Genomic DNA, 144,179 nt, shown 5'->3' with positions numbered 1-144,179 from the left:
TTTACATTTCTTGTACAGGAACTTAAGAAATGTGATATTAAGTTTAGATGGGAGATTCCAGTTGGACTGGTGGTGACGCATGAAGGTAAAAGACATCGTCTGGTTACTGTGGCCCAGGCACGTGATTTTTATAGCAATGTGTTAAAAGCAACCCCCCTATCATTTTTGGAAGCTGTAAAGGGATACGGCGAGGGAAAGCTTCAAGATGTTGCAGATAGACAGATAGAGGACAATGGTGTTGGAGGGGATCAAGATACAGTTTCATCGGATGTTGCAGGAGGCCAGAGGATGACGCGTGCCGCCCTAAGAAGAGCGAGACGAGAGCAAGACCAGCAGAAAGTTATGGAATCTCCAAAGTGTACTTACAGTGAAGATGTGGGAGGGGCGCGGTCCAAAGAAGTTTTGGGGGTCATGACAGACATGCTCCAAAAGCTTTGGGGCGTTAAGATTGGTGATTAATTTTTTAAATTAGAATGTCAATGGATTAAATTTATCATAGAGGAGAAAGAAAGTTTTTTTTTAAATATTTAACACAATTTAAGATTGATGTTATTTGCTTGTTAGAAAAGTATATTAGGGTTATGGACTAAAAGTATGTGTTGAACTAAGAATGGGTATGCAAGCTCCTAATTAACAACAAGTTGTCTTACAGACTGCTTAAACCTTTTTTTTCTACTCTTTTTATTAACTGCGAGACATTTGGCGTGATACATGCAAGAATTATTTTTGATCATGGTTTAGTTTGGTTGGAGATTATTAAGGTTAATAGAGATAGGCACTTTTGGCGCGTAACTGAGAATTTGTTTAAATTAGAGAAAGGTTGGAGAATGTAAATAGTAGGTGAAAGGGTTTTTTTCGTTTTTTTCTTTTTGAAATTAATATGAATAAGGACTGGGATTAAGAAAATCTATTCTGAGTAAAGCTCTTTTTCTGTTTTCCTCTTTTTCTTTTTTACTTTATTTGTAATATTAATATTGTTTGTATTCATTTTACATGAGCTAGAGGGAGATAGAATTAATAGTTTATTGCTGATAACATAGGGGTGCTTATGTTTGTTTTTTGATTTTATACCCTGTATTTAGCTCTGGGAAGTTGGGGGGGAGGAGGGAATGGGGGAGAGGGATAGGGAGGGTTGGGTGGGGGTGGGGGAGGGGGGGATTAAAGCCAAAATGTATTGTAAAACTTTTTAAATAAAAAAAAGAGTATTGACTTTTTAGCCATGATTGTTCTATCTTTAGCTACCTTGGTCACATTGCTGCTTTGGGCAGGGCTTGTCCTACAAAAAAAACCAAACCAGCAGGAAAAATGTTTTTCTCCCAAGCAGGAGAATGACTCTTCTGGGAAAGAGGCTATGCAATTTCTGTAATGTATTGGGTTTTGTCTTGCTAAAGGAATATCACGTGGGTTAATTGCTGGAAGGTTGCTCAAGCAGGAAAGCTGGCTAACGGCTCCCAGCTCCTCAGACAACCCATCTCCAGCGCCGCCATTGGCTGCCTCTAGGGCGGCAATAGGTTCCTTTAAATCTATAGTCGCCGCCTAGAGGCCAGGGTATAAATTGCTGCATTCGCAGCCCTGTTTCTCAGTTCAGTTCCTGCAAGCAATAAACAATGTTCTTTGCTGAACTCACTCTCCTCGTCTCGTCATTGAAGCAACGAACCCAGTACTTAACAATTTCCATCTAAACGATGTGCAAGAACTATGCATAAGTATCATTCACTGTTCTCATCTGAAATTTGCTACTTGAGTGATTACACCACTGGAAATTACCATACTTTTCACAGCACAGAGCTGCCAAGTATGCTACACAAGGAACAGAGCATTTCAATCACATGAGACCCTAGACTTAGTCTGGATTTTTGGAACTACAGTTTGGAAGTTGATATATTAGAATAAGTTTATATGTGATTAGTTTTATTCTAGGATTGACATATTAGGGGCTGAAATTCACAGAACTGTTCATGTGACTCCAGAGTAATTATTGCTTTTCAGGGCTGCACATGTTCTTTTTGGCCATGTCCCTAGTATCTGAAATGCTTGCCAAGAATTATAGATTGTTTATACAAGAAAATGGCCAAAAGAATTGTTATAGGCTACTAGAAAAACAAATCTACATTTGATTTACAGCATCAGACTGCTGATGTATACGGCCTATCAACATTAAAATTTCCCACTCTCTCTTTTTCCCACTAGAGCTATTTTTTCCATTAGTTCTTTATTTTTCTTCATCTTAATTTTTATATAACTTTATTATCTCCTATAAATATGATGTTTAACAGAGCACAAAGAAACCAACAACTTGATAATAATAATAATAATAATAATAATAATAATAATAATAATAATAATAATAATAATAATAATAATAATAATAATAATAAGAAGAAGAAGAAGAAGAAGAAGAAGAAGAAGAAGAAGAAGAAGAAGAAGAAGAAGAAGAAGAAGAAGAAGAAGAAGAAGAAGAAAAATTGGAAGGGACCTTGGAGGTCATCTAGTCCAACCCCCTGCTCAGGCAGGAAACCGTATACCATTTCAGGCAAATGGCTGTCCAGTCTCTTCTTAAACACCTCCAGTGTTGGAGCATTCACCACCTCTGGAGGCAGGTTGTTCCACTGGTTAATTGTTCTAACTGTCAGGAAGTTTCTCCTTACTTCTAGGTTGCTTCTCTTAATGTTCCCTCCTAATAGACAGCAAAGTAGATTTATCCCCCACATCCAACATAAGGAACATTGTAGGATGATAACATGAGTTTCCAAATGTGAGCAAAACTGCATTACAATATGCTATATTGTGTTTAATTTCTTAATTTAGTAAGTCCAACCCCCCTTGAATGCTATTGGCCCTTACTTAGTTTTATCCACATGCAAACCTGTGTATAGGCTTGAGCAATAAATCATTCATTTCAAACCCTTTGTGTGTGGAGCTGTTGTTTGTGCCTTGCAACATACTGTTGAAAGTTTTTTTTACTCAACTTAAAGCAAAAACTAATAACTCTGAATTGAAATGGAAGAAGATGAGGGTGGTTTTAAAATTGGAGGAAGAAACACCAATAATCTCTACTAAGCTGATTATGAGTGGTGTTTCCCTGGTAGATTATGGATGAACTACTATATAGTCCTTAGGAATTATTTGAAAAGTCAAGATACAAAGACAACAAGATTGCTATTTCATATAACAAATGTTTCAGTTCTAACATTGGGAAATGCAGCTTGGGAAATTTTTACATTTTGTTCAGCAGGCTGATACGATGAACACAGCTGAACCATTAATTTGACATTAGGGGATTGCTGTTTAATCTGATATGTTTGAAGGCTTGGGAGAATCTGAAGGTCTTACCATATTCACATTGATCCAGCAGTTATTCCTGTTATGCCTGAGTGCAGAAACGTTTGCTATATTAAATAGATTGAAAGACACTATTTTGGATGAAGTAGGAGTAGGAGTAACATCTAGAGTCATAGGACCCACAAACTAGGTTAGTAACTTGGTCACTACAGAAGAGAAAAATGAGTTAAATATATATTTGGATTCTTGTGATCTAAAGACTGTATATAGACAGTTCGTGACAAGATGGATAGGTCTTGGCAGGTGAATTTAGATTAGGTGAAAGAGTGATCATGGTGATGGATATTTCATACTCCTTGTGGAAGATGTTCTTTCCATTGCCTTCTATTTGGGCTAAAGTCTTCTGCTGAACTATTTCAACAAAAAAGGAGAAGGAGAAGAAGAGAAAAAAAATTGGGCATATAAGGAGAATATATTGCAGGTGACAGCAGATGATACGATTATTGCAGCAAAAACTCCAGAAGACCATGTTCATATTTTGTATCAGATAACGGCAATAATGCATGCTAAAAATATTAAGTTTAATAAAAAATAAGATCCAATTTAAGGTAGATTTTGTTAAATATATTGTCCATGTAGTGACTTGGGGTAAGATGATGGGAACAAAGTTAGAGCTATAAGGACATGGAATCTCCTGAAGATAGACAAGGTGTCCTTAGATTTCTTGATTCATTATACACCAAGCCATGGGAAGAGGACTATGCAGTCTTTATACAAAGCCTTTAAATGATTTGCTTTTCTATTAGCATGAACCCTGTCTCACCCAACCTTCTGGTGTCTGGGGTTCAGCTGATATAACATTCTTTTCATGAATCCTTGAAGGAGAAAGATGGCTTGATGGCTTCACAAATCCCCCTTCACAGCAACCACTCAGATTAAAAAAAATTTTTTTTTGCACATTGCTAAACATATTTACAGCGCCCAATTGATTACATATTAAAACTCTGTTGAAATTAATGTGGATGATTTTCATTCTTTGCTGCAACTGTTCCATTAGCTACAGTACTCCAGGCAAAAGGAGCTGGGGTGAAATTAGAAAAGTTCCATCTGTTTGCCCTTTTCTTTGGCAGATACCAGGCAGCTGCAAAGCATCAAACTTGGTTGTTTTTTTTAAAGAGCTTGGATGCAGTGGGTGAGTTCAGTGCCCAGAGTAGGGTGTTTTCTGCATTCTAAGGTCTGCACTGGTGTAAGATGATCTCATGAGCCAGCTTTAAAACAATGTGAAGGTATTGGGGGCTGAAAATAGTACAATGGAGAGTTATTTAGAATGGGGTGGGGCATAGATTACATCGTTATTTTTTCCAGTTGTGGCACTTTCCAAATTCAACTGCTTTGGACAGATTTATACATTCCTCCATTCTGAATTTTGTTGCCAAATTTATCCCTGCTTATCTCTTAAGAGGTGAGATTATTTCCCACTCAATGTTTATTTACCGTAGGAATAAATAATTGCAGAGTCAACAGTATTAAGACTTAAATAGTAGAGCCAGCCAATTGAACACAAGGTGATCTTAGGGCATTTCCTGTTGCTGAGTTAAAAATTGTATCCACCCATGCTTGAGGCAACTGAAAACTAGATTCACATGAGATGTATAGTCTCAATTGCTCTTCTCTAGCCTGCCACTCTGGCCTCTGCTTCAAATAGCAGCAATCAGCTAACTTTCCTCTAATTTAATGATGAAATTTAATAGGATTTAATGCCTTGAGGCTACTTTTGGAAGGTGTCAGAATGACTGGGAAAATATTATGTTAACCTCTTGACAATTAAGGATGATGTACAGTTGTCTCATTTATGGTCCAGGGAGGGTTTGAAAGCAACACGGTGAAGCCAGAGCACAAAATATACAGTAGGTTGCACAGTATGTTGATTGGTGTAAGTGACCAAAAGTTCTTAGAACAGGGGTAGGCAGCTCTTTTATGACTCATGGACTTCAACTCCCAGAATTCCTGTCAGCATAGCTGACTCCGGAATTCTGGGAGTTGAAGTCCATGAGTCATAAAAGAGCCGAGGTTGCCTACCCCTGTCTTAGACTGAATGCATCCAGCCTGCCCTGCCTGCTCTGATAATCTGTGCTCTTCTGGAGTAAGGCTGAGGATCTGTTCCAGCTGTGTTAACTTTGGTTTATTTAGCTGAGGATGTGAGAGTCTGACAGGGCCCATTGCCTATAAAAAGTAAAGACCAAAGCTATTTTGCATTTAAATAAAAGAAACTAAATGAATGAATGAAAGAAAGAAAGCCAGGTGTGGTCTCTAAGGAGCCTAAGACTGGCCCAAGTGAGCATCACAGAAGGGCCAGGTTTGACTGTATGCGGAGTAACTTGTATGTCAAAAAGGGATTAGCTAAACTTGAATAATCCATATAAATATTTATTGACACCATTACTAATGAAGGGGAAGGGGGCTGTTGCAGTATGTTTAAGTAGTTTTGCCTCTGATTATACAACTGTGGTGTTAATGGAATAATGCTTAAGCTTGATGACTGAATTTTAAGTGGCAAAATTTCTTCCAGAATATTTATTTGTCCTCTAGCTTTCATCCTTGCTCTTCATGCAGCTCTCTCCAATTTCTCTGAATTGGGCAACAGTCCAAACAGTCTGTGAGTAGTACTAATGATGATATGGGCTCTGAGCAGCTGTGCTTTCCCTCACCAGGATGACCTTCTGTTTGTTGCAGCCAACAGAATTTGGGACAGGGAACTGGTGCAACATTGGGGTCCTTCCTCTGTAAAGTCCAGTCCCATGTCTAATCTGAGTTTGTATGCTCCCAAGCCTTTCAGTAGACTCTGCTTAAAGTGTTACTAATACTGTATACATGTTAATATTCGTATTGTATATATGTTATGATACTTTGGAGATGCTCCAGGATGCAAGAAACAACTCCTGAGAGTTCGCAATATGTAGTTTGAACCTAGTCACTGAGTGATACTTATTGCTTATCAGGTCATCCCACCCTATACAGTTTGCTGCTTCCAGGATTATTATTTGGATTATTGTCATTGTTGTAAATGCCAATGATCTTAAAAAGCATATAAAGCATTTATAAAGCATCTGCTTATTTCTAAGGACTTTACAGATGCAGAAAAATTAGTTCTGCTGAAGAGTTGCAGTATGTAGTAATGATAGAAAAAAAGACTGGAGATGTTTGAGGGAAGATAGTATATTGGAGCAATTGAAGCTTCACTAGCTGGTGGATGGATACAGATGGGATCTTTTTATTAACAGATGAGTGGTAATACTATGAAAAGTATTAAAAATAAAAAAGTAATAGATTTGCATAATTTCTGCATCTGTATAGTGAAGTGATAGCAATAGCCTTGAGCAGAGACAGGAGGATGAGCGGCAACCAAGGCAACAGCCAGACAAAAGAAAATTTGAGCCGTAATCTGAGGGAGCATCTCAGTGTCTCAGACATGACCCTCCCTAATTCTCTTGAACACAAAAGAAGTGATTGGGGAAGTGTGTTGAGACTTTCAAGGTTCTGTTCCTGTAATTTTATAATAAAAGTAGATTTAGCAACCATGGGACTCAAAATTAGGCATCTGGCGGTCTGCCTGCACTTATGACCTCAGGAATACTGCAACTCAACTGCTCACCTTCAGCCTTTTTTCTTCCACTGCTGACATATTGGCACAGCATTATCAGTGCCAGCATCCAATTCTTGCAGTGCTTTGGAAGCCTCACTCTGCAAATTATGTGATTTGGAGAAAGAATGGCAAATGAAATTTGCAGAATCTGAAGGAGTGTGAGAATTGGATATCAGCATGGTGTACAGCACTTGTTTGTACAGTAATGGGAGAAAAACAGCCAAAGGTGTGTGGGCTGCAGGAGCACCACACAACTTGCACATGGCTTGCATTGGGCTTCTCCCACCAAGGCACCACTGCACTCCTCGCCTGGGACTCTGCCTGCTTAGAGAGCAATGATTCTTGCTTAACAACAGCAACTGGAGTGCCAGGATTGAGATCGTTGACTGAACGTTCATGTGACATTTCACTTAATGACTGCCTCACTCAACAATCAAGATTCTAGTCCCAATTGTAGTCATAAGTTGAAGACCACTTATATTGTCTTATCTATATAGCAGATTTAACTGGACTACATAAGGTCTCCATAGAGGGGACAGGGAGAGGACTAATGGCTTTTTTTTAAAAGAAGGATTTAAAAGGGGTGCATATGCTGTGAAGTTGTTTAGACAGCTTACAAGGATGAATGCTTTAAATTAAAATGATTATTTTTTAAAAAAAATGAAGCATATGTTAAATGCCATAGGTCAGTTTTTCTCAGCCTTGGAAGCTTTTGTTTGAGTGGACTTCAAATTCCAGAATTCCACCACCAACCAGCTGAGAGTTTATCTCTTCTTGATTACTGGAACTAGGGAATTTTGGGACTTGAAGTTTGCAGATCTTAAAGTTGCTGAAGTTGAGAAATACTGCTCTAGAGGGCCCCCTCTTGCAGGGCTCTGTTGTTGGGCTATGCAGCACAGCTTTATGCAGTGCTGAGAAAGCTAAATGTGGTTTAAGCCAAGTCTTTCCTATCACATCCTGACCTACAATGATGCTAGCTCATTAAAAGGGGGAGTTTGAAACGGTTTAAAGTGACAGGCCAGAAAATAAAGAAAATTGAAATGAAGCAACAGGAACCAATAGTGACCTCTGCTGAAATGCTTTGGCTAGGTGCTGGTGGTAACCCATTGGGAACCCTCTCTTTAACCCTGACCAGATGGCATCTAGGATAAGCTGTCCTGGGTGATCTGTTCATTCCTGCTGCAGTACTGTTCATCATGAGAAAACGGGCCCCAAGGAGCACTAAGGAGGGAAATCTGCTAGTGAGCCTCAGGCATCCTCTGTGCTTCTGATTTTACTGATTTTACAGTTGGGGGATGGGGTGGGATGGCAATCTATACTGTGACTGCCACAATGGTTAGAGTCGATGTTTTTGCTATACATTCAATGGTTAAAGGTAAAGGTAAATGTTCCCCCGCACATGCGTGCTAGTCGTTTCCGACTCTAGGGGCCGGCGCTCATCTCCGTTTCAAAGCCGAAGAGCCAGAGCTTGTCCGAGGATGTCTCCATGGTCATGTGGCCGGCATGACTAGACACCAAAGGCGCACGGAACGCTGTTACCTTCCCACCGTAGTGGTCCCTATTTTTCTACTTGCATGTTTACGTGCTTTCGAACTGCTAGGTTGGCAGAAGCTGGGACGAGTAACAGGCGCTCACTCTGTTACGCGGCACTTGGGATTCGACCCGCCAAACTGCCGACCATCTGATCGACAAGCTCAGCATCCTAACCCACTGAGCCACCGTGTCCCTTGGACTATGGTAGAACACAATGGCATCAGCTTTCTACTAGCACAGAAAGGGATTTATCTTCCAGCCAGACAAAGGCACTTTGCTCATCAGCATCCAGAATGATGCCACGCAGTCAAAGTATAGTCTTGGCTCTTCAGAATCTACATCTAAGGAGACCCCTCCTAAAGCATATTTAAATATTCTCTGAACAAGGTTGCTGGTTGGGAAGGCTGGAAGAGAAAAAGGAAACAGTCTCGATCAAAGGGGAATCATTCTGCAGTCATGCTACACAGAGGAGCAAGACAAGGGCTTGGTGCATGCCCATTTTTTTTTTCTCTCTGAGAAAGGCTGATTTGCATCCAAAAGAAAAATGAAACCGAAATGTTGTGACAATGAAAAGCAACAATGAATTGAACTGCAATATCAAGAATTTCCCACGGGGAGACAGCTATTTCCACCCAGCAAAGTTTCTCTTGCCAGCTGTCTGTCTCTTTCTCTCTCCCCCAGCATTTCTATGCAGCTATTTCTGACAGCCCTCGTTCTGTGCAGTTTATATCCAGACAGAGCATTTTACCCACCCAGCTTACTGCATTGCACCACCGAGTTAGTGAAGACATCACTCTCATCAGAATGCTCTCCTGATCCTCTTCTCACATCTAGTTGTCTTTCTCTTCCAGCAATTAGGCTTAAATACACTACACCAGAAGCACCCGCTCCCACCATCAGGGTGCTTCTTATGGCTTTTGAGGTGACAAATCACATTTACAAATTACTCTCTCACACAAAGGCAGGCTCAGTGTTTGCTGATTTTTGTCTTGATTTGTAACGTGGTTCTGAACTAGAAATATATCCATCCCACCCACCAGCTCTTGTCTCTCAAGGACTGGCTTGATCCTGCTCCTAAATTCTATAAAATACTCAAATTTCATGTTAAAACCCTCTCTCCTTATTTAATTTTTTTAAAACAGCAATGGCCAAAGAAAGCCAAGACAGCAGCAAGCAGGCCTGTTTCCCAATGCCGGGATCCCTGAAACGTCATGTAAAAAACTTCACAGTATTTTTTCAAGAGATGCTTATGAACTCTGGTTGCCCAAGTAATCAGCGCAGAAGCGGGGTTAACTCCTAACTAAGCTATCTGGGGGTGTGAGGGGAAAGTGGTGTGTTTCTTGACTTTCTCCTTGATTTTCAGTCAGCCATAAAACATTAATATACTTCACGTTATCCACTGCAGTGTTTCCATTACATTATTCCAGTTTTACAATGTTAGCCAATGTTTTAAGAGTTTAAAAAACTGTACAAGGATTGTTCTTTCTTAATGGGCAGTTAATACTAATTTAATTTAATTAATTTTTATTAGATTTATATACCGCCCTTTCCCGAAGGACTAAGGTAGATGTGCAATCCGTTCCAGGGTTTTTTCATTTGCACACAAAATTCTGCTTCACAATAACAATAGCAACAGCATTTAAACTTATATTCAGCTTCATAGTGCTTTACAACCCTTTCTAAACGATTTACAGAGTCAGCATATTGCCCCCAACAATCTGGGCCTTCATTTTATTGACTTCGGAAGGATGGAAGGTGGAGTCAACCTTGAGCAGGTGAGGATCGAACTCCTGGCAGTGAGCTGAATTAGCCTGTAATACTGCATTCTATTCACTGTGCCACCACAGCTCCCCCTGCTTGTAGGGAGGCTGTACATTTTTTTTCTACAATCAATTCCACTTGGATGACAGCTGGTGAGTGCAGTGCTGGTGGAAGACTTGGATTCACTAGAAAATCACCACCTACTTTCTGAGGCTTTGCATGTAATTGTCAGTCGATAGGTGCTGGATGACAAATCTTATCATTCTCAGTCAAGAAGGTCAATAGGCATGCTGATTGGGATGAAGAAACTTATACTATTCTTCATACAAAGAGCACCCATTTGTGGAATTGGCACATGCCATAAAATATCTCTGGACATATGCTTCTCTTGGAGATGCAACACCAAGGGATCAGGTTTATAGCTTTTCTGAGAGTCTATCTGCATTGGGATCAATGTGCTTAGGCAATATTTTACAAACATCTGTACCTAAAATTGTGTTTTTTTATGAGTGGAGTCACTCAAGCAATGCAAGGATCAAATTGTAACTGACAATCTTACTGAACACGTTCCTATATTTTCATAGTTTTCTCATCTCTGCCTTCATACACCTTGGAGCAGGAATCATGGAGGTTTCCAATACCAATTTCTTTGGGATTAATATTATGCCAAATATTAAATATCAATATTATTCATGTTCTTAGTCCAGATGAAATCACTAACAAAAGTGTTTTGTTTAGGTTTTCTTCTCTTGTCCACTCTTCATTTTGGACAAGATATATTGTTGTTTTTTCAACTTTTAATGCAAGTAGAGCCCTGGGCATTCAGATGTGGACTGCCAACGTATTCTTGAGTGATCTGGTTTTACTAAATACTTTCATATCTGCCTTTCCTTCTTCTGATGCCATTACTTTTTGTGCAGGTATAGTTCAAAGTTCAAATGCCACCAAGAAAACTCTAACTATTTGTGTTCATGTAAGAAACAGTATACTATAATTACTTGCAAGACAAAAGTTGATATACTTACAGGAATAGCCGTTCTTTGGGGCCAAGGCAGGATTCTTATTAGGAAATCTTAAGAGATTGTGTGTAGAAACAAACATTGAATTAAATTGAAATATGTTGGTTTGTAAAGTAAGACAACAAATTGCTCCAGCTTAATATGATTCTGTATACAAAGCTGGACATAAATAAATTTTGCAATGGTGGTACAGGAGAAATGTGGCTGCATATTTTTAAATATGGGCTCATCTTTAATCAATTTCATTTTAATGAGTCCATCTGTAGTTACATTGTGCAGGGCATTAAATATTCAAATGATAATTTTAATAATCATGCAGATGTACAATCATGCATAATTAAGTACTGCATTTCCACACATACAAAACAACTTTTTCTCACTCCCTATTTAGATTCTCAGGTCGCTAAACTATCATACTTCTGCTGCAAAAATCCAGTCGATCACTAGATGGGAGCAAAGAGATAAAGGGAGTTAGGATTTTTCTGAGTTTTTATTATGCAGTGGATTTTCAAATTTACAAGCCACCCAATGTCTGAGTTGTACATCTATATAATTTTTTAAATAAATAAATAATGAATCAATAATAAACCCCATCTAACTTAAGATGGTATATGCAATGTTCCCCCCTCCCATTTTTTCTACAACATGGCAATTCACATCTGAATGCCCAGCGTTATAATTGCATTAAAAGTTAGACTGACTGTGGGGGGGGGGAAAGAGAGGGTAGAGAGAGAGAGACAGACAGACAGACAGAGAGACAGAGACAGAGATACAGAGAGAGAGAATGACCAAAGTAACTTCTGTGGTCGAGGGTGGAGTAGATCTTAAAACTCTCTGGTGCCAGTACAATACCTTCACTTCTATACCACATGGAATTATCAGTTGAAAATTAATTAAGCCATCTTACTAAGGTCTTCCTAGTAGTTAACAAAGACTCTTTCACAGTGGTGGGATTCAAATATGTGAACAACCAGTTCTCTGTGTGGATGCCGCTTACGGAAGTCCATTCTGGGCCTGGGCAACAAAAAGTTAGCTACTGGTTCTGCTGAAGTGGTGTGAACCAGCTGAATCCCATCACTGCTCTTTTGGCCTCATGTATAGAGCTTGGAAAGGGACGTGGTGGCTCAGTGGGTTAGGACGCTGAACTTGTCGATCAGAAGATCGGCAGTTTGGCGGGTTGAATCCCGAGTGCCGCGTAGCAGAGTGAGCGCCTGTTACTCGTCCCAGCTTCTGCCAACCTAGCAGTTCGAAAGCACGTAAAAATGCAAGTAGAAAAATAGGGACCACTACGGTGGGAAGGTAACAGCGTTCCGTGCGCCTTTGGCGTCTAGTCATGCCGGCCACATGACCACGGAGACGTCCTCGGACAAGCGCTGGCTCTTTGGCTTTGAAACGGAGATGAGCACCGGCCCCTAGAGTCGGAAACGACTAGCACGCATGTGCGGGGGAACCTTTATCTTTACCTTTTATACAGCTTGGATCTTCCCTCTGCTTGTTTTATTTCATTGTGAACAGTTTCAGAATGTGGCAATTCAGATTTGGATGCCAGATAATATTGTTTAAGAATCTTTTGGACCAAAAATGGGGAATCTTTACTCATCTATGAATGCCTTCTGCATTTGATGGGTTTACTCTGCATTGCTCCGAGCTACCATAATTAGGCTGTTGTGGTCAATTCCTGCCAATTTATAGTAGAAGCTTAGTTTATTCTGTTAAGGGCAATATGTCCTGATATAATTGATGGTCACTTATGGGTTGAGCAAGAGCCAAAAGTGAGAATGGGGGCTTCCTCAAAAGTAGAAAGAAGAGTGGCTTTTCTGAAGAGACCTCTTCAAGAGGCTTCCAGCCTCCCTGACTTCTTTATCCATTTTGCCTTACTCTCGTGGTTCATCCTCTACTGCCAGAGGTCTATACTGATCACCCATAAAGAAAGCTTCTCTGTTTTTTCCATTGCCCTGTCTGCATCAACTCCTTTTTGCTCATATTCCCACTCTGTCTATCTTCTTCCTCCAGATCCTCCCACCCGCTTACCTGGCCAGTATGTAACACTGACAGAGGACCATGCCAGAGTTGGCGAATGGGCATGGGCATTCTTGGGGTGCAAATTCCCATACCTGCTTTAGAAAAACTGAGAAGAACAAAAGCAATGCATGACTGATTTCCAGTGGAGAGAAAGGCACCTGCAGAGCTGCAAAGCCACTTTCAGAATGTACAAGAGGGGAATCGAAATGGTGTTCATTCTTATCTAAATGAAATCCCACTGGACTTCCAATCTTTTAATATTTGAGAAGCTTGAGATCTGACATCATTTAAAAAAAGATCCTCCCTTTGAGATTCTATACAAATCATGTCAAGAAAAAAATGACCACTGACAATGCTTGTAAAGAACGAAAGAGACAGGCTCAAAGTGCTGAGAGGAATTCTATCATTAATTGGACAGGAGCCTCAGAGCCTCAGAGGGCGGTATCCCCCTGGTTGATCTTTGCCCACCAGGCTTCCGGGTGCTACACCGGCCTCGGACTCAGGGTAGGGGTGGGGGAGTGGCCGTGGTTATGAGGGAGACCTTATGTCCGCAGGAGGCCACCGTTCCTCAGATAGTCGGGTGTGAATCTCTCTTATTGAGGTTTGGTCCTAGGGCGCAGTTGGGCTTGCTGCTGGTGTACCTTTCGCCTAGTCGCGCAGCAGCAGCCCTGCCTGAGCTTCTCGATATCCTCTCAGGGCTGGTGATTGAGTTTCCCAAACTTATGGTTTTGGGAGACTTCAATCTACCATCCCTGGGAGGAGCATCTGAGTTAGCTCGGGAGTTCATGGCTTCCATGACGGCCATGGACCTGATGCAAGTAATTCATGGACCGACTCATGAGGGAGGCCACACCCTTGACTTGGTTTTCTTATCTGGTCGGTGGTTAGATGATCTTGGTGGGGGCTCCCCAATTGTTATGCCCCTGTCATGGACCGATCATCATCTCTTGCGGCTGGTCTTCCGTTTTGCCACTCCCCACCGTGGGGTTGTTGAGCCAACCAGATGGTTCCGCCCCAGGCGCTTAATGGACCCTGAGAGGTTCCAGGCAGCACTGGGGTCCCCACCTGCCTCCTCAGCTCACAGCTCGGCAGATGCCTTAGTGGAAGCCTGGGAAAGGACGGCCACGGAGGCACTTGACCGAGTTGTACCCTTGCGGCCCCTGACCCGGCGCAGATCCCAATGGGCTCCATGGTTCTCCGCAGAGCTCCGGGAGATGAAGCGTCGGAGACGGGGCCTAGAGAGCGTTTGGAGGTCCAGCCGATCTGAATCCGACCGATTGCGACTAAGAACCCATATTAGGTCTTATCTCGCAGCGATGAGGGTGGCGAGGTCTAACTACTTCGCTGCCCTCATCGCATCTGCAGATAATCGCCCGGCCGCCCTGTTTAGGAGGTGAGTGAGGAACCCTTGCAGGGGCGTGCCGAGGAATTTAGTCAACATCTGTCGGACAAAATCGCTCGGATTCGGACCGGTCTGGACTCCGACTGGGCAGTATCGGACGAGCAGGACACGAGCAGTCTTGTCAATGTTACCTGGGAGGAGTTCGATCCTGTAACTCCGGAGGAAGTGGACAGGATCATGGGGAGGCTGAGCTCCACCACATATTTATTGGACCCGTGCCCTTCCTGGCTGGTTTATGCAGCCCGGGAGGGGACACGAGGCTGGTTCCAGGCGGTTATATCTGCCTCTTTGAGTGAGGGTAGTTTTCCCGCCGCCTTGAAAGAGGCGGTGGTAAGACCTCTCCTCAAGAAGCCTGCCTTGGACCCGGCTGTGTTGAATAACTTTCGTCCGGTCTCCAACCTTCGCTTTCTTGCGAAGGTTGTTGAGAGTGTGGTGGCGCATCAGCTCCCTCTGGTCCTGGATGAAGCGGATTATCTAGACCCGTACCAATCGGGCTTCAGGCCCGGGTACAGCACGGAGACGGCATTGGTCACGCTGGTGAATGATCTCTGGAGGGCTCGGGACAGGGGATATTCCTCTGTCCTAGTCCTATTAGACCTCTCAGCGGCTTTCAATACCATCGACCATGGTATCCTGCTGCGGCGTCTCAGGGGATTGGGAGTGGGAGGCACGGTTCTTCAGTGGTTCTCCTATCTCCTGGGACGCTCGCAGTCGGTGTTGGCAGGGGGGCAGAGGTCGACCACGAGGCCTCTCATTTGTGGAGTCCCTCAGGGGTCGGTCCTCTCGCCTCTCCTGTTCAACATCTACATGAAACCGCTGGGTGAGATCATTCGTGGGTTTGGAGTTGGGTATCATCAGTATGCTGATGATACCCAACTTTTCATTTCGACCCCAAACCACCCCAGTGATGCCCTCGACGTGATGTCCCGGTGCCTGGAGGCGGTCCGGGTCTGGATGGGGAGGAACAGGCTTCGACTCAACCCTGACAAGACTGAGTGGCTGTGTGTACAGGCATCTCGGGATATTCAGGATATCCCACCCCTCACTATGGGGGGTGAGTTATTACCTCCTGTAGATAGGGCTCGCAACTTGGGAGTCCTCCTAGATTCACAGCTCTCCCTAGAAGACAATATAGTAGCTGTGACTAGGGGGGCCTTCGCCCAGGTTCGCCTGGTGCGCCAGTTGCGGCCCTATCTAGACCGGGATGCCTTACGTACGGTCACTCATGCGCTCGTGACCTCTCGTCTTGATTACTGCAACGCTCTCTACATGGGGCTACCCTTGAAGACCACTCGGAGGCTCCAACTGGTACAGAATGCAGCCGCGAGAGTTGTATTGGGAGTTTCCCGATACTCCCATGTTACACCTTTGCTCCGCGAGCTGCATTGGCTGCCAGTTGTCTTCCGAGTGAGGTTCAAGGTGTTAGTAATGACCTACAAAGCCCTTCATGGCATGGGTCCAGAATACCTTGGGGAGCACCTGCAGCCGGCGTCAACTTCCCTCCGCCCAGTACGCTCCCACAGAGAGGGCCTCCTCAGGGTGCCACCGGTCAAAGAATGCCGACTGGTGGCCCCCAGGGGGAGGGCGTTCCCTGTGGGTGCACCGGATTTATGGAACCATCTTCCGGTCGAGCTCCGGATGGCGCCCGATCTCCGCTCCTTCCGGCGCGATCTTAAAACCCATCTCTTTAAACAAGCTGGCCTGGCCTGATGGGACGGGGTGGGATTTTTATAAATGGACTTCAATTTTTAATCTGTATTAATTTATTATGGGCATTGTTTAATCACGTTTTAATAATTTTTAATTTTTGTATCTAGTTTTTATGTATTGCCCTGTTCACCGCCCTGAGTCCTTCGGGAGAAGGGCGGTATATAAATTAAATTAATAAATAAATAATAAATAAATAAAATATGAAATAAAAATTTAAAACTAATATTGCCTATGATAGAAAATAAGAACTCACCCTGAACTGTGAAGAATGATACAAAGAAGTAAAAACGTGGAATTGAGCTACATGCAAGTAATGCCAAAAGAGTCAAAGTGAATGACATCTGGCTGTAAATATTATATTGCTATTAGCAGCTAGGCTTTGCAGAAAATGTTTATGTATGAAAAAAGTGGGAAAAGATGATGTTTTGGATTTATTCCCACAACAAATTTGGATATCTACATTTGTTCATGTTTAATCACTTCTGTCCTTGTGATTCAATGAACAGGAATTTGTCGTAGTGGTTTCTTTGACTTGAGTTTTTAAAAGCTCAGGCTTTTTCCAAGTATCAAAAGGGTCTTCTCCACAGGCTCTTGCTTCCACATTGTATCCCAAATATTTAGGCTTATCTTCATTATTATTGTTTTCAGTGAACTTTCTGTTTTTATTTAATCTAGTGCAAATGTCTTTGGTTAATGACCACTTGTTCAGTGATTGTTCAAATTTACAACAGTATTGAACGAGTAATACTTAAACTAGTCCTGGAAGTTCTATCTTCACAATGCCCCTCTGGTCTCATGATTGTGATCTGGATATTAATCAACCAGCCTAGATTACCAACCTCTGCATGGTCCCGCAGTCATGTGATTATGATTTATGACCTTCCCTGCTCACAAGTAATGGTGAAACTGGCAGGACATTGGAAGTCACAATTATGTGACGTTTTGCTTAATGAACCATAGAAATTCACTTAAGGACAATAACCAAGGACTGCTGGAACTGCTATTAGCAATAGCAGTTACTGTAGATTTATGTACCACTTCATAGTACTTTGCAGCTTTCTCTAAGCAATGTACAAAGTAAGCATATTGCCCGCAAACAATCTGGGTCCTCATTTTACTGACCTTGGAAGGATGGAAAGCTGAGCCAACTTTGAGCCAGTCAGGATCAAACTCCTGGCAGGGGGCAGTGCTAGCCTGCAGTACTGCATTCTAACCACTGTGCCACCACAGCTCTGTTGCTAAGCAGCATGGTCATATAACATTGCACTTTATGGCCTCATCAATTAGCAATGAAAATTCTGCTCCCCCAATTACTTTTGTTAAGGGAGGACTACTTATATTGAGTAAGAATTTCTTATTCTTATGGTCCAGAATATTTTCAGCAATTTTCTCCAGTTCATAAACATCAATTTTTCTTCATTCAGCCTTTTGGAGGTTCCAGCTTTCGTAGCCGTATGCTGAGATTAGTAAGACTGTGTGACCTTGAAATACTTACCTCTGTTGTCAGAACGAAATCTCTATGATTTAATAGTTTGTCTAGATGTGTCATAGTTGTCCTCCCAAGAAACAGACATTGCTTTTTTCAAGGTTACAGTCACCATTCTTGTAAATGTTTGAGCCCAGGAGGATAAAGTATCTACTACTTCCACTAATTTCCACTGGGTTGGTAGCAGACATAATGTAATTTTTAAAAATATTGAGCACCAGAACAGCTTTTAAACACTCCTCTTTTACCTTCAACAAAAGTTAAGGTTTCCTCACTTCCAGCCACTGACATTTTTCAAAATATTGAACATCAGAATTTCTTTTGAACATCCTCTTTTACCGTCAATAAAATGTTTGCTCACTTCCAGCCACTAAAGTGATATTTTCATTATATTCTTAATATTTTTCCAGAAACATTAATTCTAACTTGTGCTTCTTCTAGTCTAGCATTTTTCATAATTGTTGTAGTCTAATCAATAAAGCAAAAATAAATGTATTTTTCAAGTTTTATTGTCCATTACACTTTACCTAGAGTAGGATTAAAGAACACACCTCAGAAGAGTCTGTAAACTTCTGTTCTCCTGAATTTTTTATTGTTGTTGTTGTTAGCTGCGAAGTCGTGTCCAACCCATCACGACCCTATGGACAACATTCCTCCAGGCCTTCCTGTCCTCTACCATCTTCTGGAGTCCATTTAAGCTCACGCCTACAGCTTCAGTGACTCCATCCAGCCACCTCATTCTCTGTCGTCCCCTTCTTCTATTGCCCTCGATCTTTCCCAGCATTAGGCTCTTCTCCAGTGAGTCCTTCCTTCTCATTAGGTGGCCAAAGTATTTGAGTTTTAGCTTCAGGATCTGGCCTTCTAAAGAGCAGTCAGGGTTGATCTCCTCTAGGACTGACCGGTTTGATCGCCTTGCAGTCCAAGGGACTCGCAGGAGTCTTCTCCAGCACCATAGTTCAAAGGCCTCAATTCTTTGGCGCTCAGCCTTTCTTATGGTCCAACTTTCACTGCCATACATTGCAACTGGGAAGACCATAGCCTTGACTATACACACTTTTGTTGACAGGGTGATGTCTCTGCTTTTTAGTGTGCTGTCTAGATTTGCCATGGCTTTCCTCCCGAGGAGCAAGCGTCTTTTAATTTCTTGGCTACAGTCCCCATCTGCAGTGATCTTGGAGCCCAGGAAAATAAAATCTGTCACTACCTCCATTTCTTCCCCATCTATTTGCCAGGAATTGAGAGGGCCGGATGCCATGATCTTGGTTTTCTTAATGTTAAGTTTCAACCCAAGTTTTGCACTCTCCTTCTTCACCCGCAACAAGAGGCTCTTTAGTTCTTCTTCACTTTCTGCCATTAGAGTGGTATCATCTGCGTATCTTAGGTTGTTGATATTTCTTCCGGCAATCTTAATTCCAACTTTTGATTCATCTAGCCCTGCCTTTCTCATGATGTGCTCTGCATATAAGTTAAATAGGCAGGGCGACAGTATACAGCCTTGCCGGACTCCTTTCCCAATTTTGAACCAATCAGTGGTTCCGTGTCCAGTTCTCACTGTTGCTTCTTGACCCGCATATAGGTTTCTCAAGAGACAAATAAGATGGTCTGGTACTCCCATCTCTTTAAGAACTTGCCACAGTTTGTTATGATCCACACAATCAAAGGCTTTAGCATAGTCAATGAAGCAGAAGTAGATGTTTTTCTGGAACTCCCTAGCTTTCTCCATGATCCAGCATATGTTGGCAATTTGATCTCTAGTTCCTCTGCCTCTTCAAAATCCTGCCTGTACTTCTGGTAGTTCTCAATCCACATACTGCTGAAGTCTAGCTTGTAGGATTTTAAGCATGACTTTACTAGCATGAGAAATGAGTGCAATGGTGCGATAGTTTGAACATTCTTTGGCACTGCCTTTCTTTGGAATTGGAATGGAAACTGATCTTTTCCAATCCTGTGGCCACTGTTGAGTTTTCCAAATTTGCTGGCAAATTGAGTGTAGCACTTTTACTGCACTGTCTTTTAAGATTTTGAATAGCTCAGCTGGAATTTTCCAACAACCCAAGAGACGGCTCTACACATGGACATCACCAGACGGTCATCACAGAAATCAGATTGACTATATGCTCTGCAGCCAAAGATGGAGAAGCTCTATACAGTCAGTAAAAACAAGACCAGGAGCTGACTGTGGCTCAGACCATGAGCTTCTCCTTGCAAAGTTTAAGCTTAAACTGAAGAAAGTAGGGAAAAGCACTAGGCCACTCAGGTATGAATTAAATCATATCCCTGTTGAATATACAGTAGAGGTGACAAATAGATTTAAGGAATTAGATCTGATAGACAGAGTGCCTGAAGAACTATGGACAGAGGTTCGCGACATTGTACAACAGGTAGCAACCAAAACCATCCCAAAGAAAAAAAAATGCAAGAAAGCAAAATGGCTGTCTGAGGAAGCTTTGCAAATAGCTAAGGAAAGGAGGGAAGCGAAAGGCAAGGGAGAAAAACATAGATATGCCCAATTGAATGCAGAATTCCAGAGAATAGCTAGAAGAGATAAGAATGCCTTCTTAAATGAACAGTGCAAAGAAATAGAAGAAAACAATAGAATAGGGAGGACCAGAGATCTTTTCAAGAAAATTGGAGAGATGAAGGGAACGTTTCATGCAAAAATGGGCATGATAAAGGACCAAAATGGCAGGGACCTAACAGAGGCAGAAGAGATTAAGAAGAGGTGGCAAAATTACACAGAAGAACTATACAAGAATGAGCTTAATGTCCCTGATAATCACAATGAGGTGGTCACTGACCTCGAGCCAGACATCCTAGAATGTGAAGTGAAGTGGGCCTTAGAAAAGCTGAGCAACAACAAAGCTAGTGGAGGTGACAGTATTCCAGCTGAGCTATTCAAAATCTTAAAAGACAGTGCAGTAAAAGTGCTACACTCAATTTGCCAGCAAATTTGGAAAACTCAACAGTGGCCACAGGATTGGAAAAGATCAGTTTACAACTCATTGTGATTTTCATATACTGCTGCCCAACATGGTCCCCGCACTCTGTGTTAGTGCCCTTGATTTTTTCTTACACAAATGAATGATTTTGCTTCTGTGTCTTGAAATTCTTCACTCTTCCAGCTTGTGAAAGTCCTCCTGAGTACTGATACTGTTCTCTAGAGCAGGGGTGTCAAACTTAATTTCATTGAGGGCCACATCAGCATTGTGGTTGCCGTCAGGGGGCCGGGTGAGTGTGACCAGGGTGAGCATAGCCTACTGGGTGGGCATGGCTGGAGTGTGTGTGGCCTACTGGGTGGGCATGGCCAGCTGTACATCATTCATGTCAAGGGTGCCTGTGGGGGCCTGGGCAGAAGTGGGGCAGATCTGAGGGTCTCTGGCAGAAGGAAATGAGACTGGGGCAAGTGCTAAGGCATGGTCCACTGGAGGAGCCTCACTGTTCCTCTCAGGCCATGTGGGGGGGGCTGGACGGTGGCACGGAGGTCAAATGCCCAACCCAGTCCTCAAACACCCGCGGCACTAAGCCCAGCCCCACTTCCCCAAGAGGGTGTCCAGCTGCATTTATTCCTCATGGTTGCTGCTGCTGTGCTTGCTCTCCTTAGCCAGGTTGCTCATGATGGGTACGAGGGCAAATTCAAGAGGGAGTCCCACTCTCTCTCTCCATGTGAGGAGACCTGGCTTTGTATCCAAAGGTTTCTTAGCAAGAGGATGGGAGACACCCCACGATAGGCTAGGAGGAGGGGGCAAGGGGATGGTGAAAGGGCAGCAGGGCAGGACTAAGGTAGGACTTCCCTCAGACCCTACCCTCCCTCCCTCCCTCCCTCCCTCCCTCCCTCCCTCCCTCCCTCCCTCCCTTCCTTCCTTAGAGTGGTGGGAAAATATTTGAGATGAGGAAGGGAGAAAAACAGGCAAGAAACGCAGCTGGGGAAGTGTCATCCTTCGTGAGGAATGAAGAAATGCACCATCGTCTGGAAGTGGCCAGCACGTGGCTCTTGGCTACTTCACATATCCGGCTTGGTGGGCTCTGGGGGAGGCGATGCCATGAGCAGCATGAGAGTCGGTGTTATCTGCGCAATGCTGCCCAGCCCCTAGCCTCCCTGGTTTTGGCAGGCAGCAGAGTGCTCTCCTCGCAGTGCTGAGAGGCTGAGCCAGGTGGCATGAATCTGAAGAGAAGCGCAATGCTGCCCAGCCCCTAGCCTGCCCAAAGTGGGCAGGGCCATGTGCTGGCCACTTCTAGGCCACTTCATTCCTCAGAAAGGGTAATACCTCCCCAGCACGCGCCCAGTGGGCAGGGCTGACACAGCAGGGGCTGGTCCCTCGCTGTTTCCAGACAGCCTTGTGGAGCTAAGACTGAATGCGTTTCAGCATAGATGGCCACCACGAAATTGTACATTGGCTCCCAGCCGGCTTGGGCCAGGGCCAAGGCAGTGGGGGCCGTTCCCTCACTGTTTCCAGGATGACTTCGCAGGCCACATGAAACCACTTCACGGGCCGCATCCGGCCCCCGGGCCTTCTGTTTGACATGTCTGCTCTAGAGTATTTGCTTTCAACATAGTTTTATTGCAGATTTCTAACTGGACAATGCAGACATTCTTGTCCAAACGCCTCATTCAAAATTCTAAGAGTGACTTTGAATTACATTAATATCCAACACCTAATTATGCATCCCCCTTACAAACAAACACATGCCATCTGCATAATTCAACGGGAAGACCCATTGTGTTGCAGTGCTGAACCAGCACTTTGTTAAGCTTTTTAAGTTAGCTCTTTGACTGCAGTGCTTTCTTCTGATATTGCAGCACACTTTGCCTGATTTAAAACAGAAAAGAAAAAAAGGCAAATGCAAATAGAGCAGTCCCTGTTTATTATGTTGGAACAGAACATCTTGCCAAAAGTACTGGACTAAAATAGTGTCCTGCTAAGGAGAATAGATGCTTTGCTATAGGAAGAGCTGGACCAGGTATTGGCTTGCCAGGAAATAGGGAACTATTTTAGCCTGAGGGCCTCTTCCTAACAGGTTAACAAGCTGAAAAGGGCTGTTCAGTGATACCGTTTCCTTACCAGAAGGACCGAGCTGAGTTGTGTCATTTGCCCTTTTTTTATGATTTCCAGGTAGGATGAGGGTGGGAATAAAATTATTACATCTCACAGAGGCTTTTCATATCCATTCCAGTGCTTATTCTCCCATTTTAAAGCTAAAAACCATACTACCAAAATTCTCTGACATTGCCACCAAATTCTAGCTGTATCCTAGTCAATTTTTCAGGGCTTTGGGGGATGGTGGGGGTAAATGTGAGAATGGAAATATTTCATCTCTTAAAAGTCTGGCATTTTTATTACTACCTTTATTTTCTCTCTTGTTCCCTGTGAAACACATGGCTGAAATTTAACTGAGAACAATGAGAGTGTGGGGCATACATGTGGCTCATAAGCCAAAGTCTCCCAGCCCTGGATCCCAGTATAAGTATCAATCCAAAGCATTTCCTAACATTAATTGTATGCTGGATTGGTTACTAGAAAATGCTACCAAGATGTATTCTGCAATGCTGTCTTCATTTCTGTAGCCACTGAGGCTTCAAGAAACAAATTCCTGGCAAGAATCAAAATAATAATAAAATTATTGATCCAAGGGTGACAAAAGGATGACCCCTTTTATCTGCCATTACAGAATATTTTTTTTACTGTGCAAGATAACTGAAACATGTGGATGCCAACCTGATTTTCTTCTGTCATTTATTCATACTGTGTGTGATACTAACACTTGATGATTTGATTTGAAAGGGATTTGATAGAGTATCTAGGCCAAGCTATTGGCAAAAGATGTCAGTTTATGATTCCTCCAAGCCAGTCTATCAGGTTCAACACCGAAACACCCCGTCTGTATGCTTTAGCCAGTGTTTCAAATCCATAGCGCCCACAGTATCAACAATATCAGTAATATAATCTGCTTCTATGGTTAGACAATGTCCAAAAGATGTTATGGAAGAAATGACAGACATAGAACAGACTTTATCTAACATGTTAGAGATGGTATCAAAAGTAGACTTATAGCTGACAGGTAAAAAGAACGACTTCAAACAAGATGCTTCACTGGATCTACAAAAGAAACTAACTGAGGTTTTAAAATTTAAAAGGGAAATACAAATGACAAACCAAGAAGACAATTATTTCCTATTGGATGTACAAAAGAGGCTTTTGAAGAGCCATGGTAACATGGTGGTTAGAATGCAGTATTGTAGGCTAACTCACTGCTCACTGCTAGGAGTTCAATTCTGACTAGCTCAAGGTTGAGTCAGCCTTCCATTCTTCCGAGATCAGTAAAAACCAGATTGTTGGGGGCAATATGCTGACATTGTAAATCACCCAGAGAGTGCTGTAAAAGCACTAGGAAGTGGTATATAAGTCTAAGTGCTCTTGTTATTGCTACTGAAGAACTTGGTGATGGGACAAAGAAGAAATGAAGAAAAACCAAATCCTACTAAAATATTGAAATGAACTAAAGATGAAAGACTGTTAGAAGTAAAAAGAAGGAATATAACATTGGGTTATTTGATCAAGGCTAAAATAAGATATGTTGAAACTAATTTTGCTTACACTTGTGATGAATGTTGGAAGTAATTTTTTATGTATATTTTTCCCTTTATTATGTTCTTGGTTTGCTCTTCCCCCCCCTCTTTTTTGTCTTTTCACTTTTTATACCTTTCTTCTATTCCTTTTTCTGTAGGTTTAGTTTGTATTAGATTTTATTATTGTAATCAAAATTCTTATAAGTATATGATTGACAGCAGCCAAAGGTTTCCAAAGTTTCTAGCTCAATCGTTCCCTAGTCTGGTTCCCAACAAATGTGATAGACTGAAATTCCCAGTACTCCCAACATTCTGTCTGGAGATGATGATGATTATTATTATATACTTTGAAAGCATTAAACTGTGTTTTTTCTTGGATGTTTACTAAATGTATTGTTCTTTCAGAAGCTATTATAAAAGCTAGCCAGAAAGCCAAAATGGTAACCTTAAAGAAAAACAATCATTTATTTGGATATAGTTATTAATTAAGGTTTTGCATAACATTCATGGCCTTTAGATTTATGCCTTCCTGATTTCCTCTCTGATATAATCATTACATTCTTACTTTTTGCTTCCATTTCCAACTAGTCAGAGTCCAAGGCATAAAGTATGGTTAAGCTAATATACAGTTATTAAATCAAGCTGTCTTCATAGACCACAGTTTGAAATTGATTGTTTTGGTAAGCTATGAAGATCAGCTCTAGTCAGGGTTAGGTAAGAATGAAAGAGGAAACACTTGGTATTCTGACAGCCTCAGAACAGGAAATGCATCAATCAAAGTTCATGAAACAGGAATATTTATACTGGTTTCTTGTCTAAGAACATGATGATCTGTTTTCCAATAGTTACTTACAGGGGGATTGGAGTGGCCAGGAAATTCCAATTTTACTAGCCCCCCTCCGCTCTTCCTGTCAAGTCAAGATTTAAAGAGACTTACCCTTTTTATCTCGAAGGAGAAAAAAGGAGCTAGCGAGGCTAAACAGCTCATTTCCGCTCTCTTTCCCCCACCTCACTTTTCCTGAGCCTCTTAGAGAAGCAATAAAAATGTCAGTACAGTCATAAAAATGCTTAGAAGGCAAAAGAAGTTTGATAACAAGGAGAAGGGCTACTTGGGGGCAAGGAAAGCTGTGGGAAGCAAGGACAAGGGAGATAACAAGAGCAGAAACATCAGAGAGTATTCATTATTTTACCACACATTTTCTGTATTCTTAGTAAAGCCGTTATTTTTGTAGTCCCCAGCTTCATTTTGTCACAACTTCAGACCTCATTGATTACATATATAAATAAGTTGATTTGCATATATACTTTGATAAGCCTAGGCAAGAGAGTTGCCACACTTTAGGTTGGCTATTGCAACCTCTGTACCAAATAAATGCAGGTTGTGCTTCTGTTTCTAGGTATTCTGGTCTCTTTTATTAAGCAAACTCACGAAGGAGAAGTTCCTTCTACAATTTGGCATGAAATTAAAAAACAAGCATGGTTGGCTGGAGAATTCTGGAAGTTGAAGTCCATCTTAAAGTAGCTGAGATTGACAAACACTGATCTGTAGTGACCGCAGTATTTGTATGACTCCCCAGCCATTCATACTTCACAAATAGTATGCCTGCACTGATTCACTCATGAATTCCTGTTTCTGTTTTCAGGAAACATTGATTTGCAATAGCTATACTTTGGATGAGAGCAGTTTTTCAAATCCATATGCTGCAAAATCCTAGAACAGGGGCCTTCAAACTTGGCCCTTTTATGACTTATGTACTTCAACTCCCAGAATTCCTCAGCCAGCCAGGCGTGTGCGCACACAAGCTTGCACAAGTGGGGCTGCAAGCACCTTTGATGCTCATGCGAATGGGGCCATGAGCCCCTGCGACGCTCGTGTGAGTGGGGCTGTGTGCATGTATGCATGCGTATCAGCCCGCAACTCACCCGGCCCAATTGGTAATAGGCCATGGACCAGTAGTGGGCCATGGCCCACAGGTTGGGGACCTCTGCCCTATACCATTTCAGACAGATGGCTGTCCAGTCTTTTCTTAAAAGCCTCCAGTGGTGAAGCACCTACAGTTCTGAAGGCAAGCTGTTCCACTGGTTAATTGTTCTCACTGTTAATTCCAGGTTGCTTCTCTCCTTGATCAGTTTTTATCCATTGTTGTTAAAAATCATTCATGAGGAAAAGATCACTGTTGATCTCCATGACTGAAACTACTTATATCAGTCAAGTATAGTTCCCTCTTCTCAGTGTTTTCTTAATGAGATCAGCTTCTTAGGCCGCAATTTCCAACAGGGAATGAGCATCAGGTGAGGGATATCAATTCTTCTGCTTTATTTTTAAACCTCAAAATCCACTTCTCCAACAACACATGTTTCCCTGTTTCATTGGGGGAAATATACTGTACAAGAATCTGTACAATTCCTATCACTGAAAAGTTCAAGTATCTGGTAGCGCATTTGGAGGCAGAAATCAAATAAATGAAGAAGAAGCAGTTATGATTTGCCTTCTTCTACAACTATACTGGCATGGTTCCAATAGATGAGACCAACTCTTGAGGCTTGAGGTTTCCTTTAAGAATATGTTTATTGGCTACAAAGTATAGGCACTGTCAAAAGTGAAATCAAGACTAAAGTTCCCTCTAAAAAGTTACAGTATACAAAGTTAAACTTCCCACCCCATTACTATGCAATCAACTATGTTTCCCAATAGATTAGTTGGCGGGCTTTCTAACAGAAAGCTCAGCCTCCCAGTTTAACAAACAGAAATGACCTTGGTTCCCACGGGACAGAGAATTGTTTAAGCTAGCAGAAAAATTCCACCACCACCCCTCCCATTTTGGTGGCAACCGAAAACGAGCAAAATGGCTTCATTCAGCTTCATTGCAGAGTTGACAGTACATTTCGCTGATTTTTGGTTTGACACTTCATTTTATTAAAAGAAAATATCACAGAATTTGAAGCTGAATTGGTTTGTTCCCTCCATGTCAATGTATATAATTTCAATATGTAACTTACAGGCTAATTTGCATGATTATATATAATTTCAATATGTAACATAAGCATACCAGGATTTGAGGTAGCCCCAGATAAATGGAAAATTGGTCATAGTCTTTCTCTACAATTACATACTTGGAAGATCCTCCCAGCTCTAGCTTTATAATTCTGCTGCTCTATAGGAATGTCCTTCCAAGTGGAATATTGAAATTAGGCACCTGTAGGATTTTCACTCCACTGATAATACCTTGCATGAAAAAGATTTGGCCTGTGAACCTCTTGATGTGTACCTTAAAGGAGCCTTGGTGGAGCAGTGGGCTAATGCCTCCTTAAGTAACACCAGCTGCCTGCAATTAGTGCAGGTTCGCATCCCACCAGGCTCAAGGTTGACTCAGCCTTCCATCCTTCCGAGGTAGGTAAAATGAGGACCCAGATTGTTGGGGGCAATAAGCTGACTTTGTAATAATGCCGCTTGGGGGGGGGCGAAAGCCCTAATAAGCAGGCATATACATAGAATGAAGGCTATTGCTAAGCACATTGGTTTGTGCTTAAATTGTAAGCCACCCTGAGTCTTCGGAGAAGGGCGGTATATAAATGGGATTAAGAAGATTAAAATTCTGTCTGTCATTATTTTGCTTTCATGTGAAGGGAAAAGGGTTTACAAATTGAAAACAGATGCATATACAGTAGCTACTGTAAATCATCTGCAATGGTTTCCTGCAAAGTCTGAGAATGAATTTTGTGAGTAATTTTCTAGCACTCATTTATTTAAAACAGGGGTCTTCAAACTTGGCCCTTTTATGACTTGTGGACTTCAACTCCCAGAATGCCTCAGCCAACGTGCCTGGCTGAGGACCTTTGGGAGTTGAAGTCCACAAGTCATAAAAGGGCCAAGTTTGAAGACCCCTGATTTAAATCATTTATGTGTTGCCTTTCCATACATCATAATCCTCATGTTATCTGACACTCCACTATAACAACCTGTGCCTCAAGTGCCAGAATATGTCAGCTGTAACTTGATTTGAAAAATTCAATTTAATGAGGACAAATTCATGTTGAACAGGATAGAAGAATGACAAAAAAAATTAAGAGGACAGATCTTTTAACTGCAATTTTTAAAAACATTATCTTAACAGCAGTGTTCTATTTTTTAAAAAGGGGGGGGAAAAAGAGAAAAAGGTCAAAGAAAAAAATTAATATTGACAAAGTACAAAAGAGTAGGGCTTGAAAGTCCATGTCTGCCAGTGAATACAAGACCCAGCACTTTAAAAAGAATATTAAAATCGTCTGTTTATTGGAGTCAAAGACTTGCTTAATGAGGCTTTGCCTATCCACTCCTAAAGCACCCCCCCCACACTCGAAGAAAATTCAGCTACCTGTAACCGGCAAGCTGTAGAGGCAGGATTCCACTAGTGAATTCTATGGCATTTCATGTGTTCTAAATAAGAATTATGGGCAATCTTCTTACTACTTGATTTAGCAGGACATTCATATTTAATTTTCCAGAAATGTGTTTCCATAGATTTTTTTTCAGTTCTCAGCAGGCAACCCCTTACTAAAGGACAGCCTAGTCCAGCTGTCTTCAAACTTGGCCCTTTTATGACTTGTGGACTTCAACTCCCAGAATTCTTCAGCCAGGCACACTGGTTGAGGAATTCTGGGAGTTGAAGTCCATAAGTCATAAAAGGGCCAAGTTTGAAGACCCCTGGCCTAGTCCTTAGAGTAAGAGGTAAATTTATAATTGTATTGATAACTGCTGTAAAGAATAACAGAAGCTACTTCTTTGTACTTTTTTCTCTTTTCTCCCTTTTTTTCTTTTTTGCACTTTTAGCTTTCTTTCTGATTTCTTTCATTTTCTTGTGTTACATATGATATATATGATATATTATTTAGAGAGAGAGAGAGAGAGAGAGAGAGAACTTAGCACTCTGTGCATGTAATGAAAGCTGAGTTGCCTGGTTCCTGCAGCAAAGTTGGGGCTTCACAAATTATAAATTGTCTGACATTAATTTATCATTGATTTTATTTCTGTCAGAGTAACAGGAAAGTAGTGGATTTTTTGCCTCAAGTTCAAAAGTAAACCTGGGGTTATAAGAGGAGGAGCTGGGGAACCACTGACTTTGTGCTTCTGGAATTTAAAAAATCCTAGACCAAACCATATTGTAGGTGGTTATTTAGAATAGTCTGCTAAGTATTTTTATTTTCCTACTTCCTTGATGGGCTCCAAATTCAACTGGTACAGACTAATCCCACATTGGTATATGAAATATTGTTGGCACTGGCTGTGTTCACACAGCCCATAAACCTTTATAGTATTTTAAGAGAGGTGCCACAAGCTACCATATTGCTTTTCCATTTGCAATGTATTTCTCCAATTTTGGCAATAGCTTTCACTTGTATTCTTGCTTTGTTTATTGATTTGGTAGGAGGGCAGGGATATTCATTTATTTCTCTTTCCAGTTTGGGTTTGAGTTGGTATTTAATTTGGGATTCTTAGTTTGATCATTTTTATAGTTTCTTGGATAGGTTGTTTTTCTTATTGCGTAAGTCAGGGGTGTCAAACTGCTGGCCTGCGGGCCGGATGCGTCATGCTGAAACCACGCCCACCCCATTGCCGGCAATGGAGAAAAAGTCGTGATACGTCATGACATGTCATGTGACGTTGCGAGTTTGACACCCCTGGCATAAGTTATGCTTCCAGGAGAAGGAATGATTTATTGGCAATTCCTGGGGCTGAGGAAATACCATAGTGCAGTGTTTCTCATCTTCAGCAATTTTAAGATGTGTGAACGTTAACATCCAGAATTCCCCAGCCAGCATACTGTCTCAGAAATTCTGGGAGTTGAAGTACACACATCTTAAAAGTTGCTGAGGTTTATCAATACTACTAGAGGGACTGTTGCTGGTGTCTTTTCAAGGAGATAAGAGGGTCAGGCAAGCTATGCTGCTTCTATGTATGGCCACAGATCTTGGTTGCAAAAATCCAGATATCTAGATGGTCTCAAGGAGTTAAATTTCCTGTATGCTTTTGCTGCCAACCAGGGGCTGTCAAGAGTTTTGCATCCTAAATCTGGTAGTATTAAAGTAACAGAACCTCTTTTCTTTGCATCTCCTTACAATTAATGGTGATCATGCTACGTTTATATGAAAAGCTTCTTGCTTAGATATAGGAATTTCTTTCAAGAGAACTGAAGTTGTCAACCTATTATGGATGCATTTACACATAGCAGAAATCCAGCCAAGTGACTGACACCTAATAAGGTACTTATAACTGCAGCAATAGAATTTGTGGATACTTTGCAAATAGAAATGTCATTTCTGCAAAAATGCATTAACAATAAACGTAGACCCACGCAGTGCTTTTATTGCTCTGCAAGGATTTATATGTAAGGAGAACAGCATATTTCAAAACAAACATAAATTACTTGGGGAACAATTTTGTAACAGATAAAAGGAGCAGAGAGTGTTGAAAGTAAGCTGAACTGCATGCTCTCTCTGAGAGATTTATTATTATTTTTTAAAAATAGACCAATTCTTTCCAGGAGGCCAGATGGACCATCGTAACAGTACTGTTATTTGTACATTTGTTTTGCAACTTAGAGCAGCGTGGTATAATGGTTAAGGTGTTAGGTAGTTACTGCGGAAGCTTGGATTCAAGCCCACCTCAACTATGGAAGTTTACTGGATGTTTTGGTACTTTGGAATGTTTGGGACTTTTAAATTTATAAGATTTAAATATAGTTAAAGACATATTTAAAGCCTTACAAACATGTTATTTTTTAATAATTTTTGTTTATAATTGTTCTGCCTTTTTTGCGGTTTGTCTGTATCTTGGAGCACTTCAAATCACATTTAAAATATTCAAAATATGCATTAAATAATGAAGAGGTTGATTTAATACATAAAATAAATTATGAGATATATTATATTCATGGTAGCAGAATAGCCCTTTATCACTTATGAATGCTTCATTAGAATTAACTGGAAGATTCAATTGCTGGCCTGTTGTCAGTTGGAGGGGTTTCGCCCTCCCTGAATCTGCCTGGGGGGGGGTTTCCTTTGGGGACTAGGGTGACCCCTTTCCCCGCCGGGTCCCTTTGCAGGGAGCTGCAGGGCAGCAATGAGAGGCCGAGCTGATGTGTGGGGAGAGATTCCAGAAGGCAAGACAAGAAACACTGGATGGAAACTAATCAAGGAGAAACTTCCTATCAGTGAAGACAATTAATCAGTGGAACGACTTGCCTCTAGAAGTTACAAATGCTCCAACCCTGTAAGTTTTTAAGAAGTGATTGGACAGCCATTTGTCTGAAATGGTATAGTATTATTAATAAAGGAGAATATTTGGAGCTCAGGGTTGGTATGAGGGATCCTTGGTGCTCTCTGAGCTTGTTTTCTTGCAGACGTTTCATTACCAAACTAGGTACCATCTTCAGTGCTAATAAGGAGTGCTGTTTGTTGTCAGCTTTATATTCTGGTAGCTTTCCCTGTCAGTGTTGTTTGGGGTGGTCTTTGTGGTTCTTTGATTGGGCTGTTTGCTGTTGGCTTCTTTGGTAGTTTCTTGATTGGGGTATTATTTACTTGATTGTTGGTCTGATGTTAACCTTGGAGTTAATCTATGCTGATCTGGATGCTGACTACTGGTGGAGAGGTGCTTGGGTCTTTTTTTGGGGGGGGGTCTTTTGGGGGGGCTGGGTGATGGTATAGTCACGCATGTGGCTCCGGAGCTGCTGGTTGCCGACCCGTGGTATAGTGTCTCCTGCTTTAGCAGGGGAAGACCTCCAAGGTCCCTTCCAACTATAATGATGATGATGATGATTTGAAATGCCTGGAGATTGTTCAGAAATTTTAAATAGAAAATCTGTATCTATCATTATTTTATGATTCTTTTAAATATTTGCTACACAAACTCTGTAGCTAAACTTAATAGCTTTCTAGGGTACGTGTGCATCTGTTTGAAATGTAAATGGTATAGTATATAGAATTTTTCAGCAAACTTGCTAAGCTGCTTTATGTTTACATCTCCCTCATCCTTTAAAAAGCACTCTTGTTCCTCCGGATCATAACAACATATATTTAAATAGAGTTTCTAATGAAATCTATATATGGTGTTATCTGGAATACTTTTCAACTTTAATTCCTAATATTTCTAATATCTATTATCTAATTAATATTAATGTAATTAATATTATCTAACAATGAAATAAATTTTTTAATTGAAAGAGATTAACTTAATCCCCACTTCTAACTTTTAAACATTTTAGTTTTAAAAATAAAAATATTTTTGTAGATTTTGGGAACATCACATTAAAAACCCATCTTCCCATAAGAAATATATTCATGTTGTGTGATTGCATGAGAAATAAGCTAAATTGTCAAATGCTGTCATATTTAAAATGCTTCACAAGAATTACATTGTTGAAACCTTGAGGTCTTCAACATGACATCAGTAAGCGTCACCGTGGCTACTACATTTGCTGAAGTGCACAATTTCAGAAACATCTTCATTTCTAAGAATAATTCTGGGTTCCCCAAGGGTCCCAAAATCTTTCTAAAAATTAAAAATAGTTTCGATCAAATACTTCGGCATGTTACTCTATATTAACTGGTTTATTTTGGCATACTTGACATTTTATTTTTCTACTGATATATTCCTTTCCTTCTTTTTGGGGTTGTAGGTTCCTTAGAATATTATGCATGTCTTCTGGGCAGAGGTATTCTGCTATGTTGTATGATTTGGCACCAGGAGCTCAGACCAGCACTATATATAAGGCTCATTTGCTTTCTGTGGAACAGAAGTAAAAAGTAAGATTGGGAGCATTTTACTGGATTAGGCCTCAGATTTCCATCTCAGCTTTATACTTAAAATTTGGTTATATTACTTCATGTTTACATTTTGGGAAATGTGCTTTGATTTCTGTCCGAGTGTTTATTTGTGAATGAAGAAGCTCTTCCTCTGCAGCCATTTTGTGCTATCTACAACACACAGCCAAAATTTCACTGGCTCCAGAGGCAACAATCCATGATGCTAATAGGGCATTGACAAAAAACAGTGTTGAAGGAATGGGGGAATCAAATCTATTCAAACATCTGCAACTTAATCCTGATTTCAAAATTTCTATTTACCTTCACCGTTTTAACGTACCAAATTACAAGTCTATAAATATGGAATATCAAAGAACTGATTGTATGATACATTACACAGCTATTTTTGTGTATGTGTATTACATACACACACACACATACATACATATATATATATACACACACACACACATACATACACCCTTTATTGGGTGCAACATCTGATAATTTAAAAAACAACTTTTACCATCCGATTCCCAAATAGACGATTTAACTGACAACTAATACTCAACTCTTGTCCACATACTACTAAAGATGCATACAACCATGCAACATTCAGTCCTTTTTTTTCTATTATTCCCTTACAATTTCTACGTTTAATCAATCATATTTAAAGAAAGATTGGCCAACACCTACTTTACAAACTGCCTCTGAAGCTAATATTCAAGTGTGTATATGCCAGGGAAAGAATGTGTAAAATTCTTCAAGTCTTTTGTACATATTATTGTTTTTCCCTTCTTATAGGAAACCGTGGACGACCCCTTGATTCTCCTCAGCCTTTGCCCCCTTTTCAGCCTCGTTTTCCACTAGAAAACCGTAGTTTAGGCGATATTTTACTACCGTTTATTACTACTGCATCCAACTTGCTCGCTCTCTCTTCGCATTGCACAAAAGCACGTGAGCCACCACATTTCCCACATCGCACACGTCTTCTACATACTGCAGTAACAGCAGGTACGTGTAGCCAAACTTTTGACATGAAACGGACAGGGGAAAGAGCATGTGGTCTCCACTGAAACCCTTCTGATCCCCCGCTTTGAAGGAGAGCTGTTACAGGAGAACGCAGCGCCCTTACTTTCTATTAATCGAACCTCGTGGCTCCGTCAAGGTCTTTCTTGTATCTCTTATTCGGTCGTTTTTTAATGGGACCCTCCACCCTCTTATGATCCCTCCCAAGAACTGAGGCGACCGGTATTTGTTCCGACGACCTAAGTCCTCAGCAAATTTATTCGCCTCTTCCGAAGTTTATTTCCGACCCAAGGGATGCCTGTAACCAACATTTAGGTGGTTGGGCTGACACAGTTGTTGGTTTATTAAAAAGAAGCCCGTTGAATGTTGGTTGCATTGTTAAGCCGCCTAGAGTGGTGCAGTAGCAGCTGGCTCTGCATGTTGAGTAACTCCCATTTTGCTTATAGGGCTGGATTCTCCTGAAAGCGTGTTTCAGGTTGCACGGCTTTGCAACGTTGGCGAGCGCAGGATGATACGGCGCACTACGCATTTCGGCTCCACCTCCAGCCCGATCCTCAAAAAACTGAGGCTCGTAAACGCTCTGCTTTGCATGTCGTCCTCCAGGACTTTATTGCCACTCACAATCTTCCATCCGGCAAATCCCCTTTTCCCGGAAAGGCTCACTCCTCTTCCCTCAGCCAAAGCTTCAGCTCGAGAACTTTCCATTCACCGCGAGAATCCCTCCAGTCGCGGTGCGCGTACTGCGCCAGCGCTGGTTTTCCCCAAGACTCAAAGCGGCCTCAATCGCCTACCACTAACACTCCCACCCGCCCCCGCCCGCGCCCGCGCCCGCGCCCGCGCCCGCGCCCGCGCCCGCGCCCGCGCCCGCGCCCGCGCCCGCGCCCGCGCCCGCGCCCGCGCCCGCGCCCGCGCCCGCGCCCGCGCCCGCGCCCGCGCCCGCGCCCGCGCCCGCGCCCGCGCCCGCGCCCGCGCCCGCGCCCGCGCCCGCGCCCGCGCGGACTCCTCAATAGAGGGCGCACGGCTCCCGAGCCAGACTGTGCATGCCCGAGTGACGCATTGCAGGTACGAAGCCACCAATCAGAGGAGCCTGTTAGTTGTTCACTCACTCACACGTTTTCCTTCGTCCATCTTCTTTCGCCGAGCTAAAAAGTTCCTTGTTAATAAATAAATAAACCCTAATCGACAATCTTATTTTAAGAGGGTATAGCTACTCTTTTATCATTCCATTTTATTATCTTTAGGGAAATTCGTATGTCTGAGGCAGAAAAATGAAATTCCCGGAGAAGGAACGGGATACATAACGGGAGCGACGGTTGATACGCTAGTTGCGGAACCGGATCTCCTTTATTCGCGCTTTTCATTTTCGCTATGGTGGGGAGGAGGGAGGGCGCGGATGGATCTGAGAAAGCAGTGAGGTGGTTTATGAGGCGCTGCCGGCAGGCGTGCTTCGTTCAGTGTGAGGTGAATCGTCGAGGCGTTTGGTTTTTAGGAGCCGAAGAAGTAGACGGCGCGTCACTCCTGTCTTCTGTGCCGAACGAGGCGGCACCGGTCGTGATCTTTAGCCTGCAGTAATCGCCGCCAGGCCCGGCAAAAGCCAAAATGGTTAGCAATGGTCAGGGAGGGCGAGATCGGTCGGGGGAAGTGGGTTGATTTGTGGGGGTGATCGCGGCAGTTGGTAGCAGAACGAGGAACGAATTGCTTAAATTTCGCTTTTTTAAAACTTTAGTGGAGCGATGGGGGGACCCGGGAGGCATGCTATGTGTTGGGGTCGGTCCTGTGGGACAGCAGATACATTTGAGACCAGTTGAGAAAGAGCGCGCTGAAGTCCGACTTTCTCGCGCGCTCGTGTCAGCGTCCTCCGTCGACTTCAGAATTCAAACGGACGCCAACTGTTTTTCTTGGCGCCATGCTGGGGGTGGGGGGTGGGGGTGGAGGTAGAAGAACCAGAAGGTCTGTCGAAGTGGTAACTTCCCTTGTTATAGATTCGTTTAAGGAAGGGGGTGTCCTGAGAACACCGTTCGCAGTAGGGAGCGGGGGGGGGGTAAAATTCCGTTGCCGTAGCAACCGAGTTGTCGCCGCTGCTCGTGCACAACGTTTGAGGCGTCGCGGGTGGGAGGCGGGAGTTCTCAGAAATGTGGCGGCTCCCCGCTTTGTTTTTGGCGGCGCAGGGTGGAAATTGGGAGCAGTTTGTGCTTGTGGAAGATATTTGGGCAGAAAGTAACCGGGGATCAGCTTTGCAAAGATCACACTTGAAGGTTAAACCGCTTTGCGTTTATTTATTTTTTTTTTTTAAAGAAGTGCAAAGTTTATGCTTTCCCTGAAAAGTAAAAGAGTTAACGTAAAAAGGTACAGTCGCGCCATGGGGAAAAAAAAAGTCTAATGGGTTAAAGCGTGGAGTTACATTGGAATATTTTTTGTGTGGAGAGAGAGAGAACATATTTTTCCTACTCCAGGAATTGCAAGAAGCTAAAATCGGAATCTCAATAAATACTGAAAAAAGTTTTCTTGTACATTTCTGTGTGCGGACATTTTTTTTTGGGGGGGGGAATAGGGAGTTGAGTAGGATGCGTTATGCTCTGGGGTTTCTAGGTTAAGTGAAGCCATGTTAAGAAACGTTGAGGAATATTATGAAGAAGTATGCTGAGAAATAATCGCCAAAAAGTTGTATGAATTGGATATAGGCACTTTTTATCAGGAAAGAAAATGAGGTAATTTAAGGGATACTCTTAAAATATTAGTGCTGTGTTGCTGCTATTGTAGCGTTCCCTCTGTTTTAAAAAGATTTGGTTATACTTACTATATTTTTAACAGGTTGAATGGGTAATATATTTTTATAAAGAAATGTTAGAAATTTGAAGACTTGGAAATGAGCAAGAAAGTCCTGGTGATAAATTAGGATTCTGCTGGATATTGAAATAAATGTGGATTTTCTGCTCAGACCACCTCTCAGAGTGAATTTTCTTGAGAGGAAATTGTTTAGATGACTAATTTTTTCGTCTTTTTTATTAATGATACTAAATTATTTGTTTTGATACTAAAGCTGAACGAAAGTTTATCCAGGACAACAAACTTCTCAGTGGCCATAAAAAGTATAGAACCTCAGAGCACAGGATAAATTTAGATGTTCTTAACATCAGTATCAGGATTCTAATTTCTACATCCTCAGCAGCTAGACAGGGCCAATCATTTCATTTTCTGTTTCTCTGCAGAACATTTTGATTGTTCTAAATATTTATGAATTTAAAACAACCTTTTGTTCTCTGAATGTAAATCTTTGTAAATGTGCTGCATATTTTTTTCATTGAAATAATGAGTATGATGAAACTGAAGAATCTTCAGGAATGCTGATGATTTTCTAACCAACTTGGAAGGGTTTGTGCAAGTAACCTATATACAGATTTCTAGTTTTGCTAGATGATCTCAGTGATAACTGCTCTTCAGAATGTCCCCATAAACTGATAAATTGCTTTAAAGCAATGCTTAGAATATAAATATTTGCTCTGGAGTTTGGAAAAATCCCAGATACCAGATCACATAGATTTAAAAAACATGCTAACCTGTAGGAACTTAACTTCCTTACCTGTAGCAGAGTTTATTTCTAGATATTAGAAATATTAAAGCCATTCTGTACTGATTCCATATTTATGACACATTGAATCATTTTAAATATGGGTTAAATGGCCAGTTGAAGAATCCATATTGAAGAATTCTTAAAATGGAGTGAATAAACAATATGCATTCAAGACAGAAGTATTGGCTAAGAGATATTTTAATATTATATAATATATATATATCATATGTGCACATTTTATCATGGATACAAGGATTTTTTAAAATCATAATTATATTACAGGAATACTTCATTTTATCTTCCATGACAACTATAAGACATGTTCTGTTCTTCCCTCATGGGACTTTGAATTTAAGAGGCTTTAGTCTTTTTTGACCTTAGAATTGCTGAAATATTTGAGTGTTTTCTGTTATAGAATTAATTCTGTTGCTCTCAGCCTTGTGAATTTTTTGGGATGAAATTTCAGATTGTTGCTTTGTGTTCTAGAAAGACATCAAGATCTCAACAGAGTTTCACCTGGGAATAGAATTTGTCATGTAAATGTATTTGTAGGCCATAGTGCATAGACCTCTGTAGAAGGTCACAAGTGATTCCACAATGAAAAATAAGATACATGGTGTAAAAGGCAGATTTGAGTAATTAATAGCAATAGCTGAATAATTCACTTCTAATGTCTGTTAAAACAGTTTTTTATTTGTTATGTATTGATAGAGCTGCTCTTGAAAATGGGTTATTTTTCTAACATCAGCTTTAGTATTTGTATTCTTTTTCATGTGCTCAGTCCTTACAATAGCAATTATACAACTTTGTTGAAGAACCCCACTGTCAGCATTCATATTTTTCAGTTAAACATTTTTACATTCCTGTGATATTTGATACAATGCAGTTGTGTTATGCTTACATACTGCATTTGGATAGCTTAGTTTTAATTAAAGCTTTATTTTTATCCCACCTTTACTTTTAGGTGTAACTCAAGGCAGTAAACATATCTAATATCCCTTCCTCCTATTGCTCGATTATAATCCTTTTTAAAAAATGGAAAGGATGAGAAGAGAGTCAGAAGAGACATTCTAATTCTGTGCATGTAGAATTTTCTGTTTTCTAGAATCCAAGAACTGGTAGATGAGAAAATATTTAGGGAAGGGAAGCAAGTTTTAATTATTGACCATTGACAAGTTGTAGTTGCTTGAAAGGAAGCTTCCCATTGTATAAATGCAGGACAGCAGATTTTAAATTACAGCAGGATTTTATTTTTCTTTCTTAGCAACTTTATGGGCCTTCAGGAGATGCCCTACTGAAGCTATGTTAAGTGAGGTGATACTGGTGGTGATATACTGTATAGCACTAAAGAGTTCTCCAGCTGTTTTACTTACTAGCATAACATCCTTCTCTTGTCTGCTCCCTTTAATTCAATAGGTATGGGTAAATGGGTAGTTTGATATCTGACATGGCTGTAGAAAACTTTTTGAAGGGTTGCAGCAGCTCCATCTTTCTGAAGCTTCTGAGTAGCTGCTTTAAAGGCTTCCCCAACTTAAAGTGAGTCTGCATTCATCCTTGTTCAGAGTTTCTACTCGTACTTCTAACAGTTGCAGTGTGTGCACATGTATGTGGAGACTAGATAAAGCCCTTAAAGGTATTTGAGCCTTCTGGAGAATAGTTTTACCCATTTTGAGGAAGAGCCCTTTTCACAATCTTTGTATAACTTTGTATAACTTTGTATAAACAATGATTTATATTGGAATTTTTAAGCCTTAATATGCATAATAATTGCATATTTATGGGAGATGTACTGTAAAACATTAGAAGTATATCTAATTGCCCAACTTTGCCATAATTTCAGCTCTGACTTGAGCTGTACCAGGGCGTGGATAAAATGACCAGTGTAGTCAGCTATATATAGTGCTCCAAGATTTGAAAAAGCTGCTTCTATTTTATGTCACTAGAATACCTAACTATTAAATCCAAAAGGATGTGACTATTAATTTACTGCTTAATCACAATAATTGAGATTACATAAAATAAAAATAAGTTGTAGGTAAAATATAATATAAACACAATAAATATTGATTGATAAATACAGCTTTATTTAGAAGACTGATGTTGGTAGAGGTGTTGGAGTCGGTATAGTGGTACAATGCTTTTAATTCATGAAAATTATTGCTGCTCTCTCTGCATCATTTTCCCTTCCTTGTTCTGACTATATTTTCTTTTGTTCTACACATCCTATAACGCATAAGATCTTTTTCTAAAGTCTTTCAATAAAGTAAAACCCTGTTCAGTTTCCATAAATTTTTATTTGTTGGAAGACTCAAAATATGGGCTTTTAGGAGATATTTTTGTACTGTGTTATCAAGACAGAATGAACATGTAAATTAAAGTTATTCAACTTCAGTTGAAGTTTGCAAAAAAGAAAGATAAGTTTATAGTTCTTAAAGATAAGATTGATCTTCAGTTCAAGTAGATATGACTAAAACACAATTTCATTGATGTTCCAGCCCCACTTGATTGTTTTTCATCTCTGCAATACAGACAACATTCTGAGAATCCTAACAGTCATTTTCTACTTGCTTTTCCAGGCCTTAATGTTTTAAACTTTCCACATTGATTTGCCCATTAGAGAACATTTGGAATCTACATTTCAGTCTCTATATGATGCAGTGAATTAAGACATAATGCATGTCTTGTATATTAGGAATGTTACGGGTCATTTTACGTAGGATTTGAATATACTGAACATAGAGAAAAAATAACAGCCAGACTTGGTTGTCAACCATTAGTTTCACAAAGAAGCTCCAAACTGAATGTTTAATTTTTTTTTAACTTGAGCTGACAAATTTGCTGCAGGGTTTTATTTTAGTATACTGAAAAGTTTAGGCAATACTTGTGTAAGTTGATCATCTCTAAAGATGTTAAGGTAAAGTTAAATATGGAATTGTCTAAAATTGAATATATGTTGGCTAATGTTTCATGCTTCAGGAAACTGTCCCAGACCTTTTTACTTGTGGAGAGCATTTCATAGGAAATTACATTATGCTTAGAGTAACCATTGTTCTTTATCTATAACAACAGATTTCCTGGATTGTTATGTGCTCGAGATTAGTTTTGTATATGTTATATTCTGTATTTTCTATGAGGTAAATCTGGTCTAAGTTACAGTATCTTAAGCATTGTTAGCATCCTGTTCCTCAGGTACAAATTAATATTTTGGCAAAGTGTCCAGTATGTTTTCCAAACACAATTACATTTTTTGTGCAAAATTATTCATGCAATTGAAGTTTTCTAATATGCAGCAGAGTGCTATCTGGTAATTAAAGTTACCTTATTTAACCAGCTTGCTTATTTCTTGTCCATAGAGAGTGAAAGTGAGCAATTTATTATTTCACATATAGACTACCTGCAAAATTATTTTTTCTTATTTCTTATAACTTTATTACGGCTCATATGCATTTTGCCAAATTGTGTAATCTTTTGGAAATCTGAGGTGGGTCTGTTTAGAGTCCACTGATATGAATAAAGTGAAGTTTGACTAATATCCATTGAATTTGCCTTTATAAATTAAGGGTGCTATTTAATAGGAAAGGTAATGAAAGTAGTTGGTAAGTCTCTACTTACTGTTGATCTGAGGACTGCTGGCTGTATAGAACTTGTTTCCTTTTCTCCATCAAAGGTGCTGGGCTGTCTTTGTGGCTTGAAGCTGCAGCTTTTTGTCATGGTGAAGCATCCCTAGGACATTTACTTGTCATATTTAGCATCTAAATCAGCAGAAAATAGCACTACAGTACTCTTCAGTGGTTTTCAGTTGGTTTTCAATATTGTGCTGAAAAAGATGTAGAGCTTATTGCCTAGTCCCTCCTTTCAAGGAACAGTATAGATCACGGGTCGGCAACCCGCGGCTCCGGAGCCGCATGCGGCTCTTTGAGCCGTCTCCTGCGGCTCCCAGCCGCCCGGTGCGCGCGCACCTCTTCGAATGGGCAGTGGTGCGCGCGCACCTCTCCAAATGGAGTGTGGCACCGCCCGTTTGGAGAGGTGCGCGCGCACCTCTCCAAACGGGCGGAGGTGCGCGCGCACCTCCCCAAACCTTTGGAGAGGTGCGCGCGTACCTCCGCGCGAACGGGCAGCGGCTCCGCTTCTTGGGAAAGCTGCCGCGGCCCGTCTGCAAAGCTGGGCCAAATTTGGATGGGTCCCGCTCTACATGCGAGGCTCCCGAAGTTAATTCAGAAAGGAGTGGATCTGTGTTAGAGGCGCACGGAGCGAGTCCAGCTGAGCGTTCGTCCACCCCTCCGAAGCTCTCGTGTTTCTTGCGCGAGGTAATCGCCCAGAGAAGCCGCTTCGGGTTACAACACAGCGAAAGGTAACTGGAGATGATCCGCATGTGAGCAAACTCACCAGGGGACCCTTGTTGCCCCCCGGCTTTCCGTCCCCTCCACCCCGAAACCCTTAATTGCAAGACGCCTTCCCATTGACCGAGGTCTCCTCTTCTTTCCTCTGCCTTCCTCTGCCTCCTCCTCCCTTGTACACCTACTATCCACTTTTATGCTTCCTTAGACCCTCCTGCCCCCGCCCCGACGGTTCCCTTCCAGCGGCCGCAGACTCTCACCTTCGGGGTGCGCGCGAAAGCCGCTGATCTTTAGGTGCAGGGCAAGCTAAGGGCAGGGCGGCAGCATCTCGGTCCTAAATGGGAATGTGCAGAGCTCGCGCGCACATGCTCACTGGGGCCTCGTGAGGACTTTGGAGGGCACGTTTCCTTCAGGGAAAGCGAATCGCGCCTTTGCCGGCTGCGGACTTTCAAGCCCAAGAGCGGCGGCGGCGGCGGCTGCCTTTTAGCGCCGGCAGGCTTGTTCCTTCGCTTGAGCGCCGGCGGAGTCGGGAAGCTCGGCGCGCACATGCTCACTGGGGCCTCGTGAGGACTTTGGAGGGCACGTTTCCTTCGGGGAAAGCGAATCGCGCCTTTGCCGGCTGCGGACTTTCAAGCCCGAGAGCGGCGGCAGCGGCTGCCTTTTAGCGCCGGCAGGCTTGTTCCTTCGCTCGAGCGCCGGCGGAGTCGGGGAGCTCGGCGCGCACATGCTCACTGGGACCTCGTGAGGACTTTGGAGGGCACGTTTCACGAAGGGAAAGCGAATCGCGCCTTTGCCAGCTGCAGACTTTCAAGCCCGAGAGCGGCGGCGGCGGCTGCCTTTTAGCGCCGGCAGGCTCGTTCCTTCGCTCGAGCGCCGGCGGAGTTGGGGAGCTCGGCGGCGCCTACGCTCAATAGCAAACTGTGGTGGTGCCACTCTCCATTTGGAGAGGTGCGCGCACACCACTGCCCTTTCGAAGAGGGAGAAGCGGGATACTGGTTGGGTGGGGAAGCGGCAAAAGCGGGGGGGGAGAGAGAGAGAGAAACGGCTCTGCCTTTGGTTCCCCGTCCTAAAGCACAGGGGCGCTAGAGAAAGTTTGGAGTTGGGTAAGGAAGTGCAAAATTCAGGAAGGAAAGCGGGACGGCGGGCGAATGGGAGAACCGGGAGCATTGGGGGGGTGGAGGGGAGCGATTACTGTCTCGCTACTAAAACGAGGGCCGGCCACTCCGCTGGGGCGAGCGTGCCTATCCTGCTCCCTTTCTCTTCCAAGCGGCGCTGCTCAGCGGAGACGGCAAGAGAGCAAGAGCCTCTGCGGGCAGGGAGGGAGGAGCGGCGAGAAAGGGACGTTTGGGGTCTCTCGCCAAGGGGTGTAAGCCGAGGAACCCCGAAAATCTTTGAGTAGAAAAGGAGGAGCTTTGGCAGGGAGGGAAGTGAGGTTGGAAAAGCAGGCCGGGCGAAGGAAGGGAGCGGAGGCGGCAGCTTTGCAGACGGGCCGTCGCGCAACTGGGAACCGGTTCCATCACTCATTAAAAAAATGGCAACCGCACGCGCCCGCAAGAAAAAACTGTTTTGCGCATGCGCAAAACATTTTTTGCGCATGCGCGTGCATGGACGCACGCACGCGGCTCCCACTTTTTTTATTTTTGATGGAACCGGTTCCCAGTGGCTCTTTTCCTTTTTCAGGTTGCCGATCCCTGGTATAGATCAAACACAGCTCCATTTAAATGTATATTCATAGTATCATTCTGGCTCTGTATTCTCAAAGTTCCTTTATCTTCATTCCCTCTTAGATTGTTTGCTTTGTTTTCAGAATTATAATCCTGAATGTAGAACCTTGTGAATATTCTAAAAAAAGTAAGAATGGTAAATATAAAACTAGTTTGCCAAAATATATTAACATCATATTTATATATTCTAGGCTGATCAACTGACAGAAGAGCAGATTGCAGGTGAGATGCCAGATTTATATTACTTATGGTGCTAAGGTGTAATTTGCATAGATTTCATCAAAAGTATCTATAATGCTAGAATGTGAACATTTTGTCTAATTGGATAATTTTTATTCATAACTGGCAACTTCAATTACTGTGTCTTTAACTCTAACATATAGCTATAATTTAATTACAGAAAATGCTTAAACCTGAAATAAGTGTTGTATTACCTACGTACATACATTTTGAACTGTATGAATTATATTTTTTATATTATAAGTGTATATGCCTGCACTCTACCCAGAATTTCTGAAGGAGCATACATACATTCTTCGTTACTTTCAGTTAAATGAGGTACATAAAAGTGTGTTTGGATGTATATATTTTGGGTTATATTCCTTATGTAGAAAGATGGTATTTGCAAATGCCATTTTTATAGACTCCTATTCCATTTGTCTATAGTGACCATAAATCTTAAGCAAATTTTGATGTGGATATTGGGTACTTTAGAGCAGGGGTGTCAAACACTCAACGTCATGTGATGTGTCGCAACATATCTTGACTTTTTTTTCAATTTCCGGCAATGGGGTGGGCGCAGTTTCGGCATGACGCATCCGGCCTGCAGGTCTGCAGTTTGACACGCCAGCTTTAGAGAGAAGAGGAATAGGCAGAAATAAGATCCACTTCCTGCTTGTAAATCTCAGAAGGTTGATCCAGAAATATATTTTTGGATCACAGTTAGTGTAATTCCATATTTACACCTCAGAAAAATTTGAAGGAAAAATTTCTTAAGTTAACAGAAGCCATTTTATATTTGTTCCTTAATTTAACATTTTAAAGGAATTGCTAAAATAATAAAATATAATAGTGTGCTTTCAAAAGAATGTTACATATTCTGTTAGAATGTTTAATGAACCAAAGGGATAACATTAATTTATTGCAATCCAGGTAAACAGTTACTCTGGTGCTCTAATGTAGTTAAAATAGAATTAGCATTAAAGAGAGAAAATTAGAAAGACCTGCCCTAATTGATCAAAAGGTTAAAAATGGTGGCAGGAACATTGTACCTTCAGACTTGCAAGATTCTGTTAATATAACCTTTATTTAGTAGATTGAGCTCATTTACCTAGGGCTGGCAGAAATTTATTAACTTCAATATGGAAAGTCTAATGCAGACATATCAAACTCGTGATGTCGCGCAACATATGGGAGCTTTTTCGCCATTGCCGGCAATGGGGTGGGCGTGGCTTCCTGACGACCGTCCGCCCCGTGGGCCGGCAATTTGACACCCCTGGTCTAATGTATTTGATAGATAGCTGGACCAGGGGTAGGCAACCTTGGCTCTTTTATTGACTTGTGGACCAGCCATGCTGACTCAGGAATTCTGGGAGTTGAAGTCCACAAGTCATAAAAGAGCCAAGGTTATCTACCCCTGAGCTAGACCATACCCAGAGTTAAGGCATTAAAATCAGTAAATTATCACGTTAACATTTCTTTAAATCTTAAAACATTACAAATGTCCCAAGATTGTCCAAACCTAAACTAGACTTATTAAAATTGTGCATAATATTTAAATATCAAAAAAACTGTACCCAGTTGTGTATTAAATAAAGTTTATAAAATGCTGAGTGAAACTATTAAGCTAATTTCTCTCTCCAGATGAAATGTGCCTACTTTCTTAAGGAGGCTATATTATGGTAAATGTTTTTTGGAACAGGGAAGATTATTTGGCATAAAAAGATCATTAGTATCTGAGATTTATGTTCACATTTGACATCCTGCCTATGTGTGCAGAATAAGTATTAGAAAATCAAATTTCTCCCGCAGCAATATAATTTTTCTATTGGTCTTTTCAAAAACCTGTAGTTTTTGTAGGTATGTCTTACGAAGGTGTAATTCTGACATCTGTTTAATTCTTAGCCAATAATTAAAGATTACCTGGTAAAAGTTCCAGTCCCACAAAAAGCCTTTTTTTTGTCTCAAGAAAGAAGCACTGTCCAACATATTTGAAAATAGCCTGTGATGATGATGATGATTAAAAAAAACTTAGGAGTAACTGCTAATATCATCTCTTATCTATACCCAGTATTCTCAGTCAGATCTCAAGGCAAGAGGATGCAACATCCCAGAATAGCCTGCATTCTGTAATTTTCATCATACTCTCTAGTTCTATGCTTCAGATGGCACAGCAGCACATAGAAGCAAGTGTGATGGTGCTCTTTTCATTTTGCTAGGATTTAAAAGCTTTTGAAAGCTAGTCTTGTGAAAGCTTTTATACACACATAACATGATACAGGAATAGTTTTTATTAACTCGGATATTAGGTTACATATTTCTGCTTGAGGATTTGAAGTGACAATCTTGAATACAGGTAATCTTCGACTTACAGCCACAAGAGAGCTCAAAATTTCCATTGCTAGGCAAGGCATTTATTAAGTGAGTTTGGCCCCATTTTACGAACCTTTTGCCACAGTTGTTAAGTGACTCATGTAATAATTAAGTGAATCTGGCTTTCCCCATTGACTTTGTTAGAAGCCAGCTGGGAAGGTTACAAATGGTAATCACATCACCTCGGACGGTGCATCTGTCATAAATACATGCCATTTGCCAAGCACCCAAATTTTGATCACATGACCATGGAAATGATGATGCATTAGTCATGAATGTGAAAACCGGTTGTAAGTCACTTTGTTCAACAGGCACTAAAATGGTAAGTCAAGGATTACCTGTAGACATAGGATTATAGGATCATGCAGTAATAAGTAACCACATAGCAATAATGTACACAAGAAAGCCAGGGTAAGTTGGAGAAGTAATATTAAGCTGGTAAAGCAATCTTGTGCATATTGTCAATTATGCATGATAATTTCTCAAAATATGTACTTTAATGAAAGGCATGTACAAGGAAATGGAATTTTCTTGTGAAAAAATAATGTGAGAAAAATGTTTTTAGTATTCTGTAATAGAATTCCTGAATTTTTAATCAATAAAATATGCAAATATAAGTAGTAGGCAAAAGGTGGTATGAATTTGTGCAGTTGACATTGGGGCATAGTCTTTTGATGTTTACGTGCCTGATTACGGTACATGCATTTTTAAGAGGTCAGAATATCTATCCTAAAACAATTTAAAATGATGCATCCTTTAGAGCAGAGGTGTCGAACTTGCAACATCATGTGATGTATCACGACTTTTTTTCCATTGTTGGCATTGGGGTGGGTGCGGTTTCACCACGACGCATCCAGCCCATGGGCCGGCAGTTTGATACCCCTGCTTTAGAGGGAGATTGATGAAGGGATGTAAAATTATTTCTAGTATTTTTAAAGGATATATTTAAAGGTACTTTATTAGTTGTTAACAGTTCCTTCCTTGAAAATCATCTTTTTTCAGCTTTTTTTTTCTTTATTAAGCCCTGTTCTTTCTATATAGTTTTTTTTTAATGTAAATGTAAAGTTTTCTTTAAAACTCGAGATTATAGTAATATATCAGACCAAAACTGATTTATTGGGCACATTTTGCAGTTATATCCACGTCTAGACTATATGGCAGACATGTCAAACTTGCGATGTCATGTGACGTCGCGTGACATATTGGAACTGTTTTGCCATTGCCAGTAATGGGGTGGGCGCACTTTCTGTGTGATGCGTCCGGCCTGTCTGCCGGCAGTTTGACACCCCTGCTCTATGATATTGGGGAGTTAAACAATGTTGATGTTATAGAAACCGTTTATCATTGATTCAACTTAAAAAAAGACTTAAATTACTCATATTCCCCTGTCTAAATGTAGTTCTAGTTTTTGTGTTTGTATTCCTTGATGCCCAATTCTGGGAAATTGCCTACATACATACATGTTTATTATAATATTGTATTATTGCCTTTCAGAGTAAGCCCAATAGAAAGCCAAAGTAATGAAAGGCGTAATAAAAGAAAAAAAAATCACAGATCTAATTAATTCTATTCCTGATCATTATATTTCTGCCTTTCTATTTTTGCTTTCACAATACTGATAGACTGTTTTCTACTTCATCTTTACTCCCCCCCTTTTAGAGGACACATCTCTAACCAACCCTTCCTGTCAAAACATTTACTCTTCATATATTTGTTTTGCAATTTGAATGTTGTTTATTCATTTCATACGAATACTTAATTTTTTTTCAGTTTTGTACTTATGTACATTCATTCAATATGTATTGACCCTATTTCTTGTTGTTTAAACAGTTCCTTGTCAAGTTCTGTACAGCAGGGCATAATTGTAGAAGCAACCGTTAGGTAAATTTAATACGTTTTAAGGCAAGAATTAAGAGTATAAGGTCTTAGTAACCCAGTCCTCTTTTATTAGTGAATTCTTCAAGAGAAAGTCTATTTGAAAGTTTTGAATCTCTTCTTGGGCTTTGTGCTATCCAGACAGAGTTACATTCACTAGATAAATCATGAACAAACTTTCCCATCTGTTGGTTGTTTATATCTAGAGGACCTTATGTTTCTTTTTCAACCTCTAGAGCACATTTCATATTCCCACTGTGTTCATTTTACAGGAATGTACAGTAGTTCTCAACTTACGACAGTTGAGCCAAAATTTCCATTGCTAGCAACAGTTGTTAAGTGAATCACGAGTTGTTAAATTAGTAACATGGTTGGTTGTTAAGTGAATCTGGGCTCCCCATTGACTTGTCAGAATGTTGGAAAAGGTGATCAGAAGGTCCTGGGACACTGCAATGGTCATAAATACATGTCAGTTGCCAAGCACCCAAATTTTAATCACATGACTCTGGGGATGCTGCAACGGTTGTAAGTGAAAAAGTGTCATAAGTCACTTTTGTCAGTGCCACTGTAACTTCATACGGTTACAGCTAAAACGGTTGTAAGTCGAGGACTACCTCTTTTATCAAGGAATAAATTGGATAGCAGCTTGCTTTTGTACATAACCATTTGTATCATATGGTATATTATTCTTAGTGGATTCACCAGTGTTCAACGTCTGGTCCAATATATTTTCCTCATCATAGTTTTAAATCTTCTCTTAACTAAATCTTCATCTCAAAATCAGTAAATATAAATGACTTTTTCATGTTCATGAAAAGTTTTTTTTTCATATTCATACATTTCACTGGCTTCCTGGAACTTTGTTATTCAAAATAGTTTGTCAGAACTTGGGAGACAAAAATTGAAAAGAGAGGTTGAGGGAGAAGAAAAATGAATTGCTTAAGGAATATAAGTGAGCGGAATTCCCCCTCAAAAATATCCCACCCAAATTGTCTTCCTCATTCCAAGCAACTTTCACAAAAATAGAAGGAATGTTTTGGGGCAATTTAATTACCTTGGCGTGGAAAAGCTATTTGGCAAAGAAAGAAAGCAAGAGTTAGACTTAAACAACAAAAGATTTGACCTACCAGAGGGGGCATAATATGATTAAATATCTGAATATGATTAAAAGAACAGATAACCCTTAGATATAATCAGACTTTTATAATAAAAGATACGATTTAGAATTAGAATAGCACTTTTTTCTTTTTTGATGTGAGAAATATGAAAATAAGAGGATGGCTATATAAATGTAATCTTGAGAAAATCATAACTGACGAAAGATTTTGAATATTGATGGGAAATTAAATAAGAGCGTGAAAAACAGGATGTTGATTTAACAAGATTTTAATTGCAAACAATTGTAATAAAATTGGCTAGAAAAGATGTTATAAATTGATAATTATTGTTATTTGTATCATTAGAACAATATAATGTTTATATTTAACTTTGTATGCACCAACAGTAGTAAGAATTGTAATTGTGTAATGTGGGGAAAATGAAAACAAATTGGGGAAGAAAAGAGAATCGGGGGAAAAACACTGGATTGTGCAGTATTGAATAGAGTTATACTGAAGAAATTATGTTAAGTTTGTAAACACAGACAACATGTTTATTAAGCACTAAAGATTGTAGTTGTCAAAAACCAATAAAACATTTTTTTTAAAAAAGATAGTTTGTCCCACAGCTTCTGTCCTTCCTTTAATCAAATTGTTGGGACATTCTGTAGTTTTAAATATTGAAACAGGCTATCCCTACATAAGTGAAACTTATGTACATAAGTTTTATGTGATTCTTATTCAAAGTGGGGACATTTTATGTTCTGGAGAGATAGTTGTACTACTTCAAATATCAAGAGTTGAAGCTTCCATGCCATGATAAATTGTATAGTGTTTAGAAATATAAAAATAGTGGGAGTATGTAAAACAGTGACAATCAATGAAGTAAATCCCACATTCAGAGAAGGAGGAACTATGATTCTGTATATAGATAAATTTAACCACAAAAATCAACTTTGGTTATATATATATATTTTTAATCCCATTTATATCCCGCCCTTCTCCGAAGACTCAGGGCAGCTTACAATTTAAAGCACAAATCAATGTGCTTAGCAATAGCCTTCATTCTATGTATATGCCTGCTTATTAGGGCTTTCGCCCCCTCCCAAGCGGCATTATTACAAAGTCAGCTTATTGCCCCCAACAATCTGGGTCCTCATTTTACCTACCTCGGAAGGATGGAAGGCTGAGTCAACCTTGAGCCTGGTGGGATTCGAACCTGCACTAATTGCAGGCAGCTGGTGTTACTTAAGGAGGCATTAGCCCACTGCTCTTGACAATACAGGGAGTGCAGAATTATTAGGCAAATGAGTATTTTGACCACATCATCCTCTTTATGCATGTTGTCTTACTCCAAGCTGTATAGGCTCGAAAGCCTACTACCAATTAAGCATATTAGGTGATGTGCATCTCTGTAATGAGAAGGGGTGTGGTCTAATGACATCAACACCCTGTATCAGGTGTGCATAATTATTAGGCAACTTCCTTTCCTTTGGCAAAATGGGTCAAAAGAAGGACTTGACAGGCTCAGAAAAGTCAAAAATAGTGAGATATCTTGCAGAGGGATGCAGCACTCTTAAAATTGCAAAGCTTCTGAAGCGTGATCATCGAACAATCAAGCGTTTCATTCAAAATAGTCAACAGGGTCGCAAGAAGCGTGTGGAGAAACCAAGGCGCAAAATAACTGCCCATGAACTGAGAAAAGTCAAGCGTGCAGCTGCCAAGATGCCACTTGCCACCAGTTTGGCCATATTTCAGAGCTGCAACATCACTGGAGTGCCCAAAAGCACAAGGTGTGCAATACTCAGAGACATGGCCAAGGTAAGAAAGGCTGAAGGACGACCACCACTGAACAAGACACACAAGCTGAAACGTCAAGACTGGGCCAAGAAATATCTCAAGACTGATTTTTCTAAGGTTTTATGGACTGATGAAATGAGAGTGAGTCTTGATGGGCCAGATGGATGGGCCCGTGGCTGGATTGGTAAAGGGCAGAGAGCTCCAGTCCGACTCAGACGCCAGCAAGGTGGAGGTGGAGTACTAGTTTGGGCTGGTATCATCAAAGATGAGCTTGTGGGGCCTTTTCGGGTTGAGGATGGAGTCAAGCTCAACTCCCAGTCCTACTGCCAGTTTCTGGAAGACACCTTCTTCAAGCAGTGGTACAGGAAGAAGTCTGCATCCTTCAAAAAAAACATGATTTTCATGCAGGACAATGCTCCATCACACGCGTCCAAGTACTCCACAGCGTGGCTGGCAAGAAAGGGTATAAAAGAAGGAAATCTAATGACATGGCCTCCTTGTTCACCTGATCTGAACCCCATTGAGAACCTGTGGTCCATCATCAAATGTGAGATTTACAAGGAGGGAAAACAGTACACCTCTCTGAACAGTGTCTGGGAGGCTGTGGTTGCTGCTGCACGCAATGTTGATGGTGAACAGATCAAAACACTGACAGAATCCATGGATGGCAGGCTTTTGAGTGTCCTTGCAAAGAGAGGTGGCTATATTGGTCACTGATTTGTTTTTGTTATGTTTTTGAATGTCAGAAATGTATATTTGTGAATGTTGAGATGTTATATTGGTTTCACTGGTACAAATAAATAATTGAAATGGGTATATATTTGTTTTTTGTTAAGTTGCCTAATAATTATGCACAGTAATAGTCACCTGCACACACAGATATCCCCCTAAAATAGCTATAACTAAAAACAAACTAAAAACTACTTCCAAAAATATTCAGCTTTGATATTAATGAGTTTTTTGGGTTCATTGAGAACATGGTTGTTGTTCAATAATAAAATTAATCCTCAAAAATACAACGTGCCTAATAATTCTGCACTCCCTGTAGTGTGGCAGGCAAATTGTCTTTCTACTGGTATTAGTAGTAACTTAAAACCAGTCAGACAATAGTTCACTGTACTTATTTTGTCTAGGTATTATAATATGTTCTAAAGCTAAATAAGGCTTAAATGTAATTGATCCAATAAGAGGTGTATTAATTGGATTAATCTTAGAACATGTTTGTCCAACTAGTGAGAGATAGAAATGTTTGTAAAATGCTTGAACAGTAATCACAATACTTTGAGTGGAAAAAGTTATTCAAGAGATTTCCTAAATCAGAATTTAAAACTATAAATAAAAAGGGATAGTCAGGATGGAGGTAAAAAAACATGTGAAAGTGATGGTTGAAGTTTGAATTGACTCAAGAATTCAATTACTAAAAGACCATAAATAATTGCAAAATATTTTATTTTGTTGCTTCCATCTTCCATGATGAAGAGAGTTTCTTTGAAGCGAGCTGAAACTTTATTAAAATAAGCCAGTGTTCTTTAGCCTTGGCAACTTTTAAATTTTCTGGATTTCAGCAATGTAAATTCTCCAGCCAGCCGTGCTGTCTGTGGAATTCTAGGAGTTTGTCCAGATATCTTAAAAGTTGCTGATATTGAGAAAACACTACTGTTTTCTTAAAAGTGCTTGAATTTTTTTGTGGTGGGTGTTGTGAGGTTTAGAAGATTTTATGTATTTATTTAAGAAATACTAAACAAATTTATACACCTGCCTGCTCACACATACAGTGTAGTCACATATAAGTGATTCTACAGCAGATGATATTTTGGCATTGGATATCTTTTTTCAGGGTCCCAAAACAAGAAGGTCCAAATGTAGGGAACATGGGAGGTTAATAAGAGTATAAATGATATTTGGGAACTTGAAAAGAAAGAGAAGTGATATACTAATCTCCATTGTGGAGGTAGCTATCTGAGCATAAGATGACAGAAAGCTTTTTTCATCCGATAGTAATAAAGGGACTTCATGTTTCCAAAAGAAAAGTACTTTCCTTTGAAACTGGTGCATGTTTTATATCCCTTTTCTGCTGCAACTAAATTTGTTCTAGAAAAGTTGGAAAAAACCTATCACAGAAGCATTTTTTAATAAAAAAAGCAAAAGAATTCTTAGAATCGTGTTCATCTTATGATGGTTTTGTGGGCTTAGGCATTTTTCTTGGCAAGAGTACCAGAATAATGTCTTGATTATTTTGCTGTTGTATTTAATTTCAATTTGGTACTGCTTGTGTCTGTTTACATACTAACCAGGGTTAATCCTGTTTATATTTTCAAGTTTGGCCAAGGTTGGCTAGCTACTTCCTAATTAAAAAAAACGTTAGTTAATTAATTCATCACAATGTTTTGTTATGGAAATTAATTACATAAGTTTTGAAAATATTGGGCACACAGTATCCTATTGAAAGCAGTATGTGTTTTACTGTGATGTAATGTGCTTGGATTTCATTCATTTTACTCATTGTCTTATCCTTTATGTTTGCTTTTGAGCAATTGAATTAAAATTTAAATAAAAGTAAGTTGAATGGTTTGGAAAATATAAATGGTTTGCTGTTTTGTATTACAGAATTCAAGGAAGCTTTTTCACTATTTGACAAAGATGGAGATGGCACAATAACAACAAAAGAATTGGGGACAGTGATGAGGTCACTTGGACAGAATCCCACAGAAGCAGAATTACAGGACATGATCAATGAAGTAGATGCTGATGGTAAATTTTATTTAAAACAATTCAGTAATTAAATCACCATTAATACCTGAATATAACCGAAAGGAATTTTATTAATATATAAATTATTTTCCAGGTAATGGCACAATTGACTTCCCAGAATTTTTGACAATGATGGCAAGAAAAATGAAGGACACAGACAGTGAGGAAGAAATTAGAGAAGCATTCCGTGTATTTGATAAGGTATTTCAAATATTTTAATAAGCTTGCAAAGTCCTGTATGCCTTAAACCAAGGGGAATTTCCACTTTGATAAGAACAAATTCTATACTCATTGTCTATGCCAGTGAGCCATGATGTACAGTTTTTAGGGAATTTTAATGCAAGCTTTCCTAACTTGTAGGCAGTCTGTTCTAAAATTTTTTAGAAGAGTTGATGCTACCAATAATGTATCTTTTTCATTCCTGCCAACCCAATCAAAATATGTAACTAATGTCAAATAATGTCAGTTAAATAGTTTGGTCTGTAATAAAAACAAAACTTTCCCAGGTGTGCATATATAAGAATTCAAAATACATGGAACAATAATTATCTCTTTCCTTGACTGTTCTTTGCAATGCTAATTGTCCTGCCTAATTTTTAACCTCCTTTTTAGTAGAAGCAAGTTATTTCTGATTGTTAGAATATGAGCTTAAAACAATTTAATATAATCAAAGTGACCATCAAATATTTTCCAGGATGGTAACGGTTATATTAGTGCTGCAGAACTTCGCCATGTGATGACAAATCTTGGAGAGAAGCTAACAGATGAAGAAGTTGATGAGATGATTAGAGAAGCAGATATTGATGGTGATGGTCAAGTAAACTATGAAGGTAAAAGTTATAAATAGTTTTTGCTAACATAAGTTGTCTTGAACCTGTTAGCAAACAGTCAAACCCACTGGCCTTAATACACCTGCATAATTAAGGCCAAAAAAGTGATAAAATGGCTTTTCTTTAAAAACAGTAAAAAAAAACCTCTTTTTTGTTGACTTGAGAATGTGCATTTTTAATATATATATTTGGCAGTCAAAGCTGAAAAACCCAGGGAAACTATTTGCAATGTGCACTTCCTCCTTTTGAGAGCTTGCATTAAAAATGGAGGGGTAATAAATAGGAACAGCACTGTTAGAATCCAACTAATCTAACTAATCTAACACATAATTTCAGAGTAGCAGTAAATAAGTTGCCAATCAGGTAAATAGTCTTTTCCTAGCATCTAGCTAATTAGGAGAAACTTCCTAACATTGAGGACAACCAGTGGAACAGCTTACTGTCAGAAGTTGTGGGTGCTTCATCACTTGGATGTTTTTAACAAAGAGACTGGACAGCCACTTGTCTGAGATGGTATAGGGTCTCCTCCTTGAGCAGGGGATTGGATTAGAAAACCTCCAAGGTCTCTTCCAGCTCTATTCGGACTGAAATAAAGATGTCAGTATTCTCATGCCCCCTAATGTGATCTCATAAGATTGGCATTTTATTTCCTCTTTAGAAACAGCATTAATAGCAGCAATAGTTGGAGTAAAGTATTACTTTGTGCCAAATATATCTATAAAGTGTCAACGTAAAGTTTTAACTGGAACTAAGATAGAAAAGTGCTATTTGCAGGCTTTGTGGTTCTTAATTACTTACGATCTTTCAAAAATATTTTGTTTTGTTATAAATATTGAAGTGAAGCTTTAGATAGCTTCCAGTTCACACCTGACAATGTCAGAGTGATTATATTCCAATTAAGGTAGCTTCCATAATGCTTAAGATAATAGAAGTTGAGATAATAAAAGCAGTGGTGGGATTCAGCCGGTTCGCACTGGTTTGGCAGAACTGGTAGCTAATTTTTTGTTGACTTCGATGAACTGACTGAAGCCCTAGCCTTTTTTTCACAAGGCCCAGAATGGCCCACTGGAAGTGCATGGATGGCACTTCCGGAAGTCCGTTCTGGGCCTCAGAAACCCGGCCCAGAACAGACTTCCAGAAGCGGCATCCACGCACAGAACTGGTTGTTCAGGTATTTGAATCCCATCACTGAATAAAAGTTACTGTATTCCTATACTAGAACAGTTAGTGTCTGTTTATCTAGCCAGAAATAACGTTACAACTTAGATTTGATCAAAATTATTAGTTTTTATTTGATATGAGACAGAAGATACACCAATGGGGCTTGCAGTATATCAGCAAGATTCTGACAGTCAGTTATTAAACACCATTAAAGAGATTGGTTTCTTCCTCTGCACACAGTTATGCTTGAACAAAGACATTTGAGGTTAATAATAGGTTTTATATTGAGGGGCTGAACTGTATTTAGGTCTCTGCTTAAGCAAAAATTTTCATTGGATAGCAGTTTTTGATAAATTGGTTATGGATCTATAGAAAATTGAGCAAAAACATGAAGGAGGTTCATTTAATATTAATACTTTAAATAAAAACATTTGTAGTGTAGTAGTTTTTAAATGACTTAAATAGAAACTGCCAATTGAATGTGGAAAAAGTATCTTAGTGTGACACTTAAAAGATAAAGCATTGAGTACCAGCAAATTTTGGACATAACAAGGCTAAGTATTTTTTTTAGTTAGGTATCTTAAGAGACAGAGCTGAATGTCCGAACAACTGATTTTGTGTAAATTCTTTGTGTATTAGAAAGAATTACTACTATAAAGGAATGAAATTCTAAAGAAAAAAGATTAAAAATTAATTATTTAGAAATAATAGCTTACTAAAGCCAACCAACTCTTGAAATTCATAAATGGTGAGAAGCACTGCACCAATATACAGAAAACAAGATGGTAGTCTAAAACTGACATAAATTTCTTGGCTAATATGGCAGATTGCCTGCTTTTTATTTGAATATTTCCGACAGACATTTGAATAACACCATCTTTTTTCTTCTACAGAGTTTGTACAAATGATGACAGCAAAGTGAAGACACTGCACAGAACGTGTTAAATTTCTTGTACAAATTGTTTATTTGCCTTTTTCTCTGTTTGTAATTTATCTGTAAAAGGTTTTCCCCTTCTGTTAAGAGAGATGCATGTATAGTAACAAACTCATTCCTCCATGTTTTCCCCTTTATCTGTCATCCTGATATTTTGGGAAAATGATCAAAGTAACAAATGTTTGCATGTGGCTTACTCTGGATATTTAAGCCCTTCCACACTTCTAAAGTTAGATGGTGTTGGTTAAATGAGGGATCATCTAGGTTATGCCTGTTGAAATTAGTTATTTTAGGAAATTTAGCATGTTGTTGAAATGTAGTCTTAACTCTGTGGACTATGGACAGTCAACAATATGGAACTTTAAAAAGTTTGCACTATTGCAAAACGGGTGTATTATCCAGGTACTCGTACACTATTTTTTGTACTCCTGGTCATGTACCAGAAGACATTTTTCTTCTATAGTTACTATGCTTTGAAAAACTTTTGTTCAGCCACTTATTTTAAAAAGAATCCGCTTATGGCACAACTTGCCTCAAATCCATTCCAAGTTGTATATTTGTTTTCCAATAAAAAATAATTAACTCATATTGCCTAAATCTTTTTTGAATGCTTGTACATTGTTTTGAATGTGTCTACTTCTAAAATTAATCCTTGTACCTTTTAGAGACTTAATGAAGGCTGTGTTTAGGCATAGCAAAAGAGCCTTCTAGGCATGAACTTGGCTAAGTTCTATCTAGCATGGCATATATAGCAAGGCATGGCAAGGGTTACAAAACAAAACATGGGAGACATGGACTGTGCAGGAATGAGGTTTGAAGGTGAAAGGTCATTTGAAGTGCATGAGCGTGCATGTTGCAACTGTTATTCCCTTAAATGCATCAAATGCCAGCAAAAGGTCCAGTTTCTTTAAGGAATTTCTGGCAGGTATAGCATAAGCGCCCCTGAATCGCCTTTTCCCTTTCAAATCTAGAAATCTGTACAGTGATTACAGATAATATCAACAGTACTGTGCAAAGATTTTAGGCAATTGTGCAAAAATACTGTAAGAATGCTTTCAAAATACATATTCTAATAGTTTTATTTTTATCAATTTATAAAATGCAAAGTGAGTAAACGAAAAATCTAAAATCAATATTTGGGGTGACTACCTTTTGGCTCATCAGTTCTTCACTTGTACAAAGTCAGAGATTTTGGAGGATTAGCGGATTAACCAATTGTACCAAGCAGATGCTAATGATCATCAATTCCATAGGTTAGGTTGAAACAGTCATTAACAGAAACAGCTGTGTAGGAGGCTTAAAACTGGCGAGGAACAGCCAAACTGCTAATAGAAGGCAGTTTTCATTTCACAGGTCATATACCTTAGCAAAACTCAGCACAGGAACAAGACAGGAGGTACTTATAATGCATTAGCAAGGTATCTGCCAGGCAAAAATTGCAAAGCAGACTTGAATTTTCAAGATGAGCTGTTCAAGGTCTTGAAAAAGTACAAAGAATTGGATAACGTTGAGGGCCGTAGACGTAGTGGTCCGCAAAGGAAACTTAATGCAGCAGATGACACATCATGCTTACTTCCCTTGGACATCGGAAGATTTCTAGCAGGGCCATCAGCACAGAACTGTGGAAACTAGTGGGATCCAGGTACGACCATCTTACTGTCTGGAGAAGTCTGGCCAGAATTGGCTTTCATGGAAGAATTGCTGCCAAAAAGCCATACCTCCAATAAGTAAATGAGACTAAAAGACTCAACTGTGAAAACGGGAACTGGGGTGCAGAAAAATGGTAGTAGGTGCTCTGGATTGATGAGTCAAAATTTGAAAGATCTGACTGTAGCAAGAGGCACTTTGTTCACTGAAGAGCTGGAGACCGGTACGATAATGAGTGCAGGCAACAGCGAAGCACGGTGGAGGTTCCTGCATTTCTGCAAATGAGTTGTAGATTTGGTCAGGATCAATGGTATTCTCAATGCTGAGAAATACAGGCAGATACCCATCATGCCATACCATCAGGGAGGTGTGATTGGCACCCAATTTATTCCGCAGCAGGACAACAGCCCCAAACATACAGCCAATGTCATTAAGAACTACAGCGTAATGAACACATCTGGAAGTGATGGTTTGGCCCTACAGAGCCCTGATTCATGAGTCTGAGATTACATGAGGACAAGGATTTGAGGCAGCCTACATCCACAGAAGATTTATGGTTCTTGAAGGAACCTTGCTGAATTGCTTCAAAAACTGCAAATGTACCTAGAAGAATTGATGCTGTTCTGAAGGTAAAGGGTGGTCACACCAAATATTGATTTGATTTGGATTTCTCTTCTGTTCATTTACTTTCCATTTTGTTAATTGATAAAAATAAACCATTAACACTTCTATTTCTGAAAGCATCCTTCATATGCAGCATTTTTGTACAACTGCCTAACTCATTGCCTAAAAACTCTTTGTCTAAAATTGGACCTGGTGTAATTAAATGAGAAATATATACATGCATTTATTAAATTTGTTTGCTGTCCATCTCGCCACAAGGTGATTGGGTGGTTTACAATATTAAAATGAAAATATACAGGGGGAGGTGGCAACTTCTGTTAGATCAGGGGTAGGCAACCTCGGCTCTTATGACTCATGGACTTCAACTCCCAGAATTCCTGAGTCAGCATAGCTGACTCAGCATAGCTGACTCAGGAATTCTGGGAGTTGAAGTCCATGAGTCATAAAAGAGCCGAGGTTGCCTACCCCTGTGTTAGATGATCCTGTGTGATATTCCTCCATTGGGGCCCCAGGCCAACTGATAGAACCAGGTCTTCAGGCTCTTGAGGGAGGTCAGGAGGGTGAGAGCCAAGCAAATTCTGTATTCTTGATGCATAGTTGTGTAATGAAAACCAACTGATATGGGTTAGTCATTAAAGCTGCCTTTACTGATAGGAAGTGAATACATAGCATCACAGTTGTGATTGTGATATTGTCTAGTAGCTTGAAGATGAGTCAAGGGCACTTGTGTACCCCTTTCCTTACAAGATGGACCAGCACATCAATTAGGCACACCACCAGGTTGGGAGCGGATATTATTCTTCCGCAAAACACAAAAAATCTGCTTCTAGACCACCATACACTAAGACCAAGAAGTAAAAATGATTGGCGGCCGCTTCTCAAGTGGAAAGGTTGAACCAATAACTACAGGTTCTCTGGAAAGACTGAGTGTGAGTGATGCATTTTGTTTTCACATGGACTGTGTTTCAAAGGAAATTTCTCTAAAATTTTCTGGATCAACGGGCACATGGTTTCTCCTAAATTTGTTATATGTCTCAGAAAATAGTTGTATTGCTAAGTACAAAGCACAGGTAAGCCAAACACACTGGCTGCAGTACTTTCTACCCCATCCTCTAAACTTTTTTAATGGTTAGGAAGGTAAATTAAAAGGTTAGTTGATGCTAGTATTTTTATTTTTAAGAATGCCTTTGGAACCGTATCAGGAACAGATGTTTCTTTATCTTACCAGGTCAAAAAGGCTTAAGAATATTTGTTGAAATAGAATTGTAAGAACTAATGAGCACTTAAGCAAAATGCCTACTCACGGAAAATGCAACAATTTAGGAAGCATCAACTCACACAGCATTACCTGCTCCTTTCCCTATTACCCTGCTCATCTTTGCTCTTTTCTGAGCAACAATGTACATCTTTTGATTTACACGTCATTTTTGTTTTTAAAGTTTTATCAGCTGTAAGATGGAGCAAAAGGAACAGGAAGATCAGTCTCATGACAAACACTGGGGACCTTGGTTCTATTAGAAGAATAAAACAAGTGGTATACAAAAATGTCTTCTATGTATCTTCCATGAATGGATCTTCAATTTCACTTATCAAAAAAGTATTGAAATCATTTTGACATACATGGCATGGTTCACACGTGAATCAGTGATTTCAGAACTGCAGTAATACTACAGATCCAAAAATCCCTGCCCCATTTGCTTTTAAACAAAAATAGATTCTATTCCAAATAAGTCACAATTTGCCATTTATCTAAACTTTAGTACAATTTTCACTGCTGTTGCTTCTAATATCTCTGGTCCTGACATGGTTCCAAAGGTGTTCTTAAAAAATAAAGCTGGTTTCAATGTAACATAACCTTCCTGCCCATTAAAAAAGTTTACAGAGGATGGGGAGTGGAAAATACTGAAACTGGTCTTTTGGCATAGCAGTGTTTTTTATTTGGCAATACAGTATGTAGCACGATAATTAAAAATGCAGAGACCTTAATTCATCATAAGTGTGTGGAGTCACTTTCCTTGATCCATTTCATCAGGTTTTGGATGTGGAAAAGGGGATTAATAGCATCAGCCAGTAAACTATCTGTGTAAATGAGAGACTATTGTTACTGGAAAGATGTATGCTAATACAAATCAATAATGGAAGGAATCATTCAAACCTGGTATATTACAAGGTTTTTGACCGAGAATACATAACACTGTGTCTGTGTGCGCAAAACTGATGTGTGGTTCTATGACCATGATCTTGCAATCCACTTAACTGAATTAATCGGGGAAGTACCAAAACAGGTAACATGCTCCAATCATTTAACTTCCCCTCTCCCCAGTAATTAAATGTAACTCCAGCAGATCCAGTCACAAACAGGATTAATATAGTATTACTCCATAGATTAATATCTTGGGAGCACTTAGCATAGGCACCAATATGTCTACTCATAGAATCAAGAATTAGAAAGAATTTAAATCATCCAGTGAAATTCCCTGCACAGTGCAGGACCACTTAAAGCATTTTGGACAAATGGCAATTTGTAGTTGCTAAATTATTCCATTGATTGACAGTTATTACCAGCAAGAAAATTATTCTATTTAACATGAAATCTACTTCCCTGTTGTTTCAGCTCACTGGTTCTGCTCCTGTCTGATTATGCCTTCTCTCTTTTTGACAGACATCTGGATACCTGAAGATTGCTATTGCATCTCTTCTCAATCTTTTCTTCAGACCAATATTTCTAGTTCCTCTAACTGTTCTTTATAGGACTTAGTTTTTGGTCTCCTCGATATTTTGGCATTGTCCTTTAAAGTCCAATTTTTGTTTTGGTTTTTTCACTATTGAGAACTGTGGTGCCAAGAACTAGGAACACTATTCCAAACACTATTCCAAGGCAGAACCAAATGAGACAATTATGATGTGGACTCAATGCTCACACTTTTCATCCAATTCAACTTGTTATTTATTACAGTGCCTAGATTCTTTCCCCAAGTTTTTCTGCCAAACCAGGTCTCATATACCGTAGTTGTGCCTTTCATTCCGCCCCCCCCGATGTAGAACTTTATATTATCCCTGTTAAATATCATTTTATTCATTTTAGCCCACTGCTGAAATCTGTCTAGATCTGTATGAATCTTATCTTGCTATTTTGATAATAATTTCATCAGTCTCTTCATCCAGGTCATCAATAGAAATGTTAAACAACACAAGTTCCAGAATTTTGTCTTGTGATGCTCTATTTGATAGAACTTTTGAAGTGATATGGAGCAATTTATGAGTATGCTCTGGGTGCAGTCATTTAGCCAATACAATTATATCATCTAATCCTCTCGTTTTTGGTGTATCAGAGTTAATCTTGATTCATGGTTAGTACATGGACAAGACTATGCAGTTTTCTTGCAATAGCTTCAGAAATGATTTCCTATTGCCCTGTAGTGAGAGTTAAGAGAGATAATGACTAACCCAAAAGGTTTGCAGAGGTCAAAATATTCTATGTCCATTGTGTTTTCCTGGTAACTCTGTCAAAAAAGAAGACATGGTTAGTGTGACTTATTTGTGACAAGCCCCAGCTGGCATGGGCATCTATAAGCCCTGCAAGGTAGTCCAGACCATAAGTACAACCAGGAGAGTACTACCACTATATTGTAAAGTTACATTAAACAGAATCTTGGATTTCTCCTGCCTTTTATTCTTCAGAAAACCGGAGACATCTTTTACATGCCAGTTGTCCCATTTACAGCTCCTTCCTTGCCTCCCTAGGTCATTCTCCCATTACATCTGAAGGGATGGGCAAAGCGAATGATGCCTTGTATAATTACATAAACACACAAATGCTGGAATTTACATACAGGTGTCAAATGTTCTGACCCAAGCATATAATTGGGTATTTGCATGATTATGTAATGGTATGTTAAGTCTCTACTCATTCTGTGTTTTAGTTTCTGCCAACTTCTTGTTTCCTTCTTTGGTTATACATCCCTGCTATTTTGTATTTTTTCTTTTCAGCATTTTGGAAACCCTGTGTTTATCTATGCTGGTGTCTAGATCTCTCCCATTTTAATTTCCACTGTTTGCAATTACACCTTCAATAGCCCATTTTTCAGAATTTCGCACCCTTCACAGAAAGTTTTCTCCTTCAGAATGTTAAGCCACTGGATTAATTCACCAGAATCCACTTTTCTAAAATCAAGTATGCGAGTGTTCTCTCTATCTTTGATAGCATAAATTCAAGGATAACAAGGACATTTTCTCACATTTCTGGTCAGTAATTCCTTCTGTTGGTAAAGTTTATGTGTGGTATAGCAGACTCCTCCTTGTTCCTTCTTTGTGCTTCTAACAAATGACTTTGCCAAGAGATGATAACATTTGGGAGATCTCTGACTCTTGGCAAAGTGAAATCTCCCGTTGTCATTAAAAGGTAAAGGTAAAGGTTCCCCCGCACATGCGTGCTAGTCGTTTCCGACTCTAGGGGCCGGTGCTCATCTCCGTTTCAAAGCCGAAGAGCCAGCGTTTGTCCGAGGACGTCTCCGTGGTCATGTGGCCGGCATGACTAGACGCCAAAGGCGCACGGAACGCTGTTACCTTCCCACCGGAGTGGTCCCTATTTTTCTACTTGCATTTTTACGTGCTTTCGAACTGCTAGGTGGGCAGAAGCTGGGACGAGTAACAGGCGCTCACTCTGTTACGCGGCACTCGGGATTCGACCCGCCAAACTGCCAACCTTCTGATCGACAAGCTCAGCGTCCTAACCCACTGAGCCACCGCGTCCCCCCCGTTGTCATTATTATCTTTTTAAAAAAATTGTCATCATGCCCTATAAAATTCATCCAAATCTTTCACATGTCTACATAGTTTACAACATTTGTCTCCATGAGGAAAATAGTGCTCAAAAAAGTGAACTTTTCTATTATCAAAATCATTGTCAGTCCTAAGAGCACATAGCATACCTCTAAAATACACATTTGCTGCAGTTCCCAAAGCCAGTGCTTTGTAAACACTCCAACAATCACAAGGTGGTAGCAAAGAGATACACTAAAAAATTCTGCTGCCATACCATGGACATCTAATATTTTACAGACCTAGCTGAAGTTGCCCTGTTTCTGGCAAATGGGAAATGGTTTAGAGATGTCATAAAACCTCAGTAATCTTCTGATAAAGGATTGTGGAATAACAGAAACCTTTTGAAGAAAGAGTGGGACCTCCATGTTTTCCAGTTGGTGATTCTGATCTCCTTAGTGTGTTGACATGGTGCCAGAAAGGTGTGCAGGTGTGAACGGGCTAAACTCTGATTGGACTAAGCATGCTGTGGCATCAGTGTATTTATCTACATATCTTAATACCAAGTTATGTGAAAACAGAGCTTGCAAGCCAACCAACTTGCTAAAATAACAGAACAGAACAGGGTGCCTTAGGACTAGACAGAACACGGTTTAAATATATTCAATTTGTCTCATTTTAGAAGGTCATTGGGGAGGGATAATCTGTTTGTCCTAGTGAACAGAAAGATATTTTTTTTATTCATTTGTTGCTTCTGATCGACATTTTTCACAGGTTTATGGAAAAAAAGACCCTGCACAAACTCCTTTTAGAGGAGTTTACAAACAAATACATATTTCTCAGTCTGAAAGCAGAAACCCATTCTTAAAATCTTGTATCAATTCTTTATCTGCTATGTTTTGTTCCCAGATGCTTGTATCTTCTTCTATGTAAGAATGCTCAAATCCTTAGCATGTGGATTGTGATGTCATAGATAACTATTGCTGATCTGATGCAATAATCTGCTTAAAAACCCCAGAGGGAGAGCATGGTTGACAGCATCTTGGGCAGTAAATCAAGCAAACATTCCACAGTAAATGTTCTACAGCTATCTTATTTCAATTGCAGCTCTCATTATATTTTCTCTTGTAAGATTAAACATTTTAAATGTATGGTAAAACTAAACATTTCCTCAGGTGAGACTCCTAGTGTCTTCCTGGAGACATCCTTATACTTGGCAGCTGTATGGAAGCATTCTGCCATGTTCTTTTTCAGGCTGTTTTTCAAGTTCTTTAGTGCTACAGGCCTTGACTTCCTGGTTGACCTCCATTTAAGTTCTGATCAGATTGTCACCTTGCTTCAGTGATCAGCCCTATTAGGTTAGGTACTAAATCTACTGCTATTCTAAATATGAAACCATTTTAATTTTTTTCTGTATAAATATTAAGGCTCTCTTACACTTAAAGTCGTTCTTTAACCATCCTGATTTTTTTTCTAGGCAGGAGAACATGAAAAAATACCATATCAAAGAAGAGATACATGGTGGAGAGAATCACTAAGGGTACATAATGTGATATCTATTTATTCTTGTGTTCTTCATTTACAAGCATAAAATTTATTAAATTTGTATAGTTACCAAATATTGCATGTTATTGTATTATATTCCAATTTGGGAATTAGTGCAATTAAGACAAGTGAAATTATTTAATAGCTTTGCATTCTCATTCTTAAATAAAGTAGAATTTAGGGATATCATGTGATACTTTAGAACAGCCTTCTCCAACCTGACATCCTACAATTTCCAAAACTGGTCACATTAGTTTGAAATTTTGATAATTGTAGCCTAATATACCTGGAAGGCATGAGATTAAGACAAGCCAACTGAGAATATTCTTAGCCTGTTGAAAATGCTATTATACTCATAAATGCTATTGCAGTCATATTCCCCGAGGTATCTAGTTCTATGAGCACAGAATGTTGTACTAATTAGTCCTTGAGATGCACTAGTATGGCTCCTCTTATAATCTATATGCTCCTATGAATCATTGAAAATAATGGACTTGCTTCATCCCACCCTTTGCAGAACACTTTTCACAGAGATTTCTGTATTATTTATTTATTTATTTATTTATTTATTTATTTATTTATTTATTTATTTATTATTTAAATTTATATACCGCCCTATTCCCGTAGGACTCAGGGCGGTTTACAGGGAAAATTAAAATACATAACATACAAAATTAAAATCAGTTAAAACTATGATTAAATTACAGTCCCTGAAGTTAAACTAAAACCCAATTAATTAAATTAGTTAAAACCCCTCAGTCTGGGCCAGACAGCTCGAAAAACCAGGTTTTCAAGTCCCGGCGAAATGAGCGAAGGTCGGGGGCAGTCTTAAGTTCCGTGGGAAGTTGGTTCCATAGGGCCGGCACGCCCACAGAGAATGCCCTTCCCCTGGGAATAACCCGCCGGCATTCCTTAACTGGCGGTACCCTTAGAAGGCCTTCCCTGTGGGAGTGCACAGGATGATGGGAAGTTGATGCCGGCAGCAGGTGTTCCCTTAGATAATCCGGACCCAAGCCATTTAGAGCTTTATAGGTCATTACCAATCCCTTGACTAGGGATTGGGTAGTTTATATCTATATATATATATATCTAACATTATATATATATATATCTATATCTATATATATATATATATCTAACATATATCTATATATCTATCTACCTATCTATATATCTAACATTAATTCATATCTATATCTATATCTATATCTATATCTATATCTATATCTATATCTATATCTATATCTATATCTATATCTATATCTATATCTATATCTATATCTATATCTATATCTATCTATCTCTATCTCTATCTATCTCTATCTCTATCTCTATCTCTATCTCTATCTCTATCTCTATCTCTATCTCTATCTCTATCTCTATCTCTATCTCTATATCTATATCTATATCTATATCTATATCTATATCTATATCTATATCTATATCTATATCTATCTATCTATCTATATCTATATCTATATCTATATCTATATCTATATATCTATATATCTATATCTATATCTCTATCTCTATCATCTCTCTCTCTCTCTCTCTCTCTCTCTATCTATCTATCTATCTATCTATCCATACCGTATATAAGAATTAATGTTAGAATAAGCTTCCCCAGGTTTCCCTCTAAGGACTGAGCTACTTCCCGCAAGCTTTTGATTTTTTTGGTCTGGATAGATCTTTGCAGTGATTCCAGTTCTACTTCTGTGAATACCTTATTTTACATTATAAATCAACATTGATCTACTAGCCTCTGTTCTGTTATTTCTGATTCCTTGTTGACCTGGGTGACGACTGATCTGACCTTTCTGAAAATAACTGAATAAAAATATTTCCCTTGTCTTCTAAGTCATATATTTGAATTGAGCCACAAATACTGTAGGACGTCTGAATATTTAACATTAATGTTTAGACACTGGATTTCTCTGTATTAAGTCCTTGAATTATTAAAAGAAATGCAATGAAATAAGAGGTGATGGGCTACCCAAATGACTTATTAGCCCATAAGTGAAATATGTCCCCAGCTAAACTGTTCTTTGGAAGATTTGCTATTATTAGCTGCAAGAGGACCATTACCTACACGTAGGTTATGTTAATTTCCATGGGGCACCAAGATTGGTCAGTCTAGCCTAGTGTTTCACAATCTCAGCAAGATATGCTGAGGAATTTTGGGAGTTAATGTTCACACATTTGATCTATTTCAGCCAAAAAAGGATACATAATGATCTGCTTAAAGACACTGCTGAAATCCATATTTATATCTTCAGATATGCAAAACACGTTATACTTGCTTTGTTTCTCTCTACTAGCCAACTCCAATTCCAGGGTTTTATCCTATACGAGGTTTTCTTGAAGAAGCTCAGTTGAAACCAGTGAAAGAAACCTATAATTTTAAAGGTGAAGGGAGAAAGAGAGCATCCATCTATGAGCAATTACCTGATCTGACCTTGCCAAATGCTTTCATGTACTATCCTCCTTCATTTGTCGAACTGGCAGAGAAAAGACCTGCTACTTATTCCTTTAAGAGTACTTCAAGGCAAAGCAACTATCCAGTCAACAGAGATAAGGTAAAATTAAGTTAGAAATGGGCTTCTGTAACAATAATTGCTATTTTAAAGGAAAAGGTATATGGCCAAAATATGGTTTTGGATATCTCAGGGTCTATCATTAATATCCTGATCCTGTCTTATATCCCAATGGCAAGTCCTTCCAAGTGGGCTCAATGGCCAATGAATGAGGAGCAGGGAATGGAAAATCAGAGAGAGTTAGAAATGGAATGGAGAATCTCAAAAGAGGTTATCACCATCATCTTAGAATAAATAAATAATAATAATAGTCCAATCAAAATCTGGCTGACAATACAACAAACAAATAATAACAATAATAATGTCCACTGACGCATTGCCTTGATATGGTTGTGGAGCTTGTGTGTTCTGAGGAGAATGAGAGCTATGCCGAAAGTTCTCTTCTCATCAGAGGGCCAGACAAAGAATGTTTTTCCCATAAAAAAATATAGGTAAAGGTAAAGGTTCCCCCGCACATGCGTGTTAGTCGTTTCCGACTCTAGGGGCCGGTGCTCATCTCCGTTTCAAAGCCGAAGAGCCAGCGCTTGTCCGAGGACATCTCCGTGGTCATGTGGCCAGCATGACTAGACACCAAAGGCGCACGGAACGCTGTTACCTTCCCACCGTAGTGGTCCCTATTTTTCTACTTGCATTTTTACGTGCTTTCGAACTGCTAGGTTGGCAGAAGATAAAAAAAATATACTGAGACATAATTTACAGAAACTTACAGCAGATGAGTCATTGTCCAGGTCAACAAGGTTTCAGAAAAAATAGAACAAAGGCTAGTGGATCAATGTCTATTTATAATACAAACTAAAGTACAGAAGTAGAATCGGAAGAACTACAAAGTTCTATCCAGGGCAAAGAAATCAAAGCCTTGCCAGAAGTAGTTAAATGGTAGAGGGAAACCAGGTAAAGTTGGCAGTAGAGGAGCCAGCATAGCTATTGAGTTGTTTTCATCCCCAAACCAGGCATCCTCTCATCTGCCTTCTCCTCAGAAAGACAAAGTCCTCTAACTAAAAAGCAAGAGGAACTGGAACAAAGAATAATTGACACAACATAATAAGGTTGCCTGCATTGAAGTTTATTACAAAGAAATAATTAGCACAAGTTTTAAATGATGCCAATACTGTAATATCAAATATGAGCAATTACTCACTATAAGAACCAAACTAACTAATGTATAATACAGGTGCAGTTATAACTGAATATTTGGGCTGCAAAATCAACAAATAACAAAATAAACAAAAAAGCCAAACAGTGCACTAACAAAATAGAAGGCCAGGCTGGAAAATAAGATCAGCAAGCTAAGATCAGATGCAAGCAAGCTACAACAGCTGAAAGAAAGATAAAGAACAAGAAGACAAAAAGAAAAAGAAACCTGATCAAGAAATACCACCTAGAAAGAAGGAAGAGTAAGGAAACACAGGAAATCAGCAGATACGAAGTTTAAACAGAATCTCTGATTTCAGTCAAATCAGAAATATTTCTATCAATCTATCACTGGAGAGACTGCAGTGAGCCAATCAGTACCTGACAAGAAACGGTTTAGTTCTGGGCACAGATATGGGACAACCCAAAGAAATAAACAAGAATGCAGTTTGGATAAAGGAGGTGGATAAGAATAAAAAAGAAGCTGAAATGAAAGAAATTGTAATAACAACAGTGAAGAAAAGGGAAAAGAAGATCAACAATTGTTCAGCATTGCATGAAGATGAACTGCATATTTTTTGGTAGAAATATTTTGACTGATCTTACACCCGCTTGTTGCCAAGCTGTTTAACAACATGCTCCAAGAAGGTGAAATTGTAGATTGGTTAACATCTGATAATGAAAGATCCCACAAAAGGAGCAGCATCAGGCAACTACAGTCCAAAACTGCTTAACAACAACTTTCAAATTGCTAATTGGTGAGGTAGCTGATGTAGTCCAACAGCATCTAGCTGAAAACAAGCTTTGATTACCAGAGCAGAAAGGAAACCACCCAAACAGCAAAACAGCAAAACAGTTTATAATTGATAATTGGAAGCAAACTGGTAACCAGTGCAGTTTATAAAATACATAATAAGATTCTATACAGCAAGCTTGTTCATTCCTAGTCAACATTCGAAGTGTCAAAGTAATGAAGAATCTTGTGGCATCTTAAGAGGTTCAAGGCACCAAAAACAGAAATGTAAAATATTCATATGGTAGAATGAATTGTAGCATTTCTGATTGCATATGGTGAATACTTCACTCTACTCAGTATGGTAGTAACTAAAAGTAAGTAAACGTTACCTAAAGATGTGTGAGTAAAAGTGTAAAACCTATTTGCAAATAGAAAATTAGGACCTTAGAGGGGGAAAAAAAATCTGGTCGTAGACTGGCTTCTTAGTTTCCAATTTGCAAAGAGGGTTTAAAGATAAAGGGAAAAGTAACCTCACATCTGCAATCAAGTACAGCAGCCCATTAGTTTATTTCAGTCATGCCAAGACAAGGCAGGACAAGGCAGATTTGATCTCTTGGAAAAGTTGATCAATAAATTAGGCTACAAAACAAAGCCTAAATTCTTATACACTATGTTTTTGATTCCCCATAGAATATAAACACTGATCCTGGACAATATGATCTTTTCCCTCGTCCAGTTCCTACTTTTCCTACTAAGTAAGTATAATTTCTAATCTTGTTTTCTTTTTAAGCAGATTATTTTGGCATGTAAAATCTTAATATTTTTGAATTTGGCTACATTTCCAAGCAGTAAAATAGCCCTTGCCTGAAGCCAGAGCATTGTGGCCAGAGGCCAAAATAGATTCTTGCTGATTTCCATGAACAATTAGCCTTTTTTGAGATCCTTCCTTACTGTAGAGATACCTTCCATTTTCTGTGAGGGTGATGCAAAAAGTCAGCAGGAGATAGAGGTCCTAAAAGAGTGGCAAGACAACAAAGAAGTAGTCAAACAACTGTTCATCTCGCCAGGCTGGTCAGTTACAGGTCAAGGCAATGTGTTGCCTTTTAGGTTTCTGAGACTGTAATTCTCATAAGTCCATCCAGAAGGGCTAGTGGTTGAATTATGGAAAGTGTCATCTAAACATTTCATATGCAATTGGTTGTTTATCTTTGTCTTACTCTGTTCACCTTGCTGTGATGAGTTGGACAAATACATTGCATCGCTATATAAATAGGTGGGAAATATACAGATTTTTCAAAGGCATGTTTGAAATAAAATTGGATTGTAGACTCACTACCAGAAGGAAGGGTTGGTCCTAGAATAATCACTGACATTTCTGCAGCAATGCTGTGCCTTGGATTTCCAACTATTTTGGCATATTATTAAGGCCAGACTCTTTTGTGGATGAAAGATCAAGGAATGAAGTTTAATGTGTGTGATTTTTTTTAAAAATGACCTGCACATATGTCAATTGTATATAATTTTATTAAATTATAGTGTATCTATGTAGCTTGCAAAAATCAGTTAAACTTAAGTTTCTCGGACCGTAGGCTTGAACCTTCCTTTGATTCTCAGTATTATTCTAGGAAGGCCTTAGTCATTCATTCCCTCCACTTGACTTCAGTTGGATGGTGAGAAAAGAGTTACAGGTGAATAGCCTTGAAATATGCTGGTGGGTTAAATGATGATGTCAAAGTACCGTAACTTTAGCAGCTCTCAGTTTTAGCCTTTTGGGAGAGGACCACTAACAGTGCAAAGCAGACCTTCCAGAAAAGGGTTTTGAAGAAGACTGAATTGGTATTGAGGTTGGTGCAGGCCATTCCAGGGTTCTTTTGCATAGGCTGGATTGTATTCATGGGCATAGGAGCCTATGTTCTGTACATTAACAAAGAGGAAGCCTTGTTTGTGTTCATTGAGATGCTTGGGCATGTCGTGAGAATGGCTGATGGTCAGATTCTGAAAGATCTCCTGTATAGAGAACTAGTGCAGGGAAAGCGCCCCAGAGGGAGACCAGAGCTGTGATATAAGGATAGCTGCAAGAGGGATCTAAAGGCCTTGGGAATGGACATTAACAGCTGGGAAAACTTGACCTCTGATTGTTCAGTCTGGAGGCTAAAGACGCAGCGTGGCCTTCTCCAATTTGAAGAGACACTTGTGCCGGCTGAGGCAAAGAGGCAGTCCCGGAACCAGTGAAATCTGGGGGCTGAACGGGGGACAGATTGTATCTGCCCTCAGTGTGGAAGGGACCGCCACTCTCGAATTGGCCTTTTTAGCCACACCAGATGCTGCTTTAGGACCTCTTTCCAGAGCACGATACCATAGTCTCTCGAGACTGAAGGATGCCACTGAATGAGATAAAACTAAAATACCCAATTTTACTGAAATTACTGTTATTTCAAAAGAACCTAAATGCTAAAATAATTTTATTTTCTCTCCTTATTCTATGTAGGAGCTCTATGTTTCGATCTGCAGTTCAAAGACACCCCATTTTTCCACTGGTAAGGTCTATTGATTAATGACTATAAAATGTTGGGGTTTCATGCAAAGAAGAAAAAAAATTCCACTCTTAAATATTTCTTTTCTTCAAAATAAATGATTAATACTTTCCCTTCCCAACTCTTTAACATTTAGCTTTTTGGGGAATAGTTAGATTTTTCAGGATTAGCCCACAGCCGTAAACATTGCACCCACTCTTGTGGTGCCACCTTGAGTTTTGTTGCCATCCTTCCCCCCATCCAATGGATCCCAGTTTAATTACAGGGCCCACTGAGGGTTGATGTTATAAAAATGTAAATAAAGGCCAGAAATTCATTTTTTCTAAAAAAAAATTCTTTTTCTTGAGACACGTCAGAAAAATGAACTCAGTCCCCCCCACCCACCCCAAATAGTACGTTGGAGAATTGACCTGTGTGACAATTGCATCAGCTTCACATAGATACCTCCTCTTTCTCTTCTTGATGCATCCTCTTCTCTTCCTCTTTCTTTTTGGCCAGTGCAGTCACAAAGGACTGAATCAGGTGTTGCTGCCTTCCAGCAATTCTCTTCCAGTCAGGGACTCTCCTGGAAAACGATTGTTATACCTTTTATGCAAAGAAAGTGGAATAGCAGCACACTGATAGAAAGAAGAATGAAAAATTACTAAGAGGGTTATAGAACAAATGAATGAATATCATACAGTGGCCATGTTAGCATGACATGGCTAACTCCTCTGACATATTTCTACATGCCAATAGCATGTCATCCAGGTCAGTCAGTTTCATCCATTTTTGCCAGCTGCAGGGAGGTGCCTAAAAAGCCAAGAGGCTGTCCATAACCATGCAGTTGATGCCTTACCCTTTTTTTACATAAGCCAAAAAATCAAGATGGCAGCTATCATAATGCATTAGAATGCACATGGGTAGGGCTCCTCCTTACCCAATAGGGATCTGGTCATCTGAAAGAAAGTTATTGAATAGATATTTGAAGATGCAATAAGGGCAGAGAAGCAAATATGCTTCGACACACTTATCAACGCAAAGTAAGTTCTAATATAGGCTTTTATATTGGTTGGCCTTACTCTTTGTCTTCCTCCAGTGGTGCTCTGTTGTTGTTGTTGTTAGCTGCGAAGTCATGTCCGACCCATCGCGACCCTATGGACAACATTCCTCCAGGCCTTCCTGTCTTCTACCATCTTCTGGAGTCCATTTAAGCTCACGCCTATCGTTTCAGTGACTCCATCCAGCCACCTCATTCTCTGTCGTCCCCTTCTTCTATTGCCCTCAACCATTCCCAGCATTAGGCTCTTCTCCAGTAAGTCCTTCCTTCTCATTAGGTGGCCAAAGTATTTGAATTTTAGCTTCAGGATCTGGCCTTCTAAAGAGCAGTCAGGGTTGATCTTCTCTAGGACTGATCGCCTTGCAGTCCAAGGTGCTCTAGGAAGCTCTTGTGTCACTTCATTTTCCAGAGCTGCTCAGTAAACCATGGCATGCTATGACTTCCATGTGCACAGAGGCTCCACACAGGCATGGATTTGGTCCATGGACCCAGTAACCTGCTCACTTATTCAAATTATTCATTTGTAATCATATCTACATGTCTACATGCAGAGATTTCTAAGTGATAACCCAGTAGCCACTTCTCCACTTGAAAAATAAGTGATGGAATATTGTAATTGCTACTCTTGCCCAGTAGAATTCTACTTTCTTAAATAACAAAATAAAGAAATAAGAACATTTTCCTTTTTGACTGTATGGATTACTCTTTTCAATTGAAGTAATTGCTCCAAAAACATGATTTTGTCTTTATCTAGAAATAAGTTGTGCTCTTGTCAAAAAGTTACTATTTATGCTATAGTCAACATGTTGGGGCTGCAAAATTGTTAACAACTATTAGATGGCAGGAAACTTGTATTTTTTGTATTTCTTAGTTGCCATCTAATGATCATCTGGATTTTTTTTAGTCCATATATGCATAGAAGAGAATTTTTTTTATAGCTCAGGGTTGAACTTTGATGCTCTCTGAGCTTGGTTGTTTTCTTGCAGATGCTTTATTATGCAAATCCTGGCCAATCCAAAAGTTTTATTTTGCAAGATAATAGTAAGAATCTATTATGCATGTAAGAAGTTATAAAGCCAGGGTATTCACCTTCCCTGGTAAGTCTTACTGCGCTTCCAACTGACATCTGTATAATATCATCTCAGTCCTTGCACTGGACAGCCAGTGTTTCCATGGACCAGTCACCATATAACAAAAGCACATATTTCCAACTGAGTAATATAGGTTCTTGAGCAGGAGAATCCATGTAGGAAACTCCAGCCTTCATGAGAGCTTGAACATTTTCATTATAAGGTATCTAGGATCATGTCTTTCATACTTGACAGATGTGTTGATTGCAATTGTCCAAATATGGATTGGAGGAACAAGCAAGCTGACGTTATTGATGCATCTGTTCCCCAGTTAATAATACTCAGATTCAGGAGCCAAAGCAATGAGGAAGTAGTGAGAACTTGTCATCAATATTAAGTAAGTGTATCAGATGGAGAGCCTATGAGTCACCCTACCATAATCTTGATAAATGACTTGATCCTGAAGGAACAGATAGGAGCATAGACCATATGAATCTCTTCAAAAGACCTATCAATCATATTCTTGAAAAGCTGTCAATTTAGCACAGTCAGAATTACATAGAAGACCTTGAACTACATAACTGTGGTGGCTGAATGAGCCTCTCAAGCCTTCTTCCCGGTATTTATGATAGGAAGAAAAATGTGCTTAATGGCGTTTTACATTTTGTAATCTGATCAAAGTTCACTTCAGTTTCCAAATTCTGTGGTAAATGAATTTAGAAAGATGCTGTTTTTTGTTTTTTTCCACATCTTTTTGCTTCATAACCTAATGTTTAAAAACATCTGAATGTAATCCATGTGCTTAGAATTTTTTTAAAAAATACAGCAATGAAAGTATTCAGAAAATGGTTACATTTAATAGAAAACCCATATTAGAAAAGTGGAGGTAAAAAGCAAATATTCATACGTAACAGCATTCTAGAGGCCAAGGGGCACCTTATTCTTGAGTAATCCCGGAATACCAACCATGTTTGAAATGCAGCATACCGTAGCTAGCAAGATCTCTGAAAATCCCAGAGAAATAGAAAAGTGGATCTGATGGATCTTCAACTGTCAATAGCCAGTTGGCAGCTGGGTTAATTATGTCAGCTCAGTTCAGATATGCGCATGGCTAAGCACTCCACTTAGCATTCTGCATCATCTGCAGCTTCCAGACCTACTAGGAGGAAACACACTACACAAGGGTAGCTTCACAAAAATATCAAATAACCTGAGCATAGTGATTAGGCTGTGCTAGGTAGGAAGTGGGGGCAGAGATTGATAATGTGTTCTTTGTTGGTGCATGAATCAGAAAAAAAAGATATGAAAAACAACATAAAAATCAGTGTAGGCGATGATATTATAGAGAAATTAATAACAAGGAGCAGAGTAGTATGGTGGCCTAGAGGTGAAGACGCTCACCTCCCACTCAGAAGGTTGAGAGTTCTAATCTAGGCAACAGCAGATGTTTATCAGGGTGCAAAGAGAAAATATCTGCTGTGAACTCCATGCAGGCAACAGGAAGGGCATCCGGCCAGTAAACACTCAGCTTCATTCAGTTGCTCCAACTCCACCCCAAATAAAGGGATTAAAGGATTGTAAAAAGAAGAAAAAATAATCAGGGTAATAATAATGGTAATAGATAGAATTTAATAAAGTAACAATATAATTGAAATTCCAAAAACTTCAAAGTGAGCAGAAGAAACTTCAATTGATTTGTAATGTGAAGACTTGGGCAATTGTTTTCTGTTACAAGAGTAGGAACGTTAGGAAATAGGTCCTTCATTGCTGGAAAAGAAACACTTCTTTCCTTCACCCAGATCTTAATTTCTTTGTGGAACTTGCTGCTTTTAAGTAGCACGATGACGGTGGTTCTCTGACTTAAAGAGTAGAATGAGAAAGGTAGTATTCATGGGTGTTGCCAACAGCTCTGAATCAAGGTGCCTCTTGAAGCTTACAATTCAGTGATGGGCAAGCTGACCCATTTACAATTCCCAGGTTTGGCTATATGTTGGGATTGATGGGCATTTAATCAAAAGTACCTGTTCTGTATCTAGCTGGCTTTTTCTGCTCCAAAATACTGTGAAGCATCTGTGAAACAACACTTGGTACTCGTGATGGTTTCCTATATGCCCGGGGATGTCCGGAATCAAATAATAGGAGCCTGGACTAGATTGTCCATTGATTTAATGCATTGTGACATTTTAATGATTTAATGGCCAAATTGTCAAATCAATGAGAGTGGATTTAGAGAAGAGGTTTATAAAAACACATTACTGTAAGTATTGGTTATGATGCCTAGCAAGAATGTTATCTCCGTTGTTCTGAGGCAGTTTTGTAATTAAATTTGTCTGATTTTTTCCCCTCTATTACAAAGCAATGTTGTATTTCCCCGCTTCATATTTTTCTGTGAAAATGTGTTATCAAGTGAAAGCGTTGTACCACAAAGGACGGGGGGGGGGGAGAATGTGACAGTTCTGTCGCTCCTAACACATGTTCATGCGCAGAAATGACAGTTTATGACAGTGATTCCCACGTGCCTTTTACAGCCGAGCTGAAAAAAAGGCATATTTTGCTGAAATTAGCCATCAAATCTGCACTATGGAAAGGAAGAGCTGAGCTATTGAGAAGGAATCCAGACAGGCTGTTGGAATGTAGAAAATGAGCTTCTTTGGGTGGAAATGTCAGATGATATTGTTTTCTTCCTCTTTGTTATTAATTTTGGCCCCAGCTGGTCCATGATTAATAATATTATGCTTTCATGAATCACAATTCTCCAGGGGTACATTTATTATCTAAGGTATGCTTTTTTTGAGGTCACTTGTGATTTTCTGTTTTTTTAAAAAATATGTATCTGGAATGATGGTAGTGGAAGGAGGGCTTGCATCTTTTATATGCCAACAGGAACTATATTATATTGAGATTTGGGGGGATGATCAATAACTTAAAGAGGCTTTCAAAAGTTTCATGGTGCCCTCCGGTGTAATCCTTGTCTTTTTCTAACACTTGAAGTTTGTTTGATTTTTATACCACATGTGGCTCAGTGGGTTAGGACGCTGAGGTCGATCAGAAGATCGGCAGTTTGGCGGGTCAAATCCCGAGTGCCGCGTAGCAGAGTGAGCGCCTGTTACTCGTCCCAGCTTCTGCCAACCTAGCAGTTCGAAAGCACGTAAAAATGCAAGTAGAAAAATAGGGACCACTATGGTAGGAAGGTAACAGCGTTCCGTGCGCCTTTGGCGTCTAGTCATGCCAGCCACATGACCACGGAGACATCCTCGGACAAGCGCTGGCTCTTCGGCTTTGAAACGGAGATGAGCACCGGCCCCTAGAGTCAGAAACGACTAGCACGCACGTGCGGGGGAACCTTTACCTTTACCTTTTATTCATACATTTCACACCATCTAAAACCTACCATATGTGCCACATAAACAGCTTATGCAGCCCTGATTTAGCAAAATGAGAAACTACCTAGCTAAACTTATGATCTACATTTTGGCAGCCCACCAAATCAGAATCTTTTACCAGTTGAGCCATTAGGCTGTAAAGGATCTCTGAGAGGTATGGACCACAAAACATACCCATTATAGTGTAATATAAACTGATAACTTTCATTTTCCCCCCCTCAAAAATTTGAAAAATTCTACTTTTATACTAAACCTGGATTTGGTAAATAAACAAGATACAGCCTCACTTTAGATTCTGTTGATGGGAATTGCGCTTTCCTCACTTTTCACCATCCCACTCAGGGGCACAGGGGCTATCACTTATTTATTTATGAGCCATGGTGGTGCAGTGGTTAGAATGCAACATTGCCGGCTAACTCACTGCTCACTGCCAGGAGTTTGATTCTGACTGGCTCAAGGTTGACTTAGCCTTCCATCCTTCCAAGGTCGGTAAAAGAATTGGAGGCAATATGCTGAGTTTGAAAACCACTTAGAGAAGGCTGTAAAACACTATGAAGTGGTATATAACTCTAAGTGCTAAGTGCTATTGCTATTCAAATTTGTTATAGCTTCCCAACTCCAGTGGACTTATGCCTCTTCCCTCCCTTCTCTGACATATCTATTAGATTTGATTGGAAGGACTTCTCCACACGCACAAATATATATGTAGGGGGTCAGATGCAAGAGAAGATCCTACTGCTTAATCAGGATACTTCCTTGGGGTATGAGCTCTGTCTACATATTTAAACACGCATGAATAACTTCTCATGAACACCCACCTCCTTGAGGTGAGGCAATACGTCTGTACAATATTGAGTGAAACTATGTACTTCTAAAGGCCTTGTAAACTTTTGTTCGTTGAAAACTGAGGAAAATGTGTATAATTTTTTCCCCTTCATCGTGTCACAACAACATCTTTTACGCTTTCAATTCCAAGTTTCATAGCTGGATTTATCTGATTGTTTGGAAGCACAAATTTTTTCTGCCTTGCAATAAAGAAGTTAGAAAGTCAGTTGCTGCTTGTGTGCAAAACCACCTCGAATTTTGTATCCTATAAATAGGTTCGGTACAGCTTTGTGCGGTTGCAGAACATAATACTCTTTTACCCTGAAACAACAGCAAGAGAAAAGGTGTAAGAAAAGCAGGTTGTTTTTCAATCCATTCTCCGACTTCTTCATCTACATCAACTTTACCACCAATCAACTGAGTTCTAAACGATCACTGTCAGGTTGAAATTACCCTATTTTTAGAATAGAATAGAGCTGGAAGGGACCTTGGAGGCCTTCTAGTCCAGCCCCCTGCTCAAGCTAGAAAACCTATACCATTTTGAACTTGTGAATCAAGGCAAAAGGGTGCAATTGGGGAGAAGCATATTGGATTTTTCATTGGCTTTATAGCGTAGGCCTCTTCCCTGAGAGATGTTATTCACTTTTTTCCTTTTAAGAAAGTTATGCTTGGTTGTATGATATTTTTTAAAAAAATGCAACATAGCACTATTTTTGTTGTTGTTTGGATTAGGATTTAAATGCCTCTATTTTTTCAAATACATGGCTAATTCTGAGATATCAGCCAGGTCATAAGCCTTGGAAAAATAAGAGGGCAAATTTAACTTCAAGAGCCTAATTCTTCTATTTTTCCAAATCAGGTTAACATTTTTAAAGGATCTTTTTTTTTTACAGTAGCTCATCAAGAATTTATTCTGTAAGAGCAGCAGCAAACTAGGTATAATATGAATTGTCTGAGGATTTTTTTTGGCTTTTAAATAGAGTTAACCTTTCATTTGAAAATCCTTGAGGATCTCATTAATGACCTTGTTCCAGGTGGCCTCTTGTGACAGAAGAGCCGTTCCATGTAAACAACTACTATTTAAATGAGTTATTGATACAGCTGCTATCCAATATTTTGCAACAAACGAACTGGAACTGACGTCTTAGTGTTTGCCTGTCTTGGAACAGCTGCAGCCTGGGTATTCGTTGCAGATGAAAACTAAGGCTGCTCAGCTATTGATGCTCAAAGGATGATTTTGCATGTGTTGTTCACTGTATTGGAAATAAATGACCATTGTTTTGGGATAGATAGGCATGGACAGGATGGAGATTCTGCATAAAGAGACAGCGTTGCAATGAACTTCAGTTTGTAGTTTCTTTCTCAGGTATAGCAGGAAGATAGTTTAGGATGCAAAGGAAACCAACATTTAACCACTGTTTTTAAATTTTATTTTATTTTTAGAGATGAAATTTATACAAGTTTACTGAGGTTCTATTGAGTCACTATTTCCCATTCTTTTCTCCTGAAACATGTTCCAAGGTGGACTCTGAAGAAAAACAAAATGGCGCTTTTAAAGTATTTTTTTAAATAGAGGAATGTTGGGATCACTATATGTGGACTGGAAAAATCCAAAGAATCACTAGATTTATTAATATAAGAACATAAAACAATAAAGAGAATTATCTGTGGGTCTCTCTTTTCTTTGAGCCAAAGTACTGTTTTAACAGTCTTTCTCATCCTTTGGCTTTACATGCTTTGGGTCTTCTTTAGGTATACCTGGTAGGTGAAGATATTTTGTATAGTGAGGGGAAAACTCTGGCAGATATACCCCAGGAAGTATTTCAGCTCTTTCTGCCAATGCATATTCCTTCTAATTTTAAATTTTAGATTTTAGGTATGCTAAAATCATTGTGTGGTAGACTTTTATGTCAAAATCATCTGGGGGCCACCATTTTGGAAAAGTTGATTATCAAAAACTGTATATTTCTACAACTGATAGAAGAATAAAAATAAAAGTTGTACATTGTATATGTATGCATTATGCGGACATGTAGGTGGTCCTTACTTAAATATTACTTGTTCGCATCTGTTCAAACTTGTGAAGGCACTGAATTGAATGGTACTTACAACTAATTTTCAAAATTCCAGCCATCAGAGTGTTCCATGGTCATGCTGTTGCCATTTGTGACTTTCTTGGCCAGCTTCCTATAAGCAAAATCAATGAGGAAGCTGGCAGGAGGTCACAAATAGTGACCACATGATGTCCTTGCTTGATGACTTGCTTCACTTAATGAGAGCAACTGGAAAGTGCTAGAATTGGTGTTACTAAGTGATGCAGTCACACGGCATTGCACTTTTTGACTTGTCACTTAGTGCTGGAAATTATGACCCCAATTGTTGTCGTTAACTGAGAATAATCTGTATTATATTTTGATGGGCCTATTCATATTTTATTATAATATTATAGTCCTGAAAATTTTTATTTTGTCCATTGTCTTTTTATTATAGCTACGTGATTTTTTTTACCTAAAATGCAACTTATATGCTTATCAAAATCTTGTAAATTATCTGTGGTTACAATCCTTGACAATTCCTTATGATTCACTTCCCATTGGCTGCTTTTTTTAAAAAAAAAAATGCTACTATGTTATGCCTGTTTGAAAATTTCAGAAATATTTGCATGGAAAATCCTCCCAATTTTTTATCTTGAATAAAAAGAATAAAACTGAGTTACCCCACTGGAAAAAGGTATGAACACACCTGCACAGAAGATGAGATTATTTCAAATATGTACAAAAGCAGGAGTGTTATGCTCAAAGGAACATGACAGATGCTAACATAGGAACACAGAAATAGCAACAGACAACTACTAACCTATCTCCAAACTGTAGACAGATTTATTTTCTTGTCTTATAACAATAAATAAATTATTGCTTTACTAGTTGGTGTCATTTTTGTCTCTAGGTAGTTGAGAATAGATTGATTAGTGCAAATGCCTTTGTTAGCAAATGAGTCAGCAAAAGATCTGTGCCAGTTGTTTCTACATTTAAAATATGATTATTTCTTTTTGCAGACCAAAAGCTGATATCCTGTCATTACTCCAGGGGCTTGCAAACCTGTCAAAATCAGTGTTACTTAGCTTTTAGCTATTTCTACTTTTCCTAAACAAAACAGCTCTTTTCCTCTGGGTTTCCTATGCCCAGGAAGGCAACAGGCATGAATTAACTGGACCATTCCAGTTCTCAGTGCAGTGGGGTGAAGGGGGAAATGACAATATGTGAGTGATGATGCAAAAGCCATGACTTATGTAGTTGATTAGATGTCCTGATGCAAATACATAGTTGTGCCATTTTCATGATTACACAATTGTACCTGTTATCATTTTGGCATCACTGTGTTTTGCTGGAGAGACTGTTGTGCAGAACTCCACATGGAATGAGAGAAGGCACCAATGGATATTTTTTCTTGTCCTACCATCTTCAAGAGTACAGACTCTGAAGCTTCTCCCACAATCTGGGATCAACATGCATTACTCTAAGGCAGTGTTATCCAAACTTGGCAACTCTAAGTGTGGATTTAACCCCCAGAATGGCTGGCTGAGACATTTAGGGAGCTGAAGTTGCCAAAGTTGAGAAACGTTGCTCTAAGAAGGTCTCAAAGTAAGGTGCTGGGCATTGTCACCCTTGATGTTTCCTTGTCCATAGGCAGCCATACAGTCAAATATTGGGGCAAATAAGCAGACATGTACAGAGAAGATATAGTTGTAGCTAAATCTTTCCTTCCCCAAAACTGCTGCTTCGCAACTCTTCCTAAACTATCTGTTGTACAAAAGACTAATAAACAATACATGATCTCAGGTTCTGTTCTTGGCATCTCCAGTTAAGAATGGGTCATATAGTAAGAAAGATCTCCATCTAAGTTCCTGCAAAGGAGGTGGCAATTTAAATGGACAGTTCAGGATAAACAGACATGTAATGTTCACTTTATGTGAACATATGTTCCAATATTTTCCAGAGTTCCAATATTTTTCTAGATACACACAGATTCAGTTGTTATAGGAGTTTAATAACAAACAAATCTTGGGCAATAAAACAATGTAGTTCTTGTGGACATTCTTCCTCACTGTAAAGTAGTCTATAAAATTCTTGTGCAATTTTTAGTTTTTGTTCCTTATTAATCACCAGGTTACCATCCTGATCTTGTAGATAGTCTATCCTTTTTGCTTTTTGTTCCTTTCTTAATCTGTAACTTAACCATTTCCCCGGTTTATTAGCGTGTTCAAAGTACCTCTGCCTGTTTCTCTTAATTTTATCTGCCAGCTCTTTTTGATCAATCAAAAGAATCTCATGTTTGATCAAATCTTTTTTTTCTTTATGCTGGGAATTTTGGGGATCTAATTGCAGCGCCTCCTCTATTTTTGATAATTTTGAAAATAACTCAACTCTTTTTAATCTTTCTTGTTTCCAACTATAGGCCGAATGTTTTATAGCGAGCCCTCTCACTACTGCCTTAGCTGTGTCCCAAATAGTTTGCAGAGAGGTGTCCTCTCTTTTGTTTTCTATAAAAAAAAATCTAACTCCTTTTTTGTACTTTTGAGAAATTCCTCATCTCTCATTAAATCTGGTCTCATAGACCACCTCGCCCTTTTTTGGGGGGTCCTGCCCATTTGACTATTAAGGGGTGGTGGTCTGCCCATACATTGGTGTTTATCTCTACCTCTATAATGGTCTCTTTAATCTCAGATGTCGACCAAAACATATCTATATGTTAAAACAGAAACAAGAATCTATGTATTACACCAACTGGGAACGATGGTATGATTGGTTAAAAAATAGAACAAACCTAGAATAGTTAATATGACACTTCATAGTAATCTTTATGATAATATTTAATAGTCGAAATAGACAACGTTAAATAAGATTTAAGATTTACCGGGATGTAATTATGTATAACTGCACAGGGGATCTCAATCCCTAGTTAGTTTATATGCATGTTTGTTAAGTGTTTGTTTGTCCTTTTCCTTTTCTTTCTTAATTTGAAATGTATATACTTAGTGTGTATGTGTCTGTAAATATTTAAAATAAATATAAATAAAATAAAACAATGTAGTTCTTGAATCTATGTGAATAGCATACACTGATCATAGGCAAAGTGCAAACTGTTGAGTCCAACCTGATTAGTCCCTGATGTTGGTCCTGTAAAAATCATAAATTCATAAATCCAAATGTTTCCTTTCTACATTAACTTTTGTGGTCATCATGTGGTTGAAATAAAGTACATATATTGGAGGATGACTAGAGAACCACAGAATTAGATATTTAGATAATTGATGGATGGATATCAGTACTAGGCATCTTAAGTTAGATTTGCAGTTTCTATATTAGATTTTCAGAAGCTGTTCATTGGTGGAGGATATGTATTAGTTTCATGATTATTAATCTTATTTGGCATAATTCTCCAATAGTATATTTATTCTCCAATAAAATAACCCACTGAGATGTTGCAAATGCTATCCATGCTATCAAATTTGCTGCATGTATTTCAAGTATTGAGCAGCTGTCTTGCACTGAGTAAAACTGTTGATTATGTTAGCAGAGTAATGTCTTTAAGACTACAGCATGCTAAGAATAACAGTGTTATGGAAGTATTTTTGCATATGGAACTTTTTAAAAAGAAGCATTTTATTACATTGTAGATACAAGGTCCAGGCCCAGGTGAGTATGAAATAAAGGATGTCCAGCCAGTTCCAATACGATCGTCCTTCATATCAAAAGTACCACGAATATTGCCAGCCCACACTGTGAGTATAATATTGAAAATGGCTCAAACTGTGCTTGCAGCTATAGGGCTGACTTGGGGTTCCTGCCTTTCTTGGAGACATTCCATATTCAGCCTTTGGATTTTCAGCTTTCTTTTTTGGGTGGGGGGAGGGGGGAACCTAATATTTTCAAGATATAAAGGAAAACATGGAGACAGTAAATGTTACTTAGATTCGGGTATTATTAAATTGCATCCATGGAAATAAAACCCGGTTACAGAGAAGACCGGGCTGGTTGGATAATGGAATAGAATAGAATAGAATAGAATAGAATAGAATAGAATAGAATAGAATAGAATAGAATAGAATAGAATAGAATAGAATAGAATAGAATAGAATAGAATAGAATAGAATAGAATAGAATAGAATAGAATAGAATAGAATAGAATAGAATAGAATAGAATAGAGCTGGAAGGGACCTTGGAGATCTTCTAGTCCAGTCCCCTGCTCAAGCTGGAGAACCTATACCATCTCAGACAAGTGACTGTCTAGCTCTTCTTAAAAATCTCCAGTGATGGAGCACCCACGATTTCTGGAGGCAAGCTGTTCCACTGGTTAATTGTCCTCACTGTCAGGAAGTTTCTCCTTAATTCCAGGTTTCTTCTCTCTTTGATCAGTTTCCAACCATTATTTCTTGTCCTGCCCTCTGATGCCCTCTCTTCTTTGTGGCAGTCCCTCAAATACTGGAATGCTGCTATCGTGTCTCCTTTATTTCTTCTTTTCTTTAGACTAGCCAAACCCAAGTCCTGCAGCCGTTCTTTGTATGTTTTAGTCTCCAGGCCTTTGATCATCTTAGTTGCTCTTCTCTGAATTTTTTCTAAACTGTCAACATCTTTTTTTGTGATACAGTGACCAAAATTGGCTGCAGTATTCCAGATGTGGTCTTTGTTGTTGTTGTTGTTGTTAGCTGCGAAGTCGTGTCTGGCCCATCACAACCCCATGGACAACATTCCTCCAGGCCTTCTTGTCCTCTACCATCTTCTGGAGTCCATTTAAGCTCACGCCTACTGCTTCAGTGACTCCATCCAGCCATCTCATTCTCTGTGGTCCCCTTCTTCTCTTGCCCTCAACCTTTCCCACCATTAGGCTCTTCTCCAGTGAGTCCTTCCTTCTCATTAGGTGGCCAAAGTATTTGAGTTTCAACTTCAGGATCTGGCATTCTAAAGAGCAGTCAGGGTTGATCTCCTCTAGGACTGACCGGTTTGATCGCCTTGCAGTCCAAGGGACTCGCAGGAGTCTTCTCCAGCACCATAGTTCAAAGGCCTCAATTCTTTGGTGCTCAGCCTTTCTTATGGTCCAACTTTCACTGCCATACATTGCAACTGGAAAGACCATAGCCTTGACTATACGCACTTTTGTTGATAGGGTGATGTATCTGCTTTTTAGTGTGCTGTCTAGATTTGCCATGGCTTTCCTCCCCAGGAGCAAGTGTCTTTTAATTTCTTGGCTACAGTCCCTGTCTGCGGTGATCTTGGAGCCCAGGAAAATAAAATCTATCACTACCTCCATTTCTTCCCCATCTATTTGCCAGGAATTGAGAGGGCTGGATGCCATGATCTTGGTTTTCTTAATGTTAAGTTTCAACCCAACTTTTCCACTCTCCTTCTTCACCCGCAACAAGAGGCTCTTTAGTTCTTCTTCACTTTCTGCCATTAGAGTGGTATCATCTGCATATCTTAGGTTGTTGATATTTCTCCCGGCAATGTTAATTCCAACTTTTGATTCATCTAGCCCTGCCTTTCTCATGATGTGCTCTGCATATAAGTTAAATAGGCAGGGCGACAGTAATACAGCCTTGCCGGACTCCTTTCCCAATTTTGAACCAATCAGTGGTTCTGTGTCCAGTTCTCACTGTTGCTTCTTGACCCGCATATAGGTTTCTCAAGAGACAAATAAGATGGTCTGGTACTCCCATCTCTTTAAGAACTTGCCACAGTTTGTTGTGATCCACACAATCAAAGGTTTTAGCATAGTCAATGAAGCAGAAGTAGATGTTTTTCTGAAATTCCCTAGCTTTCTCCATGATCCAGCGTATGTTGGCAATTTGATCTCTAGTTCCTCTGCCTCTTCGAAATCCTGCCTGTACTTCCGGTAGTTCTCGATCCACATACTGCTGGAGTCTAGCTTGTAGGATTTTAAGCATAACTTTACTAGCATGGGAAATGAGTGCAATGGTGCGATAGTTTGAACATTCTTTGGCACTGCCTTTCTTTGGAATTGGAATGTAAACTGATCTTTTCCAATCCTGTGTTCTGTACCAGCCTGCTACCAGCCCTGCAGCAAAAGCAGGGACAACCCCTTTACAAACGGCAAGAGGCTGGAATAAAGCCTGCCAAATTTATTAACATAAAACAGAGCAAGACAAGACACCAACCATGAAACAGCCAATGGGGTTGGCCCTAGGTGTTCTGTACCAGCCTGCTACCGGCCCTGCAGAAAAGGCAGGGACAACCCCTTTACAAGAAGGCAAGAGGCTGGAACTAAGCCTGCCAAATTTATTAATATAAAACAGCAAACAGAGCAAAGAGAGCAAACACGAACCATGAAACAGGAACTATCCAAGCGGTTGCCTTCAGCAAACCAGCCCTCCCACACATTCCCCTTAAATACAGTTCAGGGCGTGGCCTCTCTCTGCCTCCTTCCGAGGTGCCCCATTGCCTTCCTCTGTTTACTCCTGATTGACTGCCTCCTGCGTCGGGCGTCCTTGAACAGGGCCAGCTGTGGGTCATCTTCATCCACGCTGTCAGGCTCACACAGCTGGGTCTCCGTCGTGACCAGGTGGGAGGGGCCTGGCTGAGGGCTCTGCGGAGCCTCAAAGCCATCATCAGCAAGCTCTTCAACACCCCCCTCCTCCTCCTCTGAGTCGTCCGACCCAACTGCCGAACCCACAGGCTGACCCTGAATCACAACATCCTGTGGCCACTGTTGAGTTTTCCAAATTTGCTGGCAAATTGTGTGTAGCACTTTTACTGCATCATATTTTAAGATTTTGAATAGCTCAGCTGGAATACTGCCACCTCCATTAGCTTGGTTGTTGCTCAGCTTTCCTAAGGCCCATTTCACTTCACATTCTAGGATGTCTGGCTCGAGGTCAGTGACCACCTCATCGTGGTTGTCAGGAATGTTAAGCTCATTCTTGTATAGTTCTTCTGTGTAATTTTGCCACCTCTTCTTAATCTCTTCTGCCTCTGTTAGGTCCCTGCCATTTTGGTCCTTTATCACAGGGCTTTTCAACCAGTGGTACGGGTACCACCTGTGGTACATTGGCCTGGAGGGAGGAGTCCCTTTGATTGTTATGCCCACCAAGTTTCCGTGTGCTTCACCAGCCTCGGGCTCAGGGTAGGGGCGGGGTGGTGGCAGTTGTTATTAAGGAGGCCCTTTGTCCGCGGGAGGCCACTGCCCCTCAGATAGGCGGATGTGAGTCCCTCCTCCTGAGATGGGGCCCTGGGGGTCAGTTGGGCCTGTTGCTCACGTACCTTTCTCCCAGCTGCATGGCAACAGCCCTGCCCGGGCTACTCGACGCTCTCTCGGGGCTGGCGATTGAGTTTCCCAGACTCATGGTTCTGGGGGATTTTAACCTGCCTTCCCTGGGTGGTGCGTCAGGGGTGGCCCGAGAGTTCATGGCTTCCATGATGGCCATGGACCTGACCCAGATTATTCAGGGTCTGACTCATGAGGGGGGAAACATGCCTGACCTTATTTTTATCTCTGGGCAGTGGTTTAATGGTCTGGGTGGGGTCACTCCAACCTCACAACCCCTTTCATGGACAGACCATTATCTCCTGCGGCTGGATCTCCGTCATGCCACCCCCCGCTGCTGGGAGGCAGAACCGACCAGGTGGTTCTGCCTCAGGCACCTGATGGACCCTAATAGGTTCCAGACGGCGCTCGGGCTGATTCCTGCCTCCCTTTCCCACAGCCCGGTTGAGACCTTAGTTGATGCCTGGCAACGGGCTGCTTCGGAGGCTCTCGACCGCGTTGTGCCTTTGCGGCCTCTGACCCGGCGCAGATCCCAGTTGGCCCCTTGGTTTTCCATGGACCTGCGGGAGATGAAGCGCCAGAGGAGGGGCCTAGAGAGCATTTGGAGGTCCTGTCGGTCCGAGTCTGACCGAACACAGTTAAGATCCTTTTCTAGATCTTACCTTGTGGCAATGGAGGTGGCGAAGCGTGCTCACTTCGCCATCCTCATTGCGTCCGCAGATAACCGCCCGGCCGCCTTGTTTAGGGTGACCCATTCCCTTTTAAATCAGGGGACAGGGGAGGGCCCCTTGCAGGGATGGGCCGAGGAGTTTAGTCAGTATCTGGTGGATAAAATCGCTCAAATTCGGGCTGGTCTGGACTCCGACTGGGCAGTATCTGACGAGGGAGAAGCGATGGGTTTGGCTGATAACATTTGGGAGGAGTTTGATCCTGTGACTCCGGATGAAGTGGACAGGATCATGGGGAAATTAAGTGCCGCCACGTGTTTGTTGGACCCGTGTCCCTCCTGGCTGGTTTATGCAGCTCGGGAGGTTACACGAGGCTGGCTCCTGGCAGTTATTAATGCTTCCTTGAGTGAGGGGTGCTTCCCTGCCGCCTTGAAGGAGGCGGTGGTGAGGCCCCTCCTCAAGAAACCTGCCTTGGATCCAGCTATTTTAAATAACTTTCATCCTGTCTCCAACCTTCGCTTCCTTGAGAAGGTTGTTGAGAGTGTGGTGGCACGGCAGCTCCCATTGGTCCTGGAGGAAACTGAGTATCTGGACCGGTACCAATCGGGTTTCAGGCCTGGGTACAGCATGGAGACGACATTGGTCGCGCTGGTGGATGATCTCTGGTGGGCCCGAGATAGGGGTTATTCCTCTGTCCTGGTCCTATTAGATCTCAGCGGCTTTTGATACCATCGACCATGGTATCTTGCTGCAACGTCTTGAGGAGTTGGGAGTGGGAGGCACCGTTTTACGGTGGTTCTCCTCCTACCTCTCGGGCCATTCGCAGACGGTATTGGCAGGAGGGCAGAGGTCAACCCCGAGGCCCCTTAGTTGTGGGGTGCCTCAGGGGTCGGTCCTCTCACCCCTCCTGTTCAACATCTATATGAAGCCGCTGGGTGAGATCTTCCATGGTTTCGGGGTGAGGTATCATCAATATGCTGATGATACCCAGCTTTTCATCTCCACCCCGAACCAACCCAGTGATGCCCTCGACGTGATGTTCCGTTGCCTGGAAGCAGTACGGATCTGGATGGGGAAGAACAGGCTCCAACTCAACCCGGCCAAGACTGAGTGGCTTTACGTACTGGCATCTCATTTAGTCCAAGAGGTTCCATCTTTGGTTATGGGAAGAGAGGTGTTACCTCCCGTTGATAGGGCACGCAACTTAGGTGTCCTCCTGGATACACGACTCAGTTTTGAAGATCATATAGGAGTTGTGGCCAGGGGGGCATTTGCCCAGGTTTGCCTGGTGCGCCAGTTGCACCCCTATCTGGACTGAGATGCCCTACGTACGGTCACTCATGCACTCATTACCTCCCGTATAGATTACTGCAATGCTCTCTACATGGGGATGCCCTTGAAGGCCACCCGGAGGCTCCAGCTGGTGCAGAATGCGGCCACGTGGGTAGTGATGGGAGCATCCCGATACTCCCATATTACACCCCTCCTGCGTGAGCTGCATTGGTTACCGGTTGCCTTCTGGGTGAGATTTAAGGTGCTGGTACTTACCTTTAAAGCCCTATATGGCCTAGGCCCGGGATATTTGCAGGACCGTCTGCTGCCGGGAACAACTTCCCATCGCCCAGTGCGCTCACACGAGGGCCTCCTCAGGGTGCTGTTGGCTAGACAATGTCGGCTGGCGACCCCCAGGGGGAGGGCCTTTTCTGTGGGAGCACCAGCCCTGTAGAATCAACTTCCCCTTGAGCTCCGGATGGCCCCGGATTTCCGGTCCTTTTGCCGCGGCCTTAAAACATTCCTTTTCCATCAGGCTGACCTGGACTGACGACAGGGATTTTTAAAATTTTTTTAATTTTATTGTTGGGGCTGCTAGTTTAATTCTTTTTTAACTTTTGTATTATTGTATTTTTATTGTTGTTAGCTGGCCTGAGTCCTTCGGGAGATAGGGCGGCATATAAGTCCCAATAAATAAATAAATAAATAAATAAATAAATGAATGAATAAATTAATAAATTAATAAATAAATAAATACTTGCCAGGTGGTACATGACCATCCTAGAAAAGTGGTAGCGGAGGAGGGGATTGAGCTGAACGGGTGGCAGCAAAGCACAAGCCTGAGCGAGAGACAGCTGAAGCTGCAGGGCTGTCAGGGCTCAGTGGAAATGCCAGGATCAGCGCCAGGATCCAGATGGAGCGTGGCGCTGATCCTGCCGCTTCTGCTGAGCCCAGAAGAAGCGCCAATCAGCTGGAATGTTGCAGCATCTCCAGGGTCTTGTGATTTACATTCAGATGCTTGGCAACTGATTCATATTTATGATGGTCACAGTGTCCCAGGGTCATGTGAAGTGACCAAAACCTGCTGCAACCACCCAGCAGATGGGGGGGGGAAATGGAAACCAAACACCCCCCCACCCCACCCCTGCTGCCAATTCTCAACAGAAATGCTCACAACAATCAAAACCACGGACAGGAGGAAGAGTGCCGCCAGGCGGGCAGGCAGGTATCTTGCTCGGCTGTGGCTTGGGGCACTTTTTTCAGGGCCATTGTAACTTCGAACAGTCACTAAGTGAACTGTTGTAAGTTGAGGACTACCTGTACTTCATCACTTCCCCCCCCCCTTTTTTTTGGTCATCAAGTTTTTGACACCTTGCTAGGCAACTGGTGGTATTCGGATGTTGCCATATCCTAAAAGTGGTACAATGGGTGAAAAAGTTGAAAAGCCCTGTTTTATCATGCCCATTTTTGCATGAAACATACCCTTCATCTCTCCAATTTTCTTGAAGAGATCTCTGGTCCTCCCTATTCTATTGTTTTCTTCTATTTCTTTGCACTGTTCATTTAAGAAGGCATTCTTATCTCTTCTAGCTATTCTCTGGAATTCTGCATTCAATTGGGCATATCTTTCATTTTCTCCCTTGCCTTTCACTTCCCTCCTTTCCTCAGCTATTTGCAAAGCTTCCTCAGACAGCCATTTTGCTTTCTTGCATTTCTTTTTCTTTGGGATGATTTTAGTTGCTACCTCTTGTACAATGTTGCGAACCTCCGTCCATAGTTCTTCAGGCACTCTGTCTATCAGATCTAATTCCTTAAATCTATTTATCACCTCTACTGTATATTCAACAGGGATATGATTTAATTCATACCTGAGTGGCCTAGTGCTTTTCCCTACTTTCTTCGGTTTAAGCCTAAACTTTGCAACAAGAAGCTCATGGTCTGAGCCACAGTCAGCTCCTGGTCTTGTTTTTACTGACTGTATAGAGCTTCTCCATCTTTGGCTGCAGAGCACATAGTCGATTTGATTTCTGTGTTGACCGTCTGGTGATGTTCGTGTAGAGCTGTCTCTTGGGTTGTTGGAAAAGAGTGTTTGCTATGACCATCGTATTCTCTTGACAAAATTCTGTCAGCCTGTGCCCTGCTTCATTTTGTACTCCAAGACCACACTTGCCTGTTATTCCGGTTATCTTTTGGCTTCCTACTTTAGCATTCCCATCCCCCATGATAATAAGGACATCATTTTTTGGTGTTAGTTCTATAAGGTGCTGTAGGGCTTCATAGAACTGGTCAATTTCATCCTCTTCAGCACCGGTGGTTGGGGCATAGACTTGGACTATTGTGATATTGAATGGTTTGCCTTGGATTCGAACTGAGATCATTCTGTCATTTGGGGGATTGTATCCCAGTATTGCTTTTCCTACTCTTTTATTGACTATGAAGGCTACTCCATTTCTTCTGAGGGATTCTTGCCTGCATTAGTATACCTGATGGTCATCTGAATTAAATTCACCCATTCCTGTCCATTTTAGTTCGCTGATACCTAAGATGTCAATGTTCAGTCTTGTCATCTCTTGTTTGGCCACATCCAGCTTGCCTTGATTCATGGATCTTACATTCCAGGTTCCTATGGAGAAAAAGATCTTTATAGCATCGGACTTTCCTTTCACCACCAGACACATCCACAGCTGACCGTCCTTTCGGCTTTGGCCCAGTCGCTTCATTCTTTCTGGTGCTACTAGTACTAGCCCTCTGCTCTTCCCCAGTAGCATATTGGACACCTTCTGACCTGAGGGGCTCGTCTTCCATCGTCATATTGTTTTGCCTTTTGGTACTGTCCATAGGGTTTTCATGGCAAAGATACTGGAGTGGGTTGCCATTTCCTTCTCCAGTGGATCACGTTTTGTCAGAACTCTCTGCTATGACCTGTCCGTCTTGGGTGGCCCTGCACGGCATAGCTCATAGCTTCTGTCAACGCAAGCCCCTTCACCACGACAAGGCAGTAATCCATGAAAGGGGATGTGGTCTTACTAGGGTTTTATAAAGCGGTACTAATATCTCACGTGATCTTGATTATACAACCCAGGATTGTATTAACCTTTTTGGCTGCTGCTGCACATTGGTGGCTCATAATCAAGTGATCGTCCACTAGGACTCCAAGGTCCCTCTCACAGTTACTGTTTTTAAGCCAGGTCTCATCTAATCTGTACTTGTACCTTTGATTTTTCCTGCCTAAATGTAAAACTTTGCTTTTCTCCACACTGAAACTCGTTTTGTTGGACAGGGCCCATTGTTCAAATTTGTCAAGATCTTTTTGGATCCTTAATTAGTCTTCTGGAGTGTTAGCTACTCCTGCCAGTTTGGTGTCACCTGCAAATTTGAAGAGTCCCACTTCAATTCCCTCATCTAAGTCATTGATGAAGATATTGAAGAGTACTGGGCCTAGGACAGAACCTCGCGGTACTCCACTGCTTACTTCTCTCCATGTGGATGTAGTGCCATTGAGGACTACTCGAGTACAGTTTGCCAGCCAGCTACAGATCCATCTAGCGGTGATGTTGTCCATTCCACCTTTTTCTAGCTTACCAAGGAGTAGGTTGTGGTCTACTTTATCAAATGCCTTACTGAAGTCTAAGTATACTACGTCTACAGTATTTCACTGATCTATTAGTTTAGTTTGTTGAAGAATAAGATTGGTTTGGCATGATTTGTTTTTAACAAACCCGTGCTGGCTACTAGTTATAACTTTGTTTGCTTCTAGTTGTTTGCAGATCTGTTTTTTGATTATCTTTTCTAGGGTCTTCCCAGGTATTGATGTTAAAGTGATTGGTCTGTAGTTTCCTGGGTCTGTTTTTTCCCCTTTCTTGAAGATGGGAACCACATCAGTCCTTTTCCAATCCTCAGGTACTTCCCCTGTGCTCCAGGTGTTTTGAAAGATGTGGTGCAGTGCTTCTGAGATAACATCTGCCAATTCCTTCAGAATTCTGAGATGTAGTTTGTCAGGCCCTGGTGCTTTATATTTGTCAAGATCAGATAGGTCTTCTCTTACCATTTTCTTGCTTATTTTAATTTTTGTTTCTAATTTGTCTTTTGCAGTATGTTGGGCTATGGTTTCTTTTTGTGTGAAGACTGATGTAAAGTATGAGTTAAGCAGCTCTGTTTTCTCCCTGTTGCCTGTTATTTCCTTTCCATCTTCTCTCTTTAGTGGACCTAAAGTTTCCTTGACTTTTTTCTTGTTAATATATTGGAAGAAACTTTTTTTTGTTATTATTATCCATGATTTTTGTTGCAAGTCTTTGTTCATTCTGAGCCTTTGCTTTCCTGACTTCATCTTTACATGTTCTGGCTGTCTGCTGATAATTGGCCTTAATTATATGCCCCTTTTCCCATTTTTTTAATTTGTCCTTTTTGTCTTTCAGTTTGTCAGAGAGATCTTTGTGCAGCCATGATGGTTTCTTCTTGAATTTCTTGTTTTCCTTTTTCAGTGGTATTGTGCTGGTCTGAGCTTTTATGATCGCATTTTTGAGTTTCCCATGCTTCTTTGGTTGTTTTCCACTTTAGGATTTTCATCCATGGGAACTTTCCTAGGTTCTCTCTGAGTTTGTTAAAGTCAGTTCTTTTGAAGTTCAAGACACTGGTTGGATTGTTTTCTGTTGCTAGTGTTTGTGTTATATTAAATTCCAGTATATGACATGGTCACTTCTGCCCGGCAACCTCAACTCCCTCTATCACTTCTTCTCTATTAGTTAGAATTAAGTCTATTATGGCTTTACGTCTAGTTCCCTCTTTCACCTTTTGGATGACAAAGTTGTCGGCTAAGTTGGTTAGGAATCTGTTTGATTTCCTGCTCACTGCAGAGTTTGTCTCCCAGTTGATATCTGGATAGTTGAAGTCTCTCATTACTATTGTGGTTTGCTTCCTACATACATTTGTTGGCAAAGAGTTCATCTATTTCACTGGTGAGATTCAGCCAGTTCACACCAGTTTGGCAGAACTGGTAGCTAATTTTTTGTTGCCCAGGCCCAGGATGCCAGAAGCTGCATCCACCCAGAGAACCAGTTGTTCACATATTTGAATCCCACCACTGATCTATTTCTTCTGATTGGTTGGGCAGTCTGTAATATACACCTATGGTGATGTCACTTTTCCCCCTCTTTTATATTGACCCATATGCATTCTGGAGAGATTTTATCTTTGATCATGTGCATGTCTGTAGATATGTAGTGTTCTCTTACATATAGTGCAACTCCCCCTCCTCTTTTTGTAGACCTATTTCTTTTGAACAATTTGTATCCATCCTTCAGTCCATTCTATTCATGAGTTTCGTCCCACCAGGTTTCTGTAATACCAACTATGTCATACTCTCCCTCATGTACTATTGCTTCTAGTTCGCCAAGTTTGTTCCCCAAGCTTTGAGCATTTGTATATAAGCATTTAAGCTTTTGTGCCTGTGCATGGTTATGTTTCGGGCACCTCCTGAATGTTGTTTGAGTTTTTATTTTTTTTCATCTCTGCCCACCTCATTGTTTGATTTGTTTTCTTGGGATTTTTGATTGGTTTTGGGTTCTAGAGATTCTGAAGATTGGTCACGCTTCCCCCTCAATTTTAGTTTAAAGTCCTCCTGATGAGTTGGGCCAGTCTTTTTCCGAGTACATTTTTTCTGTTTTCGTGAGGTGCAGTCCATCCTTTGCCAAGAGTCCTTCATGAAGGAAATGCAGAACACTTGACAATATATCTGAGATCTTTTCTGAAGTTGGGCAACCTGGAATAAGGAAGTGTGCTCAGTCTTGAAAGATCAAGAAGAAGCTCAAACATAGGGGCATTCTAGTCCATATCAGGTCATCCCTGACTTACAACCATTTGTTTAGTGAACGTTCAAAGTTACAATGGCACTGAAGAAGTGACTTATGACCGTGTTTCACACTTACAACTGTTGCAACATCTCTGTGGTCATGTGATCAAAATCCGGGTGCTTATGATGGTTGCAGTGTCCTGGCATCATGTGTTCACCTTTTGTGACCTTCTGACAAGCAAAGTCAATGGGAAGCCAGATTCACTTAATAATCATGTTACCCGGTGATTGACTTAACAACTGTAGTAAGAAAGGTTGTAAAATGAGGTAAAGCTCGCTTAATAAATATCTCAATTGGCAACATAAATTTTGGTCTCAGTTGCAGTTGTAAATGTAGGACTACCAGTATAACGTTTCATTTAGAAGTATTCATCCTGCAGTAGCAAGCTCATTCATCCTGCTTTCTAATATTCATTGGCAGCAAATGTAAAGCCACTGGGAAAATTAGGCACACGTCTGTGATTTTTGTAATATTATATTTTAGTTTGGTAGATGAATACAATCCATTATCTTTAATCATATGAGTCATACCATAATGTTAGTATAATTTATTTTGAATTCTTGCACTGAGAAAAGAGTTGGACCTGATAGCTTGAGTGGCCTGTTTCCAAGTCTATGATTCAAGGACTGTAATTCTAATCAACCTGAATTTGATTATGGTAGCTAAGGACAATCTTAGACAAGCCTAAAAGGTAAAGGTAAAGGTTCCCCCTCACATGCATGCTAGCCGTTTCCAACTCTAGGGGCCGGTGCTCATCTCCGTTTCAAAGCCGAAGAGCCAGCGCTTGTCCTAGGACGTCTCCGTGGTCATGTGGCCAGCATGACTAGATGCCAAAGGCGCACAAAACGCTGTTACCTTCCCACCGTAGTGGTCCCTATTTTTCTACTTGCATTTTTACGTGCTTTCGAAATGCTAGGTTGGCAGAAGCTGGAATGTGTAACAGGCGCTCACTCTGTTATGCGGCACTCGGGATTCGACCTGCCAAACTGCCGACCTTCTGATCGACAAACTCAGCGTCCTAACACACTGAGCCACCGCGTCCCTTACCTAGACAAGCCTACTATGCTGTAAACCAGTGTTGCTGCTTGGAGAATTCTGTGGGGTTGAAGTCCAAGCATCTTAAAATTGCTGAGGTTGAGAAATGTTGCTTTAGACAGGGAGGGCCAAAAGAATAGGGGACTCAGAATAGTTAGGAACCAGGTCTTACACTCCTTATTTCAATGTTTTGGAACAATGGTGAAATTAACAGGATAATCCTAGATGATCTTCTTCAATTCAGACTGATTCCAGATAGATAGATCCAAGCTGTACCAGTTCAAAAGTGCTTTGCAGGGTGGTTGGTTTTTTTCCTTTTGGTAGCAAGTAATTAAAAAATAAAAATAAACAAACCACAGAGTGATTTAAACAGGATTTGAGCTGTAAATACTAGCATTGTTGTTTTGTTATAGAAACCTACCTTCGTTTATTTCTTAATGATCTTGTTTGATTCTTATTCTGTACAGAAAGTCCCTGGTCCAGGATATTATTGGCCTACCAAGCAGGCCCCAAGGCAGCCCAGAACTATTGCCAGCCTTGGACGGGAACATACCATTTTCTTTAGCAACGTTCCTGAACTTTAGAATAGAAAGAATGCAGCGCTCTGACACCTTAACTCCTCCTCTGCACCTCTGCACCTTCATTAAGACAAGCTTGCCAATTTTCATTCTTCTGAATTTTTAATGGATTATTATGTTGTTATCCTATGCAAATGCTATTTTAATCATTCTGTTTACTGGCATCCTAGGTAGTTTCGGGTTTTAAATCATGGCATATCTCATAACTGTGGTTAAATCATGGCATATCATATGACTGACTATTTTATAATTTGCCTGATCTTAATCGTTCCCAGGCAGCAGTATTTGCTAGATGCGAGGTCAGCACTGGAAGAGAAAGAGAATAGAGATGACTAAGTTATCCCAAAAGGTTCGGCCTTCTCATCTTTTTCCTGATAAGAAGGATAGTTTGGTGCCAGCATGTCTAAATGCCAAACCGTTCTATTTCTCATTCAACCTTCTCAGATTGTTTATGATCAATGAATAGCTTATTTCAAAATAATGACATTGTAATCATAGCATGCACTGGTCTCTTTGCAGAGTTTCAAATTTTGCAAAAATAGTTTATATCCACTCAAAAGACTACATTTAGGAGCCAGGAAAATAGTAAAAAAATAAATAAATAGAGGAAATGCCTATTCTTTAAAATTAAACTAATCATTACTAAAAGAAAACTAGAACTTCTTTCTTTACAATTGTTTTTTTTAAAATCCTGGAAAACATTCTGTTTGAGAGAACTGTATGTTGGAAAAGAGGGAATGGTTTTGGTGTGGCATATGCTTGCTTCGTTAGCTAGGCTAGGCTGAGATGATGACAGTTTCAAGGTCTCCTCATGTCTTTAATAATTAAATTGTTACTGTTCCAGCTCTCCCTAATTATAGGTCCTCCTTGACTTGCAACCATTCATTTAGTGACTGTTCAAAGTTATAATGGCGTTGAAAAAAGTGACCTATGACCGTTTTTCACACTTATGACTGTTGCAGCATCCCCAGGGTCATGTGATCAAAATTCAGATGCTTCACAACTGGCATGTATTTATGGTGGTTGCAGTTTCCCGGGGTCACGTGATCACATTTTGTGGCTTTCTGACAAGCAAAGTCAATGGGGAAGCCAGATTCACTTAACAATGGTGTTATTAACTTAAAAAACTGCAGTGATTCATTTAATAGCAGTAGCAAGAAAGGTTGTAAAATAGGGCAAGCTTAGCAACATAAATTTTGGGTTCAACTGTGGTCAAGCACTACGTACATTTTGCACAACAATGTGTAAAAATTTAGGGATTGACTATGGAAATAAAATAGGCACCAGATAAGCATGCCAGGGTTGTTACAGAGAGTTAGTGAAGATTGATGATATTAGGCATCTGGAAAGGAGGGAAAGGGCCTTTTGGGGGTCTAGGGCAGGGGTCAGCAACCTGAAACAGTGAAAGAGCCACTCGGAACCAGTTCCCTCAGAAAAGGAAAAACTGGGAGCCGCAAAAAATGTGTGCGCATGTGCGCATGCACAGAACAGGGTTTGACTGAAGAGTGGAGCCAAGGCGAGATATGCACCTACCCTGCATATTTGAATTGATTGGTTGAACTTTTTTAGTCCCACCTTTTTTTTTTTTGGGATTGCGCATGGCAGAGGACTGGGAGCCGCAGGAGACGGCTGAAAGAGCCGCATGCGGCTCCGGAGCCACGGGTTGCAGACCTGTGGTCTAGGGACTGCACACAAATACTTTGGAGTGGGCAGGGCTCACTATTAACTTTTGGCAGAACTTAAATGGGCTCTGGAAGCCATGAAAAAGGGCCCACTAGACTATGAGAGCATGGCGTTCACAGAAATGGATTAAAGCCTCCCCTCCCTTTTAAAAATATGGGTAGCATTGACTGTGTGACATTGCAGTCATCCCTAATGGGTAGTTCTGGGGCCACAGATTGTTCAGCAACTCAGGGCATCCTGCTGAAGTGTCGACCTTTAATCTAGGAAAAGTTCTGCTAATATCCAGTCCATTGCCTTTCTAAGTTTCCAATAGTATATTGCTCCCAAATGACGTTTCTGCCTCACTTTCTACAATATAACATGGAGAGCCTGCGTCAGCAAAGAATTTCAGTGGAAGCAAATCATTGATAAATGGAGCAAAGTCTCTCCAGATTACTAATCCTTATCAAAGGGAATCTTGCAAAGAGACTTCTCAGAATAAAGTATGGTCCTTTATTATTCATCAGCACTAATTTGCTACCTATCGCCCTAATCTTAATTGCACTTCTAGCCCCCCTCCCCCATGTGCTATTAAAATTCATTAACTTGAAAGCAAACCTCAAAGTTCAGAAATTTCAGCTGGCAGAGTCCTTCAGCACTTCTGTAGTCAAATGAGAATATCAAGTGATAATATGAATGTACCAGAAAAGTTGGGGGAAGCAGCTTGTTGGCTTGTTGAAAAGGTTGTGGTAGCATTGTAGCAATGCTGCAGAATTTCTACAACCCTGCAGTGGAGTTGGGTTTGACTTGAAGAAGATTTGAGAGCTGTGGCAGTGATAAACTGATAACGCACTCTTAAAAATGAAGGCCAATTGTATGTAGCAGAGGAGACCCACACCTTAGAATTTTGCTTGCATCTTTTCATAGCATCAACATGCTCCACCAACCTCTTTTTTTGCACCTTCTGATTTTCACCTGGTTCTCTGAGACTTAAGTTACCTTTCATTGACTATGCTAAAGCCTTTGATTGTGTGGATCACAACAAATTGTGGCAAGTTCTTAAAGAGATGGGAGTACCAGACCATCTTATTTGTCTCTTAAGAAACCTATATGCGGGTCAAGAAGCAACAGTGAGAACTGGACAGGGAACCACTGATTGGTTCAAAGTTGGGAAAGGAGTTTGGCAAGGCTGTATACTGTCGCCCTGCCTATTTAACTTATATGCAGAACACATCATGAGAAAGGCAGGGCTAGATGAATCAAAGGTTGGAATTAAGATTGCCGGGAGAAATAACAACTTAAGATATGCAGAGGAACTAAAGAGCCTCTTGATGTGGGTGAAGAAGGAGGGTGCAAAAATGGGCTTGAAACTCAACATTAAGAAAACCAAGATCATGGCATCCAGCCCTCTCAATTCCTGGCAAATAGATGGTGAAGAAATGGAGGTAGTGACAGATTTTATTTTACTGGGCTCCAAGATCACCGCAGACGGGGACTGTAGCCAAGAAATTAAAAGACGCTTGCTCCTGGGGAGGAAAGCCATGGCAAATCTACAGAGCAGAGACATCACCCTGCCAACAAAAGTGCATATAGTTAAGGTGATGGTTTTCCCAGCTGCAATGTATGGCTGTGAAAGTTGGACCATAAGAAAGGCTGAGCGTCAAAGAATTAAAGCCTTTAAACTATGGTGCTGGAGAAGACTCTTGTGAGGTATTCAAACCAGTGAGTCCTAGAGGAGATCAACCCTGACTGCTCTTTAGAAGGCCAGATCCTGAAGTTGAAACTCAAATACTTTGACCACCTAATGAGAATGAAGGACTCACTGGAGAAGAGCCTAATGCTGGGAAAGGTTGAGGGCAATAGAAGAAGGGGACGACAGAGAATGAGGTGGCTGGATGGAGTCACTGAAGCAGTAGGCATGAGCTTAAATGGACCTCAGAAGATGGTAGAGGATAGGAAGGCCTGGAGGAACGTTGTCCATAGGGTTGCAATGGGTCGGACACGACTTTGCAAGTAACAACAACAAAGTTATCTTTAGCTGTCCTGGTTTAACAATATTCTTTTCTGTCTTAATCCAATAAATCTGATATGCTTCTTTGGATTTTTTGTTGGGGTATGCAGTCACTTAACTCCTAGTGATTGGGATCTCCCCTGTTCCTATTGGCTATTTTAGGTTGGGGTTGGTATAGCCACTCTCTCCCCCATCCTTTGGAGTCCTTCTGGTTTGGCAGCAGGAGAATCCAGCTCTTTCAGTTCAGTGTCTACCTTTGCATTCCCCAGTTCTCCCTAGCCAATATTCAACCCTAGCCCTAGTCCTTTGGCCAAAGACTTGTGACTGGTCATGCCTATAGTGGCAGCCATTTTGTAAAAGGACACGTTCTATTTTACCAAGTTGCCACTTCTTCTCATTTTGCCTCAATATTTACATGGAACCCTTTGAGAGAAGAGATTATTCTTGTTACAGTTATTTGAGGCAGAAAGAGAATCTCTAGAAAAATCACTTAATCAAAGCAAATTCCTTGTATTTCCCCGAATCTCCAAGCTGTGATAATGCCAATTTTGGCTTGATGTTAAATATGTTGAGTTCAAATTTTTAGACAATCAGACCTAATCCTTCACATTTAACTATATGGACCGAGACACAATTTTTTTCCTTCATTGTACCTTTCTCTGAACTTTGTAGTGTACTTTTTCAATCAAAATAATATGTAGCAAGTTGCAGATCCTAGAGAAAAGTAACCCTCTATGAATATATTACTGAAACAACATAAAAATACAAAAATGTATATAAAAGTCAATAATGCATTGTAAAAATTCTCTAATGTACATGAGTAAAGAGACAGGCACATAAAAAGAAATATCGTTGTACAATCAAAACAATCTCAAAATGATATGGAAATGAGGCAAATGAAAGTGGAAACTTGAAAGCAAAAAAATTACTTAAAACAGAAATGGAGAGAGATTCATCAATTTCTGGGCCGCCTAGCATCTTTTCTCTTGGGTAGCATTATGTAGAATTTTTAAGAAAAGGTAATACAAGAAAGTGAGATACAAATCATCACGCGTACCCGGTGCCAGTCATTAGCCACATCTTGGCATCACTGCAAGGGGGTACCGTGTTTGCTAAGTTAGACTTGGCACAGGCCTATCAGCATTACGTAGGGATGAGGCCACAGTGTCTGCACAAACAATTGTGACACACAGGGGGGCTTTTAAAGTCAAATGCCTCCAATTTGGGGTTAGCGTAGCCCCAGGAATCTTCCAGGGAGTTATGGAGCGTATGCTCAAGGGCATTCCGGGGGTTTGCCCCTATTTTGATGATGTACTCATCACCAGTGAATTCACTGAGGTGCTTGCAAGGAGGCTTAAAGCTGTCCTTCAACAGTTCCACATAGGACTCAAATTGAAAAGGGACAAATGTAAAATTGGGGTCCCTTCCACTGAGTTCCTGGGATTCCTTATTGATGCTGAAGGCATCCATCCTGCAGAGTCTAAGCTGAAGGCAATTCAGCTGGCACTAAACCCCAGGTCAAAAGGAGAGCTTCAGGCATTCCTGGGTCTCCTAAATTTTTACCATGAGTTCCTTCCTAACAAGGCCGCAGTGGCAGAGCCGTTACACCGGTTCTTAGACAAAAAAAACCCTATGGAAGTGGACCAAGGTTCACAAAAATAGTTTTAAGGCAGTAAAATCACAACTGTCCTCCAATTCAGTACTTACGCACTTTGATGAAACATTGCCTGTATGCATTGTGTGTGACGCATCCCCTTATGGGGTGGGAGCTGTTCTAAGCCATTTGTCAAGTGATGGGACTCAAGTCCCCATATTCAAGGACATTGTCCTCAGCTGCGTGCAATTATGCTCAAATTGACAAAGAGGCCTTGACCATTGTGGCCGGAGTGAAGAAATTCCATGATTACTTGTATGGCAGGAAATTCACAGTCTTCACTGACCACAAGCCCTTGTTAGGGTTATTTACTACAGATAGGCAGACACCTCAAATACTGTCCCCTAGAATGTTAAGATGGTCCATTTTTATGTCAGCCTACAGCTACAGGCTGGTTCACAAACCCGGCAAAGACATGGGCCACGCAGATGGCCTTAGCAGGTTGCCATTGCCACAGGTAGAGCCAGATCCGGCTCCAGTAGATCGCATCTTGTCAATTCAGGATTTGCCTGAGTTTCCCCTCCATGCTGGGGATGTGGCTGCAGAAACTGCTGCAGACAAAATTTTAAGTAGAGTTTTGTCATGGATTCACACCGGGTGGCTTGAAAATAGCCCTGGACCAGAGTTCCAGAGCTATTTCACATGTAGACACGAGCTTTCAGCTCACAAAGGCTGCATCTTATGGGGGAGCAGGGTTATTGTTCCCAGTTCATTAAGGCACTGTGTGCTTCAGTCTCTGCATGAGGGCCATCCGGGATGAAGGTGTTGGCACGAAGCTACCTATGGTGGCCAGAGTTAGATAAGGCTATCGAGGCCCAAGTATACAGGTGTTACATGTGTCAACAGTCCAGACTAGAGATGCCACAGGCCCCGGTCCACTGATGGGAGGAGACTCATACACCATGGTCAAGGATTCACATTTACTTTCCTGGGCCATTTCAGGGACAGCTGTTTTTGATAGTGGTCGACAGCCACTATAAATGGTTGGAAGTAATTCCTATATCTACTATGACTACTGCTAGGACTATCCAGGTGCTTAGGAAGCTTTTTGCCACACATGGGCTGCCAGACATCATAGTCTCAGACAATGAGGCCCAGTTCACAGCAGTGGCAGAATTTCAGGCCTTCTGGAGGACTAACCTCATAAGGCATGCATCATCGGCTCTCTTTCACCCCTCGACTAACGGGCAGGCCAAATGCATGGTGCGCACGACAAAGGAGTCACTCAAGCGTATTGTGACTGGGGATTGGCACCATAGGCTGGCTAATTTTTTGCTTTGCCAGCACACTACACCTTGCACAGCAATGGGGAACAGCCCAGCAGAGCTTTGCTGAGGGAGAAGGCTAATCATGAAACTGGACTGGTTACATCCTGACTGGGTTGCAGCAGACACTGCATGCCCAAAGGCTCCAAGGGGGTTGCAAGTGGGTGATGGGGTGTGGGCCCGGAACTATAGGCATGGGAACTTGTGGGTGCCAGGTAAAATTGTCAAAAATTCAGGACTTCTTTCTTACAAGGTGGCTATGGATGGGGGGCAAGTTGTTTGCCGCCATATTGATCAGCTGTGGAAGCGTTTTGCAGAACGGCCACTAAACGAGGACCTCATGGCAGATCTGCAATTAGGGCTGGAAACCAGCCGCCAAACAGGGCAGTTCACACGCTCCGAGGACTCATGCAGTCAGTGCAACGGGAAGGTGGTCGTAGATGGACAAAGTCCGGGAGTGCAACATGGGTCTCTGGATGGGGAAAGTCAACCCGAACACAGCAGCAGCTTGGCTGACACAGCTCCTTATTGGACTTTGGTTTGGGCCAACCAGGAATGACCAGCCAAAGAGATTCAAGTCAATCCGACTCAAGAGCCTTGGTGGAGCAGTGGGCTAATGCCTCCTTAAGTAACACCAGCTGCCTGCAATTAGTGCAGGTTTGAGTCCCACCAGGCTCAAGGTTGACTCAGCCTTTCATCCTTCTGAGGTAGGTAAAATGAGGACCCAGATTGTTGGGGGCAATAAGCTGACTTTGTAAAATGCCGCTGGGGGGGAAGCCCTAATAAGCAGGCATATACATAGAATGAAGGCTATTGCTAAGCACATTGATTTGTGCTTCTTAGATTGTAAGCCACCCTGAGTCTTCGGAGAAGGGCGGGATATAAATGTGATTTTAAAAAAAAGTGAACCTAAGGGCCCTGGTCTACCCAGCCCAGTGGGCAAGCTGGTAGACCGGAAGTTGCCTGGATCCCCCAGGCATTCAGAGAGGTCACGTAGACCACCACAACATTTACAAGATTATGTTCTCAAATAATGTATGTACATTCTACGGGGGAGGGGTGTAACGTATTGGGATTTTACTTGAACTGTTTCACGTGTCTGTTTGAATGCTGCTTAAGGTTGCTCAATTGGTGTGTCTGTGTAATGGTCAGTGACTAAGCCATACTTGCTGGCTCCAAGAAGATCATTGGATGATTTGGGGCAGGAATGGGTTCCTGTAAACCTATTGGCCGCCACCTAGTGGCCAACCATATACATAGCTGTGCAGAAGCCTCTGTTTCAGTTCTGTTTCTGTTTGCCTCAATAAAGCAATGTTCCTGTTTGCAACCTCTTGTCTTGCTTACTGCCTCCAAAGAACTCACTACACAACAGTATCTTCTACTTATATACTAATTTCTAATAGGGCGATAGGGCTCGCAACTTGGGCGTTCTCCTGGATTCACGGCTCAGTTTGGAAGATCATATAGGAGCCATGACCAGGGGGGCTTTTGCCTAGGTTCGCCTGGTGCACCAGTTGCGCCCCTATCTGGACCGAGATGCCCTACGCACAGTCACTCATGTGCTCGTGACCTCCCAGTTAGACTACTGCAACGCTCTCTACATGGGGCTGCCCTTGAGGACCACTCGGAGGCTTCATCTGGTGCAGAATGCGGCTGCGCGAGTTGTGATGGGAGTCTCCCGATACTCCCGTGTAACACCTCTTCTCCGCGAGCTGCATTGGCTTCCAGTTGCCCTCCGGGTGAGATTCAAGGTGCTGGTGATGACCTATAAAGCCCTAAATGGCCTGGGTCCGGACTATCTAAGGGAACACCTGCTGCCGGCATCAACTTCCCATCATCCTGTGCGCTCCCATAGGGAGGGCCTCCTTAGGGTGCCACCAGTCAGGGAATGCCGGCGGGTGATCCCCAGAGGGAGGGCATTCTCTGTGGGCGCGCCTGCCCTTTGGAATGATTTACCTGTGGAACTCCGGACTGCCCCCGACCTGTGCTCGTTTCACCGGGACCTGAAAACCTGGCTTTTCGATCTATCTGGCCTGGACTGAGGGGGTTTTTAGTTTTAAGTTTTTAACATTGTTTTATTGTTGGGCTATTATTAATTTAATTCTTTTTAATTCTATTTTTATCTTAATTTTATATTGTCTTTTAAATATTGCCCTGTAAACCGCCCTGAGTCCTTCGGGAATAGGGCGGTATAGAAAACTAAATAAATAAATAAATAAATAAATAAATAAATAAATAAATAAATAAATAAATAAATAAATAAATAATATTTTAGCAGTTTACTTCATATGATTTTATTTTACTTCACTTTATCAATTCATTTATTCACAAAAATAACAACACAATAGACAAAATTAACACCCACAATGGTAAACACATGCATAAAGCCATCATTAAACCATAATTAAAAATATGATTCCCCAATAATAATCAACTAAATATTGAATGCCTGTTCAATACAGAATGGTTTAAAAAGAAAGGGGTTTTCTGAATGCCAAGAGAAAGGTGTCCAATTGTACCTTTGTAGTCAGTATATTCCATAATATGTGGGCAACCACTGGTATACCTAGTGACATAAAGCTCTGACACAGAGGCCTGGACCTTGAGCGGGCTTTCTCTAAGTGTCCTTATAGTCCATGCAGAATCATGGCCTCCTAATTTCTATAAGTTAAGATGAGCATTTTGAGATACAGTGCATTCAGAAAATATTCAGACCACCTTCACTTTCGTCAGTTTTGTTATGCTGCAGCCTGATTCTACAGTTGTTAAAATTCAATCTATACTCTATACTCACTACCCCATAATGACAAAGTGAAAAAAGAGTTTTAGAAATGTCTGTAAATTTATTAAAAAGAAAAAACTGAAATATCACATTAGCATAAGTGTGCATGATATTCAGACCCTTCACTCAGTATTTTTTTGATGCACCTTTGGCAGCAATTACAGCCTCAAGTCTTTTTGGCTATGCCGTGACAAGCTTTGCACACCTGGATTGTGGGATTTTCTGCCATACTTCCTTGCAAATCCTCTCAGGTTCAGTCAGATTGGATGGTGACCATCGGTGGACAGCCATTTTTAGGTGCCTCCAGAGATGTTCCATAGAGTTCAAGTCAGGGCTCTGACTGGGACACTCTAGGACATTCACAGAGTTGTCCCTAAATCACTCCTGTGTTCTCTTGGCTGTGTGCTTAGGACTGTTGCCATGTTGGAAAGTGAATCTTCAGCCCAGTCTGAGGTCCTGAGTGCTGTGGAACAGATTTTCTTTGAGAATATCCCTGTACTTTGTTCCATTCAGCTTTCCCTCAACCCTGAGCAGCCTTCCAATCCCTGCTGCTGAAAAACACACCCATAGCACTATACTGCCATCACCATGCTTCACTATTGGGATGATACTGGGCAGGTGATGAGCGGTACCTGGTTTCCTCCAGAAATAATGTTTAGAATTGAGGCCAAACAGTTTAATTTTGGTTTCATCAGACCAGAGAATCTAGTTTGTTGCAGTCTGAGAGTCCTTCAAGTGCTTTTTTGCAAACTCCAAGCAGGCTTGCATATGTTTTGCACTGAGGAGAGGCCAAGTTTAAGGACTGCTGGACTAGATGTTCACAGAGAAATACCACCTCTATCTTACTACTAGGGTTCAGTCTGAACTTGCTATTCACAATCCAATCTCTCACAACCTACATACTTCCAAATCTTTATTTCCTTGATGTATGCTAGTCATCTGTGTATTGAGGATACTTCACTTAGATAAACAAATGAGTTCTTACAGCATTTTTATATAAATGTTCAATAGTATATGGAGAAGACACTCCATACTGGAGCAACCAAAGGTTTGATTGCTCTGCCTCTATTACTACTAAGTGGATCTGCTTATTGAAGAAGGAGTTGAGACACCGTAAAATGGTTCCTTCAGTTTCTCAACTCCTGTAGTCAGTCTACAAAGATAAAAACAATAACAAAATGCTGCTAAGTCCACATGGCCGCAATGTTCTGTTCTGGATCTGAATCCTGACTGAAATTCTTATGGGATTCTCTGTGGCTGATTCATCACTGCCTTCTCAAAAATTTTCACTGAAAAAAGAAAATTGGAATCTGGGTATAGGTAGTGCAGTTTTGCTTAGAAGAGAGATGGTCTCAAGAGAGGAGGCACCACTGTGTCCTTCAAGGCAAGTAGTATCTCATTTCCCTCCGAGAGGTATCAATCACTTTCCAGATCTAGCTGCACATATTGCACCTGGCAACCTGGAAGAGCCAGAAGTGGCATGAATCCAACCCACAAGAGGCAAAGCTAATATTACCGAGCACCCTATCCATGTCCTCAGATTCCACAAACTCAAAAGAATATTGTGAAGCATCATCCCTTCTCACCTCACATAACTCTGTCTAGGACCACTCGGAGGCTTCAGCTGGTGCAGAATGGGGCCGCGCGAGTTGTGATGGGGGTTTCCTGATACTCCCATGTAACACCTCTACTCCGCGAGCTGCATTGGCTCCCGGTTGCCCTCCAGGTGAGATTCAAGGTGCTGGTGATGACCTATAAAGCCCTCAATGGCTTGGGTCCGGGATATCTGAGGGAACACCTGCTGCCAGCATCAAGTTCCCTTTGTCCAGTGTGCTCCCACAGGGAGGGTCTGCTCAGGGTGCCGCCGGTAAAAGATTGCCAGCGGATAACACCCAGGGGGAGAGCCTTCTCAGTGGGTGCGCCTGTCCTCTGGAACCAGCTGCCCGTGGAGCTCAGGACTGCCCCCGACCTCCGTTCATTCCGCCGGGACCTGAAGACCTGGCCCAGGCTGAGCTCTCTGGCCCAGGCTGAGAATTTTAATTTTAATTTTAATTGGGGTTTTTACTTTTTTTTCAGGGATTGATGTAATTTTTTAATTGTTTTTAACTTTTGTATTTCTTGTTTTAAATACCCTGTAAACCGCCCTGAGTCCTTCGGGAAAGGGCGGTATATAAATCTAATAAAATAAATAAATAAAAATAAATAAAATAATAGTTGGCATTAGACCTAAGAGAATAGGAATGACTTTATCCTTAAAGAGGCCTGCAGGAACAACAGAACAGCCTGCAGACAACTTGTCTTTCAAACTTATCCTAAAAGAGTAAGATTTAGCCCGAGAAGAGATGCCAGGCAAGAACTGGAGAGCAGAATAAAAATAATACACATGCTCTGCTGCTCTTCTTGCTGGCATGTAGGTCTAATTAAGGTATAAAATCTCATTCTTTTGCCATTGTTATTACAGGCATCTTTTAACATGCTTCATCTCTTATAGCTCTTCCGAGAGCCAGGAAGCGGCTTGAGATTGTTGACCAGGAAGAGAACGTGGGAAAATTTTGCCAGCACACTACTACTATGTGCAGCAGTATAAAGTTCTCAAACTCCAGGAAGAATATAAAACAGCTGTTGTGTGTGTGTGTGTGTGTGTGTGTGTGTGTGTGTGCGCACACACACACACACACACACACATATTGGAACTGGTTCCCAGCTGTAGTCATTTGTATTTATGTTTCATTCTGTGTGTGACACATAAATACAATTTGTGTGTGTATGTGAGAGAGAGGGAGAAGAGAGAGAGACACACAGACAGAGAGACAGAAAGAGAAAGAGAGAGAGGAAGAAGGATAATACTCCAGTATCCATAACTGGTTTCGGTTTGTTAGTGAGTTAAGATATACAGCAGAATAATAGTTTTGGAAGGTGACCATATTAACAATTTCAAGTTGAGCACATCTGTTATGGAGGAATTTACACATAGATACAGACACATACATACATACATACATACATACATACACACAGTATACTGCTTTGATTTAATTAGGTGTGGGATTTCCACACCTAATAATCATTACCAATACAGTGTTTGGAAACTGTATTGGTAATTACTCAAAGGGCAAAACTGCTTGCATGCTCAAAAGTCTTGCAACATGCAATAAAGGACAGATAAGAACAAGTCAAGGTTTACAGTTGCAGCACAATTGTAATTGTATATTATTTCTGAGTCAAACCCTGGAAGATGATAAGATCATAAGAAATCAGCTAGTTTTCTAGAGCAGGGGTGTCAAACTGCTGGCCTGCAGGCCGGATGCATTATAGCGAAACCTCGCCTACCCCATTGCCGGCAAAGGCAAAAAAAGTCGCAATACGTTGTGACACGTTACGTGACATTGCCAGTTTGACACCCCTGTTCTAGAGTATTAACTACTGGGAGAAATTATATTTGCATTGTTGGATGTCTTCAAAGGAGATGAAGTCATAGGAAACAGCAAAAGATCTGCAGAAAGCAAAATACAGCTCTGGACCATGGTGAAGCAAATGCCAGGGAGGTTCAGATGCTAGAGAACTAGATAAGAAGGATTTCTGAAGGGGTGAGAATAGTAAACTTGAATATAGTTGCAACAGGCAAGAAGGAAAAGGTGTTAACATGTAAGCAGATGTAAGGAGTTGGGAAGAAATTAGCAGCTAAACATTTCATATTATAAATACGCTGACCCTATTTTCTTAGAAAAAATAAAGGAAAAACCTGAAAAGTGGGCAAATCTGAAAGAGGCTCGTATGGATAAATATTTTAATTGTTCATGTGAGGCAAGTAGCCATATATGTAAATATATAATGAAATAAATAAATTCAAGAGCAAAACTAAGACAAACATTTTTAAAAAAATATCCTAATAAAAATGTCTGAAATCAAGTATATATGTAAATTTATTTTAAAAAACAATTCAATTCCATATTTTTTTACATGAATATGAAAGACCATGTATTAAGTGGAACAATTTGTATGGTAGAAATCAAATGACTAAAATAAAGGACAAAAGTGATTTTTGAGAGTTTTCTGAAATAAAGCTATCCTTTATAATAATGGATGTATAATCTCTGTAATCTCTGTAATGTAAAGAAGTAGAGACTGGAATAATTTTAGCTAAAATTCTGTTAATATTGTTAGTCTACATGCTTATGCATACATTTGGTCACCACTGTATATACACTGTATACATACACTAGTTTACTAGAATTATTATAAAAATACTATGCATTAAACTTGGAAAGTAATAAATAGTGTTTTATTCACTTGTTAGTTGTGTGTACCAGTCTAGCTTTCTTCATATCTGTACTCACCTATTGACAAAAGGCAGCAGGTCTCCAAAACCTGCCTCAGACCACAAATAATAATAATAATAATAATAATAATAATAATAATAATAATAATAATAATAATAATAATAATAATAATAATAATAATAATTTTATTTGTATACCGCCCTTCTCCCAAAGGACTCAGGGCGGTGAACAGGGCAAACATATAAAAATACAAAAATACAAAAGTTAAGAAAGAATTAAACGAAATGCCCAAGTTATAACAATAAGTTAAAATACATTTAAAACAATAAAATCCAAACCCATCCCCCATCAGGCCAGGCCGGCTTGTTCGAACAAATAAGTCTTCAGATCGCGTCGGAAGGAGCGAAGGTCGGGTGCCATCTGGAGCTCAACCGGCAAACAATTCCATAAATCCGGGGTGCTCACAGAGAAGGACCTCCCCTTGGGGGCCACCAGACGACATTCTCTGACCGGTGGCACCCTGAGGAGGCCCTCTCTGTGGGAACGCACAGGGCGGAGGGAGGTTGATGCTGGCAGCAGGTGTTCCCTAAGGTACTCCGAACCCATGCCATGTAGGGCCTTGAAAACCATTACCAGAACCTTGAATCTCACCCGGAAGACAACTGGTAGCCAATGCAGCTCATGGAGAATGGCATGGGTCTGGGATATTTGAGGGAACACCTGCTGCCAGCATCAAGTTCCCTTCGTCCAGTGCGCTCCCACAGGGAGGGTCTTCTCAGGGTGCCGCCGGTAAAAGATTGCCGGCGGGTAACACCCAGGGGCAGGGCCTTCTCAGTGGGTGCGCCTGCCTTCTGGAACCAGCTGCCGGTGGAGCTTAGGACTGCCCCTGACCTTCGTTCATTCCGCCGGGACCTGAAGACCTGGCTCTTCGAGCTCTCTGGCCCAGGCTGAGAATTTTAATTTTAATTGGGGTTTTTTATTTTTTCTTCAGGGATTGATTTAATCTTTTTTTAATTGTTTTTAACTTTTGTACTGATTTTCTTTTAAATACCCTGTAAACCGCCCTGAGTCCTTCGGGAAAGGGCGGTATATAAATCCAATAAAATAAATAAATAAAAAATAAATAAAGGGATTCCACTGGCAGCAGGGTGTCCATTACATCAGTAGAAACCCTAATTTGTCTCTGTGGCTCAACTTCAGATGAAAGCATTCATGCTCAGAAGTCTTTAGAACAGACTTTGACCACAGATATCATCTCTCTTTTAGGACGAATGCCTTAATGAATGCAACCCTTCCCAATCTCTGGTCTGGGCATTGATGCTGCTGATGGACTAAAACCCGGGTGAGCAGATTTCTGAGAGGGTGATACTTTGCTCAGCCAGATTTCAGTAATTGCTTCCTTTCAATCTTCCAGTTTAGGTCAAAATTTAGTTTTGGCTATTTGAGTGCACATGTTTATATATTTTGTTTAAATTAACAAAACTGTATCCAATAAAGAGCACAAGAAACATTTATTGTTGGGGGCAAGATTTAGTCCCAAAGAGTGCAAAACTGGAATAATCACTTTCTTTAAAAATAGTACTATAAAATAAAAAAACAACAAATCTTTTAATGTTTCTTATAAATTAGAACATTTCTGTCTTTTTTACAACAAGCATACACAATGAATTATCAATCAGTTTGTCCAATTCCTCATTACAGTAAAAGAGTTTAATACCTATTTATCATCTCCTGTAAACAGTAGTAGAACGTGACCTTCTGTGACATTATGGAATCCTGACAAATCAAGTTAGCTAAATCAAAATAAATTCATGCATATATGCCTCCTACAGACATTGGTTCATACAGTGAGACAGGAAATATATCCAGCTAAACAAGTCCATTGATTCAATATCTTCAATATGTGTCTTTAAATATTTGTATATGGAAGCACAATATTTTGAGTTTTCTTCTTGGCTCTATAGCAATAGCACTTAGATTTACATACCGCTTCACAGTGCTCTACAGCCCTCTCTAAGCGGCTTACAGAGTCAGCATATTGCCCCCAGCAATCTGGGTCCTCATTTTACCAACCTCAGAAGGATGTAAGGCGTAGTCAACCTTGAGCCGGTGAGAATTGAACTGCCGAATTGCAAGCAGTCAGCAGAGGTAGCCTGCAGTACTGCATTCTAATCACTGCACCACCATGACCGCCAATACTTGCTTGGATAGCTGAAATTCTGATTCACATGTTCAAAATGCTCACATAGATAGTTCACTTCTATCTCTTCCTCCCAGTCCCAGTCTCAAAATATAGCTGGAGAGAAGTTGAAGCCAGTTTTATAATTTTGATGCTTGAATATAGTGTGGTCTTGAATTAGTTTAACTTTGAAGAAGTAGAAGTTATTAAGAATGTTAAGCTGTTGTTTTATTGGGCTGCTGAATAATATTTCTATGTTCCTACCACTGTATTTATTATATTATGCATAGTAAACTGAATACTTGTGCAGTATATCCATGGTAACTTAGTGAACAATACAGTGAACAATATTTGATAGCTGGAAGTTCAGGGACAGCAGCAGAATCATTAAAACATAGAGTTGCTCATTTAGATCAGCACATGCAAATGCCCAAAATGCAGTGATGTGATCACAGTGAGTGTGATGAATATCAGAACTTTGTCATAAGTACCTTTTGGGAGAGAATGTTGTAACTTGAGGACTACCTGTACATCCAAAACTTTTCATAAACAGATAAATTCCAAATTGTTGGAATATAAATTAAATATAACAATACTAACATACCGTATTTAAATCTTAATTTCCATCCAAGAATCTGGTTCTTCATTGTAGTAATAACTAATGAACAAGGAATTGTCAGTGGACATGTTCAGAGCATATGCACTAATTGTAAAATATTCTAAGAATCTAAGTAGCCAGTGAATTTCCTCTGTAATATCATCAAGACGAAAAAAGAATAGTTAACATTGACAAACTTTCTAAAGGATTATGAAAATTCAACTGTTAGTATTGTTTATTATTCTTGCAAGATTCAGGAATGTTGTTTTGTGTATAAGCCCTTCTTTTGCAAACATACTTAAGGAATGACTGAGCTCCCTTGGGCAAAAGACCAGAAAGGGAAAATAAAGTTTTCTGAGAAACAAAAGAAATTGAGTTGCAGGGATGCTTTGATAAGAAACCTATCATATGCTTATTTTCAAGCCAATAAAATTGGCCATTAAATAGCAATCTGTGAACCCGTTCACCTTATTTCTGACCTCTCAAAGCTCTCTTCTTTACTCAGCAAGAGCACAGCTCTTAAAAGTCTGGGTAGAAATTTTGGTTTCTAGGTTTCTAACCAGAAATGTTGTACAAAAGGCCATAAAGAAATAAGGAATCATTGCAGAAACCTAGTTATATTGGCTTCCCAAATATTTTTTGTCTTTGCATCTGGACTAGCTTAATCGTGGGGCAAGGTGAAGCACACTGATTGCTCTTAGCCGGTCCTCTTTCTTGAAAGCCAAACTGGTAGATGCCATGCAGCTCATCTAAACTATCCTTCTGAGGTAATAGGCAAGTCCATCTCCCTGCTAGTATTCCAGCGAGTTTCCATTTCAAACCGCCTGTCAGAATGGATTGCGGGGTTGGGGGGGAGTCCTGGGATATCTTGTCCTAGGGTCAGCATCACCTTAGCACATGCTCTGATGTTTCGCTGATCTGGAAAACTGAACAGGGGTGCAGTCTATGAGATTATCACAGTTTTTGTTCTTAACTACCAAAGATATTGTAGCAAAAGACTTGGAAAATTAAAGGGCAACAATATCTAAATGTGGAGGAAATTGTATTGTTTGAAAAATTAACATAATGTAATCTTGAATGCGTCAATAAAATATGGTTTTACTCACATGTGTCCTCATTTAGTTTAAAAAGAAATACCATCAGTATTCCTATTAGACTTTCTGTCTACAGTATACAAATATCTTCTTGGACAGAAATATTAAATATTAAAATTGTATGACTCCCTTAAGATTTTTTTAAAATATATTCATATATGCTCTGAAACTATGCTTTTATGCATAATTTCCCCCATCATCATCCTACTGAAACTTCTTAGAGTGCTGTCTAATATCTATGTATATTTATCCCACATAGAGTGGTTGTAGTATTATTATTTATCCTTCTTATCTCCTTTACTCCCCCCTTTTATTAGTATTATTATGGCTCATCACACAGTCAGCCAGATGTTTAGGCTGAATTTTGGCATTTTTGTTTACCTATTGAGTCCTTTCCAATGACCTGGGATAGGCAGATCTGGATTTGTGACGATGTTGTGGATATCATCAAAGGATGTAAGCTGATCCAAGTGAAGCTGCCTCTTGCAATTGACTGATGGTGAATTTGTCAGTGCCGATGATATTCAAGTGGTGCTCCAGTTGTTTTGCAGTTGCACCTATTACTATTGGTACTATCTTTGCTTGCTTTTGCCACAGTCATTCTATTTCTATTTGCAGGTCTTTGTATTTTGTAATCTTCTTCAGTTCTTTCTCTTCTCTTCTATTGTCTCCATATACTGCCATATTCACTATCTAGACTTTTTTGCCTTTCTTATTGACAATTGTTAGGTCTGGGGTGTTATGTGGCAAGTGCCTGTCTGTTTGAATTCTAAAGTCCCAGAGCAGTTTAGCTTTTTCATTTTCTTTGATTTTCTCTATTTTATGGTCCCACCAATTCTTGCTTGCAGGCAAATTATAATTGTTGTTGTTGTTATTATTATTATTACTATGATGATGATGATCATGGTGTAATAATAATAATAATAATAATAATAATAATAATAATAATAATAATAATAATAATAATAATAATAATAATAATAATAATAATAATAATAATAATAATAAAGTTGGAGGTCATCTAGTCCAACCCCCTGCTCAGGCAGGAAACCCTATACCTTTTCAGACAAATGGCTGGCCAGTCTCTTCTTAAAAACTTCCAGTGTTGGAGCATTCACCACTTCTGGAGGCAGGTTGTTCCACTGGTTAGTTGTTCTAACTGTCAGGAAGTTTCTCCTTAGTTCTAGGTTGTTTCTCTCCTTGACTAGTTTCCATCCGTTGTTGATGATGTTACTCTGCATGTACACTGAGTGCTTCTGTATTGGAGACAATTTTTTTGTGTTTGAAATACACTTGTTCCAATAAAGTTCAGTTCAGTTCAATTCAGTTCAATTACATTTCATTACCCTGGCTTTTTTAAAGTTTTTTTTTGGGGGGGGGATGGGGGGAGGGTATATAGGTGAGTTGTTCTTGGGCTATTTCCTTATTTGCAATGCTTTATTGATAATTACTTAATTTGTTTTAGTACAGTAACTCTGTGCTATGCTTAAACTTATGAGCCTTCTATGACTTGTGAGCCTTCTAATCCAGGGGTTCTCAACTCCCAGGTTGCAGATAGTTGGGAACTGGGCGGGATTAGGTTGTCCACACAAAACCATCCTCTTCCCCCCCCCCCCGCTGCAGCCATCACTGTATGCTAACATTGCTGCCAGTCCATGGAGCTGGAAAGGTTGGGGACTACTGTTCTAATCTGAGTGAATTAATGAATATTGTTCTTTTCTGAATTTGTAATAATAGAAATTCAGTATCCATGGGTTTTTCTAATAGCAAACTTCTCCCTAGTCAGAGAATGTAAAATTGACCAGTTATCCGCTACAGATCCCTCCCAGAATTGAGTTGAAGTTTACCGAAGGTTATACAGGTTGGGAAATGCTGGCTAGAATATCTGGGGAAATCAGGGTTCATTGGTCTCCATCTGTGGCCACAAGTACTGTCAAATGTGTCAGGATTGATAAAACAAAGGAGGAGTTCTCTCTTCTCCTACATGGCACCTTCCAGATCTACAGCCTCTAGCAAATTCTGTAAATTGCAGTCCCAAAGTATCTGATGGGCTTTATCTAATCATTTCATCTTGAATATGGCCTTCATATTATTTTAGAAAGTATGAAGTTAATACTATCTAAAATGCCAACTTTATGAACAGTTGTATGAACGGAAGTAGTTTCAGATGTCTATTTTTTTTTTAAAAAAATGAAGTAACATGAGGAGTAATATTATCTAGACTTATGTTAAGGTTGACTCTTCTGTGTTTTTAAAATTCTGTCGTCTGCTATTCACAGTCTTATGTATTGCAAGCAGAAGTTTGTTTCTTTAATTTATATCACTGCCCCACTCACCAAGTAATTCTGAATAGCTAACCTAGGATTAAAAACATGAAAATGCATTTAAGGATAATTAAAACACATAAAACACATACATTTACAGGACCAGGAACAACAACTCATACACCTCACCCCAGTGCTTTTTTTTGGAAAAGAAAAAGGTGCTGGAACTCACACATGTCATACAACCCGCCTTTCCTACCCTACAAGGTTCCATGCAAAAAAGGTGCCGGAACTCCGTTCTGAGCGTTCTATGACAAAAAAGCCCTGCTTCACACTAAGATGGGCTCTTGGACCAGCTGGGATCAGTGCCTGTGAAGAAAGGAGGTAGGTCTTCAGGTCATAACTAAAATTGGGAAGGTGTGTGGACCCTGTGAATTTCAGGGGAGATGCTCTTTCATGAGGAGGGTGCTGTGACAAGAGGGCATGCTTCCTGGATCCCAGTGTAATAGATGGGACTTAGAACAATTCGTTGGATGGGCAGAAATAATCGGTGATAGTTTTGCTATTAACTAGTATTTGCCTTAAATATACATAAACCTTATTATATCTTATTATTATTAAACCTTATTATTATATTAATTTAATTTAATTTAATTTATTAATATTTCTATACCGCCCTTCTCCCGAAGGACTCAGGGCGGTGTACAGGGCAAGAATAAAACAAGAGTTACAAAAATTAAAAGATAATTAAATACATGCCCATAAAAACAGTTGATACATTAATAAAAACCCCAATAAAATGATAATAAAAGACCCCACCAATCCCCCCTCAGGCCAGGCCGGCTTGTTCGAACAGGTATGTTTTCAGATCGCGGCGAAAGGAGCGAAGATCGGGCGCCATCCGGAGCTCAACCGGTAATTGGTTCCATAGCTCCAGGGCGCCCACAGAGAAAGATCTCCCCCTTATTATTTGGTATTATAAGGCTGCCATATTCTAAGAGTGAAGGCCTCTCTCTGTCTCTCTCTGTCTCTTTCTCTCTGTGTTGTGTTTATGTGTATGGGTTGTTTTTTTCTGTGGGTGTGTTTGTGTATCTATTAGATGGATTGCTCCCCTGGTTAATATTCTACCTAGGCTTCTCACTTTTGGGATTCTTTCCTTAGCCAAAACCCACAATTTTCTGTTTGTTATTTTTTTTAACTTTGAGTAAATTACACTAAGGTTGCCTTAGCCAGCAATGCTACAAATCACATTATTATTTTGCCTATTATAATGCATTAACTTAATGCCTTAATATCTAGCTTGGATTTCAAATCATTTTCTCTCTATCAATACTGGCAGAAAAATCCGCTCATTTCATCAACTTTAATTTCTTTTAAGATCTATCTTTCTATAGATCCACCTTTGGAGCCTAACTCTTGTCAATCCTTCAAGGATCATAAAGCTGAAGCTGTTGTGTGATAGAAACAGGCAAGCTATCCTCTTTAGGCTAAAATGAAAAACTAAAATAGATTGGATTTATTTATTATCACCTCAGAGCATCATTTTCAAGGTAACGGGCTAGATAAGGTTGAAAACAAGTTTAAAAGGACATAAAATATACCAACAAAATCCCATACTAGCACTGAGAAGAAAATCTAAATTCCAGACAGGGGGTGGCTCAAGGCACTTAGTTGCTGTGGTTAAAGATAAGATGTTCAATTTCCTGTTCAGTTGGAAGCTGACTGACTTCATATTGGTGTGAAAATAATCCCTCATGTTAAATGGAATAAAACATATCCGCTACATGGCTTTATCACAGACATGGACTTCTTTGGATAGAAGCAAAAGTCTGAGGGAGAAAATATATCAGGAGAGATTGGCCAGAGATTGGAAGAACTGAATATGTATAGCCTGTATGGCATAAGAGAAAGGGTGACATGATTGAAACCTATAAATATAATAAGGGTGTGAATAAGGTTCTAGAAGGTGGTATTTTCAATAAATCAAGAACCTGGGGGCATCCAATTTTAAACTATATTATGAGGCTGCTGCTTTATCATCAATTAGTGATTGGTTTAATCTAACACAAGGGAGATTATTGAATATTGAGGGATGTGATTTATTATTTGGCTGGTATGCATATTTATTGTATGATAAGAAGGTGGATAAAGTAATAATAAACCTTTATTGTCAAAGTACAACATGTGTACATTGAGATTAGCTGAGCCTCCCCCCGTGCTCTCTCCCCCAACACACAGTGACAACAAACCCTCCATCCTACCACACCATATGAACCAACTACACCACACACCGGCCTCCCAAGTCAATTCTGCATAAAATTATGTCCCATTTAAAAGCCTAACAGCCCACGGATAAAAGCTATTTTTCAGCCTGTTGGTACGGCTGGCTATATTCCTATATCTCCTACCGGATGGGAGGAGAGTAGAGAGATACCGTCCAGGCTGTGAGTCATCCCTGAGAATCTTCCTCACTCTTCCAAGGCAACGAGCCCTGGCGATGTCATCCAGTGATGTCAGGGAACAGCTCACAATGTCTTGTGCTCACTACCCTCTGTAATACTTTCCTGTCTGCGGCTGTCAGACCAGCATACCAAACCACAATACCATACAAGAGGACGCTCTCTATAGTAGACCGGTAAAAGAGGGTCATTAGCCGTTGTTCTATCCTGTTCTTCCGCAAGACCCTAAGAAAGTGAAGCCTCTGTTGGGCCTTTCTAGCCACCTGTGTTGTGTTAACTTTCCAGGTCATATCTTCACAGAGGTAGACTCCCAGAAATTTAAAGGAGGAAACTCTCTCTACACAGTCCTCCCCAATGTAAAGTGGGGCAGGTTCCTCCTTTTTTCTCCGGAAGTCTAACACCATCTCTTTCGTCTTGCCAATGTTTAGGTGCAAGTTGTTGTTACTACACCATATGGATAGTTTTTGTACCTCCGCCCTATATGCTGTCTCATCCCCACCTGTAATAAGACCCACCACAGTTGTATCATCTGCAAACTTGATTATCGCAGTGGATGGGTCAGATGATACACAATCATAAGTGTATAAAGAGTACAGGTAGGGGCTAAGCACACAGCCCTGTGGTGTGCCGGTGCAAAGTTTCAGGGGGGTGGACAAAACAGACCCGACCCTCACTGTTTGTAACCGATCTCTAAGAAAGTCTTGAATCCAATCGCAGATGGCGGGGGAAAATTTCAAGTCAGTCAGCTTCTCGATGAGAATGCTCGGCAAAATGGTGTTGAAAGCCGAGCTGTAGTCAACAAAAAGCATCCTGACGTAACTTCCAGGTTTCTCGAGATGACTTGCTACAGAGTGTAAAGCAGTAGCTATGGCATCGTCTGTCGACCTATTACCCCTGTAGGCAAATTGATGTTTATCAAAGTCCAGTGGGAGGCATGTCCTAAGATGTTGGAGAACCAATCTTTCGAAGCATTTCATGACTACAGACGTTAATGCAATAGGTCTGTAGTCATTCAGGCACTCAACTGCAGTTTTCTTGGGGACTGGGACAATGGTAGCTGCTTTCAAGCACGATGGTACACATGCCGTTTGCAAGGAGATGTTAAAAATCCTTGTCAGGACCCCTGCTAATTGATCGGCACAATATATGTTTTTAAGATACATATTTTAAGGTATGCCCTGTTGCGAGTCTGGAAAAAAATATTGATATAAGCTAAATTATAAAATACCAATTTGGGCAATACCTAAACATGCAATAGAAAATATAAGTGTGGGATTTAAACATGATGTGACTACATATAAAGAAATTCTTAGAATGGAAAGGAATGTATGGCAATTAAAGCAATTTAATATTTTAAAAGAAGAAAGAATAGTGCGGACTTGGTTTCAGTATGGGCAGTTACAAGCTAGATGGAAGAAAGATCAGAAAGTTGGTATTTCGACAACTGATGAAAATTTGATTAAACAAATAAGAGATCAAAGTCCAGCGCATATAAGGAGGTTATATAATGCACTGATAGAAATAGATTCAGAAACGGAACTTGTTAAAGATTGCATGACAAAATGGGCCCAGAATTTTCAGGAGCCCATAACGATGGATATCTGGGAAAAGATATGGGTCGGAAATGTAAAATTTACACAAGCACAAAATTTAAGAGAGAATTTTTATAAAATGTTTTATAGATGGCATTTAGATCCTAAAAAATTAGCATGTATGTATCCGAATTACCAGCCTAAATGTTGGAGGTGTGGTTGTGATGATGCAACGTATTATCATATATGGTGGACTTGTAAAAAAGTTAAAGCTTTTTGGATTAAAATTTGGTGGAATATGCAGAAGATATTTAAGAAAAATATAAGGTTTTCTCCACGGTTATTTCTGTTGGGTATTATTACAGATTGTACTGTTATAGATACTAAATTGATGTTGAATTTAACTACAGCAGCAAGACTTTTGGTAGCGCAATATTGGAAGAAGGAGGAACTGCCTACTATAGAAGAGTGGACTTTAAAAGTTTCAAACCTGGCGGAAATGGCAAAGATTTCAGCATATTTGAAAGAACAAACGCAACAGAGATACATTGTGGAATGGAGAAGATGGATCGATTATATTCAGAATAAATACGGGACTAAGAAGTTTTATTTAGCATATGAATAAGTATTAGTATTATATTATGTATTATTAGTTACTTAATATTATTTAGTTATTTAGTTATGTTTAAGAGGAGTTAAAGTGCGATAGAATTTAAAGTGTTTTTTTTTAGTTAGCATATTTTAGCTTAAGTTGGTAAAAGTTAATACCCTGTATTCAGCTCTGGGAAGTTGGGGGGGGGGAGGGGGAGGGAGGGAGTTTATGTTTCTAAAATGTATTTTAAAACTTTTCAATAAAAAGAACATGGGGGCATGACTTCAAACTGACAGGTGGGAAGTTCAAAACTAACATTAGAAAATATTAATTCACAGAACAGAGGCTTGGATCAGTCATTAGTTACTGAGTTTAAACATGCTTGGGATAAACACATGTCCATCATTCAACAAAAATTTTAAAAACAAACTAAAAATAAAGAAGCTATAAACATTATAATTAAAAATAATAATAAAAAACCCAAATAAACTCAAAGGTCAGACTCAATGGACCACTAGGTCTTTTAAAAGTCTATTGTTTCTATTTATTGTCTTTATATAGGCACAGAAATTCATGGCTTCTCATCCTGGAAGTGCTTTATTTATTTAATTGGATTTACAGTAAGTTTTAAGCAAAAGGAAGACCACTGTCATATTGTACTTTACCAGAACTTTTATTTCATGTATCCTTTTAGAAATTGGTCTAGTTCCCCAATAAAGAGATTTGGTTGATTTCTGTAGCCACATGTCTCAACGTTATAAAGCTCAGAAGTGACACATTAGAATTTATTTCATTTTTATTGTCTTTTAATTTGCCAGAAAGTAACACAGGTTGTGGCACTCTTATCTCTCTCACATACTAGTTAGAGAGAAGATACGAGGTGAGGTACCTCCCTAGGTTTGATGGTGACAGCTGGAATTATTAGGCTGCTACATCAAGGCACAAGTGTACCCAAAGGCTTCCTAGATCTTTAGGAGTTATGAGATAAGGTGTCAGGCTCCCATTTAAACCTTTGATCACAATGTGGAAAAACTCCTGCTACCAGCATGAATATGCTGGTAAAAAGATACTCCAGATATATTTGGAGATACTCTATCAAGGTTGACTCAGCCTTACATCCTTTCGAGGTAGGTAAAATGAGGACCCAGATTGTTGGGGGCAATAAGCTGACTTTGTAATAATGCCGCTTGGGTGTGTGTGTGAAAGCCCTAATAAGCAGGCATATACATAGAATGAAGGCTACTGCTAAGCTTGTAAGCCGCCCTGAGTCTTCGGAGAAGGGCGGGATATAAATGGAATTAAAATAAATAAATAAAAAAAATAAGTTATCTTATGCCATCCTCATAACCACAGACTGCCTTAAAGGTACAGACAAAGGTTGTGATTTTTTAACCTTGCTATTCTCCAGTTCATGCTACCCAAGGCCCTTTTCTGCAGAATGTAATGATACTTTTGGCCCTGGTTATAATTTATAGTTAAAAGAGGAAGACCTAAACTCATCATGACATTACATCAACATAGCACAAGATGGGTAATGTGAGGCACCATGCCTATATGCAATGTCTGAATGTTTCTCCAGTCACAATTAATGAATATGATTTCTTGTGGGGTTTAAGTGGGAAATATATAATTTTACCTTAGTGTAGGGTTATTTTTAAGAACACCTACCCTCCATTATCCCTTTCCTAAGTGGAAAAAACCAGAAACTCTTACCCCCCCCCCCCACAAACACATATTACCCATATTTACATTTTAAATAATCTTCTGATCCAGTATATACATTCCTCCCCCTTCCTAGTGTGAAGTGGGAGCTTGGTCACCAAAATGATTGCAGCATCTAAGTTATATTTATTTGAACTCCACAGTTTAGAGGTTACATCTGGAATTTCAATTCTATTTCCAACATTATTAATTTGGAATTCAAGACAATTGTGTCTAATTCAGGGATATCAAACTGTCAGCCCACAGGCCTGATGTGTCATCTGGAAGCCACACCCACCCCATCGCTGGCAATGGCAAAACTGTCCCGATATGTTGTGCAATGTCATGTGATGTCGCGAGTTTGACATGTGTGCTCTAATTTATTTACTATTTCTACTACTTTCTTACTGACAATCTGATTGATCTAGAGAATGGAGATGCTTGATTTAATCTAAGGTCCCTCTAATATTTCCGAAGAACTCTCTTGCCTATAAACATGTTCTATGGATTCATGAATGTATGTGTGGCCAAAATATGAACACATCTTCCTTTCCTTCTATTGCAGTAGCTCAGAGTAACTTAATTGAAAGCATCAGGATGACTGTGACTATTTTCCTGCATCTCTCCTTCATCTGTCCTTTAAACCTTACATATGGGCTTTTTTTTAAATCCCATTTATATCCCGCCCTTCTCCGAAGACTCAGGGCGGCTTACAATATAAAGCACAAATCAATGTGCTTAGCAATAGCCTTCATTCTATGTATATGCCTGCTTATTAGGGCTTTCCCCCCCAAGTGGCATTATTACAAAGTCAGCTTATTGCCCCCAACAATCTGGGTCCTCATTTTACCTACCTCGGAAGGATGGAAGGCTGAGTCAACCTTGAGCCTGGTGGGACTCGAACCTGCACTAATTGCAGGCAGCTGGTGTTACTTAAGGAGGCATTAGCCCACTGCTCCACCAAGGCTCTTTGCCCCCCTACTATACTATATTTCAACTGTTTTTTCTCCTAGTTTCTTAAAGACAGTACAACAAGGATCATTGTAGCAAACACCTATATTTTCAGACTGTGAAAACAGCAATTCCAGGTCTCTTCTGGACCAGTTCTGAACCATTATCTTTGAGGGGGGTACAATGCCTTTTGCTTCTGTAGGGATATTTGGGCATAAAGATGGACTACCCTTTTGTTACTTACCATTAAATCCTATCCATTGGAGCCCATTTTCTTAAAGATTCGGACTTTAATATTGTACAGTTCAATATGTCACTCTGGAGCGTGCTGACCATCTGGCCTCTGTTCTTACAGACATCTTCAATCTTTTGTTGCATCAGGCCATGGTTCCATCATGCAATCATTGTATCAGTCCCCCCAAAACTATACATGCCTTAATGGTTACTGTCCGGTTGCACTCACTTCCAGTATGATGAAATGTTTTGAGAGATTGGTAAAGGACTATGTTGATTCATGACTTCTTCCTACATTTGACTCATTATAGTTTGCTTATCAGAAGAAATGCTCTATCAGAAGAACTGCTCTACATTCTTGCTTGCTTCATCTTAGTTTGGTGCACCTGGAGGAAAAGAATACTCATGCGTGAATACTGTGTTGATTTCAGTTCAGCGTTCAACACAATCATTCCTCAGCATTTGTTGAACAAACTGGCCCTATTAGATTTTAACATTTTCTTATGCATCTGGATTGATAGTTTGTGTGAGTTGGAAGAAAAGTTTCCAATTCCACCTTTTTGAGGGCAGGGTTTTGAATCCATTACTGTTCACTTTGATGACCCATGATTGTTGTGCTGTCTGCTATGAATCATATTGTAAAGTATGTGGATGACATGGCAGTGGTGGGTCTTAAGTGGGATGATAAAAAGACTCGTATAGGAAGGAGGTGAAGGCTTTGGTGGACTGATGCAATAAAAATAACCTGGTTTGAATGTTAATAAAACAAAGTAGATCATGAACGATTTTAGAAAGAGCAAGCATAGTCATACTCCACTTTGTATAAAGGTTGCAGCTGTGGAGGTTGTCAATGATATTAAGTACCTGAGGGTGCAGATAACTAAAATCTGACTTGATCGTCTCATGTGTTATATTTAGTGAAGTGTGCAAACCAGCGTTTGCATTTCTTGCTTTGGATAAGGAGAGCATATCTTTCTCCTTCTGTCCTGGCCACTTTTACAGAGGCACGATCAAGAGTGTTTTAACAAACTGCATCATTGGTTTGGTGGTAGCAGTACTTCAGATAGAAGGTCCATACAGAGAGTGGTAAGGACAGCTGAGAAGATTATAGGAAACTTGCTTCCCATTATTTAGGATACTGCTTACAAGCACTATGTGCTTAGAGCTCAAAGCATTGTTAGAGATCCCCCCCCACACCACTTCATGTCTCTTTCTGTTGCTCCCCTCTGGGAGGAGGTTTCAAAGTATTTGTAGCAGAACTACTAGATTCTGTAACAACTTTGTTCCTTATGCCATCCACCTTGTAATTCGTGGAATTCTTTTTCCCCCCACCATGTACATTCGAACTAAACTGTGATGTTTCTTTATTTCATATATATATATGTGGGTATGTGGTTATATGCATGATATTTTTTTGAGAATGCAATGAAATATCATTTTAATGTATGCCAATTAGTGTACACTTAAAGTGACAACAAAGTTTCTATTCTATTCTATTCTATTCTATTCTATTCTATTCTATTCTATTCTATTCTATTCTATTCTATTCTATTCTATTCTTTCTTTTGGCATACTGGGTCCATACACAGCCTAGGTGAGTTAAAGGCATCCTGCTTCTCCTCAGATGTGTTGGAATGGTAGGCAATATTGTGGGTTTTTTCTGTAATATGTTCAACTTTTAAAGTTATTTTTTAAAATGAGGTAGAAGCTACCTGGCAGGGAATCCTCTGGACAACATTGGTCCAGAAATAGAAAGCTCATGGACTATCTCTTGCACCATAGTATTCTGCTGACCATGTTTTCCTACTTAAACTTAAGCTTGTTTACAAATTTCTTATGACATCAAAGCACAAGAGTTTAGCAGTGGTATTAGTGGTTAGTTAAGAAAGAATATTTTTAACTTCTTGAAAGGGAATGAAAGGGAAATTGTATATCTTTCAGGATTTGTTTAAAGATTGCATTACTGCAACTACAGAGCATTTGATAACCTAATGAGCAAAGAAACTTGACATGAACTCATAAACCTGGGTAGACCTTTCCCGTGTATTCTATCAAAGGTGGCCCAGGGCAGGACATGGAAAGGATTATTTCTGCAATATACACCTCCAATTAATTTCCCCTACTTCTCCATCACCCATGGCACTGAAAGTTGCCTAGAATAACAGCTGCCATCCCTGCAATGTAACGGAGATGGACCTGTGACACTATTGTATCTGGTTTCTTCCCATTTACCAAGCTGATCTAAATATCCACTCCACAGACATAGCCATCAAATATGAATGAGGCAGATAGAATGGCTGTGTATACACATCTATTTTAGTCTCAATGAAATACATGAGAAGCAAGGGGACTTGTTCAATTATATGGTAGACAGAGGATGGAAAGCATTTTCTTTTAAAACAATACAAGAGTTTGCTGTGGTTATATGTCATGGTTACCTGTCAGTTTTTCTCATCAAGAGTACAATATTGATAAGCTGTAGAGCAAATTCCCCATCTTTTACAATTATTAATACCGTAGTTGTTCTATGAATTCTTAACACCAAATCTACATTAAATGTAGTGATGTTCACTTCTAAGTCAATGTTCATAGGATTTCATGGCACATTACTGTACTATACTTCTGAATAATTTAATGCAGAAATTGGTCAATCTTATTCTGCTTCCTAGTTACTTTTAGGAAAAATTGCTAATGCCAAATACATTCAACCCAAAATAGCTAGTTTGATCTATGTGCAAATAAGTGCATACTATCAATGTCTTGACCCAGTCTCTGGAAACTAGTTGGATGTAGATGGAGAAGGACAGACTTAAGCTCAATCATAAGACTTCCCACTCTCTCCTCAGGCCAGTGGTGGGATTCAAATAATTTAACAACTGGTTTTCTGCAGGGGGAGAAGGTGGGGGGCCCCCACTGCCACGAGGTGGGGGGGACCTGCCCCTGCACCCCACAACTGCTTATTGTGCCAAAGGGCCCCTGCAGCCAGGCCTACCATGCCCTGACACCTGTTGTGCCTCACCTATTCAGTAGTGACTTCTCCCACTTTCTCCTTCTTCCTCCTCCTTTGAACAGCCCTTCACTCCCATTGCTGCTTATTCAGTCCCGGATTTCGATTTGTCGGTAACCTGTGCAGTGGATCTTTGGAAACAAAGCCCCTCAGCGATTGGGTGGGGTGGGAACCATCTCTTCACTTTTGGACTGGCTTCAAAATGGGCTGGGAAGGAGCAGCCCAAGGACTCCAATCTGTCTTTGCAGCAAGCAAAGGGACTGGAGACATGTGAATGCACTCTAGTCTGGTGTCTCAAAAAAACAGAGTTTTCTTTTTCCTGTGCTAGATTTTTGCTGCCATACTGTTTAACTTTCTTTAAAGTTTACCTGATGCAGATTTTTTTTTAATGTGGTTGTAAAACTATGGAAAGTTACATACCTAAAAATAGCAATATTCAAACACATTGAATTAAAAAATCATAAGGGAAGCATGCTTTTCTGCATGAGCTGGGGATATTAGAATTTTTCTGTAGATAATGTATATGATTTGCAGTTTTTCTAAATGCTTTTACTTGATACAAAAATCTGCTGCTAAATTAAGTAGGCAATGTTATGAATTGCTTTTCAGAAATACATCCTATTGAACTCAAGGGGATTTACTCCATGTAATGTATATATTATAACCTAATTAAAAATAACAGGAAGTATTTTGGAGCTTAAGGGGATTATTTAATAAACAAGCTTTAATATTTTATTATAAATATCTTGATTATTCAATCCAAAAATTCAAACACAGCAGTCTTTATCAGGAACATAACTTTTTTTATTCTATTTCATCTCTTATATATTCTATTTTCAAAAACATTAGTTTCTTCCAGCAATCCCTGCCTAAATTTCACTGAAACAAAGAGAATGCTTTTCCCCACTCCTCAAGGTATATTCAAATATTTTTCCCCTACTTCTGCAAAACCTGGGTTATTCCCAAACCCACTGATACTGGGACACCTGTCCTTCAGTGGTAGCTTGAATAATGAGTATGCTATTATTAAATATCAACAGAACCCACCTCAGTCATGTTGTGTCAGACTAAACATTTCAGGTATTTGTATTCTGTTCAATTCACACTACTATATAATAACATTTATTTATTAAGAAAAGTTATATATATGGCCATCCAACTCATTCATGGTGACTCCAGGAAGCCTACAGAAGTAAAACGTCCAATACAAAACCCAATAAACCTCCATCCCCTTGGAAACAACAAACAAACCACTTGATGGGCTCCATATCACCCTGCAGTCTCAAAAACAGCTGGCAAAACTATATTTTAGGGTCTTTCAAAAGAGTATCAATATGGGGGCCAATCTTACCTCCGCAGCAATGATGTTCCAAAGGGAGCCACCATGGAGAAGGCCCTTATTCTTGGTCCCACTAGATGGACCTCCTTAATAACATAACCTGCCTCCCCCTCTGATGGTCCACTAGATGAAACTTGAAAAAGATGGTCATTCAAATAATTGACCCTCCATTTTTTAAGGGTCACAGTAATTATTCTTTGGTGTCAACAATACATATGTTGATTGAAGACAGATTCCTCTGAAAAGTTAATCCTCTATCATGATTATGTGGTTTTCCTAGCTTTATTTTCCCTTGTCCCCTTTCTTCTAGCATTGGGCACTTTTTACACAAGGTGATTTCCCCCCCCCCCCGAATCAATTTGTATTCCTTTCTGTGATGTTCTTCAGCATCATGAAGTGTTAATACCACTTTATAATACCTTGGTAAGGCCACACTTGGAATACTGTATCCAATTTTAGTCACCATGACTTAAAAAAGATGTTGAGACTCTAGAAAGAGGACAGAGAAGAGCAACAAAGATGATTAGGGGACTGGAGGGTAGAATATATAAAAACAGTTGCTTGAATTGGATATATCTAGTTTAATGAAGAGAAGGACTAGGGGTGACATGATAGCAGTGTTCCAATATCTCAGGGGTTGCTGCAAAGAAGAGGGAGTCAAGCTATTCTCCAAAGCACCTGAAAGCAGGACAAGAAGCAACAGATGGAAACTAACCAAAGAGAGAAGCAACCAAGAACTAAAGAGAAATTTCCTGACAGAACAATTAATCAATGGAACAACCTGCCTCCAGAAGCTGTGAATGCTCCAACACTGGAAGTTTTTAAGAAGAGACGGGACAGCCATTTGCCTGAAAGGTTATAGGGTTTCCTGCCTGAGCAGTGAGTTGACCTAAAAGACCTACAAGGTCCCCCCCAACTCTTCTTCTTCTTCTTCTTCTTCTTCTTCTTCTTCTTCTTCTTCTTCTTCTTCTTCTTCTTCTTCTTCTTCTTCTTCTTCTTCTTCTTCTTCTTCTTCTTCTTCTTATTATTATTATTATTATTATTATTATTATTATTATTATTATTATTATTATTATTATTATTATTATTATTATTATTATTTCAACAAAATTATTTCTCTCAGTTGTACTAGAAGAGTTGCATTCATTTTACTTATTCTTTCTCTTGGCTCCTGAGCTTCAAGATCACTAAAAGAGGTCCTAAAAGCGAAATATTGGCTTGATGCTCATCATCTTTACAACCAAAGTGAGCGGAGATGACTCCTGCCCTTTCTGCAATGGACAACTCATGCAAAGTACATTTGAGTTTTTATCTTTCTTTCTTGTACTGAGTGGGAGTAAGAAGCCTTTTATTGCTATAGGATGTGTGAGAGATCAGAGATTTTCACTTCCATTTTTGGCATTTCTGAGTCAGCAAAATTGAAACCAACCATTACTTGTTTCTAAATTGCTTTTAAGAAACTGGGAGTGGAAAAGGTGATACTTTGGAACTGCCCTGTCTGCATCTTCCACCCTACCTAAAGTTTCAGAGTTATTGTCTCTATTAACTAATGGGCAAAGAAGATGGATCACATCCAGAACTTTCTTTTGGATATTTTATAGCTGTTAAATTATGATTTCTATGTTGAGTTTGATGTGATGGCAGTTTTGGAGGGGAGGCTAATGTTTTCTCCTCAAACTAATGTTTGACAGTATCCCCAGTACCCAATTGTGTCTTTTTCTTAGGTGTTTGCAAAGGTTTTGTGGATATCCCCAAACATATGATAGTTCTTCAGTACACACACACACACACACACACACTAATGATAGGTCACATTTCATATTCTGTCTACTGAAGGGTAAAAGTAGCATCTACAAAGGTCAGCACCAATACAAGAGGAGATAAATCATCTCCTGGTTTCTCTGCTCTGCTGTTTCCTGATTAAAAAACAGCAAATAGCCATTTAGAAGCTGCTCATTTAGAATAGTTCTGGATCAACAGAGTTTCATTCCCTCCAGGCAATGTAAACATTTTGTTCATTGCTGAAGGTTACAGCAGGTTAATTCTCCAAAACAACTTGGATTGTTAGAGCTTCTCAGGAGCAACATAAAGCAGATTTAACTGCTGAAGTGTTGTTCATAAGAATCCCCATGTCGCCAGAAGACAAATGAAAGCAAGATGTCCTAGTTAAAATTGATCTTCATAAGGCTGCACTTGGTTCGATTGCTGGTTAAGAAAATTACAACTGGGACTTTTGTTTGCACCATGACGCTCAGAGCTGCTTACCATTGGAAACATGGCAAGAACATGGTACATAGTACATGGTAGTGGAAGAAGACTGTTCTTTATCTCTTGGTTTCTGGCTGCTTCTGCCTGTGACAGGTTGACTGGGAGATGCTTGTAATATGAAGAGATAGAGATTCTCTTTCAGTTTCATTTGTGTCTCACTTTGACCTCTAGGAGGTCCTTGCTTGTTTATGTATTTTAATTTGTATATATAAATGCATTTTTATTTTATTTATATTTCCTATTTCCTAACTAGTCACCTCCCTCAGAGAGGGGCTCTGGGTAGTGTACAGTGTAATCAATATATGACTAATATAAAATTAACATTAAACTATTAATATTAATTTAAGATTAAAAATGTTGAAACTATAAAATATAACAAAATTTCAAAAAAGTAAATAATTTCTAGATGGGCATTTAGCAATAGTTAATACAGGCCAACCCCTTCATGGATTACTGCCTTGTCGTGGCGAAGGGGCTTGCGTAATTCAATGAAGCTATGAGCTATGCCGTGCAGGGCCACCCAAGACGGACAGGTCATAGCCGAGAGTTCTGACAAAACGTGATCCACTGGAGAAGGAAATGGCAACCCACTCCAGTATCTTTGCCATGAAAACCCTATGGACAGTACCAAAAGGCAAAACGATATGACGCTGGAAGATGAGCCCCTCAGGTCAGAAGGCGTCCAATATGCTACTGGGGAAGAGCAGAGGGCTAGTACTAGTAGCGCCAGAAAGAATGAAGCGACTGGGCCAAAGCCGAAAGGACGCTCAGCTGTGGATGTGTCTGGTGGTGAAAGGAAAGTCCGATGCTGTAAAGATTTTTTCTCCATAGGAACCTGGAATGTAAGATCCATGAATCAAGGAAAGCTGGACGTGGTCAAACAAGAGATGACAAGACTGAACATCGACATCTTAGGTATCAGCGAACTAAAATGGACAGGAATGGGTGAATTTAATTCAGATGACCATCAGGTATACTACTGCGGGCAAGAATCCCTCAGAAGAAATGGAGTAGCCTTCATAGTCAATAAAAGAGTAGGAAAAGCAATACTGGGATACAATCCTCAAAATGACAGAATGATCTCAGTTCGAATCCAAGGCAAACCATTCAATATCACAGTAGTCCAAGTCTATGCCCCAACCACCAGTGCTGAAGAGGATGAAATTGACCAGTTCTATGAAGCTCTACAGCACCTTATAGAACTAACACCAAAAAATGATGTTCTTATCATCATGGGGGATTGGAATGCTAAAGTAGGAAGCCAAAAGATAACCGGAATAACAGGCAAGTTTGGCCTTGGAATGCAAAATGAAGCAGGGCACAGGCTGATAGAATTCTGTCAAGAGAATACAATGGTCATAGCAAACACTCTTTTCCAACAACCCAAGAGACGGCTCTACACATGGACATCACCAGACGGTCAACACAGAAATCAGATTGACTATATGCTCTGCAGCCAAAGATGGAGAAGCTCTATACAGTCAATAAAAACAAGACCAGGAGCTGACTGTGGCTCAGACCATGAGCTTCTCCTTGCAAAGTTTAGGCTTAAACTGAAGAAAGTAGGGAAAAGCACTAGGCCACTGAGGTATGAATTAAATCATATCCCTGTTGAATATACAGTAGAGGTGACAAATAGATTTAAGGAATTAGATCTGATAGACAGAGTGCCTGAAGAACTATGGACAGAGGTTCGTGACATTGTACAACAGGTAGCAACCAAAACCATCCCAAAGAAAAAGAAATGCAAGAAAGCAAAATGGCTGTCTGAGGAAGCTTTGCAAATAGCTGAGAAAAGGAGGGAAGCGAAAGGCAAGGGAGAAAAAGAAAGATACGCCCAATTGAATGCAGAATTCCAGAGAATAGCTAGAAGAGATAAGAATGCCTTCTTAAATGAACAGTGCAAAGAAATAGAAGAAAACAATAGAATAGGGAGGACCAGAGATCTTTTCAAAAAAATTGGAGAGATGAAGGGAACGTTTAATGCAAAAATGGGCATGATAAAGGACCAAAATGGCAGGGACCTAACAGAGGCAGAAGAGATTAAGAAGAGGTGGCAAAATTACACAGAAGAACTATACAAGAATGAGCTTAATGTCCCTGATAATCACAATGAGGTGGTCACTGACCTCGAGCCAGACATCCTAGAATGTGAAGTGAAGTGGGCCTTAGAAAAGCTGAGCAACAACAAAGCTAGTGGAGGTGACAGTATTCCAGCTGAGCTATTCAAAATCTTAAAAGACAATGCAGTAAAAGTGCTACACTCAATTTGCCAGCAAATTTGGAAAACTCAACAGTGGCCACAGGATTGGAAAAGATCAGTTTACATTCCAATTCCAAAGAAAGGCAGTGCCAAAGAATGTTCAAACTATCGCACCATTGCACTCATTTCTCATGCTAGTAAAGTCATGCTTAAAATCCTACAAGCTAGACTTCAGCAGTATGTGGATCGAGAACTACCAGAAGTACAGGCCGGATTTCGAAGAGGCAGAGGAACTAGAGATCAAATTGCCAACATACGCTGGATCATGGAGAAAGCTAGGGAGTTCCAGAAAAACATCTACTTCTGCTTCATTGACTATGCTAAAGCCTTTGATTGTGTGGATCATAACAAACTGTGGCAAGTTCTTAAAGAGATGGGAGTACCAGACCATCTTATTTGTCTCTTGAGAAACCTATATGCGGGCCAAGAAGCAACAGTGAGAACTGGACACGGAACCACTGATTGGTTCAAAATTGGGAAAGGAGTCCGGCAAGGCTGTATACTGTCGCCCTGCCTATTTAACTTATATGCAGAGCACATCATGAGAAAGGCAGGGTTAGATGAATCAAAAGTTGGAATTAAGATTGCCGGAAGAAATATCAACAACCTAAGATACGCAGATGATACCACTCTAATGGCAGAAAGTGAAGAAGAACTAAAGAGCCTCTTGTTGCGGGTGAAGAAGGAGAGTGCAAAACTTGGGTTGAAACTTAACATTAAGAAAACCAAGATCATGGCATCCGGCCCTCTCAATTCCTGGCAAATAGATGGGGAAGAAATGGAGGTAGTGACAGATTTTATTTTCCTGGGCTCCAAGATCACTGCAGATGGGGACTGTAGCCAAGAAATTAAAAGACGCTTGCTCCTGGGGAGGAAAGCCATGGCAAATCTAGACAGCACACTAAAAAGCAGAGACATCACCCTGTCAACAAAAGTGTGTATAGTCAAGGCTATGGTCTTCCCAGTTGCAATGTATGGCAGTGAAAGTTGGACCATAAGAAAGGCTGAGCGCCAAAGAATTGAGGCCTTTGAACTATGGTGCTGGAGAAGACTCCTGCGAGTCCCTTGGACTGCAAGGCGATCAAACCGGTCAGTCCTAGAGGAGATCAATCCTGACTGCTCTTTAGAAGGCCAGATCCTGAAATTGAAACTCAAATACTTTGGCCACCTGATGAGAAGGAAGGACTCACTGGAGAAGAGCCTAATGCTGGGAAAGATTGAGGGCAATAGAAGAAGGGGACGACAGAGAATGAGGTGGCTGGATGGAGTCACTGAAGCAGTAGGCGTGAGCTTAAATGGACTCCAGAAGATGGTAGAGGACAGGAAGGCCTGGAGGAACGTTGTCCATAGGGTCGCGATGGGTCGGACACGACTTTGCAGCTAACAACAACAAATACAGGCCAAAGGGGTTCTCATGGGGCCAGTCAGACCCAAAATTGCATGGACCTTTGTGCCCCCCCTCGCAAGGCTGCACAGCCAACTTTTGACCCCCTTGCAGAAGGCCAGGAGAGTGGCAGCTCACCTCATCTCTGGGGGCAATATATTCCATAATGCGAAGGCAGTGGCAGAGAAGACTCTATTGCTTGTTGATTGCAAAACTCTAGACTTAACACAGAGCCTCTCCAAATGTTGCTGTTCTATTTTTATTTTAATGGGACAAATAGTTAAATATTAGGTATTTAACTATTTTAGTTAAGTTCACATGAAAAGACATGTACAGTATGTCCTGACCTTCAGCATCCTATTCATAGGGTCATTTTCACTATCAATTTGAAATAGGTGGCACAACCTTGTTGTGTCAAACAACTGATCTGTCCAATAACCCCAATTCCTTTCTAATAGAAGTGGGCCACAGTGACAGTTGGAAAAATGCTCCTCCAAACCTAAAAATACCACTTAGAGGGCCCAATGTTTCTAAAGTAGAGTAGGACTTCAGTGTCTATGGTTAAAATGTCAGTATTCTGCAACCAGGAACTACTTTTTGGATAAATCAATTCCATGTCAGAATATTCTTTAAAAGTATGTGATGATCTGCCAGTCAAGATATGAAGAGATTTTTCTGACCTCACCTAAGGATAAATTTCTGGACATCCTATGGATGGCCATGACAATAATCTGATAGGCCCAAAATATTTCTGGATCAGAACCAATGGATTTAATCAGTTCCAACCTTATCACTGATTTCTTATGGAACAAGTATGTCTTCTGTGGAGTTGTAATTTTATATATATTGTGTTTTCCACATTTTTTTCCCCTTGGAGTAAGCACAGAAGTGTCAGAACAGAGGTTACTGTTCTCTGAGTTGGATAATGTATTCCTAGTTTGAGCAGGTTTATACTCTGGAAACTGATCCTGTAATCTGAAGCCATATTTTTGTAATCAGCCTAGAGGACTTACAACCTTGGATCTTCTTCCAAGGCAACACTCATTTGCTAATTATCTCTGCCAGACAAAGGCTAGTAGGTTGATTAACACCTTTGACCTGCATGGACCAGACTATCCTTAACCCCCTAAACTCAGATTTTCCTGAAATACTGCATGTCACTATCAATGCAGTTGGAGTATACTTCTCATATGACAAATGGATGAGGAAACCTTCTTATTACTCATTTATAAACCCAGCAGTTTCCAGGGCACTTCTAATTGTGGCAGCAGTTAATCAAAAGGGCACAATTGCAGGGAAAATCTCTCAGTAGGTTTGGATTGTCAGGTGAATGTTGTTGACTTAAGTATCTTGATGTATCTTTATTTAGTTTCTCTTTTATTACTGTAATCTGGTATACTTCACAGTGCTTAAGAACTCATCAACCAATTATTGTGGCATGAAGAAGTCTTCCTATTTTGAAGGGGGAAGCCCCAATGATGTCACTTCCATCTCATCTCCAGACTGCCTGACAGAGCTTTTAGGTGTTGAAGTGATAAATTTTCTTCTTATCCTAACACAAGTCATGCTATACAAGCAATCTACAACAGTTCTGTGATAAACTACAGGGATGAGGTGGTTGTGGACAGTGGCCTGCTGTCAGCCCTTTTGAAGTAGAAGAAGCACAAACCATGCACTAAGATTACCTTTACTGGAAGATTACAGTAACAGAATCTAGCAAGTCTGAAAACATTTCTGCTCTCATTTGCTTTTATTTTCCAGAAAACCAGGAAGAGTCCATTCTAAGATTTTCCCCATGCTCCTTTTCCTCTTGTGGGATGAAATTCCTTTTGCATGATAGTTGTCTGGTCTATGGCTCTTCCTTCTGTCTCCCAAGGTCATTTCTGCATACCATGAGATCTGGGTAGCTCCTATTTGCTGTCTCAGTCTATGCAATGGGCAGAAGGAATAACACTGAGATTTAAGAGAAATTGCTGCTAAGGATCCAGGGCAGAACTGTAACCTTAGAAAACATCTCAGACAAAATCCTCTCTAGTTTTGACAAAGATAATAGAAGGGAGGGAGAAAGCATATTCAGACTTGCAGGATTCTGTTACCATACCCTTATAATAATAATAATAATATTGGCCTGCATGTCTTTGTTTTTCTAATCTGTTCTATCCAAAGTTGCTTTTTCACAAGGCAACTGGACTTTTATTTTTTCTCTTTGAAGAAACTTCAGCTGAAGAGCTAAAGAAGCTTCTTGGGTGAGAAGTGAAAAATCTTCAAAGAGGAAAAAGAAAGTCCAATTGCCTCGTGAAAAAGCACCTTTGGGACAACCATGACCTGGATGACTGAAAATCTCCACAGACATTTAGTCTGTTCTACATTTGGGTCTATATAAAAGGGAGAAAAAATGACATTGCCATAGGTGTATACTATAGGCCACCCAACCAAACAGAGGAAATAGAAATAGACTTAGACTTTAACTACCCTGACATCAACTGGGAGACAAACTCTGCACCAAGTGGAAGATCAAACAGATTTCTGACAAACCTAGCAGACAACTTTGTCGCCCAAAAAGTAGAGAAGGGAACTAGGGGATTAACCATTTTGGATCTAATTCTCACTAACAGAGATGAAATGATAGAAGGTGTTGAAGCCACAGGAACCTTGGGAGGAAGTGATAATGCAATATTGGAATTCAACATTATGGAAGCACAAGCAATAGAATACAGTCAAAGTAGAGTCTTGGACTTTAAGAGAGCTAATTTCAGTAAACTTAGAGAGAGCTTGGGAAGGATTCCATGGATGAGAATCCTCAAGGGGAAAACAACTCAAGAAGCATGGGAAATTTTGAAAAGTGAGATAATAAAAGCCCAGTCTAGCACAATATCAACAAAGAGGAAAAATAACAGCTCTCAAAAGAAACCAGCATGGCTGCATAAAGAACTCTCTGATAAATTGAAAGATAAAAAAGGCAAGTATAGAAAGTGGAAAGAGGGGCACATAACTAAGCCAGAATATCAGCAAACAGCCCAAGCCTGCAAAGACAAAGTGAGGAAAGCTAAGGCTCAAAATGAACTAAGGCTTGCAACCAAAGTCAAAAATAACAAAAAAGCTTCTTTCAACATGTAAAAAATAAAAAAGTAAAGGAAATGATTGGTCGATTAGTGGGTAAAAGTGGCAAGAAGATGACAAGCAACAGGGAGAAAGCAGAACTATTTGACTCATTTTTTGCATCTGTCTTTACACAAAGGGAAAAAACAGACCAACCTATCAAAAATAGTGCCATAAAAAACAGAATAGAAACACAAGTTAAGATAGGCAAGAAAATGGTAAGTGAGCACCTGTCCAGCTTAGACGAGCTCAAATCACCAGGACTAGATGGATAAAACCCCAAGGTTCTCAGGGAACTGGCAAATGTGATCTCAGAACCGCTGAACTATATCTTTTAAAGATCCTGGAGCACTGGGGAACTACCAGAGGACTGGAAAAGAGCTAATGTAGTTCCCATCTTCAAAAAAAGGAAAGAAAATGGATCCAGGAAATTACAGACCTATCAGCCTGACCTCAATACCTGGGACGATTCTGGAAAAGTTAATCAAACAATGAATCAGTGAGCACCTAGAGGCAAACAAAATCATTTCTAAAAGCCAACATGGGTTTGTCAAAAACAGATCATGCCAGACAAACCTTATTGCATTCTTTGACCAAGTGACAAAATTAGTGGATCAGAGGAATGCTGTGGATATAATTTACTTGGACTTCAGTAAGGCATTTGATAAGGTAGATCACAACCTACTACTTGATAAGATAGAAAAATGTGGGTTAGACAGCATCACCACCAGATGGATTCATAGCTGGCTGACCGGCCGTACTCAGCATGTGGTCTTCAATGGAACTGCATCTACATGGAGGGAAGTGTGTAGTGGGGTGCCCCAGGGCTCTGTTCTGGGCTCAGTGCTCTTCAACATCTTCATCAACGATTTGGATGAGGGGATAGATGGGGAACTCATCAAATTTGCAGACAACACCAAGCTGGCAGGAATAGCCAACACTCCAGAAGACAGGCTTAAGATACAGGAGGATCTGGACAGACTTGAACACTGGGCGCTATCTAACAAAATGAAATTCAATGGTGAAAAAAGTAAGGTTCTGCATTTAGGCAATAAAAACCAAATGTACAGGTATAGTATAGGGGGTACCTTGCTCAATAGTAGTAACTGTGAGAGGGATCTTGGAGTCCTAGTGGACAATGACTTAAATATGAGCCAGCAGTGTGCTGCATCTGCCAAAAAAGCCAACACAGTGCTAGGCTGCATTAACAGAGGGATAGAATCAAGATCAAGTGAAGTATTAATACCACTTTACAATGCCTTGGTAAGGCCACACTTGGAATACTGCATCCAGTTTTGGTTACCACGATGTAAAAAAGATGTTGAGACTCTAGAAAGAATACAGAGAAGAGCAACAAAGATGATTAGAGGTCTGGAGGCTAAAACATATAAGGAATGGCTGCTGGAATTGGGTATGTCTAGTTTAATGAAGAGAAGGACTAGGGGTAACATGATAGCAGTGCTCCAATATCTCAGGGGCTGCCACAAAGAAGAGGGAGTCAAGCTATTCTCCAAAGCACCCGAAGGCAGGACAAGAAGCAACGGATGGAAACTAATCAAGGAGAGAAGCAACCTAGAACTAAGGATAAACTTTCTGACAGTTAGAACAATTAACCAGTGGAACAACCTGCCTCCAGAAGTGGTGAATGCTCCAACACTGGAAGTTTTTAAGAAGAGACTGGAAAGCCATTTGTCTGAAATGGTATAGGGTTTCCTGCCTGAGCAGGGGGTTGGACTAGATGACCTCCAAGATCCTTTCCAACTTTACTATTATGATTATGATTAAAATGAAAGCACTTTCTGCTTCCAAAGCTGGAGATTCAAACCATCAATTTCTTCTTCTATATTTGATGTAGGTATACTCCAGCTCTTCACCTGTCTGTTTGGAAAGGATCAGGAAGCTTTGTCTGTTATCATCATAATTTCTTATAATTAGAATCATAGAATCACAGGGATGGAGAGGACCCTGGAGGTCTTCTAGTTCAATTCTCTGTCCATAGCAGGAGATCTTATTCAATCTTGGACAAATGGCTATTCAATCTTTTCTTGAAAATCTCTAAAAATGGAGCATCCCAACTCTGGAAGGCAAGCTGTTCCATTGATTAATTGCTTTGACTGTCAGGAAATGTCTCCTTAGTTCTAAGTTTGATTTCTATGGAGTAGTAGTATCACTTCTTGTGATCTTGATGCTATTCCTTTGTTGATGCAATTTAGGACTGTGTTGGTTTTTTTTATTTTTACTTGATTTTTTACTTAATTTTTACTTAAGTGGTAGTCCACTAGGATACCTAGATCCCTCTCACACTTACTACCATTGAGTAGTTTCATTATGCCAGGAGAAAGTTGATTTTCCCTTTTCATGTATTATGTACTGTATACCATTCTCCTAACATTGACCCGCAAAGAAATCTCCAACACTATTGTAACTTTGAAAACATTATAGCCAGTAGCACACTGAAAATGTGATTGCCTGTTAGAAAAGCAGTCAGGGAAAAACTAGAACAGAGTTTTGATTCAAAACAAAGGCAGGGGGCCACTTTAATAAATACAGTGTTTGTTGCAGCAATCAAGTTATTCATGAGATATAAAACCTACGCAGATAGAACTGCTCCATGACCAAGTGATCTACGTGTCTCCTTTTCTTATGATTCTTTCTCTTTGAATCAGACATGAACTACTGGCTTTACAAAACTAAATTTCATAATCACTCAAATAGAGGGTTGTCATCTAACCAGGTCTTTTGTCTATTATGAATTTGGGGATGTGGCCACCATGCTGTTCTTACAAATGGTGAGATATTGTGTCCTTTAAAAAGCTGCTGAAAATCTGTCATTCCTTTCATGGCCTGTAAATGAGATGACTATCTTTCTCTCCAGAATTAGGTCACAGGAAGCAAAAGATGTAGCCAAATTAACAGATCTGAACAATCCAGTAACTGTTTTGAATCATAATCACTGTGAGAGCAAAAATAAGCAACATTCAGACTGGCAGCAACTAATGAAAAAGCAATGGTAAGAAAGGTGGGGGTCCCTTTAAAAGGTGCTATTTAAAGCAGGGATTTTCTAACTTTTACAAACTACAGTACCTGTTAGTTAAAAAAATCCCAAAACCCCTGTTCAAATGGCAAAACTTTACCACTAGAAAATTGCTTTTGTTTGAGTGCACTCTAGTTCCCCAATGATCATGAACTTTTTTTTATTTTGCCTGTAGCATCTCATGGAGCCCCTCAAATTTTCATGGACATTATGATTCAGCAGAACACAGTTATAAAAACCATAATGTAAGGCACAATTCTTCTGAAAAACTGCAAAAACAGCCAGTGTGGTTTCACAAAGAAAAGGATCTTGCAAAGGTAGATAGAACATCTTAAAATAAAGGGATTAAAAGCACAACAACAAATAATCCTAATGCTGTCTACATGGGGCTGCCCTTGAGGACCACTCGGAGGCTTCAGCTGGTGCAGAATGCAGCCGCGCGAGTAGTAATGGGTTTTTGCCGATACTCTCATGTAACACCTCTTCTCCGCGAGCTGCATTGGCTTCCAGTTGCCCTCTGGGTGAGATTCAAGGTGCTGGTCCGGATTATCTTAGGGAGCACCTGCTGCCAGCATCAGCTTCCCATCGTCCTGTGTGCTCCCACAGGGAGGGCCTCCTTAGGGTTCCGCCAGTTAGGGATTGCTGGCGGGTGATTCCCAGGGGGAGGGCGTTCTCTGTGGGCGTGCCCGCCCTTTGGAACGAACTGCCGATGGAATTTCGGACTGCCCCCGACCTTCGCTCATTTTGCCGGGACCTAAAAACCTGGTTGTTTGAACTGTCTGGCCTGGACTGAGCGGTTTTAAATTAAATTAATTTTAAGTTTAAATTTTAACTTTGTCTTAATCCTGTGGGCTAGTATTAATTTAATTCTATTTTATCTTTCCTTTTTGTATTGTTTTAACTTGCCCTGTGAACCGCCCTGAGTCCTTCGGGAATAGGGCAGTATATAAAATCAATTAATAAATAATAATAAATAAATAAATGCTGCAGAATGCAATGTAGTTGTCCATTCAAATTTAATAAAGGCCTGAAAAGGAAAAGATACATAAAAGAGCGATATCTTCTTTGAGATGAGAACATACATTCATCTGGTAATTCTGAAGAGCAGAATGAAGAACAGATTTGAGATTGATAAAAATATGGCATTTATTCTGAATAAATTTAAATATCAGGGCCCAAAAGACTTGGGTCCTAGAATAATGAAGGAATTTACTGATGGGATTCAGCTGAATCCTTACATAATATAAATATACTGTAAAGTGTCAGACAACAGGAAAAGAGTAAATGACTCTTATCTTCAAAAAGAGGGGAGCTGTCATTCAGTCAATTTAACACTGGTATTTGAAAATATATTGGATCAGAACATAAAATGATCTATAAAAAATGCAGAACTAAGCAATAGATCTGTCAAGAACAAGTCTTGTCAAAAGAACTATTTAATTTTTTGCATAGTACATCTTTAGTAATAGATTATAGAAATGGTATAAACATAATATACTCCAACTTCAGAAAAGCACTTAAAAAAGTATTCCATGACTTTGTAATTAGCAAAGTAGTTAAATGTGAATTGAGTGGCATTACTGATAAGTGACACATAGATAGTCTGGCAAGCATATTAATGGTTCCTCATCAAATTGTAGAGAAATAGTGATGGTGCCACGTGGTTCAGTCCTGGTTCCTCTACTTTTCAGTATTTTTATTAATGTCTTGACTGAAAAAAGAAAATGCTTACATACTTGCAGAGAACACAAAACTGGATTGGATAGGCAATATCATAGAAGGCTGAAATAAAATTCAAAATAATCAGGAAAGATTAGAGCAGTAGAATTAAAATAACAGAATCAAATGCATAAGAACCACTTGGCTTGGTAATTTTAATTGTGAAAATGACTTTTGAGTACTGGATTATTACAAACTGAGTAGCTGTGCCATTTGGCTGCCAAAGGGGGAAATTCAGTATACATAAGTATAGTCCAAATCATGTGAAACATGGTGTCAGGTTATTCTGTATTGATCAGAACTTACCTCTAGTATTAAATCTATTTTTTTTTGTTTCATACTTACAGGATTCAAGACAAACTGGAACAAGTTCAGAGAATGAAGTAAGAATGATCAGAGTATACAGTAGAAACTAAAAGCTATGACTGGCAATTACATAAACTGGAAATATTTAACCTTGAGAAAATTGAAGTGGCACATGATAGCACTCTTCAAATAATTGAAAGAAGGTCACTTTAAAGAAGGCCAAATTCTTTATTAGCTTTGAGGGTAGAGCATGAAACAACATATTTATGATAAAAGAACTGCATATGCCAAATTAGTGTTGGGAAAAATTGCAATATAAATTTGATCATGTAAATCAGGGGTGTCAAACTGCCGGCCCATGGGCCGGATGCGTCACCAGGAAACCACGCCCACCCCATTGCCGGCAATGGGAAAAAAGCTCTGATACGTCACACAACGTCATGTGACGTCGCGAGTTTGACATGTCTGATGTAAATAATTACTCAAAAAGATGGAGAACTCCATGAGACAGGCTTCTGTCAGAGATACTTTGAATTTCTACTCTGAAGTTTAAATGCTCTCTTCTAACTCTATGGTTTGATTCCATAATATGATACCAACCTTGATTCTTCCTGGATATTCCCCTTTACCTTCTATATGAACCCCACAGGAATATATTAAATTGGCTTTTGCAGCAAATAGGACACTGAAGGCACCATTCAGGATTTGATTTGTGAACCTTGATGAATACTTTGCAAAGAATGAAAAGCAGCAGGAAATGACTGTACATGCACAACACATATTCCTCCCTGGGATTTATTTATTCATCTAGTGAAAGCTGTGTCAAATTCAGTGTTGTCATGTCTGATTGTGAAACGGCGTATCAAATTTCAAAGTCATTGCAGACTGGCTTGCAAATGAAATATAATATGATGTAGTACTTCTTGGAGAATATTACATATTACAATTATGGACATAAGAGCAAAATACTGAAGTATTCTAAGCAATTAATGACCTTCAAGTCCCACATATCCTTCAGTGAAAAGT

General features: G+C 40.1%; 3 protein-coding genes across 4 annotated transcripts in view; 2 read left to right on the top strand and 1 right to left on the bottom strand.

Moving 5' to 3' along the window:
• Positions 1-35,644: 35,644 nt before the first annotated feature.
• On the top strand, positions 35,645-57,493 carry CALM2 (calmodulin 2). Of its 2 annotated transcripts, none has more exons than XM_081325262.1 (6): positions 35,645-35,835; positions 44,057-44,087; positions 53,837-53,980; positions 54,075-54,181; positions 54,675-54,810; positions 56,865-57,493. In XM_081325262.1, exons 1-6 carry the CDS (start codon positions 35,833-35,835, stop codon positions 56,891-56,893), a joined length of 450 nt encoding a protein of 149 aa, XP_081181388.1. In that variant the 5' UTR covers positions 35,645-35,832; the 3' UTR covers positions 56,894-57,493. The 2 variants fall into 2 exon arrangements, with proteins under 2 accessions (XP_081181388.1, XP_081181389.1); XM_081325263.1 differs by lacking the exon at positions 35,645-35,835 and adding an exon at positions 39,253-39,340.
• A 2,543-nt stretch (positions 57,494-60,036) lies between these two features.
• STPG4 (sperm-tail PG-rich repeat containing 4) lies at positions 60,037-97,801 on the top strand (the record flags this gene model as incomplete). Its single annotated transcript, XM_081312894.1, has 7 exons — positions 60,037-60,246; positions 65,415-65,477; positions 67,801-68,058; positions 70,634-70,698; positions 72,432-72,480; positions 84,472-84,576; positions 97,366-97,801. 7 exons carry the CDS (start codon positions 60,037-60,039, stop codon positions 97,480-97,482), a joined length of 867 nt encoding a protein of 288 aa, XP_081169020.1. The 3' UTR covers positions 97,483-97,801.
• A 44,332-nt stretch (positions 97,802-142,133) lies between these two features.
• The window catches only part of TTC7A (tetratricopeptide repeat domain 7A), a 180,076-nt gene continuing 178,030 nt past the window's right edge, over positions 142,134-144,179 (bottom strand). Inside the window, exon 20 of the mRNA XM_081328349.1 lies at positions 142,134-144,179. This exon is cut by the window's right edge and continues 3,327 nt beyond it. The gene's annotated coding sequence lies outside the window, so the exon portion shown is untranslated.

Source organism: Vipera berus (genome assembly GCF_964194415.1).
Source record: "Vipera berus genome assembly, chromosome: 1".
In the NCBI taxonomy this organism is placed as follows: domain Eukaryota; kingdom Metazoa; phylum Chordata; class Lepidosauria; order Squamata; family Viperidae; genus Vipera; species Vipera berus.
Note: the sequence above shows the minus strand (reverse complement) of the source record. Positions and strands in the feature narration are given on the sequence as shown.

Coding starts and splice junctions, on each gene's coding strand:
- CALM2 (XM_081325262.1), top strand. Junction 53,981..54,074: donor CAATGAAGTAGATGCTGATG/GTAAATTTTATT, acceptor ATTATTTTCCAG/GTAATGGCACAATTGACTTC. Junction 54,182..54,674: donor CATTCCGTGTATTTGATAAG/GTATTTCAAATA, acceptor AATATTTTCCAG/GATGGTAACGGTTATATTAG.